At 36.8% G+C, this 122,444-nt stretch overlaps 6 protein-coding genes across 12 annotated transcripts; 3 read left to right on the top strand and 3 right to left on the bottom strand.

Moving 5' to 3' along the window:
* Window positions 1-5,547: 5,547 nt before the first annotated feature.
* LOC306879566 (cytosolic 10-formyltetrahydrofolate dehydrogenase-like) lies at window positions 5,548-19,573 on the bottom strand. The gene is made up of 23 exons (XM_079432601.1): window positions 19,453-19,573; window positions 15,185-15,311; window positions 13,747-13,981; window positions 12,949-13,114; window positions 12,671-12,772; window positions 12,475-12,564; window positions 12,211-12,351; window positions 10,815-10,940; window positions 10,554-10,645; window positions 10,293-10,440; window positions 9,624-9,743; window positions 9,399-9,526; window positions 8,974-9,124; window positions 8,566-8,636; window positions 8,385-8,490; window positions 8,187-8,274; window positions 7,884-7,977; window positions 7,636-7,735; window positions 7,437-7,535; window positions 6,934-7,099; window positions 6,748-6,853; window positions 6,362-6,561; window positions 5,548-6,179 (listed from the first exon to the last, which is right to left on the bottom strand). The coding sequence occupies exons 2-23, from the start codon at window positions 15,309-15,311 to the stop codon at window positions 6,124-6,126; spliced, it is 2,712 nt and encodes a 903-aa protein (XP_079288727.1). The 5' UTR covers window positions 19,453-19,573; the 3' UTR covers window positions 5,548-6,123.
* Window positions 19,574-28,444: 8,871 nt separating this feature from the next.
* LOC306879053 (cilia- and flagella-associated protein 100-like) lies at window positions 28,445-39,208 on the top strand. Of its 2 annotated transcripts, none has more exons than XM_079431740.1 (14): window positions 28,445-28,545; window positions 29,377-29,462; window positions 29,778-29,949; window positions 31,749-31,816; window positions 31,969-32,132; window positions 32,352-32,432; window positions 32,521-32,723; window positions 32,885-32,981; window positions 33,060-33,093; window positions 33,726-33,880; window positions 33,960-34,095; window positions 36,405-36,607; window positions 37,248-37,341; window positions 38,913-39,208. In XM_079431740.1, the coding sequence occupies exons 2-14, from the start codon at window positions 29,430-29,432 to the stop codon at window positions 39,024-39,026; spliced, it is 1,554 nt and encodes a 517-aa protein (XP_079287866.1). In that variant the 5' UTR covers window positions 28,445-28,545; window positions 29,377-29,429; the 3' UTR covers window positions 39,027-39,208. The 2 variants fall into 2 exon arrangements, with proteins under 2 accessions (XP_079287866.1, XP_079287865.1); XM_079431739.1 differs by lacking the exon at window positions 28,445-28,545 and adding an exon at window positions 28,700-29,029.
* Window positions 37,522-46,551, bottom strand: LOC306879052 (zinc finger protein ZXDC-like). Of its 2 annotated transcripts, XM_079431738.1 has the most exons (10): window positions 44,661-46,544; window positions 44,403-44,555; window positions 44,244-44,322; window positions 43,925-44,055; window positions 43,191-43,361; window positions 41,918-42,774; window positions 41,527-41,781; window positions 41,348-41,449; window positions 39,827-39,955; window positions 37,522-37,583 (listed from the first exon to the last, which is right to left on the bottom strand). In XM_079431738.1, the coding sequence occupies exons 1-9, from the start codon at window positions 46,519-46,521 to the stop codon at window positions 39,869-39,871; spliced, it is 3,696 nt and encodes a 1,231-aa protein (XP_079287864.1). In that variant the 5' UTR covers window positions 46,522-46,544; the 3' UTR covers window positions 37,522-37,583; window positions 39,827-39,868. The 2 variants fall into 2 exon arrangements, with proteins under 2 accessions (XP_079287864.1, XP_079287863.1); XM_079431737.1 differs by lacking the exon at window positions 37,522-37,583 and having other exon boundaries at window positions 38,431-39,955; window positions 44,661-46,551.
* Window positions 46,552-48,668: 2,117 nt separating this feature from the next.
* LOC306879051 (tRNA (guanine(6)-N(2))-methyltransferase THUMP3-like) lies at window positions 48,669-57,031 on the bottom strand. 2 transcript variants are annotated; one of them, XM_079431735.1, is made up of 10 exons: window positions 56,985-57,031; window positions 56,553-56,731; window positions 55,279-55,356; window positions 54,684-55,136; window positions 52,389-52,519; window positions 50,094-50,163; window positions 49,891-50,006; window positions 49,421-49,525; window positions 49,205-49,328; window positions 48,669-49,010 (listed from the first exon to the last, which is right to left on the bottom strand). In XM_079431735.1, exons 1-10 carry the CDS (start codon window positions 57,028-57,030, stop codon window positions 48,822-48,824), a joined length of 1,491 nt encoding a protein of 496 aa, XP_079287861.1. In that variant the 5' UTR covers window position 57,031; the 3' UTR covers window positions 48,669-48,821. The 2 variants fall into 2 exon arrangements, with proteins under 2 accessions (XP_079287861.1, XP_079287862.1); XM_079431736.1 differs by lacking the exon at window positions 56,985-57,031 and adding an exon at window positions 56,911-56,977.
* A 2,977-nt stretch (window positions 57,032-60,008) lies between these two features.
* On the top strand, window positions 60,009-112,622 carry LOC306878676 (plexin-B1-like). Its single transcript, XM_079431155.1, has 38 exons — window positions 60,009-60,145; window positions 77,352-77,421; window positions 77,680-78,826; window positions 81,915-82,097; window positions 83,395-83,523; window positions 84,814-84,914; window positions 85,001-85,133; window positions 85,375-85,531; window positions 86,244-86,352; window positions 89,371-89,479; window positions 90,173-91,069; window positions 91,352-91,486; window positions 91,585-91,707; window positions 94,727-94,817; window positions 95,403-95,560; window positions 95,863-96,014; window positions 96,483-96,588; window positions 97,391-97,527; window positions 97,632-97,808; window positions 98,006-98,156; window positions 98,802-99,044; window positions 99,291-99,473; window positions 99,610-99,758; window positions 100,059-100,159; window positions 100,656-100,873; window positions 101,763-101,941; window positions 102,030-102,096; window positions 102,432-102,578; window positions 105,705-105,870; window positions 106,033-106,136; window positions 106,531-106,615; window positions 107,672-107,838; window positions 107,986-108,146; window positions 108,634-108,781; window positions 108,874-108,938; window positions 109,025-109,100; window positions 109,243-109,317; window positions 111,175-112,622. The coding sequence occupies exons 3-38, from the start codon at window positions 77,690-77,692 to the stop codon at window positions 111,277-111,279; spliced, it is 6,624 nt and encodes a 2,207-aa protein (XP_079287281.1). The 5' UTR covers window positions 60,009-60,145; window positions 77,352-77,421; window positions 77,680-77,689; the 3' UTR covers window positions 111,280-112,622.
* A 1,899-nt stretch (window positions 112,623-114,521) lies between these two features.
* Window positions 114,522-120,157, top strand: LOC306879031 (putative peptidyl-tRNA hydrolase 2). Of its 4 annotated transcripts, none has more exons than XM_079431709.1 (8): window positions 114,700-114,937; window positions 115,337-115,419; window positions 115,665-115,736; window positions 116,172-116,246; window positions 117,630-117,727; window positions 117,885-117,975; window positions 118,463-118,587; window positions 119,732-120,157. In XM_079431709.1, exons 2-7 carry the CDS (start codon window positions 115,339-115,341, stop codon window positions 118,547-118,549), a joined length of 504 nt encoding a protein of 167 aa, XP_079287835.1. In that variant the 5' UTR covers window positions 114,700-114,937; window positions 115,337-115,338; the 3' UTR covers window positions 118,550-118,587; window positions 119,732-120,157. The 4 variants fall into 4 exon arrangements, with proteins under 4 accessions (XP_079287832.1, XP_079287834.1, XP_079287835.1 ...); XM_079431707.1 differs by having other exon boundaries at window positions 117,885-117,999; XM_079431706.1 differs by having other exon boundaries at window positions 114,522-114,937; window positions 117,885-117,999; window positions 118,463-120,157.
* Window positions 120,158-122,444: the final 2,287 nt, after the last annotated feature.

Below are 122,444 nucleotides of genomic sequence, written 5' to 3'. Positions count from 1 at the left end.
AAAACATATTTATATGGTAATATCCAAATGCTATGCCAAGGCATGAAATGAGATCGAGTAATGTTGACGTACATGGAGGATTGAATCCAAATGTTTGAGAGACCATTTACAAAAGGTTCAAGATTTGTTGGGTTGTATTAGTAATATTTACATTTGAGAATTTAGGGGTTTACATTCAAATGTCCGTCCCTGTTTGTAAATTACACTTTAATACTGTACATTTTACAGTTTTGTTCTGTAAATGTGTTTACAGTTTTTCTGTATTTTTTACAAAATAATTCTGACAACCACAGCTGTCAGAATTATTTTGTAAAAACTACGGAATTTTGCAAAATCCATATTATTGTAATTATGCCCATTGTCTACTTTAAATGACTTCCATACTTTGGTTTTATTGTTTTATTTAATTTCATTTACAATGTGTTGGTACCTATTTAGTTTTCCTGCACTATAACACCTTGTCAGCAAAATCTTTTTCCTATCTTTGTAAACACAGCAGACTATGAAGTTCACTGGATTTTTGATTCTCTAAATAATATTACTTACAATAACTATTCATATTATATGTATATGTGTGTGTTTGTGTGTGTGTGTGTGTGTGTGTATTACAGTGCTTTTTTGTTTTTACTGTTGATTTACATTGCATTTTATTGCCTTTACAATATTTAAAAATAAAGCTAATTTTGAATATTATGCAATTGTCCTGAATATTTAACTCTATATTGCACTATGCTTGTTTTGGAAATGATGCGTTTGGAACTCTTCGTGTACATTTTTCAAACCCTGTAGCCTAAACCATTCAACACAAATATTTTTAACTCTAGCAAAATTGCAGAATGAGACTTGTGTGGTTTTAAAACGGTTTCGGAAGTGTTTTTTGTTTTTGTTTTTTTTAATTTAGACCTTTTAAATACTGTTCCTATAGTAAATTATTATTTAAAAAAGTTGTATTCCCAGAAATATACAGTTGTCTTAATTTCTTCAGCTCAAACAGTGTATAAGTGTAATGGATTTATAGCAGTTCTGTACATAAAATAAATCAAGGGTCAGGACGTATGAGATTAATAATCAAGAAAAAAGCCTTCTGCATTAGCCAGAATAATATTTATAAAATATAATGTAAAATATAATATTTTACAGTTGTTTTGATGGCTTTATCTCCAACGGTGTCAGAGTTTAATTCATTTAAGTAGGTACAGTATCTAAAACATTAAAAATACAGTTTCAGTACCATATATAACAACAATAAAGCCATAATCTGAAAAACCAAGCCTTGTGCATTGTGGGAGATAATATTCTGAATATTTTACAGCTGGTTTGATATCTATATCTCCAACGGTGTCAGAGTTTAATTCATTTGAGTAGGTACAGTACATAAAACATGACAAATGTGGATTGTGGACTGTATATAAAAACAATAAAGACATAATCATAAAAAACCAAGCCTTGTGCATTATAGGGAATAATATTCTGAATATTTTACAGTTGGTTTGATATCTATATCTCCAACGGTGTCAGAGTTTAATTCATTTGAGTAGGTACAGTACATAAAACATAAAAAATATGGATTCTATACTGTATATAAAAACAATAAAGACATAATCATAAAAAATAAGCCTTGTGCATTGTGGGAGATAATATTCTGAATATTTTACAGTTGGTTTGATATCTTTATCTCCAACGGTGTCAGAGTTTAATTCATTTGAGTAGGTACAGTACATAAAACATGAAAAATATGGATTCTATACTGTATATAAAAACAATAAAGCCATAATCTGAAAAACCAAGCCTTGTGCATTATAGGGAATAATATTCTGAATATTTTACAGTTGGTTTGATATCTATATCTCCAACGGTGTCAGAATTTAATTAATTTGAGTAGGTACAGTACATAAAACATGAAAAATATGGATTCTATACTGTATATAAAAACAATAATGACATAATCATAAAAAATAAGCCTTGTGCATTATAGGGAATAATATTCTGAATACTTTACAGTTGGTTTGATATCTATATCTCCAACGGTGTCAGAGTTTAATTCATTTGAGTAGGTACAGTACATAAAACATGAAAAATATGGATTCTATACTGTATATAAAAACAATAAAGCCATAATCTGAAAAACCAAGCCTTGTGCATTATAGGGAATAATATTCTGAATATTTTACAGTTGGTTTGATATCTATATCTCCAACGGTGTCAGAATTTAATTCATTTGAGTAGGTACAGTACATAAAACATGAAAAATATGGATTCTATACTGTATATAAAAACAATAAAGACATAATCATAAAAAATAAGCCTTGTGCATTATAGGGAATAATATTCTGAATATTTTACAGTTGGTTTGATATCTATATCTCCAACGGTGTCAGAGCTTAATTCATTTGAGTAGGTACAGTACATAAAACATGAAAAATATGGATTCTATACTGTATATAAAAACAATAATGACATAATCATAAAAAATAAGCCTTGTGCATTATAGGGAATAATATTTAGATATTTTTAACAGTTGGTAAGATACCTTCAAATCAGATGTTATTGTTGTTTAATGTATTTGTATTATTGCATACATTAAAAGTTGTAAAATTATTATAAAATGCCAATTCCAAAAACAGAGCCTTGTGCAATAATAGGGATGTTTTTCAGAACAGTATTGGTTTTAGTATTGGTTTTACGGTATAATGTAATGTAGTTAAATTGTTTAATTAATTTATATGGTTAATTTTTAATAATTTTTTTTCTAAAAATTAAGCCTTGTGCAACGTAAAGGACAAATATTTATGTCTGAGTTAGTTACGGCTTGAAACATAACAGGCGTTAAGAGTTTAACTGAAATGAAACCGAATGTCTAATGAATGTCAAACGTAAAACTAACTTTACCGCCGTCTTCCAGACAGACAGACAGCAGTTAGTAAAGCTTGGTAAATTCACATCCAGCATTCGAACCATCAGCACTGGAGCTCCTCAGGGCTGCGTTCTCTCCCCTCTGCTCTTCTCCCTCTACACCAACGACTGCACCTCTAAAGACCCCTCTGTCAAGCTCCTGAAGTTCGCAGACGACACCACACTGATTGGCCTCATCCAGGACGGTGACGAGTCTGCTTACAGACAGGAGGTTAAGGAGCTGGCTGTCTGGTGCAGTCTCAACAACCTGGAGCTTAACACGCTCAAAACTGTGGAGATGATCGTGGACTTCAGGAGAAACCCCCCTGATCTCCCCCCACTCACCATCATGAGCACTGTGGCTGCAGTGGAGTCATTCAGATTCCTGGGCACCACCATCTCTCAGGACCTGAAGTGGGACATTCACATTGACTCCATTGTAAGGAAGGCCCAGCAGAGGTTGTACTTTCTTCGCCAGCTGAGGAAGTTCAACCTGCCACAGGACTTACTGAAACAGTTCTACTCCGCCATCATCGAATCCATCCTCTGCACTTCTACAACTGTCTGGTTCAGCTCAGCTACCAAATCTGACCTCAGAAGACTACGGAGGGTAGTCCGAACTGCTGAGCTAATCATTGGTACAACCCTCCCCACTCTCCAAGAACTGTACTTATCCAGAGTGAGCAAAAAGGCTGGTAAAATCACTCTGGACCCCTCACATCCAGCACACTCCCTCTTTGAACTGTTACCGTCTGGTCGACGCTACAGAGATCTGAGCACCAGAACGACCAGACACAGGAACAGTTTCTTCCCTCAGTCAATCCATCTCATGAACACTCAATAATAAACGTGGAACACACAACTATAATACACTATCCATTCACCACACTCACTTATTTTATTTTTATTTTTCTCATTTCTAATTTGCACATACTTGACCTGTACATAGTTGTCTATTATATATTATATATTGTTTTGTTTTGTTTTTTTTGCTGCTTTGTACATTGGTTATTGGCTATTTCTTGTTATTTTGTTTTTATTTCCTGTGTCATGTCCTGTTACTGTCTTTCTGTTGCACTGTAGAGCTTCTGTCACTACAACAAATTCCTTGTATGTGTAAACATACTTGGCCAATAAAGCTCATTCTGATTCTGATTCTGATTGTTATTGAGAGAAAAGTAACAGTTATCAGAGTCCGTTCACGTGCTACAAAGAGGCACAACATCTACCTAAATCATAGACTGTATTTGATCCAAGACTATTAGATTCATCTAGTTTTAATCAAAGAAATTAAAACACAAATGAAACAACTATGCTGTGTTATTTGGTCCTACAAGAGAAATACAAGAGACAGATAGGAATGGGAACAGCCACTCAGGAAAACATGGCTGAAGAAAATAAAGAAAGGTTGTGTCCAGAGCTTTTTTCTAATAATAATTAAAAATAAATAAATTAAAATACGAGGGACTTTTGCTCATTGCATATTGTACTTTCTTTTCCTTTTTACCTTTATCCCTATTTTTTATCATGAAATGTTATTCATTTTATTTCTCTTTTCTTTAGTTTCTTTTTGTTTTCCTCCACTTGTAGTTTTGCCCTTTTTGTTTTTTAACTATATTTGTTGTACACAGCTAAGACTATAAACGTACAATTATTGTCATATCAGTAGGATTGCCGTAAGGCTATTAATGCACTTTTTTTTTACTTAAAATGCACAGTTTAGCCTATGATAGCATTGTTTTCATATCCTTTTCGTTATTGATATGTAAATTTTACATGTTTATTTCCTTTTCCTAGTCATACAGATAGGAGCTGTACTTGCATTGCTAGAAATAGCTGGGACATTATAAGTATACAGGGAGTCATGGGAGATTCCTGAAGGAACCCAACCTATGGCATAGACCCTCCCTATGAAATTAAATGCAGCAGGATCCTGACAGAGCGGTGCCTCACAAGAAAGTCTCCTCAAGTTGTGGCGGAGCCTGGGGGCCTTTCTGTGTGGAGTTTGCATGTTTTCCCTGTGTCTGTGTAGGTTTTCGCCATTGTGTGCTCCATTTTCCCCTTAATACAAAAGACATGCAGCACTGGTGAATTGGAGACACTAAATTGTCTGGAGGTGTGAATGTGTTTGTGTGTGTGTGTGAGCCCTGTGGCTGGCCATCTGCCCAGGGTGTTCCCTGTCTGCCGTGGCCCTAGATGCTGGGATAGGCTCCAGCATCCCATTGACCCTACTACAGAAGTTGGATGGTTGGATCTTGACAGAAGATATTCTGTTTGTGTGGAATGCCTCAGTATGCTGAATAAAAATCTTTTGTTGAACTTGGAGAAAATCATACACTCTACCTACATTCTAAATTACTACAACATTTGAATGTAAAAAAAAATGGTAGGTAAATTGTCAGTTCTCAAATAACCTCTGAATAATTATTAGAAAATTAACAAAAGCAAAACTATGACAGTGTAATGAATTGCACTTTGAATATTGTTAGGAATCATAATGATTCTAAATAATTCTACAGTTGAAATACTGTTACAGTGTTGCTGCGATGTTGGATATGGATTAAAGTTGTTGTAATGTACAGTATAGATCATTATTTCATGTAATCAGGTGAATTTTTTCACAAATGCCCATGAATAAAACACACTAAACAATATTAGAAGACAATACTGGACTGATTTTATTGTTTTGTGGCACATGCTTGGAATATGTTAATCTGATTCTAAAGAAGACAAAACAATGTTGGAGGTATTGTTTCTAAACCATAAAATATACTTCTGCTATCTCTTTAGTTTAATATAAATTCTTTAAAACAATCAATGCAGTAAATAACGTGTAAAAATATTGTTACCCAAAATTGTTTGATGGCTAGTCATTATTTCACAGTATCTCAAACAATTCTCTCAAAATAATTTATATAGTGAAACAACATTCATTATAATAACTGATAAAAATCTGATGTATGATCCTTGAATTCTCTGAGCTTATATACAGTAAGACATTTACATGTAAGAGTAGGAAAGTAAGCACTAAAGCGGAACTTGTGATTTATTTTTCTTAATTGCCTCAACTGAAATGTAATCCATCCATTATTACACACAAAACAAATAATTACTGAGTCATGACAATTTACTTGAAGGCTAAACTTAAATGGTCCTTAGCTGCCACTTTAGAGCATTAAAATGCAATAATTTTTATGCTGTGCACTGCATGTCCAGTATTTTATTATTTTATTAGTATTCAACAGTGACACATTTAGTCTTTAGATACTCGTTCAGAGCTTCTTGTCCTGTTGGGGAGAAATACACCCAGTTAAAACAACATTCAAAAAGTATTTATTAAAAGATAAATGATTACTGAAATATAGTACAATGACTACTCAAAAAAACCTGTTGGATATGCGTTCATTTAAATTCATTTATCATGCATCAAAATAATTATATCATTCACACAATCGTATTTTTGTCTTACCCAAATCTTTGCCAAAGCCAGACTGTTTGAAGCCACCAAAAGGAGCAGCCACATCGGTCTTGTTATAAGTATTGATGAACACCGTGCCGGCCTGCAGTTTTTCACTCACGTACAGAGCCTTACTGATGTCACGTGTAAACACACCTGATGCTAAACCATATTCTGTAGCATTAGCCCTCTGCAGCACTTTGTCAACATCTCTGAATGAGGGAGATTGGGGAAAAGGCAGTTTTTGGTCATGTTGTTACAACTCTGAAAAATGTGTACAATGTATACAGTTAAATCGATTACAAATCATTTAAAATAGCTGGAAGCTGAATTTATATAGATTGACTGGTGTGAAACAATCAGCAGTTTAGTGGTAAAAGTAGCTTATTTCTACCAACCCATTACTGAATTTGGAGATGATCATGACTGGCCCAAAGGACTCCTCAACAGCAATGTACATGTGATCCTGCACGTCAGTGAAAACAGTTGGTTCAAAGAAGAACCCTATAGAGATACAAGATGTAAACAACATTGTACTTTGTCCCTCACAAAGACTTATGCATATGCTCACACACTCCTCTAACCTGGACGGTTCACTTGTTTCCCTCCACACACTAATTTTGCTCCTCCTTTGACTCCCTTTTCACAGTATTCCACCAGTTTGTCCAGATGAGCTTTGTGGTTCTGGGGGCCGTGGTCTGTGGAACGGTCCAGTGGATCACCAATCTTCATCTTCTTTATTTCACTCACCTACATAGATGCAGTTATATATGCTATGAGCTTTGTATTAAGATACTGGAGTTACAAATTAATTATACAATCATGAATTATATGCTATCACAGTATGCCTTTTACACTTCAGTTAAAATCAAATGGTCTTAGTTAAATCCTTTTAAGAGGTTAGTATGACTACATTTGTAGTAACTACAAATTGCTTACAAAAACTTGAGTTGATATACGGCCATAACTTACAAGAGTGCATCATGTCCATGTATCAGAATAGCTGGGATTCAGCCACAGGTAATCAAAAGAAATACAGTATGTAAAAACAGAGATGAAGCTATTAAACATATGCACTGTTCTTTACCACTCTTTCCATAAAAGTGTCATGGATAGATTCCTCAATGAAAAGTCTCCCTGCTGCAATGCAGTTCTCTCCCTTATTGAAGAACACAGAGCTCATACCCTAGACAAGAAGTGTGTGGAGGGTATAAAATATATCTGAGATTACAACCAAACATTTACAATGCAAATACAATTGTGTGATGGTACTGAGGTAAACAAACCATTCTGACAGCCTTGTCCAGATCACAGTCATTAAAAATGATGAGAGGAGACTTTCCTCCTAGCTCAAGAGAAACCTTCTTCACGTTGCTGACTGCACAGCTACAAGATACACAAGCATTTTGATGATTTCCTACGTTTAATTACATTTCATATGTAATTTACTACAAAAACTGAAATCTGAAAACTTTAAATTAAAGAAATACTCAAACTCCAGCAATGCTTAGATTTGAAATAGATGCTCATTCACCTTTTCATTATCTGTTTGCCAATCTCAGTGGAGCCGGTGAAGCCAAGTTTTCGAACATCAGGGTGATCAGATAGCCGCTGACCAACCACAGACCCTGAAATGTACATATTCAACACTCAATGAAACTACAAGCAGATAGCTTAAACATTTTTATCAGATTTACTAAAAAACTCAATTGTGCAAAGAATTTACAATATTGATATTGAATTGTTTATAGAAAACAGTTAGAGTATATCAGTTTATTTTCATTGACAGGTTTGGTCTATACTAAACTCTATTGTGTACGTTTTGTTTTATATGTACCTGATCCTGGTAGTATGTTCACCACGCCTTTCGGAAACTTTGCCAATGCAGTTAATTCAGCAAACTTGAGAGCAGTCAAAGGTGTGACCTAGAATAAAATGCAGAAACAGAGTCCTTAAATTCTGTGTGTGTATTGTTCGGGTTAAATATGCCATGCCCGTGTGCATTTTTGTTTTAATATAAACTTCAAATCTTTACCTGAGCAGGTTTGAGCACCACAGTGTTTCCAGCTGCTAGGCAGGCTGCAGTCTTCCATGCCAGCATCATTAGTGGATAATTCCACGGAATGACAATGGCACACACACTGAACAGAAACAAGAGCTAATATTTCTCAACTCTCTGTCCAGATTAACTAAGTGCATAGTAATTGAGATTTTACCCAATTGGTTCTTTCTTGGTGAAGGTAAGGTTTCGATTAGGTCGAGCCTGGTTGATAGGAATAGTGCAGCCCTGTGGAGAATAATTTATTATATTTCAGACACACAAGGATATCTTCATTTTTTTATATTACTACAACTGTAGTTTCTAATACAATGCAGTTAAATTAGCTTTAAAGAAATCTTCTGGGTTCAGTTGAAGTTAAGATCAATCAACAGCATTCATATTATCACAAAATTCAATTTGTCCCTTTTTTATTCCCAAAAATTCTTTAATTTTTTTTTTTTTTTTTTTAAATAAGGCGAATAAAGCTTGAAAAAACACAGAATGTATACTTTAATAACAGAATATCCTAAATATGACACTGTGGCATACATCACAAATGATGGCTGATAAATAACAAACAAACCTGAATCTTGTCACACCAGCCAGCGAAATATCTGAATGTTTGAATAGACATGCCGATGTGTGTTTTGAGGGCAAGAGTATACACTGCTCCTGAGTCTATGGTCTCAATAGTGGCCAACTCTTCCTGATACTGTTCCATCAGATCAGCCAGTCTGGAGAATAGACACATACACACAATTACAATTATGAAACTTTACTAATATGTTTATCACTGGAGAGACTGTGTTACAAATAATCTATATAATCTGTATATTTCCTTTCTGTAGTCATCCTTGTCGAATTTATTGATACTTAATGAGAGAATATTTTCATAACCTTTTTGCCAAATTAAGTATTTTATTCAAACAATTACCAGTTCAATGCAGAAACATAAGAAAGAAAGAAACCCATGTGCAACTGCAGTGTTTAAATATAATATGCATGTACTTGTAGAGTAGTTTGCCTCGGTCTCTGGGGTTCATCTTGCCCCACTCTCCCTCCTCAAATGCTTCTTTAGCTGCAGCCACTGCTTTTTCCACATCCGAAATCTGAGCTAAGGACACATCACAGATTGCCTACACAAACAAAAACTGAAATGTGAATGTGAAAAAGAAGAAAATAGATAATGCAGAAAGACTGTGAGTGAAAAAGGAAACTGTGTCCTCCGTGTACCTGTCCATCAGTGGGGTTAATGGTCTTATAGGTCTTTCCCCCTTCAGCATCTACAAACTCCCCATTTATGAAAAGCTGGTGTGGGATTCGGATTGTCATGTTGTTCAGTTTCTTTTCTACCTACAACAGATACACAAGATACACAATTAGAAAATACAAGATTACCAATACATATACAACAATAACAAAAAAAAAAAACAGTATAAAAGCCAATTTACCTAATCAAATTTATTTCAGTCAGTGATTCAAGTTTGATACCTGAAATGTTCCAAAATTTGACGTTTACCAATGTGTTTGAAGTCTAGAGCTACAATATCTCGAACTAAAATCCTGAAAATTTGAATCTTTATAGCAATAATGGGAAACTTTCCACTTAAACATACAACAATTGCTAGAACTCCTCGGTTCCAAGAATGTTGTTAAAAAGAATGATGAACCAGTGGTGCATCATTCTTCGTCCCCAACTTTTTTGGAATGTGCTGAAGGCTTCAAGCTTAAAATGAGTGTATATTTGGACTTCTAGAGTTCCTGGTATAATTTCTAATATTCTGTAAAACACTGAAATGTTTGTATATAAATTATATATGTACTGTATATATATTTTTTTTTCGAAACAATATACGTATATATATAATAAGCTACTACCCATTTAACAGATGCAATACTAACATAGTCTACAGTGAACTCTTCTTCCTCGTCCTCTCCTCTCAGCTTCCTCACACACATTTGAATGAATTCTTCAAAGCTTGTTGCCATGTAAACATCCTCATTCTGCAACTGCAACTGTGCCGCCCTCAACTTTACCTCTTCCACCAGTCTATAGTACAAAAATAAGAAAAAATATTTTGGAGTATATAAAGGCAAAAATGAGCAAAATTAAGTATGTACATGTATATACAGTATGATGAGAATTTTAAATTCACACATTACCTGACTACATCCATCGAAGCTGCACCAGACTTAAAGAAGTCAGTACTGTCTTCAATCTTCTCTACGTTAGTTAAAATACTCTTCCACACCAACTGGACAAAAAAAAAAGCATTACTCTTATAATCTATCACCTTCTGCCTTCAACAAACATTATCTTTCAGAATGTAGAAAAGTCGTATTTAATACTAACAGGTTTGTAGCATACAGACAACACAAAGAATATCAAGGTGACTAGTATTGAAATGAGTCATATATTTTCACCCTCATCTGCTCAGCAAATTGTTTTTCATCCTCAGAGAGCTCCACAGTGGAACTGACAGCAGCTTTAAAATACTGGGATGCAGAAATCATCTTCCCATCCTCAAACTGCAGGTTCTTCACAAGTAACTACACACAAGTACAAACAAACTTCATATACTTAAAAACACAGGCACACACTCATCTACAGTCTTGCACTGCACATTTTATTGGGTAAATAGGTAAATGACAACTCATCCTCATGCCATTCTAAGCCTGTAGGCTTTTTTTTTTTTAATTCTGTGACACACAAAAGATATTTTGAAAGACGTCGAAGTCTCTAAACAAAGAATGTCAAATGTTTGGAACAACATGGTGAGTGAAGGGCTGAATAATGACCTATTCTTTTAAGGTCTTTAACCTTAGCAGGACCCAAGTACAATTATGTTATTGTCCATTACCATATGGGCTAGAATTCTGCTGAATCCTTGAGTTGAGACAAAAGTCCTATACCAGGTCCTCCAACTTGCCTCAACATACCTGCATGGAAGCTTCTCGTATGCCTAGTAAGAGCTTGATTAGCTGCGTTTAATTAGGGTTGGAGCTAAACTCTGCAGGACACCGGCCCTCCAGGACCGAGTTTGGACAGCCCTGTCCTATACAATTTACACTTTTTCTAAATAATACACAGGCTGTTTGTCCGGTTCACAGAAAATATGGTCCTGATCATCTAGAGACCCATTTTGATTCAGTACATCACTTCTAAGATGTGATCTAATTGATTTTTCAGCTGTGGCTCATACTGACACACTGAAACAGTAAGACTTCTGTTTACCATGTTTGCACTGAGAATCCTCTTGTTGCTAGGGGCTATAACATAAGAAAAAACTAATTGTGCCCTCTGTGACTGAAGAAGCTGGCATTCGACTCCGAAGCAATTGCATCCACAGCATCAACAGAATCTATTCTTTTGAATTTGTCTATTTTGGTCATGGTCTCTTCACATGTGCTTGGACCGTGATGATTGCAGCTTGCACTTAAAAGGACAGTTCACCCAAAAATGAAAATTGTGTCGTCATTTACTCACTCTGGTGTCATTTAAAAAGGGTATCACTTTCTTTGTTCTGTAGTTTTTTCTCCTCTTTTTTTGACCATACAAATCACCAAAGTTTTTTTAGTTACCAACATTCTTCTTTTGTTATCAGTAGAAGAAATAAACATATACAGGTTTAAGACAACATGAGTGTGAGTAAATTATGACAGAATTTTCACATTTTTGGGTGAACTATCCCTTTAAATTAATCCTGCCTAAAATAAGCGGTGCTATAATAACTATGTTTTGTTCCTATATCAAGTTCTCTCTTTATCAAGTTTGGCAATTTTAATAGCATAAATTAAAAATATTTCTTCATGTCCTTACCGTCTTGCCATCATTCCCAAAAAGAACAAGGCCATTTTTGGTAACCAGACCTGGTCGACTTGCTCCAGGGACTTCCAGAGGTTGACCATTACTTGAAGAATGATCATTTTCCAACAGTGTTGATCCATAAAATGAAACATTCTACCAAAAGAATTGAAACAATATTGTTGCAACAAGAGAAGTTTTTGCACATAATTTAATGCATTTGACTAAGTGTCTCTGCATGTTTCCTGTACTGTTGTGCGTGTTAGTTAAAACACTCACTTTGCCATCAATCTCTGCCCAGGCTCCAGGTACTCTGTCATTTCCTCTGATCCAGTTATGAATGGCTTCTGCTGGCTGGTTCCAGTCAATCTATTCAACCAAGCATTGATAGTTATTGTTTAAATGTTGTGTGCAACAATGAGGTTGAAGCTATACATCTATATATCTGCTGTTGTGCAGTGCTAGAGAACTCCACCTTTGAATTTTCTTTCTTCTGAATACACTCATATGTGGCTCCTTCCTCTGGTTGCTTGATTCTCGGAGCTGTACCTGCTGCAATTATCCTGACTGCCTCCACCTAAAACAAACACACACACACAAGAATCCAAGGGTGCTCTCGTATACAACTACATCGGACTTCAAATTCTACTGATCCTAAATTAAAACGGTCAATGGAATTCTGTTTTAAATTGAATGCATAGTATATAGTTTGCAATATGATGTAGCTGTAGATGTTTCTGCATTGATCCACACCATGCCTTTGACTCCCTCTGGGAACAGGAAGCGTTTGTAGATGCTGTTTACATTGTCGTTTGGCTCCACATCACATTCTCTTTGTAAAAGAATTGGTCCGGTGTCCAGTCCATCATCTGCCCAGAATATAGTAAACCCACCCTTCTTATCACCATGAATCAGAGTCCTTAGAGGACACAAAATAACAAAACAAATTGTTAAAACAGTGCAATTTTACATAATTTACACACTTGAGAATTGTGTTATCATTTGCTCACCCTCATGCTGTTTCTGTCAGGGAATAAAATATTGTGCCAAGCTCCAAAAAATAAAATATGATACTTTTTAAACACATTTGATCCTTAATAACATTTGCAGATAATGATACAACTACAAAATTTAATTTTCTGTGCTGGGGAAAACATGTCTCAGATGCATTAAAGAGAACATGTATCCATGAAACACTAAATATAAAGCTTTTTCATGTTTACAAGAACACTGTTCATGCACTTTTTTTCCACAGCAGTTCACTCTTCATCCTCCACTGTTTTTCATAGATGCATTTTGGCCATAGAAAATTGTTGTTGATTATTTTCTTTATTGAGTTTATTGATTAATTGTTGCATCCCCAGACCTACTTTTGGTTTATGGCTCAAATCAATACGTCCTACAAACGCTGGTTTTCTGTCTACAGTATCAACATTGACACCAAATACTGGGGTCAAAGCAGTTGAATAATGTTTCTAATATTTCTAATTACCACACATATACACACACTCACTAATAAAACACAAAAAGAACACATACACACAGACATACCAGTTAATGGCAGAGGCACCTCTGTGTCTGGGCAACAAGGAGGGATGATAAATGATGGACCCGTGTGTTGGGTGATCTATCACTTCCATAGGAATGAATTGAGAGCAGAAAGGAAGAACATTCAGTTCAGCACCGACTGCCTTATACTGATCCACCACCTCTGCGATGGCCTTTCCCTTCAGCCTCCAGCGGGGAAACTTGAACACTGGTACGCCATCCTTCTCTGCCTCAGTCGCTGTGGAAAGTTTAAAGATTTATTTAAATTTGTGTAACTTTCGTGTTTTATTTCAGATCCATATGCAAAATAGAGCAGTGGCAAAGCACACCTGCCATGAAAAAGCTTTCTGCAATTAACATGCAATTTTATATTTCAAAGACAGAGGTTGGCCAAAGTTCCATAGTGCAGCTAATTCATAATTCATTACATTTTGGGCAGTCCCACAACAAGACAATTAACAACCTGAATTAATTTGTCTTGCCATTTAACAGCCTGAACTAATCCGGTCTTGTCATATTTTGAATTTCAAGAGACTTAACACATAGTCTTGAGTTTTCTTCTGCATGTTTATAAATGTTGGTTGCATCAGATTACTTATATTTAATGGATAGTACATGTATATTTTAAATTATTTACATTTTATATAAATATTCAAATTTTAATGAATTTAATGAATTATGAACAGTTCAGCAATTAACAGAGCAGTTGTACCACCATGATATTTTAATACAGTATATAAAAACAGATTCACCGTAGAAGAATTGTATTCAAATCATTTTATGCAAGTACTCCATTTATGTATGCATTCCATTTTTTATGTATTTTTGAAAAAGATGAATGTTTGGTGCAAGAGCAGAGCTGCTGCTGTTACTGTCAGAGAGTGAATTTGCATTTCATTCAGACCGCCTGCCGTATTTTGGCACTGGCCTGAACAAATCACATGTAAAAAATTGACAAAATTTTCACTCCAAACAAAAATCTAAATTCTGTTATCATTTACTGACTTTTTTGTTATCCCAGATATATGACTTCCTTTCTTCAGAAGAACAAAAATGAAGATTTTTAGAAAAATAATCCATCTCTGAGTCCATATAATGTGCATCAGTCCCTGAAAGTTGATGCTTCAAAAACCACACAAATGATCGTTTATAAATAATATTACAATATTAGCACTTTTTTTTACACAACTTTTTTTTTTTCACTTCAGAAGACAATTGGGGTCATATGGAATACCGTTATATCTGTTTCTGTGTTTGTTTAAACTTCAAGCGATTCCACACGTTAAATGGACCCACAGAGGTGGCTTATATTTCAAAAACTTTCTGTTTGTGTTCTGCAGAAGAAAGAAAGTCATATAAACCTTGTATAGCGTAGCTAAATTATGAGAGAATTATCTCTTTAAGAGTAACATCAATGATCCTTACAGAAACAGAGACTTACCAAGTGGGTCCATTTTTCCATCTTTGTCAGGGATGGTGAAGACACCAACAATCGTGTGGCCATCGTTCTTCAGTTCTTTGTACACTTCCTGTCCAAAGAGACTCTGGCCAATCACGGCAATCTTCATCTGAAATGAAAGGAACACATACAGGTTAAATAAACTATTATTGACTACACATACAACTACTACCGTTACTATACATGGTAGCATATTAGTTCTAAAATTAAGTATGAAATAGTTTAATGGCATATTTTACAAGCACTGTAAACAAACGCACTTCCTATAACAATTTTTTTTAACTCTCTTTTCTCTCTTTCTGCATTTCACTCTCTGTCTTAAAAAGTAAAATTTGGAATTTTGTACTGCAGATATTGATGGTTCTTATGATAAATTGCTTGTCAAGTTGCTTTAGAATGAATTCACAAGCCTATGCTTGCTATGCAAGAGCATGTTCAAGGGAAATTCAGGTAGTCTGGCCTGCCACCGACTCTGGTCAAAGAAGAACCCTCCAAAACTGTTGCTTAGTGAATCAGTGTTTGTACTGGTAAGCATGTGCAAAGTGTGAATAGGGAATTCACTTAGCAACCTTTATCATGATTGTGCCCTTGAGCAGGACACTGAACTTTACCAGGGCTCAGTAATACAGATGGACTGGAAAACAAGGCCAATGTGAGCGTTTCAAGCCAGAACTGTCAACTGCCCTTTTTGGACATTCTTACAACTCAATGATCTTATATTAATTTATTATGTACATCTGTTTTTATGCCTTGCAAATGTAAACATTTATTTTACTCTGTATGCCATTTTTACAGCATAGATGTAGGAAGTTACTAGCCTTCACAAAATTAAATGTTTAATACAGCTATTACAGGAAGGTCTGTAACTCCCAATAATATATCCTATTTTTTAAATCTGACACACAAGTGTAAAGAGTGATACTGAGAAGACTTAAAATTATTGTAGTATGTGTGGCTCTTAACAGTGTTTGGCCTCAAACACTGTTTCTGTAATAGAAAAGCTGTACATTTATTTAGCTTCTTCAAAAGCAGGCATATTTCCACCTTACTACAGAGAAATGTCATGTAGCCTTTAGGTGGCTGAATTATTTTATTGATAACATTGTTGGGCAGTGCTCACCACAAGCTTCTGTGAGTGTAAGGCTGATGATACATGGGGCAACTTTTTGAGCAATTTTGCCGGGCAACTTTTTTTTTTTGAGTAATTTTGCTTGGGCACTTTCCCATTGAGAATGGGTAACAAATTTCTATCTGGATATTTTAGATTGGTCATGGGCCCTGTGTCTCACCTGGATGCCCATTGATGGCAACATTTCCCAAAGTTGCACGGCAACATTGCTCAAAAGTTGCCCAATGTATCATCAGCCTAAATGTCTCTGTGTGTACACGTATCATGAGTGTTTGGCGTAATTTTATGGACCTGTAATGCACTGAAGACCTGCCTAGAACTGCTTTAGCTGTGCGGTTTTTATACTTTCATTTTGAATAATTATGTTAATTGCTTAATTCGCTATATTGTACGCAATTAAGGAGACCATGCAACATGAAGAAGATTTTTCACCATTTGAATTTTTAAATTCCTCCTGTTTGTGCTCATCAGATCCATACCAATTTTTGATCGAATCGTTTTTCTGGTAAAACGTTATTAAAAGCTTTTCGGAGGAAAAAAACTATATCATGTAATGCATTAAGAAATTTGAGAAAGGGGACACCAAACAATAAATAAAGAAATCATTCTTGTTCACTTCCATGCACTGACTCAAATATTTTGTAGGGAACAAAATGTATTAATACAAAGTAATTTGTGAATAAAGTTGAGATGCTGTTCAGTCAGATAGACATGCAAGTTAATCTCATTCAACAAGAAAATGATGCAGTGCAATGAAATAAGTGCAGCTCTAATGTACAGGCATGCACATACATAGAATAATCCCCAATTTATTCCCCATTTATTTTCCCAAAGACAAAAAAGAAAGAAAGTGTTCTGCCAGTATGTGTTCTGCACATCAACACTGTGAAGCAGAAATACCATTTAAACAAAATTGTTTCTTTTAACTTATTTTAGCTTCTTCTTTACTGAACAAAACAGATTTAAACCAGAAACCATAAAACATTAAATCTGATTTGTTGTCGTCATTTGTGGTGCTTAAACCTTATTTCTTCTAAAAAGATTTGTAGTAGACAATTAAAGGTCGAGAATTTGTTTCCAAAGTCCCACACACTGCAGATAGCACAGGAAGAAAAAATCGTATTGATTCTTTTCCCTGCCTACAAAGACTGATTATAGGGTAAACAAATAGCATTTGTTTGTGAATGACAACCTGCTGACCGAAACCGTAAGAAGAAGGGGTCATTCAGTTCAGTATATGAATCAATCTTGTGCATCAAGGAATGAAAGAGGGGCAGAAGAACTTATTAATGTGTAAAAACACTAACAATGACCATACACCATTTAAATTATATAAGAATGTTATAGAAACCCATAATCAATTTCATTAAGACTATTACTGTTGTCTTTCTCTATAATGCACATTTTCTATAAAGACCAGTTGTCAGAAATAGGGGAATACAGCTTGTGCCATGAACAACCGTTTTTGAATGAATATGTTGGGTTAATGATTAATTCAATGGTGTAAAAGACATTTACTGGTCACCACTTATGTAATTGTGTAATGAAGTAACCTTGAAAAAGGGTCAATGAACATAAGGATAAGAAGCAACGTTTATTATACAGTCCATGTTGTTCATGATTTTATTGCTGATTTGAAATATGTTAATTAAATGTGATTGTGGCAAGTAATTTTTGTAAATCAATTTGAGAATCAGTCTCCATTCAATTAGACAGGGGCTGTAGTTCCATGACTGAAAACACCTGCCCGAGTGCATTCCCAAGATGGCTGCCGATCACTTGCCTTTAGAGAAAACAGTAATATTGGGATTCAAGTGCATAATACCATAAGCCAGGGGTCTCCAACCTTGCTCCTGGAGAGCTACCGTCCTACAGATTTCAGCTCCAACCCCAATCAAACCTGAACCAGCTAATCAAGGTCTTTAAGGCTCCTTGTTAATTTCAGACAGGTGTGTTGGAGCAGGGTTGGAACTGAAATCTGCAGGACGGTAGCTCTCCAGGACAAGGGTTGGAGATCCCTGCCATAAGCTGACTTGTACACATCATTTTTTTTATTGTTATTATTTTATTTTGAGTAGGTTTTTACAAACAGTTCATGACCTACAAGGGCAATTTCATCCCCCTTCACAAACTTCCAAACATGTGATCCCATTGACTGAATGGACTTTTATTGGAAAACCTACAGTGACTGGACAACTATGACATTAACTGCCTTTTTAATTTATGTTAGTAATAATGGTATATAAAGTGGTATATTGGTTCTTTACCTGATCAGCATGCTAGATTAACCTACATTAACATGCTAGCAGTATAGCTGATTAAATCTAATAATTTGTTAAGAACATGCAAATAACAGAATGCAAAAAAAAAACAGACAATAGCCTGTTTGCCTAGTTCAAGGACAATAGCTACTCTCGGATTTCGGCTGATTTTAAGTGGGAATATTGGACACGTCTGATACGTTCTCTGATTCGCTTGTTAACAGTGTGAACAGACACGAACTGTCCTAAACGACTCAATTCGATTATGGCGAACCGGTTCAACTGGTTTACTGAAAAGAACCGGTTCAAAAGAACGATTCGGTTCGTTCACGAGTCAGATATCACTAAGCAGTAACGTTCCAAGCCGGGCAACAGAAAAGTTTTTAAAATGAGTCCGCAAAAATAAATGAAAATCAAAAAGTAGCGAAACCCACCGAAGAAAAGCCTCGTCATTGAAGGATAGTTGCTCAATCAGAGTGCACTGCAGGGTTCGGTCAACCAGATACACCCACAACAACCCAAATATTTAACCTGACATTTATGGCAAATAACAAGGAAAGCTTTCATATATTTATAGCCTACAACATAGCATGTGACAGAGTTCAGGCTACTAAACTGAAAAGAGGCCAACGCATTAGTCAAATCACATATGACATGAACTTTACATGAACTAGGCGATATTTTGTATGCACGTTTGTTTATTTTTAAAACACGGTTTCGTTAACACAAGACTAATTTACCAATACGACACGAAACATGTGTCCTTTTTCATTGCACACAGGCTATGTGACTATTTGCTATTACGCTTGCATTTTAAAGCAATCTACATGTAGCCTATCTAGATATCACACTTTTCATACCTTTGCAAGTCCAGATTGGAGTTGTTGCTCTGCAGGATAGAAGGATTCAGCAGACACTTGCTATTTATTTCAGCACAACTGTATTGCAGGCCAGCAATCAGACTACCAATAGCGATATTACAAACGCAAGGGGGTGGAACCGAAAGTTTCCGTTTCCTCAGTTTTAGAAGCATATGTTGAAATTATGGTGTAAAAACATGACAAATGTGTAGGATATAATGTGATGCGTTGTTGCTACCACTGAGTTTTAATAAGAGTAAGCTAAAAGATTATAATCAATGTAATACTATGAATTGGAGGTCCAAAACAAAATAAAAAAAATGTCAATAAACTTGAAATAATACCATTTTATTTATTTTAAAAAAATTGATTCGTGCCTATACTTGAAATTGTGTTAGGTCTACAGAATAACAAGAACAACATAAAATAAGACATAATATCATAAAAAATTATATAGACAAAACCAAAAGCCAAGCTGACAAATATGAAAAAAGCCCAAACATTTGTGGATAAAAAACTGCCAAATATAAGAAAATTGGGGCGCCGTCTGCGAATTGGGACATTTTCTTTATTCTTTATCTTGAATTCTTATACTTTTAATCACATTATTCTTATTGAAATTTAAAATCAGAGTAACTAGCAGGAAAACAAAGGAGGGAAATAGGGCAGCCCTAATATGCCTCTGTGAATAGGACATTTTGTTGTTGCCTCAGATATAAGTTTAACAAAACGAGTTAAATGTTTTCTCTGCAATGATAATTGATCAAATTAAAGAAACATAATAGCCTACAGTATGGCTAACCGTATTGAACGCTTTTTGGAAGAATGTAGGATCCAAACCCAAATCATAATCAGTCGAACCAAGAGCTAACCTTACAAATGGAATATGTGGCAACCATTCACAAATCCTGACTGGCACTCATCAATCAAATCATCAAGGCCAGATTCATGTCATTTTAGCAGGACATATGCCAAAATTTTATAGTTGTTATATAATGTCATTGGCTTGCAGGTTATCGATCAAAAGAATATCTAGTGTATTGACCTGGTTGTGTTTGTCTGGGCAGCAATTCAGACATGCCAGTCAAACAAGCCTTGGGTAAGGGAATTCTTGATTCCCTTACATAATATGTGATAACATGATTTCCTAGAAGTTAGTTTAATTTTTTTGCATTCAGTATTTCTGTATATAAAATGGAGACGTTAACAGTTGACATGGAAGATGTGTATCTATTGGCCCCATAGTGGGGATGGTCTGAGTGCCCAAACAATCTCCTAGAATCACAGCTGAGTCTGATATTAGTAAGAATCTTGCATCTGAAAGTCTCCAAAACATTTCCTGTTATAAAATGTGTGTACAGAAACAGAAACCACTACAAATATCTAGTAGTGCCCTATTTTAAAGGTATAGGGGGCAATTTCGGAAACATCCCAGGACTAAACATAGGGAATGAAACTGAACTTAAAGAACCAAAACTATACAGACAAGACATGACAATACTGCATATGCAATCCCATTTAAATCGGCGAGCAGATTATATAGTGACATGGTGCATGCTTCCAATTTAGATTATTTGATTGTTCTTGCATAAGAAGTTAGATAAGCTTATAAATAAATGATGTGTCCACTGCCAAAGAAGAAATATTTTTAATAGGCTACCATCACAAACGTAATATATCTTTAGAGGAGTGTCTTCAAAAGCTGTGCAGTTATCTTCATTATGATCTAAGATTGATATCAATACAGGGTCAATAAAGCCATCATGATTAACATTTTAAAAATACAAGAGTATACATACAATTTAATATAGTTTTGTTAGCCACAGCCTAGCTGCAATGCAAGCGTGTAAAATACATTTGAAATACAGTATAGTAAAATAGCAATATGAAATATGTATATTAAATACAGTAATACGATTTAATCCACTTCAAAGTTCTGTGCTCTCAATAGATTTTGAAATGCTTATGAAATGTGTCTCAACCTTCACCTCACCCAGCAATCTCGATCTCACAGACCAATACTTTTGCTTCACTCATTCCAGCACACAGACTTTCTTCACATTCAGATACTTCACATTGTTTATCACACTTAGTTTAAGAATCTATAATGGTGCCATGGTGCATTTTTAATAACAGATAATCATGCCATAGTAATTAATATCAGTATATTAAGTAATACTGTATTTGAATACTGTAAAACCAAATAAAGCATGGTTTAAAAAATACCACATAATGTTACCATGTCCAAAACCCATGATATTACCGTTATACCATTCCAAAAACATAGTAAGTATGATACAAATACTACAAACTCCAACAGAATTATACACAAACTAAAATGTGGACATTACTTTTATTGAAATACTTGCTGTTTTGTGAAATAGCAATGCACAAATAGTGATGGCCAAACAGCAGTGCCAACATAACATGACAAAAATAACAGCCCAGTATTCAGAATACAAAATACCATTAAATTAAATTTTATTGCTATCCATACCGCATATTTTGCACAATAAAATGTAAAAAGTTTTAAGATTATACTGTGAAAATGAATAAAATGTGGATTTTTTTGGTCCTGGTTTAATCTAGTTTTCACTGGACCTCAGTCAGCCTAGAATCATTATCATACTAGAGTTAATGATTTATGTCTGAGATGTCTATTGACCCTTATTCTGGAGAAGTGAATGATTCAGCAAAAACTCAAGTAAATTTTCCTAATCCACATAGAAGATTCAATTCATTACCAAGTGATATAAAAATGAGATTAAAATATATGCACTATTGTATCTACTATTCATCAGTAAACCTGTTAATTAAACAACAATCAGTAGAGTGTAGCAGCAAATGATGAAAAAGTTGACCTTCTTCTTTGATCTGTTATTTGTAATCTACCATTTCATTAACGGTTCTGCATATGGATCACATCACATATGTTAGCCTTTAGAGATATTTCACCCCGAAATGAAAATTTTGTCAAGTTGTTCCAAACTTATATGAGTTTCTTTCTTCTGTTGAACACAAAAGAAGATATTTTTAAGAATTTGTGAAACAAAATATTTGCTGGTAGCCATTGACTTCTATAATATAACAAAATATTATGGAAGTGAGTGGGGATCAGCAACGATTTTGTCTTTCTTCTTTGAGAGATACTATTTGTAAGATGAAATCATCTGCTTGTTGCATAGAGCTCTTTATTTATTATTATTATTTTTTTTATTTATGTTCCCCCTCATTTCCCCCACGTATGTTCTCCAAAAAATACGAAAAAAAAATAAAAGTTTTTGAAATCATTGGACCTAAAATTCTAATAATTATAAATAGCAGTCTTGCCTCAAAAGTTGTACCTCATAATTTTAAACATGCAATAGTGGAACCACTGAAGTTGCTAACTGCAATCTTTCCGAGATCTACATGATTCTCAAGAAGTGTTCCAGCCTGGTTTTAAATCCCTAAAAGTTTTTAAAGTTTTTTATGATCTGCTACTAGCCACTGACTTTAGTTCCAACCCTGCTCCAACACACAAACCATGTAGTTTTCAAATGATCTTGAAGGACTTGATAAGCTGGATCAGGTGTGTTTAATTAGGGTTGGAGCTAAACTCTGCAGGGCTGTGGCCCTCCAGGAATTGAGTTTGACACCCCTGCTGTAGGCCATACCATCTTGATTTCTGATTTATTACATTGTGTTAGCATTAAAGGTACTGTTTTGGATTGGTTTTGTCTGACAAAAAATCTGTCTGACAAAAAAATGTCTGTCTCCCATGAGGATTTTGTCAAGTCAAGTCAAGTCACCTTTATTTATATAGCGCTTTTAACAATGTAAATTGTGTCAAAGCAACTGCACAATATCAAACATATCACAATATCAATATCAAACATATCACAATATCAATATCAAACATTGGCCTCTGGCCAACAAACCAGCAGTTAAATTTAACTGCAGCAAAGTCAGATTGTAAGGTCTCAACTAGTTCCAGTGGTCATTTGGTAATTCTGTATGTTGTCTGAGCGTTGGCATCCTCTGAGGGGTTGGCATTATCTTTTCTCAGGTGTTCGGTCATCTCAGATCATTTAGGGGTTGGATCCAGACTGAAGCTTCTGTAATTCCTAATTACCACGGGATGTTAATCCCGTGGCAGAAACAGAGACAAATAGAAACATAATTAGCGTAGCTGCTGTTCCATCCCAAGCTAAAGAATAATAATAATGTACATTTGATCAGATATACTACAGTACAAGATTATAAAATGCATTATGTGAATGCTTGGCTAAAGAGATGTGTCTTTAATCTAGATTTAAACATAGAGAGTGTGTCTGAACCCCGAACGTTATCAGGAAGGCTATTCCAGAGTTTGGGAGCCAAATGTGAAAAAGCTCTACCTCCTTTAGTGGACTTTGCTATCCTAGGTACTACCAAAAGTCCAGAGTTTTGCGACCTTAAGGAGCGGGTTGGATTGTAGCGTGGTAGAAGACAAGTTAGGTACGCAGGAGCTAAACCATTTAGGGCCTTATAGGCAAGTAATAATATTTTGTAAATGATACGGAACTGAATAGGTAGCCAGTGCAGAGACTGTAAAATTGGGGTAATATGATCATATTTTCTTGACCTTGTAAGAACTCTAGCCGCTGCATTTTGGACTATCTGTAGCTTGTTTATTGAAGATGCAGGACAACCAGCTAGCAGTGCATTACAATAGTCCAGTCTAGAGGTCATGAATGCATGAACTAGCTTTTCTGCATCAGAAACAGGTAGCATGTTTCGAAGCTTGGCAATGTTTCTAAGATGGAAGAATGCTGTTTTTGTAACATGGGAAATATGATTTTTAAAGGACAAGTTGCTGTCTAATATAACACCCAGATTTTTGACTTTAGAGGATGTGACAGTGCATCCGTCAAGTTGTAAATTGTAATCCAAGAGATTCTGTGTATTGTTTTTTGGTCCAATAAGTAATATCTCTGTCTTATCTGAATTTAATAGGAGGAAATTATTGGTCATCCAATCTTTTAAATTTTTTACACAATCTATTATCTTAGATAGTTTAGAAGTTTCACCTGGTTTTGTTGAGATATATAGTTGAGTATCATCAGCATAGCAATGAAAACTAATCCCGTATTTTCTAATAATATTACCAAGAGGCAACATGTATATTGAAAATAGAAGAGGACCTAGGACTGATCCTTGTGGTACTCCATACTTTACTGGTGATAATTGTGATGACTCTCCATTTAAATGAACAAAGTGGTAGCGATCGGACAGGTATGATTTAAACCATCTTAAAGCCTGCCCTTGAATACCAATATGGTTTTGTAGTCGATCTATGAGTATATCATGGTCTATAGTGTCAAACGCAGCACTAAGATCAAGTAATACTAGCAATGAGATGCAGCCTTGATCTGAAGCAAGAAGCAAGTCATTTGTAATTTTAACAAGTGCAGTTTCTGTGCTATGGTGAGGCCTGAAACCTGACTGAAATTCCTCATAGAGATCATTTTTTTGCAAGAAGGAGCACAATTGAGCAGACACAACTTTTTCTAAAATTTTTGACATAAACGGAAGATTTGAAATGGGTCTGTAATTTGCCAGTTCATTAGAATCTAGTTGTGGTTTCTTAATAAGAGGCTTAATAACCGCCAGCTTGAATGGTTTTGGGACGTGACCTAAGGCTAACGATGAGTTAATAATATTGAGAAGCGGTTCTTCTGCTACGGGTAACAACTCTTTCAGTAGTTTAGTGGGTACAGGATCTAATAAACACGTTGTTGGTTTAGATGTACTGATAAGTTTGTTTAGCTCTTCCTGTCCTATAGTTGTAAAGCACTGCAGTTTTTCTTTAGGTGCGATGAATGAAGCTGAAATACTAGACGCAGTAGAATCTACATTTGTTATTGTATTTCTGATGTTATCTATTTTATCAGTAAAGAAATTCATAAAATCATTACTATTAAATTGTGAGGGAATATTTAGATCGGGCGGTGTCTGTTTATTTGTTAGTCTAGCCACTGTGCTAAATAAGAACCTTGGATTGTTTTGGTTATTATCTATGAGTTTGCGGATATGCTCTACCCTGGCAGCTTTTAGAGCCTGTCTATAGCTGGACATACTGTTTTTCCACGCAATTCTAAAAACTTCCAAGTTAGTTTTTCTCCATTTGCGCTCAAGAATACGAGTTTCTTTCTTGAGAGAATGGGTATAACTGTTGTACCATGGTGCAGTACATTTTTCTCTAATCTTTTTCAATTTGAGGGGTGCAACAGCTTCTAATGTATTAGAGAAGATAGTGCCCATGTTGCTAGTTATTTCGTCTAGTTCATGTGTATTTATGGGTACACAGAGCAGTTGAGATAAATCAGGCAGGTTATTTGTGAATCTGTCTTTGGTGGCTGGAACAATAGTTCTGCCCAGACGATAATGCGGAGCCATATAATTAATATCAGTAATACGCAGCATACACGATACAAGGAAATGATCAGTAACATCATCACTTTGAGGTATGATATCTATATCGGTAAGATCAAGTCCATGCGATATAATTAAATCTAGCGTATGATTAAAACGATGAGTGGGCCCGGTGACGTTTTGCTTGACTCCAAAAGAGTTTATTAGGTCAGTAAACGCAAGTCCTAGCACATCATTTGTATTATCAACGTGAATGTTAAAATCTCCGACAATTAGCAGTTTATCAACATTAACCAATAGATCTGAGAGGAAATCTGCAAATTCTTTTAGGAAATCTGTATATGGCCCTGGCGGTCTATACACAGTAGCCAGAGCAAGAGAGATTTATTTTGCATATCTAACAGTGTAACATTAAGCAGAAGTATTTCGAATGACTTAAACCTCCTGTATCCTGTTTTCTGAGTAACATTGAGAATATCACTATATATTGTTGCCACACCGCCGCCACGGCCAGTCTGACGGGGCTCATGTTTATAACAGTAGCTCGGTGGAGTAGACTCATTTAGACCAAAATATTCATTTGGTTTCAGCCAGGTTTCAGTCAGGCAGAGTACATCAAAATTATTATCTGTGATCATTTCATTTACAATAACTGCTTTGGGTGCAAGTGATCTAATATTTAGGAGCCCAAGCTTCAAAAATTGTTTTTGTTCATTTATTTTGTGTTTTTCTGGTTTAATCACGATCAGATTTTTTCTAGATCCTGCATTAAATTTATATTTTGACCTCGCTATTCGGGGGACAGACACAGTCTGTATAGATTGGACAACGCGGGTACTTCTATCATTTAAGTGGGTAGAACAAAAGTCATTTGAGAATTGGCTTACTAGTCAGATGGAGCGTAGCGTCCTGGAGATGTTGTCCGACAGGAGTTCCGCTCCGACTCTGCTGGGGTGCAGGCCATCAGCACGGAAAAGCCTAGGACGCTCCCAGAAAAGATTCCAATTATTTACAAAGAGCAGTTTCTGTCCTTTACACCATGACAATAACCATTCGTTTAAAGCAAACAGTCTACTGAACCTTTCGTGTCCTCGTCGATACGTCGGAAGTGGACCTGACACGATGATCTTCGCCGCGGGCGATGTGCTGCGTACCGTCTCGATCAGGCTCCTGTAGTCCCTCTTCAGTGTCTCCGTCTGCCGCAGCTTGATGTCGTTAGTCCCCACGTGCAGCACGACAGCCCCGATGCTCTCATCGCCCTTCAGGATCGCGGGTATCTGCGCAGAAACATCGAGAACACGAGCACCGGGTAAACAGTGTGTGTGCACTTTACCTTCAGCTAGCGTAGCACGGACGTGCCGGACGATGGAGCTTCCGACGATCACAGCGTCGCGTTCCGTCTCGCGGAGGGGAGCGAAGCGGTTCCGGGTGGAGATCTCGAAGACCGGAGGCGGCGAGGTTGTCCCCCAGGGCCTGGCTCGCGTCTTCCGCTGCTGTTGTTGCACCCAGGGTCCGTGGCGTCCCGGCGCCGGAGTGAAGGACATCTGTGAAGACCGCGTCCTGGGTGCACAGTGTCTGTATAGAGAAACGCACGGAGTAGAGGTGGTGGGAGTGTTAGCAGCGTGCTGTATACTTACCCCGGACTTGTGAGCTTCAGCCCGGGATGTTTCCAGCGCGGTTCTCCTCTCCTTTTGTGTCCTCCTCACCATCTCTCTTGTGTGGAGTCCCTCAAGGATTCATTCTCGGACCTATCCTGTTGTCCTTATATATGCATCCCTTATTTGGAGGAAGTATGGCATCTCGTTTCACTGGTATGCAGATGATACACAACTTTCTCTGTCTTTGAAATGGAAAGATGTCAATTTCATAGCACCATAGAGGGACTGGTTTATGGATATTACAGCCTGGATGGCCTTAATCTAGATGTCCTCTTATCTAGATCTTGGTCCTATAAAAGCATAAATCTGCATTACTGACTTTAAAGTGGATAAACAGATTAAACCAGTTATTAAACTAGCTTTTCCAGTTGAAGCAATTATCCAAAGTCAAGTGTTTTAATGATGTTGAAAGGGTTATACATGTTTATTGTTATCTTGACCTGCCTGAACTTCTTTAATGGCCTTTATGTGGGTATTAACCAGGCCTCCCTCACATGTTTGCAGATGGTACAGAATGCTTCTGCTTGTTTGTTAACAGGAATGCAAAAGCGAGAATACATTACACCAATACTGGCCCTCCTTCACTGTCTTCCTGTTCACTTTTTAATTGATTTAAAATGTTAGTTTTAGCATTCGAATAGCATCAAGATTTCTTTCTTATTTAATACTCATCTGAACGCCTCTGATTGGCCATTGCATTCATAAGATCAGCAGACTCGTGTGTGATTGGTTATAATGCGCAATACTGTAAAAACACAAAAAAATTATTGTGCATTTCAACATTGTTCAGATCTAAATTTAATGCAACGGTCAACGCGTTTCATTTCATTTTCATTTTATTCGAAACAGCCGTAATGCATTTAGTTTAACTTTACAGCAGCATTTGTGTCAGTGTGTTGCCATAGTTTCTACAAACGGAAACTGGGGATAGTGCGGATATTACGTCATTGATTTTCGACAATGACCAGGGCCTAGCCATTATTTAAAATAAAATAAACATTCTCTGGATTTACAAATCCCTGGGAACTTTTGGAATAACGTAAGTACACCACTGCATGAAATATATACACTGTGAAAGTAATTTTTGGATATTTTATTAAGAAAATGTTACATATTATGCCTTTAATTTCCTGAATCGAACCACATGGAGGCGCGCGTACCACGACGAATCTTGTACAATACTGCCACCTACTTTTCGTGGAAAGAATGTAAAGTTGTCAGGGCAACCAAAAACGCAACAAGGGAAAAGTGTCTTCAGACTGACTCATCCGAGCAGCTTTCGTTGTGATCCATCTGCAGGTTTAGGGTTTATAGATCATTCAGTTCTAAAAATCAATACTTTACAAACGCACTGGGCAGAGTAGCTATTTTGCATGAAGAGACAGAGGCTTTAAACTATCCCGGACAAACCAGGAGTCCCTACAGAAGCTTCCGATTTCACTCAAGGGAACGCAGATTTTCTTTGATCTAAATAGTTATTTGCCGCAGGAGCAACATGTCCTCAACTGAATCATCAGCACACAGTAAGATACAGATTTCATACATGACTTTATGAACAGAGAGTAAGAATGAATACGATTAAATTACTGGTGTATTCTGTCAAATATTTTTCTGTATTAACGTGATTAGCATCCGCAGAGACCTCACTGGAACTATATGCATGTCTTGAATCTAGAAATAATTAGCCTGTATAATTAGTAATGATTAGGCTAACAATGATTAATGGATGCGTTATAGCTGTTTCAGAAAATATACACTGAAATTTGATAACATTGAAAAAAGTATATATACATATATATTCGCTCTGTGTAAAAACTGTTATGTCACTGAAATATCCTTGTGATGGAGTATGCATGTGTGTCTGATTTAGAAAGCAGTGATGTAAACCCATTCAAAATCCCTGAACACAACGATGTTTTCCAGATGAGGAACAAAGAAAAATCTCAGAGGAAGCTGGTTTGTATCATTTAATACATTGATACAATACATTAAAGATGTGCGATCTGTCATCTGTAATGAGGGAGGTATTAAACATCTAGAATAGTGAACGAAAATGGGTAATTCAATGATATCTGGTCACCACAGTCTTGAATATTGGGTTACATCTGGGATGCATCTAACTGGAGTCTGGAGATGTGCTAGAAGTTAAAAGCACAAGCTAGAGTACAGTTGCTCAACACTAAAAACATAATTTGTCCAACAGGAATAAAATAAAATAATAATAATAATAAAACAGATGCAAACATGAAATTATGCACTCTGTTATGGCAGGAGCACCAAAGTAAGTTGGCCTTACCTGTCCATGAGAAGTTGACATTTGCAGGCAGAACAAGGGCAGGACAAACCAAACTGAGGAAGGAACTGAAAGAGGAGAGTAACATACCAGTCACACATACTCATGGACAGCTCCAAATTACACCCGCATGGAGGGTATCTATGAAAGGTGAGCCACACCATACCACATCAAACATGGGTCCTTCCGTGTCAAATCAACCAAATTTCAGAAACCTTCCCAGCTCAAATTTTTTTTTTTGTTCATATTTTTTTTTCTTAAGAAAGACAAACATTGTGATGAATATTAAATGTCATGGATGTATATTTACTGAGTAATCCACTGTTTTGGAGAAGGGGTCAAAATGACAATTTTCACGTAAGACTTGATGCCAGGTTACAGGGGGGTAAAAATAACTGTAGAAAGATGGCAGCATCCTTATTTTCGTTTTCATTTTTAGGGCCCTATGTGGTTCTTTTCCAGAGATATTGGGATCTTTATTTAAATTGTTAAATTGTGCTATTTTTCAGTGGTCAAAAAACAAATGCGTGTCACTTTGCATACAGCTCATACTTTTTTATTTTAAAAAGGAATGTCAGAATAACGAATGTTGAAACTAGAATTGTATATTGTTTGTCTCTTTCAAAACAATTACATTGAACATAACCTGTCGGAGTGGTCAAGTTGAGGAACATTAACTTGCTATCAGCAGCCTCTTCATTAGATCCTATATTTGAATCAGTTTCATGGATAATTGGAAGAGGGGATTTTGTTCATTTGAACAGCTTCTGAAGCTACCAGGAGTTCAGATATGCAGTATTATAAGTTAACTACATGTTTGAAATCATTTTCATGCCTCCTAGAGAAGTACGGTTGTTCTCCCCACACATTGTATTCCCATCAATAAACCAAGATTCTCTTCACCTGGATTGTTTAAGAATTAGAATCTCCTTTTCTGATTCAGAATTAGAAAAATAACATTTTGTCACTCAGAGAGGTATGTTCTATGTTCTGTTCTGTTTTGATTGAGGGAAGCAAGATACATTTTTTCTTTCAATATTACTTGTTTTTCAGACATTTTTCTTTAAATACAGTAAGTAACAGCTGTATGCAACGTGACCCACATTTGGTTTTCTACCACTGAAAATGGGTAAAATTCAACAATTTGGGCACCTAGTCACATTGAGATCTCCATATCTCTGGGACCGAAACATATAGGGCTTTAAAAATTAAGATTATGAAAAAAAGTTAATTAAGAATCTAAAAGGATATTAAGATATCTTTAATAATTCTTGATTTGAGTTTGATAGAGCAGGGGTTCCCAAAGTCGTTCCTGGAGCATCCCCCAACACTGCACATTTTGCATGCCTCCTTAATCAATCACAACAAAGGAGACATGCAACATGTGCAGTGTTGGGGAGGCTCCAGGAACGAGTTTGGGAACCCCTGTGATAGAGGGAAACAAGATATATTTTCAATTTGAACACTTTCAGACAAAGAGCAGTATCAGCTGTATGCAAAGTGACCCACATTTGGTTTTTGACCACTAAAAGTGTACAATTTAACAGTTTACTCAGGGAGCCCCATCAAAATCCCTATATCTTTGGAAATGAACCATGTAAGGCCTTAAAAATGAAGATACCTATAGAACAATTCTTTAAAAACTAAAATCTAAAAGGATATTGAGATATGTTTAATACGTCCTGAGTTACAGGCATGTAAACTTAAGGAAAGAAAATGCTTTTTCCCATATTTGAACTGTCACCATTGATAGATAATACAACAAAGATTACTAATTGATGTATAATGACGTATAAAGAATGCTAAAGTCAACAGATTTTACTTATAGACGTAAAAAGGTCTGTGTAAAACCTGTGGTTGAGTTGACACAGAATGACCCACATGTAAGCCCACAGCAAGTAAATTTACATTTTTGCCTAAAAGTACTATTGTTATTCTGATTTTATTAGACCCTAATATTGATAAAGGAGGCATGAATGAATATATCACTAAGAAACGTGAGCTCTTCTTACTTGAGGTAAGATGCAGTTTTGTTTTTCTAGTTCTCAGCTAGTAGCTGGGTGGAAAATTTGCTGAATTTTTGACTGATTGACTGATTTTTATTTACTAATTTTGTCCTCTATTCTTCTGTGTATGATTGTTTTTGTACACAATCTCTCAAATTTGTAGTATTCTCTGGCAGTAAAGAAAGGAGAGATACAGCTACTGGAGCAAACGGCTGCAGAAGAAGAGGCGAAATTGACAAAAGCTGAGAAGTTCTTGGAAGATGACGCCATCTTGTTTGAAGAATTCCTAAAAGAAAATGACAAGAATTCGGTGGAAGCTATCAAAATGTACCAGTTCTACAAACTTCACTTAAAAAACATTATATATATAAAAAAAGTGATGTCATTACAATTGTGTTGCTACCTTAAAAGTACCATGCTTGAATTAATGTTTAGATTTAAAAAAATGAACATAAATAGGAAATGGTGTTTTTACTTGGAAATGCATGAACACAGCAGAATATGTGGCTTACATTTATCTTAATAAAACCATCAAATACTGTTCAGTGCTGAGCAGGAGACCAAGGTGAAGCTGGAGAAAGTAGCTGAGATCAAGAAGATAACTTCCAAAATGGTGGCAATCAAGAGGTATAAACTAATAGTTTGATTAGATGCTTTCCAAAATCGTTTCAACAGGGTTGTTTATCTTTTTTCTCCACTTACCCTTTGATTTTAGTGACATCTCTAAGTATGAGGACATCCTGAAGGAGTATAAAAAGTATAAAGAGTTTCTGCTGATGCTGTCGCCCCCAGAATGGCAGGAGAAACAGAGATCCAAGAGTAGGCACTCTACTGTCTCCACAAATACTGAGAGGGATGAAAAACAGGCAGAAAAAATCAAAAAGAACAAAGAAAGAAAGACAGCAGAAGGCAGCAAGCGTATGTTGGCAACTTTACAAGCTTTTTAAAATGACATGTATGTTTGAGAGCAAAGTACAAAATATAAAATGAATAGAAGACACAGGTGTAAATATTACTTTGTCATTTATTTGCTTTGGGATTTTAACAGATTGTCTTTTGTTTTTTTCTTATACATATAGGTGGAGAAAGACGAGTGGCTCGTGGTTTCTCATCTTCTCAGGAGGCCAGGGCTTCATCTAGACAAAGTGTGAAGTCCAGCCATCAGAGCAGCAAAATGTACATGTAAACCATAATATTAAATGCATAGCTTTGCATGTTTAGTGACTTATTAATAATGCTTTGTTTTCACTTTAGATCTGCACCTGGGACTGACAGCTCGGATTGTGAGGTTAATATCCACTAACATTCTGTTGAATTAAGTAGCCAGTTTATTATTCATAGTTGTAAAGTGTTACACATTTATATTTCATGCCTGAAGCTACTAACCTGAAAAATGTAGGAGTCAGGGTTTGGTTGGATAGCATGGTCCTGTCAGCCTCTGCTGGTAGATGCAATAACTACACCATCTGCCAGCAAACAGCAGCTTTCTCCATTAAGGGCTGATCAGGCAGCATATATAATGCAGTATGTGTTGCTATTTAGTAATATTTAACTGTAATATAAATATAATGTTTTTTCAGTGCCGATTCGCTCTCTTTTTTAAGGGTTGTATTATAAATGTGTAAAATAATCTTACACTATAGATCAATGTAATTATGCTCAGTTTTTATTTTTTCTATTCATTTGTTAATATAATAAATGTAATGCACATTTATAATGAATTTAATATATCCCTTCTGTAAAGAGAACGTTTTTAAAAAGAAAATTCTTAGAAAGATTATCTTATTCTCTAAATTTTAAACACTCTTAGACACCACTGACAGTTAGCCTATATTTTTTTTCTGGGTCTTGCACCATTCAAGCAACTACTACTTTTTAGGACCTACTTTTTTGAAATGATCACTGTGATGTCTCCTTCAGGAGGACCCAGAGATGTTCTTCAAAGAACCTCAGGATCTGTTGAATCTAATGACTGAGCTGGAAGAGCAGAACCTTTCCCTCATCCAAAACACTAGAGAGACAGAAGAGGCTTTTGAGGAGTTCAGACAGAATGCTGAACTGACTCGAAAAAACATGTGTGTACTTGTGTGCACCAACATAGATGTTTTCGTAAATTTATTCCTGTAAAAAAATGCTATTTGTTTGTTTTTACAGGGAGTCTGAGTCAAAGCAGCTGAAAGAGCAGATTGATATCATGACTGATACCATTCAGAGGGAGAAAGAGAGGGCAGCAGAGCTGGAAATGAAAGCCAAACTGTTCAACTTTGAACAGTACAAACCAGAGGACCAGGTAAGATATTTGTCTTTTGTTGTCCTACTTTGTCATTTTCTTTGTAACTTTCATTGACAAACAAAACACCTGTTGATTAAAACAATTCATCATGTTTTCTGTGTTCCTAAATTTTGAATTCTGAAAATTTCATAATATACTGAATATTTTCCCATCCAAATGTAATGCATTCAGTTTCTGAATAATAAACATTTTTGCCACTAGTCTGCAGAAGTCCACTGTTTTTCATTAACAGTGTGATTAAGTCACTGACATTTCACCTTGGTAGAACTTTTATTAATAAATATGCCTGTAAGGTTTAAGAATTTTTTTTTTTTAAAATGCAGTGTTAATCATATTTAATATCTAATTAATCTCACACGTTAACATGGTAACTTTGGCAGCCTGTTTAGATCTGATCTGATACATAATAAGTTGCAATAGTAATAAGGCAAGGCAAGTTTATCTATATAGCACATTTCATACACAGTGGTAATTCAAAGTGCTTTACATAAAAGGAAGTAATATAGTCATTAAAAAAATAATAATCACCAGTGTTGGGGGTAACGCATTACAAGTAACGCGAGTTACGTAATAATATTACTTTTTCAAGTAACTAGTAAAGTAACGCATTACTTTTTAATTTACAAGAAAATATATAACGCCAGTTACTTTTTCCCCATTTATTGACTGACAGTGCGCTGTGTCATGCTGTTACTGTAGTTCTAGACTAAATGTGAATCCCACTCGCAAAAATCAGATTTAGTATTCATCAAAATGAATTAAAACAGTGAAATGCAAACTCAGAATATGATGCAAACTGCAATAATTAAATATGTTAAACAACACAAATGTATCTAATCCCATTTTATTAACCAATGTCTTTGCTGCTGACCTTTGATGATCCAGTTCAATAAACTAACAATTGTGCTTCATTGTTTTTTTTATTGCCAAAGAGTGTTGAACTTTCTTCTCGTGCGTTCTTTACAGACGTGAATTTACTTTGAGGTTTATTCATTACACTTTTTGGTGTGAAAGGGCTTTAACACTTGCTATGATTAGAACTTCTTGTATTAAAAACAATCAAGCCCTGCTCATATTTAAAAAGTAACGTAACGCATTACTTTCCATAAAAAGTAGCTAAGTAATGTAATTAGTTACTTTTTTAGGGAGTAATGCAATATTGTAATGCATTACTTTTAAAAGTAACTTTCCCCAACACTGATAATCACAATTAAAACAAGGAATTTAAAAACAAACATTCTCAAGGTTTGTTCAAACTCTTCCGCACTAAGTGAAAAAGCCTTCCAAAACACCTAACTATTCCACTACTTCACCCCCTACTTACTTTGACCATCATAAACCACACAAATAGAACTCAGAGGTCCTACTTTGATTAACCAACACACTTGTCTGTCTTTGCCCACATTCTCTTTACCATCACAGCCTTCTGTTTAAACTTTTAAAACGATATAAAAATTGATTTAAAATAAAATACAGTGCAATCAGTTCGGATGTAGCACAGTGCTCATTCAACAAATGCACAGCTAAACAGAGGAGTTTTGAGTCTGGATTTAAATGTGGCTAATGTTTTAGCACATCTGATCTCTACTGGAAGCTGGTTCCAACTGCGGGCGACATAATAGCTAAAAGTGGACTCCCCTTGTTTTGTGTGATCTTTCTCCATAAACTCCCAAGTGGACAGCCAATGGAGAATAGTGATTTGAACTGTTCATTTAATCCAGTTCGATTAAAGGTAGTAAGGGCACTTGTTGAGCCAGATCCAACAATGTACGGGTATGGTCTTCAAGGGAACAATCGCACCCTGAAGTAGGAGAATGACACGAACTGCCACAAATAACTTGTTACATAGACAAGTACAGCCCTGGAGTCAAGATTTTACCTAAAAAATGTTCTCCATTCTGGCAACAGTCAGCAAGACTGTTGATTTTATAGGATTTAAAGGTGTGAACTTAAAAACAGCCAAACACTAGCAGTTTGCAAGTCAATTCAAGATGTCCTCTTAAAAGATTTAAAACACTCTGATAAAAATGTATGAAGGTTCTAGATACTTCTAAAACATGGCATACATCCAACTGTGTCGGAAGTAACTGTAAAGCAGTTGTGCTGTTATAGTCTTGTATCAAAAGTTAAATATTTGTCTAAAATGCTTTTTTTCTTCTAAATTCTAATAAAACATGAGTGCTACGCATTGCTTCTAGAAACAAGTTGCTCTGTTACAATCTTTGATAAATCATTGGACAGTAACGTGTCATTTGATAAACATGTCTAGTGACCTTAGAATACAAGTCCTTGTACCTTGTCTCCAGGACAAGACTCTTGACACATTGAGCCTGAAGGTGGAGGAGGTGTACCACTGCTGTGTGGGGGAGACGGAGGCGAACCTGACCACTTTGCAGATGCTCACAGCCATTGAGGAAAAACTGGGGGAGCTTCTGGAAAATGCAGATATGATTCCAAAAGACCAAATGAGTATAGCTGAACGTGCCAAAGAGAAAGAGAGGAGAATGAGGTGACCACATCCAGATCTACACTACTGTGCAAAAGTCTTAGGCCACTAGTATTTTCACAAACAAAAAATGGCCAGTCATTTATTTCTATCTTTTGCTGTAGTGTGTAAAGAAATATTTAATTTAATTAAATAGTTAACTTAATTTAGTTAATAGAAGTTAATTGTTGGTACATACAATCTATTTATGACATTATTTTTGAATGGATCCTCAATTTACAACATTTTTACACAAGTGCCTAAAACGTTTCACAGTACTGTAGCGTTGTAGGTTTCTTGAAGCATCTTGGAGATGTTGCCACAGTTCTTCGGGATTTAGTCCGTCTCATTTTTTTCTGATTCACCCAGACAGACTGGATGATGATGAGATCAGATCTCTGTGTGGAGCACTGGCTGTTGTCAGACTCCTTGTGCAAACAAAAATCTCACTGGATTATTACAATTAATGGCAAAAGATATAAATTGATATTTCCTACTGACACACTACAGCAAAAGATAGAAATAACTGACCATTTTTAAAACCATTTTTGTTGATAAAAATACTAGTGACTTAAGACTTTTGCATAGTAGTGCAGATCTACATTAAACCAGCAACAGAATCACCTGTATCTAACATGTTCTTCAACTTCTTTTTACTGTTTAGGCTGCGTGATGAGAAGATATATTTGCAGATGAAACAACAGGAGGAAAGACAGAAAAAAGCCCTGGAAAGATCTCAGGCTCAGATTAAGAAAACGGTAAGAAAAAGACAAGAAACATAAGTTTTACCACAACAAATGTTGTCTAATTTACCTTTGGCATAAAATCATATTGCAAATGTTTGTCACTATTAAAGGGGTCATATTTGTCGGCAAACATTTTATCTGCTCTCTACTCTCCTATCTCAATAAAGGCATTTAAAAAAAGCCCATACATGTAACTTAAAAAAGGGTTCATGTTTATTTTTCCACAACTTTATGGCTGTTTACCATCCTCTCTCCTGTAAAAAAAACAACAAAACTTTACTCTAGTTGCAAGTTTACAGGTCATGTCCAAATTTGTAACCGCCATTCTTCAGTGCCTCTTTAGTTATATATTTCCATCCACCTCTTTTAATGTTTAATTTTGTGATATTGCATAACAAATGCTGGATGGAAACAACTAAGATGTGCATAAATTCTAAAAACTGTTTGTGCTCAATTGAGACATAAAACGTGTGCATAAACTACAATGTAAACACATTAACCGAATAGATTCCTTGTTGCGTTACATGAAAAGTTACATGAATTTGCATGATGGGATGGCATAACTGGACTAACTAGTGGAGCGATCTCATTGAGCAGCATCTGAAATGTTTTTTGGTCATTCTGAAACGCCTGAGCCAATGTCTGTGAGACACAAGTCATTTATTATATCTGAAATAGCCCCACAGTGGCTTCTCCTACTAGAGCAAATGACATTTTTCTTAGTGATATTTGGCACCAGTTTATCAGGAAGTTACTTTCTTTCTGGATGGAAACAATGCTTTATTCAAAAATGTGTAATATGATAACCTAATTTTGTGCAAAAAGTTAAATTTGCAACTTTGGATGGAAACAACTTTCCTAAAGCATTCATTACATTGCGACAGAATCACAATACAATCTAAAATTTAGTTTGGTGTTTAGGAATAATAGTATCGATCCTGCATTCTCTTTATTAACTCACTGGGACAGTGTGGTCCAATGTCCTGATCAACCAAGGTTTTAAGTTTAATAAAAAAAGCTAATAATTAAATGATAAAATGTAAAGTTAAAATAAATCATTTTAAAATAACAATGACATTTTTTTTTTTTACTTTTATATTTACTTGCATGTCATGTGACCATTAACCAGCTTCAGAGAACTATGAGCATGCAAATGTGTTTCCTAATTACCAACTTGTTACCTTAAAATCTCAGGGGTTCTTCAAGCAAATATTTTAGGTGAAAGAGGTTCAGCTGCCAAAAAAGTTTGGGAATACCTGCATTACATGCAAATAAGAACTAATGTGAATTGGGTAATGTAATATTGAAATGTAGAGAAATTATTTTGTAAATTCAATGCTGTATGGCCTTCAAATTTTCTGTTTAATTATGCTAGTATTTTAAATATAATCTAATTACAAGTACATACATTTTTGAATCCGATTACGTAATTCAGATTACTAGTAATTTCTTCACCGGGGAAGGTTAAAGAATGTTTACATAATACAAATTGTCTCAAATTATTTCTTATCTTATAACATCTTTAAATGACTGATATTATTTTTGAAACAAGGAGTGAAAAAATGCTTTCTGCTTTCTTTTAGTCTGTCAAGAAGCTGATGCCACGCTCTCAGCCTCCAGTCCGCAAACATCAGACAAACAAAAACACTGAAGCTACAGAACGGGAGAATGAAGAGTTCCTGTATTTCTTCAGTTAAAATGAGCATGTTGATACAAATGTATTTCTGTAGATAGTAGGTGAAATCAAGTATATTTTCAATCCTTGTTTTTGCAAGGCTTAAATGTTTTTAAACGATATTAACGTTAATGAATGTATGAATCATGAACTTGTGAAATCTTGTAAAACTCATAAAATAAATATTTGCAGACACAAAAAGTCAGAAGTTTGATTTAAATGTAAAATTTTATTAACCTGTTCTGAAGTAAACCAAACCTAATAAATGCATTTTAACTGCATTATTTTATAAAAAGTAGAACAAACATTTTTTTTTTCTTCCACAAACATGAAACATAACTATATCTGCACTTTACAAAGCCATACAAAAATAGGCATCAAAACAACTTTGTTTTATAGTGGTGAATCAGGCAAATAAGTTAAGGTCAAATCAGAAGAGATATGAACAGTTCATGACAATCATGACAAACAGTTAAGTTTTCATAGATCAATAGTATTTATTCTGGTTATGAGGCAGATCAGTGATGTTGTTCACTGCCATTTATCGTTTATGTGCTCACAAATCATTATACTGAAATATGACCTTTTGAAAAATCAGGCATTTATCAAGCAAGTCACATGATCAAAATTAAACAAAACTAAATGCGTGTTGTTTTTGTTCAAATTAGCTATCTTTATGGAACACGGTACTATTCTGACTTCATGTATTAAACACGAATGCAATGATTTCCTTAAATTAGATAATGATAAAAACCAGCGGAGGCACTGAGAAAAGTTACAAGATCATCTGAGAAAGAATGAGAGAGACTTAGGGGAGACAACCTGACATAGATGGTCTTTTAGAAGCACTTTCTGTTTCCACTATCACTCCAAGTCTTGTAAATTGATGGTGCTCCCAGTGAATTGGGAGTTATCAGATCCATTTTCATCTTCAGCCATGACTGTAGGTTCCTACAAGAGATCATATTTAGGTTAGTTTGTAGGATACTGTGTAACAGAGTATCAATAACCAAATTTCAAAACACAATGGGACAATTTTATGGCACACAATCGCAATTTTTCCCAAAAAAATTATGTACGCAAATTGACTAGTATCCCAGGTACACATTTCTAATAATTGTGCAGTTAATTCTCATATTGTATTTTCAGAAAGTTTTGGAATATTTGTCCTCTCCCCAAATTTGTCATTACCGAAGCACAGTAATAAGTAGTTAATTAGAAGGGTTATATTGAAACATTAACATCTACTTTGTAAATAATTTTTCTTCTATTTTATAAAATCTTTCCGGAGGTAAATCAATAATTACATTTTTACCAATACTTCGTGTAATTTATGAGATTTGTTGTATATTGAATCCAATTTTTCTTTGTAAAAGGCAAAAAGTTGATCATACTGATTTCAAAGTTAAGCATTTGTTAGTTTGAATATACACTGAACCAAAAACTTAATCTTAGTTGATAATTCAGTATACTTTATTATTGACAAAACATCCCATGTTTTGGTAATGACTGCACACTTTCGGTAGTGACAGCAATGTTTTGGTAACGAGCACATCACATTACAGAATTTTAACTTGCATACTAAAATACAAAAATTTAGCACGTAACTGTACTAAAATTTAGCTTATTTTCCCCAAATATGAGGATTGTGTGTTCCCTTTTGTCATTACCGAAACAATGATGTGTCTGACATGTTTGTGACTGTTTCGGTAGTGACAATTATGGATAATATTCCCAATTTTTTTTACATAAAATGTCATCATTTACAAAGAAAATAACTTTTTTTTTAACTTTAAAAAGATTTTTCTTTTAAAAACAACAATGCAAAAATAAAATAAAATAAATTATTTCAATATTATTTGAAATTTAGGGGTTAGGGTTCAGGACAGCCACCTACCAACTGAAAGTACCCAATAAATTATGATTTTATTTATATTAAGCTTACTAATATTTTAATTATTACTAATATTTAAATATTTTATTATTGTGGGTTTCAATAGATAATGCTTAAATACTTTTTAAATGTGTTTTAGGTTGTGGGACAGCATTTTGCACCAATTCTGTAGAATGGTCCATATAAATATAACCTTCAGCTAGGAAACAATGTCAATAACATGTAATGACATCCGTTAAATGGCATTTTTATAAACTATACAAGACAATGAACAGTTAAAATGCCAACCAGCAGGGAATGCAGAGTTGTTCAATCCAACTACTGTCATATCTATTTATTAAATTTCACCAAAAATAAATCTTGAACAAATAAATTAAATAACTCCACTACAAACAAAACAAAGGATAAAAAGCAGTGCAATGATAATGAGGCTTAGTAGTTGTATGAACCTGTAGGATGTTGACAGGCAGATCCACAGTGAGCTGAGAGTGTGAACACGAGGTCTGTGAACTCAAATGGAAAGCCAGGTCTCCATTAGCAGCAGGGTCATCCTACAACAAACACACTCAAATCAATATACAGAACTGAAGTGAGAACGCTATCAAATTTTTTCCTACCATCATCTCACCTGCAGCAGCTGAATCTGTACAAACTGTGTGCCTGCCACCGGATCCCGGATGGGTAGCTCACTATTTCCTGTAGCAGCTCCTTCTCCAAAATGAGCACCTGAATTAGTCGGTGGAGCAGAGCTGGTGCCCTTTGATCCTTTAGTCTTTCTTTGGCCAGTCTCCGATGAACATGTTGAAGAGCCTGGACCTTTCTGTTTTCTCCTCTTGGCAAGCTGAATGGCCCTATAGTCTGTGCGTGCTGATCCACTGCTCTCCTAATGGATGGACAACAGAACGCATTTAGTCTTTTGGGTTACCTTGTTTTAAAATTACCGAAAAACGAACATTTAAACAAATAATTAAATAAAATTCTATTTTCAGAAAGTTCAAGATCAACTCTTTATTACTAACCATAACAGGGCAGGTGACCGAGGGCAACTCTGTTATTTTCTGTTCACTGTAGGATCCACTGTGGCTGGGAAACACAAACTGACACATCCCCTTACTGCCATCTGCCTGAGCCATGACCTCCACCCTGCTTAACAAGGGCCCAACGGCTGCATCACTGCCTGGCAGGTCAGCTTTTGCCTGCGGAGAGAGTAATTCTGGTACAGGGGTTGCCGCCAGAGCCATGGAGGACAACGGGGTGGAGAGAGAAGGAACAAGAGAGGAACTGAGTGCTGGAGGAAGAGCCGACGTCAGTGAGGAAAGAGATTGAGTGAGCGATGAAGAAAGAGTTGGCGTGAGAGTAGATGGTGATTCTACAGTCAAGGGATTGCAGGAATTCAGAGTGTGGTGCTGTTCTGAAGATGCAGTACTTTGAATAGTCAGAGTTCCCAGCTCTTCTGGGTTGACTGTTTGTGCATCATCCAAATGCAACGTGGCATGGGGCAAAACCCCTCCACCTCCTCCAGTGCCCAATCCTGTGTCTAATACATGTACGCCCATATCTTGCCCAGCCGCTAAAATGAGAGGATCCACAGTTTTTGCCCCGTTAAGGGCCGAGCCGACTGATGCTGGATCTATTGTGAGGATTCCAGTGTTAACCAGAGGCATATCCATAGAGAAGGATCCTGCCCCAGTACTGCCTTCACTGCCTACAGCGGTGGTCCCAGGACATGCAGGGATGCTGGAGAAGAGAGAAGACAAGTCCAGACTGCTGAGTTCAGCTCCTGCAGGTCCTGATGGGGCACTGACAGCCTGTGAAGTGCTTGTCAGCTCACTGCTGGGGGTGAGAGTGGTTGTGTCGTCCAACTGACTTAGCACATCTGCAGAAAGAGGAACAGAACATAATCAGAATGACAGGACCCATAGCAAGTGTACTGCTAAAATATACAAAATTAAAGCCCAGCACTAGGTTTATGGTCATTGTCAAGAGAAATTACTTTTCCCAGTAAGCTAAATACTATCTTCCCTCAAAATTAAAGACATACTAGCCGCCTTCTACGAAACAAAAAAAGAGGTTCTGCAATACCCATTCTGCTTATTACTATACAATAAGTGTGCAGTAATTTTTGCTTTGTTCTATGTAGTTGAGCAGCATGGCTAATCTTTTATGTTTCAAAGAAAAATGCGTTTTGAGGGACAAGAGAGTAAAGGGGTCACAATTTTAATTTTTACATGTACTAAAGCCTAATGTCTTGCTACATAATATACATCTCTGAAGTTGTGTTTATGGGTGTACCTGGGCTGAGATTGTGGTGTTTAAGCATGTGTGTCTTGAGACTGCTGCGTGATGAGAAGTGTTTGGTGCAATCGGCAACAGGACAGCGACTCCTCAGACTGACTCCATCCTGCATGTGCTTCTTAGAATGAATGTAGAGACTACTTCGAGCTGAAAACTTTGCATTACAACCTGAATATTTACATACAAAATGATAACAATTACAAACTTCAATCTAAAACAGCACTGCGATAAATACATTTATGGTAGTCACCACAAGAAAAATGTCAGACATTTCATATGGAAAGTGATAGAGAATCTTAAAAATACAACATTCATGACTCATACACACTGTACAATACAAAATAACATTTTTAGCTTAAACACAGCTAAAGGCTCTTTCGCACCAAGCATGAATATTCAGCACAAACCAAGTACAAAAATCATAGGTTTCTTTTTTCTTTTTTTCAGCTGTAAATGAAAACATGACCCTAAGCCCAGATCTTTTTAGTTGCCATAAATAGACCTTAATTAAAAAAATAACACACCAAAAGCAGTTTGGCACATGCCATTGACCACCATCAGATTCAGAAGAGGCATTGAAGATGCAAGTGGAACTCTAAAGCCAGTGTTTTCAAAGGGCTTTGATTCCAAAAAAAATTGCCAGAGTCTTTGTTCTCATCAATATTATTTTTGTCTCTATTCTATTATTAACACGCATATAGTAGTTGTTCTTGTACATCATAAATGCTGACCTTCTACCGGACATTCAAACGGCTTGGTACCCAGGTGTGTGATACTGTGCCCCTTCAAGTGCTCTGCCCGTGTAAAGGATTTCCCACAGCCTTCCTCTGGACACGCAAACCGTCTGTCATCATCATGCTTCCTGTGAAAGAAGAGCAACACCTAATGAATCACTCAGCAGCATGCTGAACAATATGTACTATTTTGAAATTAAGTTACATTTTTAAGCTTTTTTGCCTTTATTTTGAGACAACAGTAGAGAGAGCAGATATTCAGTGAATATCTGCAGATATTCTGTTGGTATAAGAGGGTCAAACTTATGCTCCTTACCGTTTGTGCCGGAGCAATTTGGACATGCTTGTGAAAGTCCAACCACAGGAGTCAGAATCACAAACAAATGGTCTTTCACCTTGGAAGGAAAAGTTAGAGAGGGATGTTAGAAAACTGAAGTAATATTACTTTATTCCAAGTATCTGCTTATTTGTTCACCTGTGTGACTGCGGAGGTGTATTTTGAGCCGACAAGCTTTGTCATATCGCTTATCACAGCCAGGATAAGTACAAGTGAACTGAGCCATTTCTCTGAAGTGGGTCCTGTTGTGGGAGAACAGGGCACTGAAAGTGATGAAGGTCTTCTCACATCCTGAGGAGGCACAGAAACACCAAGATCAAGTTGGTATTACTACCTGTAATATTGCTTATTGTCAATTTTGTCTTAGAAACTGGTCAAGATATCAATTCAACTCACCTGGGAACTCACACTTATGTGGTCTCTCTGGTTCAAAGTGTGTTCTTTGATGATTAGTGAGTCTCGTGGCAGTGCGAAAACTCTCACTGCATACTTCACAGATAAATGCATTTTCCTGATCATGTGCTTTAACATGAGCTTTTAGATTGTAAACTGTGGTGAAGCGGCGACCACAATTTTCCCATTCACATTTATAAGGACGCACTTTGTCATGAGACTGCAGGTGGCGTTTCAGCTTGTATGATGTTGTGAAGGACCAATCACAGCCCTCCACTGTGCACTTGAAGGGACGCTGGTCCTCTGTGTGTAGAACCAAGTGGATTTTGAGATTTTGTCTGGTATCAAAGGTGCTGGAACAGCCTGGCTGGGGACATCTATACTTTACTAATGAACCTTTTTTGGTCAAACCTGATACAGTTAATAGGTTTATTGGCTGTAGTTCTTCACAAGTAATTGGTTTGCTTTTTGAATTTTGGCAAATACTACTATCATCTTCTATAGCACAAACGGTTCCTTCCTCTTGCTTAATTGATGAGCAAGAGTCCAGAGTGACACCCATTTCTGATAGAGAACAGTCATCAGCTAGAGTCAACTCTGAATCACTGCCGGTGAATCTGGCTTTAGGCTCATTTTGTAGACTTGAGTTAACATTGCTAATTTTCCCAATGGATTTACTTCCCCCATCATAATTGAGCAGCACAAGATCTTCATTGTCTTTCATTCCCAAATGTTCTTTTAAGCTTATCATACCATCCTCCTTGTAAGCGTAGCCCTCTGGTGGGGAGGCTAGGGTCAAGATTCCATTTTCAATAGTTACAATAATACTTTGATTGTTAATCATGATGGTCCCAGAGAACGTTTCATGCACAGGTATAGGAGTCCCATCAGGACCACAGTCCCCATTACTGCTGGACTCTTGATTTGCATAATCCATGATACTCATTTCAGGTGCAATCCTGTGCTCTGGAACAAACGCAGGGCTGTTATGTTTTGTGACACACTGCATCAGTTCTTCTGTTGAATGTTCAACTAAATTATTGCTGAGCATTTCTACAGTAGAGACCTTTGGCGTTTGCCTGCCCCCAGCATAGCCTTCTGACAATATTGGATCTCTATTCTCTGCCAAAAGACAGATCTCATGTCTAACATTAAGGTCTGTTGTCTCAGATCGGGAATTTAAATGACTGAGGCTTGACAAATATCCCGATTTGGATGTTCTGTTGAAGTTTTCATCTGAATCTACTGGGGAACTGAGAGCCTTTGACTTGAATGATGATGATCCATTCTCTTCAGCTTTGTGTTGAAAGCTCATTTGTCGTTCCTTAATGTCATCTTCTTTGTGCACTATGTTAAAAACCACGTATAGTTCCTCTGGGCTCTTGTTTGAGGAGGCAGAGGTGTTGCTGAGCATCCTCTCTGTCGTGAATCTTTGTTCACAGCTGTCGGTGTCCAGAAGGGGAAGCGCCATTTGCAGATCGTTGTCATCGTGTTCAACGGCCCTCTCAAACTCAGAAGGCAGCAAGTCTAATTCATTAAACACCTTTTGTTTGGACGCATTCACGTCACCGAGTTCTGCATCTCCTGACTGAACATCATATTCATATTTCTTACCATGGTTGTTTTGAAGAGATAGAGCGCTGCCATTTTCCGCAACTCGAAGCGGAGAGGATCTGGCCCGGTAACTGTTGTTGGCGTCGCTTTCAAATCCCAGCGATCCCGAAAGACCTGAGACCGCATTTTCAGTCAGACGTGTTCTCGCATGAATCGCAGAAGCTGCTGTCTGCTGAGAGAATGTCGTGTGGAGCGGGACGCCATGTTGGTACTGAGTGTTTTTGGTGTCAGTAAGCCCCTGGATTTCCATCTTGGTGTCCCTGTAGCAGCAGCTCATGTAAGCTCCGCCCTTCACATATGAGCCCGATCCTGATAGGCCGGTATAGATATTACGTCATATCAAACACATATTTAAAGATCGTCGATTAAATTCGGAGAGAAACTGATCTCACTCTCCTTGATGATTAACAGTTTTTTGGTTCCATTTATTTTATTACAACCCACATGAAAAAATACTATAGTAAGTACTGTTTATGAACCATACTATAGTGTGTACACTATATATAACGTTAATTTATAACACGTTGTTAATGAATGCTACAGCTTACTGTAGTATTAACTATAGTGAACTGATAAACTGTAATAAATACTGTAGTATACTTTAGTTTTTACTATAGTAAACTGTAGTGTATTGTAGTATAATACCCTATAGTTGTAGAAAATTAGTACAGTATTGGGTAATTTGTTTAATGATTTGTTTAATAATGATCTCATTGGCATTAACTGAAAACAGCAATAAGGGTTAGTTTATGTGTTTTGAGCAAGATGAAAATAGGGGACATGTTAGTGTTTGATGTTTTATTGAGTTTTAGAATTTAGAAAAGTTTCTGTGTTGGATTTAAATAAGGCTTGTGCTTAGATTAAAGAAGAGTAGGAGAAGAACATTGCTGAAAACCCTAGCCTAATCTGGTTTGCTGGCTTAATCTGGTCTTCTGGCCTGACCAGGCTGGAAAACCAACTGAGACAAGTATCTTAGACCAGCTTAGACTGGTTTAAGTATTTTTTCCTCCTTTACTCCAAAAACAGTTGTTGACAATAACAATGAAGTGATCAATACATCATATGTTACACACTGTATAATAAAGTTAGCATAATTAACATGTTAATGTGCATTACTGCTAGCTATTTTGTTGCAAGACATTCATTTAGAAAAAGCATCAAACCCTGCATGCATGTAGAACTGTAGAAAGCTAGATGAAGATTTTTTCTCAGCAAAGAGAAAAAAAGGTGAATGCAATCATAGGTTTAAAACTGATAAATAATATCAGATACATATGAATGTTTTACAAGTGTTATGTGCATTACATATTCTGCAAAACCTTAAACAAGTTTAGGCAGTTAGACTGTTTGCGAATATCATGCACACTTTTTACAAAACACTAAACACATTCTCACTCACTAAAGCACAATTTGCACTGATGAACTTGTGATGCAAAACCCTAAACACAACAAAGCAAAAGTTAAGCACAATTGCCACACAGCTGTCATCATTTACACACGATTCAAAATTATTCACACTTCTTTCTAAATATGTGATCAGAATATACAGAATATAAACCAGTTCAAAGTGCACAGATGGCATGGGTGCATCCATCAACAATGGATAACAATTTGAGAGGTAGAGGAAGAGAGTATATGAGGTGTTGGAAGAAGAGGACGAGAAACAGCAAGACCAAGAGCAGTCATTTCAGATGAAATTAGAGCTACCGTGATAGACCATGTTCTTGTGCATTGGAAAGACAATGAGTGAGGCAGGACAGTGTTCAACATCATTTGAGCAGATTCTCTGGCTACCGGATATTTAGATAATTTTTTTTTATCTTTAGTTTTTTTTCAATGTTTTTGTATGGAATTGTAAGACTACCTCGTTAGGGCGTAAGAACTTGCCTGTGGTGACATAGACGTGCTGTCTTGACCAGGCTTGATCTGCCACACCAGAGGTTATAATTTAGAATATTGTCCCTTTAAACGATTGTTTGATTTTGCCAAGAGTCAGGGGTTCTGTGAATTTAGGTTGAAAATTTGCGTTTAAAGTTTTGAGACAATGAGTCATGGTTTTGAGAAATATGATTGAGCAATTCTGAAAAACTGTAATAAAGTGTCTTTATGGTTCTATTGCTTGGATTTGTCACTGTTAGACTCCGAAAAAAGACTTTTGAAGCATGTGTATGCGTATGATGTATTGGATGTCCATGTACCTCAACTATCTGTGTATGCTTGACTATTTTGGTTCAAGTCACCCTGTGCACACCCCTATTAAAATATGTAATCTAAACCATCACTTTGCATTTAAACCATTAAAGACAAATATGGTAAGTCCAATGCAGAGTGAACATATTATTTGCAGTTGTACTTAATCATTTTCTTTTCACAAAGAAATAAATCACACCTTGAATTGAACGTAAACATATGAACATTTTATTATCTTGGAATCAGGATAGATTGTCTTGAGTGAACTAATCATAAAAAGACAAAAGAACAAACTTTGGCATATTAACTTAACATAAAGGAGGAACACAACGGCCTTTGCTAATTTGTCTGTCAGGCTTCTCACTGACTAGCATCCTTCATATTCTCTCTTAGTGATCCTGTTGCTGTATGAGGCTCCATTACATCTTCAGAAGTGTTGCCAAAAACTACTGCCGTTCTTTTGAGAACAAAAACGCCAGCATGCAGTCCTCCCACATTCACCCAAACAGTGTGCAATTTCCGCCACTGCCCCTCCATCTGCGACAATGCCTGCAAAAGATGGTTAAAATATTATGTAGGCCATTATAGGGAGAAATGGACTTTCTGCATTATACATGACAAGGACCTAGATAAAATTCATATATATTCAATATATAAAACTTCCAGGTCCCATGAAAACCTCACTCCAATATGCTTTTAATGAACCACATCATGAACTATGAAAAGGATCTCAGTAGCCATACCTTCAGGAAGCATTTTTTATCCTGGGTCAGCAGTACAGCTTTTCCTGTACCAGGTTTACAAACTCGAGCCATTTCTCGAAGACATAATGGGTATAATTCCCAGTTCTTCTTCTTGGATCCCATTCTTTAACACACACACACACACACACACCCCACAAACAGTTTAAAATACTGGAATAATTCTATAATTGCATAGCTCCAGATATCGGTCAGTACCTTTTTCCAAAAGGCATGTCAGTAATGATGATATCCACTGAACTGCTTCTCATGGGTAGATTGCACAAGTCCCACTGAACTATGTCTAAGGGCAAGCCTGAAGAGCTACAAATAAATAAAACAGTGAGAATATATGGACTGGGATAAAAAATAATAAAAAAAGGTATATATACACTGTATGTATGTATGTATATATATACACACACAGTATATACACACACACACACATACATACATACACACACACACACATACACGCCTGTTATTAATATCTTGTGATGAAACTAATATTATAATAATAGCTAAAGAAATATATATATATATAAAAAATTACAAAAGCACATAAAATGATCACAAAACATTTAAAAGAAACCTAAAAATAACCTAATTCAAAATATAAATACAACTATAGTATATAAATAGTAATAAGTAATAGTAGTAAAAGGTAGACCGGACACAAGCTTCCTTACCTTCCTCCATCATGTGTTCTCTTTAGGATGTGCTTGATATTATTGACCGATCGGCTGACTGCTGTGCCATTGTTATCTCCAGCTAAAAAGAATGAATTCTGCCACTCCATAACTCCCTGTTTAAAAAGAAGTTGATGATTCACCTCTTATGAAAGAGAAAATATACAGACTGAAAATTTAGCAGTTTAATTAATTTTACAAACCTCTAAAGGTATTGCTCCAGTTCCACACATGGGATCTACAATCACATCTGACACCTGTGGCTTGCAAAGTCTGAAATATAAAAAAACAGAAATCAATAGTCAGAGACACAATTGTTTTCTTTCTTGCATTTCCTTCAAATCTATAAGCATTACAGATACACAGGTTCACATATCAAAAATATACAACTATCACTACAAGAGTCTATATTTTGAGAGGGGTATGCACATTCAGTTCGGCATGTGAATAAATCTTGTTCATCTTGGAGAAGAATCTGTTTTGTCATTATACAGGTACATCTCAAAAAATTAGAATATCATGAAAAAGGTCAATATTTTGTGTCACATTTCAGAAAGTGAAACCCATATATTATATAGATTCATTACACAGAGTGAAATATTTCAAGCCTTTATTTCTTGAAATTAGCATCTATCGCTATTTACACAGTGCAAATAGCCGCTGTCTAAAAACTCTTTAACAAGGATGCGTTAAATTGATTAAAATATATATAAAATATTATAAGAGATTCATATTTTAAAATAAATGCTATACTTTTCAACTGTTTAAAAGGATCATGTAACACAGATTCATTTTTTTAGCAGCTATTACACATTTTGAAATCTCAAGGAGAAATTTAAAATATATTAAAATATAAAACAGTTCTTTTACTATTTATGATCAAATAAATGCAGCCTTGATGAGCATAAGAGACTTTTCAAAATTGTTAACTTTTGACCAATAGTGTACTTTCAGAATAATATTATTTTTGTATTATGTAGCAAATTATAAGCTCAAAAGGGAATTGTATATAAATAATAAATAAATAAATTTACAATTAGTTATATCGGCTGACAGTAATAACTGTAGCAGAATTAAATTGCCATCAATTGATCTGTCCGTCCAGCGAACATTCAGTGCAAGTTCATATCAGCTCTAAGAAAGGATATTTCCTTGGCCACAGAAAATACTTTCCTATTAATGCATTGATTAGAGCATGTAGCGAGGGTCAAAATCGTAAAGAGACATTTAATTTGCAAGGCAGAACCAGAAATTCATGTAATTTTTGCACACAACTTTTATCAACTAAACACTAATGCAAATTAGTCTAACAAACAAACATACAATCACTCATACATGGGGAAAGGGCAAATGAGAGTTGATGGATGAAACCATCAGGAAACCAGAGAATGAAGCTATGAAGAGAGTCAGTTAACCACCTGAATAAAACCATCAGCGCCATTTATAACTGGGTCTATAGCTTATACTAAACCTCCGTTTCGTTTAGTTAAATGTACGATACTTGCAATGCCTTTGGTCGTTGAACGAGTGTCCGGATGCAGTCTCGGATGAAAGTTCTGATGGTTTGGTGGTGTTGGAGTTCAAGTTCTTCCGGAACTCCAAAAGATGTTATTCTGGCTCGGTGGTAATTGGGAGTGTCTTCCCAGGTAGAAAGGGAAAAACAGCTAAGAAAGAGATCTGCTGAGATCCGAGGATTCTTGGTTGAATAGAAAGTCAAGGCCGCAAGGCCTGGCACAAAAACTTAAGGGTCCAGAAGAGTTCTAGCTCACATCCTCTTAGGAGAACCGCAGACTGCAGGGGCGTCACTGATTTGCGAGCTTTATCTACTATAGAGGTCACACCTCTGGGGTGTCAAATAGCCAATGGAGTCCTGAATTTTTGGAGGGAAGGTTTAATGACTCTGTCTCTGAAGATGGTAATTTGCTTAGGTAATTCGGCTGGGTTAATGCACAAACTACTAAAGATTCTTAGGAAACTAATATGTTGCGCATAGGTATCAACATGTAATGTTCACTCTCAATTAGATCATCCGAAGACGTGGCATAATGTCTTTTTCCTAAGGGGAAATGAAGTGAGTTGCTCTGCCAGCATTCCTTTGAGCAATAAAACAAGTGTTATAAGATGGGTTGCCATGGAACCAGAGGCCTGATCTGCCTTATGTGTTAGATGCATTTCGGGGGAAGGGTCCACAGACCCTCATAGTTGGCCCTTTGGTTAGTTGAGGGGGCATAAGAGATTATTTGTTAAATATAGCAAATAGTTGTGTGTCTGATTGGTCCAAATGCTACAATTATATTTTAATAATAAAATTGTATAAACTTTAAAAAAAAAAAAAAAAAAAAAATTACAACAGAGCAGCCCCTGCAATAATGACACTTCCAGACAATGGAGTGGTATTGTGGAACTTTATCTAGTATAGTACCATGAGGTAAAATTATGACATTGTGACAACCTTATTGGAATGATTGCAAACAACACTTTACATGAATGTTGCTTACCTAAGCATGCCATAAGCCAGCGTAGAACGTAGAGTGGTCGGGCCAAAGTGAGTGATGTTTCTCCTATGTAGACTCTCCACTGTGAGAGCAATACCAACAACAACTTCATTATTGTGGATATTCAACAGCACCTAGTAAATAAGAGAGAAACACACTTGTTACAATCACTTTGTTTTACTGAACCTTTATTATTACTTTGCAAACCACACTGGACTGCAATACACTACATATATACAGTGCTGCTTGAAAGTTTGCGAACCCCTTGCAGAATCTGTGAAAATGTGAGTAATTTTAAGAAAATAGAGATCATACACAATGCATGTAATTTTTTTACTGTCCTGAGTAAGAGATTTTACATAAAAGATGTTTACATTTAGTCCACAAGACAAAAAAAAGATGAAATTATTAAAATAACCCCATTCAAAAGTTTGGGAACCCTTGGTTCTTAATACCGTGTTTGGTTACCTGGATGATCCACGACATGAGTCCCTTGTTTGTTCTGAACAGTTAAACTGAGCACTGTTCTTCAGAAAAATCCTCCACGTCCTGCGGAATCTTTGGTTTTCCAGCATGTTTTGCATATTGAACCCTTTCCAGCAGTGATTGTATGATTTTGAGATCCATCTTTTCACACTCAGGACAATTGAGGGACTCAAACAACCATTAAAAAAGGTTCAAACATCCACTGATGCTCCAGAAGGAAACACGATGCATTAAGAGCCGGGGGGTAAAAACTTTTTGAATTTGAAGGTCAAGGTAAATTGTACTTAATGTGTCTTCCAGGAAACATGCAAGTATTTTCTGTTGCTTCCGAAGGGCAGTACTAAATAGAAAAAAATTATATTTCTACAAAATAAGAAAATTTTGGACGTCATCCTGTTCAAAAGTTTTCACCCCCCATCGTGCATCGTATTTCCTTCTAGAGCATCAGTGAATGTCTGTAGCTTTTTTTAACAGTTGTGTTTGAGTCCCTCAATTGTCCTCGGTGTGAAAAGACGGATCTCAAAATCATATGGTCACTGCTGGAAAGGGTTCAATATGCAAAAGATGCTGGAAAACTGAAGATTCCGCAGGACATGGAGGATTTTTCTGAAGAACAGTGCTCAGTTTAACTGTTCAGAACAAACAAGGGACTCATGCCGTGGATCATCCAGGTAACCAAACACAGTATTAAGAACCAAGGGTTCCCAAACTTTTGAATGGGGTTATTTTAATAATTTCAGCAATTTTTTTTGTCTTGTGGACTAAATGTAAACATCTTTTATGTGAAATGTGTTACTCGGGACACTACTAAATAAAAAAATAACGTGCATTTTGTATGATCGCTCTCTTAATTTGTTAAAATTACTCACATTTTCTGCAAGGGGTTCACAAACTTTCAAGCAGCACTGTACATACACATTATATAGACATACATATACACACACAAACATATATAGGCTAAAAAAATCTTAAGGCTAAAAGTAGGTCCTAACTTGATTTAGGAGAAACTCTTAAAAATAATGGGTGTGCTAGTCAATTTTAAGACTCTTAAAATTTGGGTCTAAGAGTATTTCACAAAGCACTTTGGTTCTACAACCAGCTCCTAAATCTGTGAAAAGTTAGGAGTGGTCAAGAGTACTCCTAACTCACTTAGACCAAATCACAAACAATCCTAAAATGTTTTCTGCAGGCAATCTACCTTGGAACGTTAACATTTTAGAAATATTTCACAATTTCCCTTTAATTTAATTATCCTGTCCTTCATGTACAAGCTGGGAAAGAGACAACAGGTGTCCTTGCATCAACTTTAGTTGTTTTTTTTTTGTTGCACAAAACCTTACTATTAGGCATGATTATTCCTGTCGGTTAAATAAAAGCCTGATTGTATGCATATTCACTTGTTTATGAAACAGACATGTAAGTGGCTGACAATTCACTGAACATATACTTGTTTAGTGACACTTTTTAAAAAATGACAATAAAAAATTTATTTGAATATGCCAACATTATTTTAAAATCTTTATTTGAATATGGCAACATGATACCTTGTTCTACAATATTTCTATGATTAAATCACTGATAGAGACCCTCTCCTCTATTAGCCAATCGCTTTAAGCTTGTTGACATTATCCATAGCCACGAGGCCAACCCCACACTCTCTCTTAGCTTAGGTTTCCCACCATTCCTTAGTAAAAGTTGGTCTCAGCAACTTTGTGAATAGGTTTCAAGATGAAACTCTTAAGAACTTATCACTGTGTTCTCCTAAAAAGGAATAAGACAAAATGTTTTGTGAACACTGCCCCTGAACTTTACCTCGACATCAAATTTAGTCATATCTGCTTTCCACTGAAAGAATTCTTGCACAGCTCCTCCAAAGTCTCGTGCAGCATCATTTGAGGTGAAGCAGTGTTTGTCTCCGGCTCTGTTGCATGTTACTCGAAACTTAAGAGGCGTCACCTCTGACTCCTGATCCTGGATTTCAGAGTGTTTTTCTTCCTCTGAATCATTTTCTGGCTGAGAAGAAACATCTCCTTGGTTTCCCTTCACTTCTAGAGCCTCAAGATCTTCCCAGAGCTCTTCTGGATCTGATGGGACAGCATCAGTAGATTTGGTGCCAACATTGCCGCACTGATCTGATTTTGTGGGGTTAGTTCTTTTCCGACGTCCTTTCTTCTTTTTTATAGAATTGTTCAACTTCCAGACTTCTAAGGCATTGGTCCAAGGCAACTTGGCGGCCAGTTCGAGCCAATCCAATTGCACTTCTTCCTGTTAAATAAGCATTAAACAAATGATTTTCAGTGACAAATAATCCAATAAACAAATATTGAAAATGGTGGAGCTTGGTGGGAAGCACATCATTGAGAAATGCGTATAGTTTTTAAAATAACTAATAAAATATTGAACATACCTTTGTGGTTTTGAATTGGTAGTCGTCATATTCTTTTACCACAACAAAGAGATTATCTAGAGACTTCAGCTGATGTACCTTTGGATATAAATGAATGAATATGAAAATCACATGACAATTTGAAGACAAACAGACAGTGCTGCTTTATTCACTCATGTTGTTTCAAACCAATATGACTTTTCAGTGAAACAAAAGTAGAAATTTAAGAACTGGTCATTTATTTCAAAGCAATTATCAAAGAACATTGTCTGAGGCTTTTAAGTTTAAAAGGATGCATAAGCACCATAAAAGTATCATAAATGTCTTTTGACAAGAGTACATTGTCTAATAAAACCACACTAAGTTTCGGAACTCAGAACTTCCTCCCTAGTGCAAAAAAACAAATTACTAAAACCAATCTAGGGCACGAATAGAAACAAAACAAACTCCTCTACTTGTTTATCACTCTCATAAAATGAAAAAAAAAAAGCTAAAAGGTTACACTTTATTTTAAGGTGTCCTTGTTACAATGTAACTATACATTTAAGTACTGAGTCATTAACTACACGTACTTACTAAATATTTAGGGTTAGGCTTTGAGTTACTTGTATGCAATTATGCAAATTTTATTATAATAAGTACATGTAACATGAGTAACAAGGACACCATAAAGTGTTAACCTGCAAAAAATAACTAAATTAAGGTAATGATATGTGGTTAAGGTACAAAGTTGTGTCTTTTAAGGTGACAAGCCACTGTACACCTCAAAGTACAATTTTTGCACATTTGTTTCGAACAATGTAAATGCGAGCAAGATTGACGCCATTTATTGAGACATGGTTCATGTGTCGAACAAAAAATTTTTTTTAAAAAAAGCCAGTCAGGTTCCAGACATAAAAATCCTAATCATTTTCTCCACAGTGGAATTGACAGATCTACCACGACCATGTAATTAGAGCTCTGCTTGTTTTTTGACCACTTAAAAAGAAAAAGAAAAGTGGTAAGCATGTCTTATTACTTTTTTTAAAAATCCCTTTGGGAAAAAATAAATGCACTTATTTTGTACACACCAAATAGCTTTATTGGAAGTTTTTTGTCCGGGCTTGCTGAAAATAAAATATAACGTCTTGTGTCACAATATGCGGCATGACACAGCTTTTAGTGGCACGTGTTAGTTCCTGAAAACCGGATGTGCCGATGGCTTCTGTACTTATATGCCATGCCAGTAATGTTAAACAGTCTCGTTGTCGTTACAAAATGCCAGGTTACGGGAAACAAACGAAAGTATGACTGACCTTAAGAAGCTTATCTGTAGTTATATCAAAATAAATTCTTCCTCTGTTTTTGCTGACTCTAGCAGTGGCCTGAAGCTTCTCCTGGACCTCCTCCGCTGCAGTGTGCTCGAATCCCGTCGGAACAGTCGCTCCGATCGTGACAGTCTGATCAAGCTCCTGCATTATCAGCCCCAGATAAACTGCAATAGAGGAAATAAATAAAAATACACCGGGTAGACTTTTTCCTGATAATATGACTAAAAGCCTAAAGTACTTTAGACATCGACGTTTAATAACAATTAAAAAAAAAAAATCGAGCTTGTTCTCAGTTTGTCTGCTTGTAAGCTATGTTAGCATTAAAGGGCCGAAGCATTAATACCTCAGTCATTTGTACAGTAACAGTACACCAATAATATAGCTAAACCCAGGAAAAAAATAAGCAAGAGAAGTTACCTCTTCTTCTTGTTTCGTTAAACAGCGGATCGCCTACTGAGTGCATTACCGCCACCTACTGCTAACATGGACCAAAGATCACCTTTTCCCCCAGTCCTTTGAATTTTTTTTTTTTAATAAAATTAAAAATCACATTTAATCATAATGTGGTTGCATAAAGTGTAACACAAATAAATATCAGTATGAATACTGACTGAAGTAAAAACTGTCAAAATTACAAATATAGAAGTTGTTACAAATGACCACTTTAAAGCTTAATCAAACACTACATCTCAAATGAATGAGGCATCAGGCAAGTCACTCAATACCTATAAGAGGATCTTATCAGGTACATAGTATTAAAATTTGTTCCTCTTTATTTAAAGGGCGAGAGAAGATTTGGCTGACGGACCTTCAACCCTTTGATTTTTGACCAGAGAACAAACCTAAACTCATTAAACGGCTTTATTCTTATCCCGAGGTCACCGTGGCCACCCAAATCCAGTCTGTAGGCCTATCCAGATCAGCTGGTGGAACAGCACCTAGAGATGACCTCTACAGTCCCAAATATCAGTGGAGACCATGCCACCTAGATGAGCCCCAGATCTCCAGCAAATACCTTGTCATGTCGTCATCATCCAGTTTAATTTCAGGTTGAAACACATCAATGAGTCATGAATGAATTGACTTTAGTAGACTTTAGACAAACTATTTTCTTGTTGACACTGTAAAGCTGCTTTTACACAATCGGTATTGTATAAAGCTAGGTGACTTGACTTAAATGCTTTAGTCAGTTCCATCTCCCAGAATACAGCTGGATTGTGGTAACTCAGTTGCACTTAACCTACACTTCAGTGATGCATAAAACTAAATCAAAAGAAAAAGCAGGTAACAAATAATAAATCAGTTCCAAGAGCAAAGGTGCTCAATCCTGCTCCTGCAGCTGTACTTTCCTTCATAGTTCAATTCCAAACTTGCTCAACACACCTGTCTATAATTATCAAGATCTCCTGAAGAGCTTAATTAGCTGGTTCAGGTGTATTTGACAAGGGTTGGAGCTGAACTTTGCAGGAAGGTAGATCTCCAGGAACGAGAGTGAAGATCCAAGGTCGTTTTTATAAAAAATCATTTCATGGGTTCCACCAGTAGTAGGCACTCATGCAACTTAAGCAATGATTAGTGGTCCAGTGGTTGGGACAATGTTCCTGAAGGCCCCCCAACAGTCGTTCTGAGGCTTCCCAGCTAGACCACTTCTCAACACCGAATTTTAGAAGGAGACAGTCTAGTAAACCTATGAGTATGATTATGTCTCCACAGTGACGATGGTTCAATTACAGTGTAACTGTAATATTTTCCTTATTTCTCCATTACTGCAATCATAACAGTATAATATGTCTAATTATAACTGTAGTATTTTGATATGAAAAAATGAATGAATGTAAGTGTGAATGAATGAAAATCATACTTCAACCGTATTTGGTCTACCAGTGGTTTACACTCCCAGTGGTTGGGCAAATTAGCATGAAGTGATTCATTTGCAACAAAAGAAAAGAAGAAGTTGATGAAGGAAGGGCATAAAAATTAGAAGTGGAAGTGAATTGTCATCAGTCATTGTTACATATTCATAATTCCTCCACCCTTTGACTTGCATGCCGTCCTGAACAAATGATAGGAATGAGATGCATTTGAATGTGCTGACCATTACTGAATTAAAAAGGTCTCTTAATGCTAATTGTTTCTTTCGCTGTGCACTTAGGTGTACAAATTAACTGAAATAAAAATGTGACATTTCAGAAAAAAATTCTAATTAGCTATTACATACAGCTATTACAAGGTAGTTCAGTTGGTGCAGAGATTAGTATATTTTTGTCAAATGCTACAACTGCTTTTATTGCTTAATTAGAAGCACTACAATTACTAAATTTTGTGGTCTGTTATTAATAAAGCTCTACACACTTGTGGTCTTCACACCCATTTGAAAGTCTTGGGACAGGCCCTGAGACTGCAAGTGTGCAGGTCTTCCCGGTTTATTCTGCAAAGTTTAGCTCAATCTCTTATTAAACACGCATGAAAAATCTAACAATTTTTCAGAATTTCTTGACATTTCCAGGCAGATGTGTTTCATTAGGGATGAAGCTAAATTCTGAAGGATATTGGCCCTTCTAGACAACTGATCTGTTTTATGCTGTAAGGAAGATGTGTGCTTTCAATAAGCAGGAAAATTCCTGACTCTAAATAATTAACCTTACATGTGTAAACATTTGCTTTATACATCTGTATAGGCAGACTTCTGATATAGAATGTGATTTAATCTAATTTTAATTAAAAATGTGGTGACCAAATGTGCAGTTGGGCAAAGCTTATAGTTCATGGGTAACAACCAACAACAACAAATTATCTAAAAATATTTTGTTACCCTTTTAAAATTTTGTTGCATAAGTTTTTTTTTAAAAAAGAATTCTTTCCATTTTATGTCCATTTTATGTTCAATTTTTATTAAGCAGGTTAAGAGGTCTGAGTTCTATTTAGGATTGATCTTTTCGAAGGATTTTTTGTTGTTGTAGCATTATCTTTTTTTCTTTTTTAAAAATTATTTGAAAAACAACCACACATTAATAGACATTGGTCAGTGAATAGAGTTGTCAAAATTGGGACCAATAGGGCCAGACCACAAAATAAAAAAAAAAACTAAATTGTACAAAACAATAACAGCATATTCTCTTGGGCGATCTATTTAAATCATTGACTTAAAAAAAAAAATCAGATTTAAATGAAGAAATAAAAAGAATGGCGTCGTATCTGACCAATTAGAAACTACTTCCGGGTCGCCTCTCATGGATCCAACGCTATTCGTTTTCCCTTCTAATGATTCGTTTCTGTATAAGAAACCTTTTCCCTTTGAAAAGCTGTTGCAGCGCGATATGCCGACTTTGAAAAGGTTCCAGTAAATTGCAAAGCACTTATTTTTAAATGGACATCATTTTTAACTACAAGCCAAGCGACCGACCTTTGCAATCAAAAATAATCGGGATGTTCTAATCATCAATATTATGTTTTTATTTGTTATTTTTTTATAATAATTTTTATTCATTGTGGTCAGCGTGCGAATTTGCGTTGTTCAAAAATCGTCCAAGTTGGATAAACTTTTTTCAAACACAGAAGCAGAGTAACGTGGATAGAAGGTAGGTTTTCCTAACATATGATAATTGTTACGCAAATGTTTTACACCATAGAATAGTGTAGAAATCAAGGTAATTTGTTTTCGAGTTACTCGTTCCGGTTGTGAGTGGGCTTTAAACAAAGTACGGTCTAATGGGACCCAAAACCATGAGACATTTCAAGGACTTTAAATCGTAGATGATTTACCTTGTGATTACACGAATCGTGGATTAATAGTATGTTGTCCTTCTTAAAATGGATTTAAGGAAGTCCATGCATTTACCACAGGTTAGAATAAAAACTCTTTTTGGGGGGATTTAAAAAAAAAAAATTACATTGTAATTTATCTTTTAAACTCTGTTGTTCTTGAAGATGCAATTTTGATTTAAAGTGTTATACAAAGACATATAATATTTTATGTAAATGAAGAAGTTATTTGGGTTGTTGAAAATAGGCTATGCATAATCTAAAGTTAGTTTATTTTAAATGCTTTTATTTTATTTTATTTGAAGGACTAGGATTTAAGATGAGGCATATCTACCTATTAAAACATTTATCACAAGCTAAAAACAATGCACTCCTGTGCACCTATTCATACCCATTCATATCATATTTTTAAATTAATAAATTTTTAGCAGGACAATGAGTACTTATTTTTTATAGTGTCTGGACATATTTGCTGCTACACATATTTGGTGGTGCTAAAGCATAATATTTGTATTGACAATTGGTAAAAAAAAATAAAAAGAAATTTGTCTTGCTAGGGAAAGCTTGCATTGATGATAGCACTTCTCTACATCCAGCTGGTGCCATAACTCTTCTTCTAACCACAGGGGTCGGGGTCTTATGCAGGGGTCTTATCCTCTTTACATTTGGCATTAATATTCATCTGTTAAATACAGGTGTAAACAGACTCTTTTGTTTTGTATATTGTGCTCCCAAACAGGTTGTAGTCAGGGAACATTTCTGTGAATAATGATTGAAATTTAAGTCCGTTTGTCACACAAATCTATCAAAAGTCTTGGAATATAGGGCCTGAGTAATATGGACCACTTTTAGGATGTCTTTATTGTGTTTTTATGGAATTTTCACTTTTATTATAAAATATTACCATAATTTGTTCCATAGAAGAGAAACTCTTATAGTTTTGGAACAACATGAGGGTGTATTAATGTACTTGCATGAGCGCACTATTTGCGGTTTTGTGGTGGTGGTGGTGGTGGTGGTGGTGGGGGGGGGGTAGATGTATACCAAAACAGAGAGTGATAAACTTTATATCATGTAATAAAGACAATATAAACTGAATTATGAAAATTCACTTTATTAAATTTCTAAAATCATGTTATTGAACTTGAAATGAACGTGAATGATTCATCCATGTATGTATTTAACCTCATAATTTTAACCAAAATGTTAAACCCAGTCTTTCAGTGAAAATGACAGACTTCTCACGTGAGGTGTACGCCTTAGTGAATTAGTGAAGTGAATTTAGTGAAGTGACATACTGCCAAGTATGGTGACCCATACTCGGAATTCATGTTCTGCATTTAACCCATCCAACGTGTACACACACACAGCAGTGAACACACACACACCGTGAACACACACCCGGAGCAGTGGGCAGCCATTTATGCTGCGGCGCCCGGGGAGCAGTTGGGGGTTCGGTGCCTTGCTCAAGGGCACCTCAGTCGTGGTATTGAGGGTGGAGAGAGCGCTGGACATTCACTCCCCCCACCTACAATCCCTGCCGGCCCGATGATACTTAGAATGTACATATTGTAGAGATTTGTGTAGCTTTAAAAAAATGTAAACTTTTTCATGTATGATACACATATTGCTACCTTGAGTGTCTGCCGATACAGTTTTTTTTTTTTTTTTCCAGTTCAGAATATCTTTACCTTATTAACTTGCTAACTACAGACTGCTTCATTATAAATTAAGAGAAAACATAAAATATATAAAATATTGCATAAATGATATTTAATGTAACAAAATTAATTATATTGTAAAATAGGTTACTTTTTAATACTTTTAATATTACTACTAAAATATACTCTATAAACAACAGAAAACAGACATGATTCGATACATACAATAAAACAATTATATAGGATCAACATTAAAGCTACAGGAGGAACATTGTTTTAGTTATTATGTGAATTGTGCTTTGCCTCTGGTGTTCTGTGTGGGTGGATCTAATGGCGAATTTCATCAAAAGTAATAGCATACTCCCTTGATTGGATTGGATGTACACTTCCATTTAAATAAAGAATTAAAAATAAGTGATATGATGTTTAACACTCAGTACACTGTAAAAAAAAAAAAAAAGTTGAGGCAATTTAAAATAAGGCAACCAGCTTCAGCAGATTTTTGAGTTCTCTCAATTTATTTTTGTTGGAGATTCTCAACTTTTTGTTGTATAAACTTAAAACAACAAGTTGAGAAAACTCAAAAATCTGCTGAAGCTTGTTGCCTTAATTTTAAGTTGGCTCAACTTGTTTTTTTGTTTTTTTACAGTGTATGCAGTTTCCCATGAAATCCGTCCCAACAATTCCTACTTGTGCGTTATTTAAATGATTTAAAACAGAAAAGTTACATAGTGTAGCTTTAATAATCTTTCATTACAAAAACAGTATGAAAGGCTCCAATGCAGAGCGTCTCAAAAGCATTTTATACACATTCTTAATTTCTAGCGATTATCGTCAATTTGATTTAGATACTATTTAAACTAAACTGATCTAGACAATGACGTCTCTGAATTCAATAATGAAATGGCTTAACTGAAAATTGAGTTTATTCTTATTTTTATACATTACTGACACACTATCCTCCAATTTGATACTGTTAAGTGCTTTGACACAATCTGTATTGCTAAAAGCGCTATATAAATTTATAATTTTTCATAATGAAAAATTTACGGGGCCTAATGGATAGAGAGTTGGACTTGTAACCCAAAGGTCGTGGGTTTGAGTCTCAGGTCCGGCAGGGATTGTAGGTGGGGGAGTGAATAACCAACACTCTCTCCACCCTCAATACCACGACTGAGGTGAGACCCTTGAGCAAGGCACCGAACCCCCAACTGCTCCCCGGGCGCCACAGCATCGACTGCCCACTGCTCCGGGTGTATGTTCACTACTGTGTGTACACTTGGATGGGAGCACAAATTCCGAGAATTCCGGTCACCATACTTGGCCACACACCACTTCCCTTTCCCCTTTCCCTAAATAAAGGTGACTTGACTTGACTTGACATTCTGGGTGCTTTACAGATGATGGTGTGCTTTACAGCAGTATCTCTTTCTTGAGTCACAGATGAACCCTCGCACCATAATGAAAAGTTTAGAGCACAAAGAAGAGATATTGTGTGTGCGCAAAACCGAGAGTATTGCATCTATTCAACAGTTTACCAAGCCTTTTCATCAGGGTTTTAAATTCTAGTAACTGTGCTTGTGAATGATGTGTTTGATTCAGTAAGGTTGTTGTGGCCTGTGAGTAGTGAGATTAGCAACATTGTTTCCCATCTATGTAGTTACATGAGCGCAAGAAGTTGATTCAATCTTGTTTTTATCAGTTAAGAAATATATAAGGTGAGACGGTTTTTAAATTTGAATGATACACAAGCTTATTCATGCTTTTATTTCTTCCCGTTTTGACTATTGAAGTTTTAGTAATCAAACAGCACGTCTAATTAATTGAAATTATGAAACATATACAATTTAACAACTGCTTATTTAAAATTGAACACAAATCACATTTTTAGGGCCCTACCAATTCTGTTTTTTGTTTTGTTTAGTTTTTTTCAAATACATTGATTTCTGTTTATAATTCTCTGGATTCCCATTTAATGGTTTAATTGAATTTAATAATCAAAAAGCAGTTCTAATCGATTTAATTCATATTTTTACAATAGTCTTTTACAATAACTTTCTGGATTTATGATTTAATACAAATTTATTGAAAAAACTGGCATATCAATTTTATTATATGAATGATAATTTCATTATTACTATTATTATTATAATTATTATTAAAACATTGAGCAGTACATTCAACTGAAAAAATGGTCCATTTCTTCATGAATCCAAACTTTTGTTTTGATGGGATGTCTTGAAGACCTTTTGTTTCTGTATAATGATTTTTATCAAATGAAATTGTGAAATGTTTGTAAAGTCAACTTTCAGAGCATGCCTGGAGATGAATTTCTCTTCATATATTGAGACTGCATTGGATGAAAATACCATGCATCATTTTTTGCTGAAATATGGCTGAAGTGTTTTGCTATTTGGTTTTTAGGGTGTTATAGTTGGTTGCTAGGCTGTTTTGGCTGGGTGCTGAGCATCACTAGAGGGTTCTGGCCAATAGGTGTTGTTAGGGTTGCTAAGTCTTTATGGAGTGCAATATTATCCTACATCCTTAAAACATAACATGGATATAAATGTCAAGAGCTATAACACTATCTCTGTGGCAGCCCAAAGCTCTGTAAACAGTAAAATAAAAAAGTGGTCACAGTCCACTTCTGTCTTTAACCAGTCAAACAGCCAGTCATTTAGCAAAACAAATAAAAAAAAATTGCTCATAATTTTTTCCAGCCATTGAAAGTCTGTGCAACATTTTTAAGCTTCAAAAAGGACAAAGACATTGTGAAAGTAATCACTAAGAATAGGTTTAATTCAAGTCTTCTGAAGAGACACAATCACTCATATGCTGAACTGATTTAATTTAGAAGATAATTTAGAAGTATTTTTTTATGACAAATGATCATTTTGTAATTTAATATAGACTTAGAGTTGGGCTAAATGTTTTAATAAAGCATGTTGAAGTTTTCATATTTTATAGGGATCTTGCCTAGGGCACCTAAATGATGAGAAACGGACTCTTACTAATAGCAGAGATGATAAAGAAAAATATACAGTGACATAGTGGTGCAGGTCTGTACATGTACTTGGGGCCTGTGTCTGTGGAATGACGGGCTGTAGTCTGTATGTGTGTTTGTTCCCCTTCAGCAGGGGGGAAAGAGAGAAAGCCGTCCAGCTCCCTTTGTCTCTTTTGTTGGAGTGGAGATTTAAAAGGTCAGTGAAAAGAGGGGGAATTGGAGAATGAGGGAGAGTTTCAGATGGAGGGGAGGGGTGAGTGAGTAACTGTTGAATATGTGAATGAGTGCATGGACACGCTGGAGTTTGTGAGGTGTGCATAAGTATTTGAATAAAAACCTAAATATAGATATTAATCGACATTTTATTTAGCGTGTAATGCATTCCTTGTTACTTGACAGTCAGCATATTAATGTAGTATAATTTATCATTCAGTATGTATTGCAGGGAAACGGTAGTTAAAAAAACTATTGTTTTAACAATGTCTTTCTTTTACATTTTAAACTTATGTATTGCATGGATTTACTAATATGTATACATCAGGAAAAAACATCTGTAATGTTGTAAACTTCTAAATTCAAATACTAACTCTTACAAATACTAACAATTTTAATAGCAGTAATTCAGAAAGATGAACCTAACTTTAAACCAATAGGTAATTTGAATCTTTTCTGCGCTCCGTTTCTCTTCCTTTGTCCCACTGATGCAGTCACACAGATCTCCTCAAAACTCTTCCTGGGACACTCATAAACATTCCTACCCTTGAGATTGTCTCTATCCTGGGAAAAGGAGTTGCCATGGTGAAGAGAACATGAATGTTGGACCAGACCTTCTTCTTCTTTAATAAAGATTGTTCTTTTTTATTCCCTGATGCAGCACTACTAGTAAAAGCCTTCTTGATCTGTTAAAAGTGCAACAGTTTTGTTGGCTCCTTGTCATTGCAGATATGAAATTTCTTTTTTTGTAGGGAATAAATGTAGATCCATACAACAATAGTCCCTTAAATGTTATGGATGCAAAAACTATATAAGATGCATTCCATATTTAATGTTTATTTGGAGTAGAAAAGAGTTCATGTACACTGATTGTGCAAGCATACATTTAGGGATATTTATGAATTATTTCTTACAGTTAGCGGAGTCTCTTGGCAATCATTTGCTTCTTGTTGGAAAGCTCTGGTGGGTCTCTGGTTGTCCTGGGAACTACCCCTCTTTTCTTTATTTTCCCCCCTTGCTGAATTAGTGGGAACAAACCCCCACCCACCTCTACACACTATGTCTCTCTCTCTCTCTCTCTGAGAACATAGCTGTTACATAAGGATACATTTGTTGCATATAACGCAAACCTGCAGACTGTGCAGGCCTAAATGTTGACCTATAGAATTGTCTGTGTTTCAAAAGTGGGCTTGCTTTTGGAGGGTTATGAAATGAACATGTCATTTCATGTTGCTTTAGACATTCTTTTGTGGACTTGTTTCAGCGTTTGTACAAGATCCTCTTAGATGGCCTTATATTCTCAAATACTTTGGTACATTGTGGAATGCTTGGTTGAGTCTATAATTTCCTCAGGGCCTGTCTGGCCTATAACCATAATGCTTCCATTCCTGCTACACTGTTTGGATCTCCTTTTAGCCAAAGGCTATTTTTAGTTTTATAAATAAACAGTTCAACTTTTGTCTCATTTGTTCAAAGCACATTATCTATAGTATTCGATTATGCCATCAAACATTCCCTACCACAATACTGGTTAAGGAATGGCATAAAGGAAAGCAAAGAGCTTCTCTGCTGCTGCCGAATTGCATAGAGAAAAACTATACTGAGAAATGGATGAGAGTTACAGAGACCTGTTGGAGTGCATAATTTCTGCTGCTTTTTTGATACACAAACTTGATACAAATGGTTATATCAATGTCAAAAAATAATATTTTAGGATTTACTTAAAGTTGATTTTTTTTTTAGTAATATACACAACAATTGATCCAGTTGTCCTTTACACTTTACTTATATTCGCCGCCCTTTCCTTTGGATTATGATCTCATTAAATTCTTATGAAGTGATAAGAGAAGATATGCTTATAGGAATCCTAAAAGAATAATTTGCTTTAAAATGTGAATTCTTTCATCATTTCCTCACCCTTATTCATTCTGCAAAAACGGTTAACATTTTAAAAAGTTTATATTATTGAAAGCATACAGTAATCACGGATTGTTAAGCTTAAAAAAACAACAACAAAAAAACAAAAACCCATCATAAAACCTGGAGGATAACCAGGGACAAGGCTTAGGGTGTGCCATGGGTAAACAGGGTGTGCAACAATTGAGCACAATAAAGTGAAATACAGCTGCATGCAGCAATAATAAGAGTCCAAGCATGTGTGGACATGGAAAACATAACCAACACAAACAATTTAAAAGAATCCTGTGGATGTTGTACATACAGTTTTGGCGTCACATTTATCCTTTATTGAAAGCAATTGGAAAACATTGAAGAGCCTCACACAGAAAGTTATGCATGTTAAAGGGTTACTCCACCCCAGAATGAAAATTTTGTTATTAATCACTTACCCCCATGCCGTTCCAAACCCGTAAAAGCTTAGTTCGTCTTCGGAACACAATTTAAGATATTTTGGATGAAAACCGGGAGGCTTGTGACTGTCCCGTTGACTGCCAAGTAAATGACACTGTCAGGGCCCAGAAAAGTATTAAAGGCATAGCCAAAATAGTTAATTTGCCATCAGTGGTTCAACTGTAACGTTATGAAGCTACGAGAATACAATTTGTATGCAAAGAAAATTAAAATAACGGCTTTATTCAACAATTCGTCATCTGCATCACCGTAGCGCCATTTTGGAGAATATCCGCTGAACGCAAACTGCGCCACACGGAAACGTCTTCTACATTCTTCAAGTTTTGCGTATCCGTGGTGCAGCTGACACAGAACAGCGTACGCAGTTTGCGTCCAGCAGATACTCTTCAAAATGGCGCTACGCTGACGCAGAGGAGATGAATCGTTATTTTTATTTACATACAAAAATTATTCTCGTAGCTTCATAATGTTACGGTTGAACCACTGATGGCAGATGGACTATTTTGGCTATGCCTTTAATACTTTTCTGGGCCCTGACAGTGGTATTTACTTGGCAGTCAATGGGACAGTCACAAGCCTCCCGGTTTTCATCCAAAATATCTTAAATTGTGTTCTGAAGACGAAGGAAGCTTTTACGGGTTTGGAACGACATGGAGGTAAGTGATTTAATGACACAATTTTCATCTTTGGGTGGAGTAACCCTTTAAGTTATGAGAAGTTTTAACTGTTTAACACATACTAGTAAATTAGGCAATAAGAAAATAAAATCTACAAAGAAAATGGTATCATCTATAAAAATGTAAGTAAAACATTCCAGTATGTTTAAGATTTCTCTGGATAGGCTATAGTCTAGTACTTTAAACATGAACCAGCACCATTTATTCGCACACATTCCATTGAATTTTTTTTCTAATTGAACTGTAGGCCTATTTATGAAATAACAGCATAATACATTATCATAAATGCAACAACACAATGGATTATTCAATTACAAACAATGTAAAGATGAAAACTGAAAATTCAAAGAAGAATGTACAGAAGGTGTAATAAACTAATATGTGTTTTGTTCAGAGGCTTTAATGCAGTTAAAAGTGATGAAAATATTGTGAAGGTGTTGTTTTAAAAAGTTATTTCTCCTTGTTAAAGCTTAGTAAGTACTGAAATGTTAAAACATTATCAATAATTGAGTGCGTATATGGCTATATGGCTCTTATTATATGGGAGCCATTTGGGATTTAATCTTTAAAGATTAGATGGTGAAGAGCTATTTTGTCACCAAAGACATTTATTCATAAATCTCTCTAAATATGTCACATGTCTCAGTCCTGTTTTTATAGTTGTTCTGAGGGCTGTAAGCTACTTCATTCTCGAATCTGACCCATTTACCCAATCCAATTTACGAACTTTTATTGTCCTGTTACATGTTTTTGCATTTGTCCTATGAGTGATACAGCAAAGTGCCCCAGCTCTTTTGTCTTAGTCTCCACTCTCATTTTAATCTTTATTTATCACAGTACTGAGTGCTTTTGGCCTTTGTGTTGTGGGTTGTTGTGCTTGATTCCCTCCTTTTTTCCTCCCACCTTTACACAGCTTTCTTTGCACATTTCTTGAGCCTTAAACCAAATCTGAGGTGGGAAGAACTTGACTCAACTTGTAAACTCTTGACCCTTTGGTAAAAGTTTAGTCTCTCTCTCAGACCACACGATTCTCCTTTCTACCATTTATGATTGCTGGATATCCTAAAATTAAGTGAAGCAATCTACATGGTTATGTACAACAACATGACAAAATAATAGTTGTCTGTTGTGGTTTATGTTGTACAGTATGTTCACGTAGCATTGGTTCACCAAAATGTAGTTGTGAATCCTGAATATTTAAGGTGTTAGTTTGGTTATTAGTAACAGCGAACATTGCTCAATGTGGTCATAACCGCAAACGCAACAAAGTTGAGAAAAGACTTTTAATTAAGAGACCAAAATCAGTGTAGAGTGTGTGATCGCAGAGATTTTATAAGGCTGCTGTAATCAAACCGAGTCCTTTCTAGCTCCAAAGAACGTCAAAACTAGAATTCAATTAACTGCGGCTCCTATTCTGGCTATGAGCCTGAATGGTCTTGTTGACGCGCACAGCCCTGGGTCTGCAGTTTTTCTGCTTATAGATAGCCCCAGTGGCAAAGAACATGCACTTATTCCCATTTCATTTTCAGTGTAGGCATGTGACTGTGTCAAATTTCCATATCACAATTTGTTTACCTTTTTATCTTGGTATACGCTGTTATCACAGTTTGAACTTTGAACGGTGAGGTGAAAGAATGTGTCCCTGGCACTAAATGCTTTCACTGAAGGAACTCTTGTTGTAGAGAAGCATTTGAGCTACAGCAGCAAGATGAGGTAGTTCTTTAGCTTGCTGCAATGGATCTGTTTCTGATTTTCTTGTTGGCACAGAAATGTACACTTTACCTCCGCTTCAGCCATTGCATGAGGAAGCTGCTGCCTTCACGCTCACCTTCCCCCTTGCCTTATGGAGGGGATTTTCTTGAGCGTGGTGGCCAAGCCTTTTTGCTCACAGGTGGGATGGACGTTTGTTCTGTATGGGCAACTACCTCATTCAGTGGTGTCGTCTCTGTCAGTTTTGAAGCTTCCTCGATTCAGCAGTTGACTCTGGCCTCGAGGTCAAAAACATTGATCCAAGCATAGGAAAAAGTATGTTTTTGTTGCCTGTTTTAATATGGTGCGAAAGTTGTTCGTAGTAAGAGATGTTAATCATGGTATTGAGAGAGAATAAGGGCATATTCAGATCTTCTCCTGACTGTTTTTTTTCGTCATCACGTGTGTGTGTGTGTGTGTGTGTGTGTGTACTTAACCATATGGGGACAAATTTGAACCAAGTGAGCTAAAGCTGACACAACCTCTTTTTTAGGGGTGTCCTTGTTTGTAAAATAATAATAATGTATGCTAAAATCAATAATACAGTAATAATAATAATAAAAAAATATTTATTTTAGAATGGCGAAAGTTTTCTGTTATGGTTAGGGTGTGGGTTAGGTTACAGTATTTATAACTAGCTGTAAATAAAATAATAATAAAAACAATAGAAATCTATGGAATAACCCCATTTGGATAGCTAAATAAATAAGTGTGTGTGTGTGTATGTGTTCCACCTTTTCAGATTCCCCATCTGTGAGATGTAAAAAAAAGTACATACACAAACCCCACATAGCTTGGTTTAATATTCCTGATCGAGGCCATAGTTCAGGATTTTAACGGCTGAAATTATTACCGATTTCTTGATGTCAGCCTTATTCAGATGACATTGTTATTTGAGCTATTTAATTTTTTGAGCTTTTATTTAAACTTTAGGAACTCTATTATAACATGTTATATGTAAAGTCTTTGCTCACAGCCTCCGTTAAATTAATATCATAGCCTTGTCATTTTTTTTTGTTGACAAAAATAATGTTGGCTTAATAAACATTAGCATACAAGATGATAATTATTTTAGGATACGTTTGTATTTAATTTACCAGTTTTATTAGTCAAAATAGTGTTAACATTTATTGTCACCAGTACCACAGGCTTTAATGAAGTCTAAATTAGATATATTTAGGATATTGGACATCAATGTTAAATTGAGGATTTGGTCACCCTAGAGGTGTGTCGGGCAAGTGTGTGCATGTTTTTGGCCAGAGGATCAAATAATTGGGTGTTCGAGTTGCTCTTAGTATTAGATGACTGGGCTGTTCTCTTTCCCATGCCTTGTTCTTTTTCTCTTTAGACTGAACACAAAATCAATATGGATTTTGTTTTGCTTTTCTAGTACATTTTAATACCTCTTATACAAGAGTTAGTTTCAGTCCTCAAAAAATATATAAGAACTCTTTGCTATTTTGAGGCTTGGCTGCTCAAATTTAAGTTTGCAGTATATTTATTCTCTTGTTGTATTTCTTGTTTTGGTCTGGAATATGTCACATTAGGAAGTAAAATGTGTTGCGAACACCATTTCATGGTGACCTTTAAGGAATGTTTAGCTGGCAGGAAGAGAGATAACTATTACACTTGTCCTACACTGAGTCTAGCAGATATTTCCTAAAGATTTAAGACTGAATACTCGGGTTTAGACATGTTGTGTTTACAGAACTCCTAGCTTCACTGCAGTACTGTGCTGAAAGTAGCCTCATGGACTGTTCATTCACTGTCAATTCAATAGCACATTGAATTGAATCTTCAAAGACTTTTATTTATACAGCTTTTTATAGAGGCTGCTGTGCCACTATTTGAATGGACTGCTGCATGTCTATATTGGGCTATGTTGTTCACCCTGCAGACATTAGTGCTGAATTCCAATTTATGGATCAGATCTGATTTTTTTTTTTTTTTTTGTATGGCTGTTCAGATTATTTTTAAATGTGGCCAATATCAGATTCCATTGTGAATCAATGAGGATCCAGAACTGACCCGTATGCGTAAAAAGAATGTTTATAAGACGGCGTGAGGCATGCTGTCATACAGAAGTAAACATGGAGGCCACTGAAGTAAGCGTTCGCACATTCATTTATAAGGTGATTTACTGCAGACACCAGTGAACTTGTGAGCAGGCGACAAGGATTACAAAGATGAGAAGAGAAAGAAAAAAGCTTTTAAATATTTATGGTACCCATTTGGCTTGTGTAGAGCTGTCACTGTAAAATTCTGTAAACGCCTCTCTCCACTGCATCAGTAGCTGTCTGTCATATTCACAGAGTGATCAAAGAACTACCGGAGTGTAAATTTGAGTGACTCCCCTTCAGCGCAGAATTATGGCGAATTTCAATCTAGAGTGACATAAAAGACACATGAATATGACCGTTCAGACTGAGGTCGAATTGACTGAGGTCAAAACATCTGATCTGAATTGGATTTAGGACCACATATGGAAGTAGCCCGAATGTGGAGCCTCATTTATAAAATGTTGTGCAGAAACCATCCTAAATTTGATATTACGATCATCTCTCAAATATTTATAAATGAAATGAGGCCCTAGTATCAAAAAGATCACACTGTAGGGGAAAAAAATGTTCTGAGTCGCATATGAACAAAAACTGGGCCACATTTTTTTGCATGTATTTTGAATGTAGGCTTGTTGTTGTAGCATCATAGGTTTTTTTTTTTTTTTTTTTTTTAATCCACCTGCCACTACGTCAAATGATTGTTTGCTAGGTCAGATCAGTTTCTCATTTCCAGTTCTCTTTTTTTTAAAGTTCCTTTTTTGTGTAAATATGCAAAGTATTTAGTTAAATGCTTTTATTGGCTTTGTTATGCCAGACTTAGTTGTATAAATTATGATACTTGCTTATCTAATGCCCCTTTTACACACATTCCAGAAAGTTTCAGTAAAAGTTGTTCTGGTAACTGTTTTGGGATTGTGGGATTTTAGTGCGGAGTTTGTTCTGTGCTAACTTGATACCTGTAAAAATGTTTGCTGCATGAGGTTTGCATCAAATCCAATGATCAACATTTTTTTCTTGGTATCTCTATGAATGTTTTTTTCTATTGACCTCTATTACTTTTCCCCACTGACTGTCATAAATATGGCATATATGCAAAATTGTAACTGAAACAGATTAATAATAATCAATATATTTGTACCGTTATTTTGCTATTTCACTATGCTATTTCTTATACACAAGTGAATCTATAAGTAAATGTTCACTCCTGTAATCATTGGTTTACTTGTGTACAATGTACAGTTTATACAAAAAATGTACAGCTGTATCAAAAAATATAAAATTGAAACTAAAGAATACATTTCTATAATTTGTTGCTTGATCCCACAAACATCGGATTGGGTTTATTTTCAAGTAAACGGGATTAGCTTGTATCATTTTGCGAAGGTGATACTGAATGTCTGTCCCAGCCACTGCTATGTTCTGTAGCAGTGTACCTAAAGTGTATCTTATTAAACCAGGAAAAATCATTTAAAAAGTATGTTTATTTATTTAGTTTAATTGACCATAAATAATCTTTAATAATAGACACAAATTTTACGCTGTGAGAGGTTTATTTGTGAACAAATAATTATCTCATAATTTTATTGTAGTCATACATTATGTACAGTTTGTCTGAGCTGTGCATTAATTTGAACAGGTGGCTTTTACGCAGGTGGCATTGATGCATCACAGCCACTTCTCAAATGCCAAAATGCTTAACAGGTATTTTAAACAACTTGTCTGAAGAGCCAAATTAGCCAGAGATCAGTTGATTAAAAGATCTGGTATCTGTCAAATGATCTGTTTTGTATTGATGTATTAGATGTATAGATGTATTAAGCGAGGTACAAAGAACATCCAGCTGAAATAAAAACTTGTAAAACAACAATTTTTGTTCCTTTTTTTCCCCCAAAATGACCAGATAATCAATTAATATTTGCATATGGTTCTTTGCAATACTATGCTGTGACCTGAAAATACTTTTTCCATAGTGCATGATTTATAAACTAATAAATGTTGATATTTGCAACACATAACCAGCCCTATATGCATGGCTTTCCTGATGTGGTAAACTTGCTCGGTAGCTCACCTGGTGCAGTGTTGCACTTGCTGTGCAGATCCAAGAGCTCAAAGCATTGTAGAAGGATTAACCCTCTGGAGAAAATTGAACGCAACGCAATATCATTTTGCAAAAAATGTACAAAGGGGTGTTTTATTTTTAATACTGGGCTGTTACTAAACCCAGATCTATAATAGAGAAAAAATTATATCTTTTACAGCGACTTTTGTAGACTTGTCTCTTGAAAAGTGCAGTGAAATGTACCCATCCATCCATCCATCCATCTTCCGCTTATCCGGGGCCGGGTCGCGGGGGCAGCAGTCTAAGCAGAGATGCCCAGACTTCCCTCTCCCTAGACACTTCCTCCAGCTCTTCCGGGGGGACACCGAGGCGTTCCCAGGCCAGCCGGGAGACATAGTCTCTCCAGCATGTCCTAGGTCTTCCCCGGGGTCTCCTCCCAGTGGGACGCGCCCGGAACACCTTCCCAGGAAGGCGTCCAGGAGGCATCCGGAACAGATGCCCGAGCCACCTCAGCTGACCCCTCTCAATGTGAAGGAGCAGCGGCTCTACTCTGAGCTCCTCCCGAGTGACCGAGCTTCTCACCCTATCTCTAAGGGATCGCCCAGCCACCCTGCGGAGAAAGCTCATTTCAGCCGCCTGTATCCGGGATCTTGTCCTTTCGGTCATGACCCAAAGCTCATGACCATAGGTGAGAGTAGGAACGTAGATTGACCGGTAAATCGAGAGCTTCGCCTTGCGGCTCAGCTCTTTCTTCACCACGACAGACCGGTACATCGACCGCATTACTGCAGAAGATGCACCGATCCGTCTGTCAATCTCTCGTTCCATCCTTCCCTCACTCGTGAACAAAACCCCAAGATACTTAAACTCCTCCACTTGAGGCAGGAACTCTCCACCAACCTGAAGTGGGCAAACCACCCTTTTCCGACTGAGGACCATGGCCTCGGATTTGGAGGTGCTGATTCTCATCCCAACACAACTTCCGGTCCCCCTTCTTAAAAAGAGGGACCACCACCCCGGTCTGCCACCCCAGAGGCACTGTCCCCGACCGCCACGCGATGCTGCAGAGGCGCGTCAGCCAAGACAGCCCCACAACATCCAGAGACTTGAGGTACTCAGGGCGGATCTCATCCACCCCCGGTGCCCTGCCACCGAGGAGTTTCTTGACTACCTCGGTGACTTCAGCTTGGGTGATGGACGAGTCCACCTCTGAGCCCCCAGCCTCTGCTTCCTCAATGGAAGACGTGACGGCGGGATTGAGGAGATCCTCGAAGTATTCCTTCCACCGTCCAACGATATCCCCAGTCGAGGTCAGCAGCTCCCCACCTCTACTGTAAACAGCGTTGGCTGGGCACTGCTTCCCTCTCCTGAGGCGCCGGACGGTTTGCCAGAATCTCTTCGAGGCCAGCCGATAGTCCTTCTCCATGGCCTCACCGAACTCCTCCCAGGCCCGAGTTTTTGCCTCCACAACCACCCGGGCTGCAGTTCGCTTGGCCTGTCGGTACCCGTCAGCTGCCTCAGGAGTCCCACAAGCCAGGCCCGATAGGACTCCTTCTTCAGCTTGACGGCATCCCTTACTTCCGGTGTCCACCACCTGGTTCGGGGATTGCCGCCTCGACAGGCACCGGAGACCTTACGGCCACAGCTCCGAGCAGCCGCTTCGACAATGGAGGTGGAGAACATGGTCCACTCGGACTCAATATCTCCAGCCTCCCTCGGGATCCGGTCGAAGCTCCGCCGGAGGTGGGAGTTGAAGATCTCTCTGACAGGAGACTCGGCCAAACGTTCCCAGCAGACCCTCACAGTACACTTGGGTCTGCCGAGTCTGTCCAGCTTCCTCCCCCGCCATCGGATCCAACTCACCACCAGGTGGTGATCAGTTGACAGCTCCGCCCCTCTCTTTACCCGAGTGTCCAAGACATACGGCCGCAGATCAGATGAAACGACCACAAAGTCGATCATCGACCTACGGCCTAGGGTGTCCTGGTGCCACGTGCACTGATGGACACCCTTATGCTTGAACATGGTGTTCGTTATGGACAAACTGTAACTAGCACAGAAGTCCAATAACTGAACACCACTCGGGTTCAGATCAGGGGGGCCGTTCCTCCCAATCACGCCCCTCCAGGTGTCACTGTCGCTACCCACATGGGCATTGAAGTCCCCCAGTAGAACGATGGAGTCCCTGGTTGGAGCACTTTCCAGCACCCCTCCCAGAGACCCCAAGAAGGCCGGGTACTCTGCACTGCCGTTTGGCCCGTAGGCACACACGACAGTGAGAGACCTATCCCCTACCCGTAGGCGCAGGGAAACGACCCTCTCGTTCACCGGGGTGAACTCCAACACATGACGGCTGAGTTGGGGGGCTATAAGCAAACCCACACCAGCCCGCCGCCTCTCACCATGGGCAACTCCAGAGTAGTGAAGAGTCCAACCTCTCTCGAGGAGTGTGGTTCCAGAGCCCAAGCCGTGCGTAGAGGTGATCCCGACTATCTCTAGTCGGAACCTCTCAACCTCACGCACAATCTCAGGCTCCTTCCCCGCCAGCGAGGTGACATTCCACGTCCCTAGAGCTAGCTTCTGTGTCCAGGGATCAGGTCGTCGAGGCCCCCGCCTTCGACTGCTGCCCGATCCTCTTTGCACCGGCCCCTTACGGTCCCTCCTGCAGGTGGTGAGCCCACGGGAAGGCGGCCCCACGTCGCTCCTTCGGGCTGAGCCCGGCCGGACCCCATGGGGGGAGGCCCGGCCACCAGGCGCTCGCATACGAGCCCCAACCCCGGGCCTGGCTCCAGGGTGGGGCCCCGGCTGCGCCATACCGGGCGACGTCACGGTCCTCTTTTTGTTTTCCTTCATAAGGGGTTTTGAACCGCTCTTAGTCTGACCCGTCGCCTAGGATCTGTTTGCCTTGGGAGACCCTACCAGGGGCATATAGCCCCGGACAACATAGCTCCTAGGTTCATTCGGGTACTCAAACCCCTCCACCACGTTAAGGTGGCAGTTCAAGGAGTACCCAGAGCAATGTATTTACTGTTTTGCAGAATCTTAATCAGAGTCATGTAATTCAAGTGAGTCTGGGTTGACATTTTGTAAATCTCCTAAAATGTTAAACTTCCTCGAGATGCCCCTGCCAAATGCACATACTTGATTTATTGAAAAAAAAGTGAATGTTGTTTTTTTTTTTTTTTTTTTGTAATTTTTAAACAATTCTCTCTCTTTCTGTTTGTCATAGATTTAGCCGATGGGGATGTGTATTTGACCGTTTTGTGTGTATGCATGTCGCCCATGCAGATCAAACCCTGGTAAGAAAATTTGTCAAGTCTCTGTTTTGCTCTTTCTCTGATTACAGTAAATGAAAAGTTCATTTGTAATTTTTATATTGTGACATGCTGTAACATGACACATGTGGGATCATTTCTTGATTTGTGTTATTGGGATATTATGTTTTAATAACATTTACAATATTTACACTGATGTTTAAATAATTGAGGTTGTTATTATAATGTAAATTTTTACTGTTTTTGTTGATTTATTTTTCTTCTTTCTCTCTTTGCTCTCAGAATAGTTGACATGCCACCTGGGATGGTGTGTGTGTTCTCTTCTCTTTTCTCTATACTGTGTTGCTGCATGGTCACCCAGAGCTCTGCTTCTTCTAACCATCACCCCACCTTCTTGCGCAATGACACCTACTTCGAGCACCTGGCTTTGCATCCTGACCCTAAATTGGGTCGGGTCTATTTAGGCGCCCGTGATCGGCTTTACCAACTTTCTTCTGATCTTCAGCTTGAAGCAGAGGAAGAGACGGGGCCTGTGATAGACAGCCGTGACTGCCTGCCCCCAATTAGTGAGACAAACTGCCCACAGGCAAAATTGACCAATAACCACAACAAGCTACTACTCGTGGATCCTTATAGTCAGGAGCTCATCAGTTGTGGGAGTGTTTATCAAGGAATATGTCAGAAACGAAGTTTGGATGCAGTGGGGAAAGTGCTTTTCTCTGCAGAGAGGCCTGTAGATACGCAGTATGTGGCAGCTAATGACCCTAATGTCTCTACAGTAGGACTTGTGGCGCTCACAAGAGGCCGTGGGAAACAACAGCCAGTGCTGTTTGTGGGGCGGGGTTACACCAACAGCCAACCCCCAATATCTACTCGGAACTTAGTTATGGATCCTGTTTTCTCATATGAAGAAACTTCAAAGTTAGTGGTGGCTGGGAGGCTTTCTGAGTATGACCACCATTTTGTAACATCATTTACCCATCGCTCATATGTCTACTTCATGTTCTATCGGAGAGATTTGCAGTCACCATCGAGAGAATATCGCACATATGTTTCCCGAATGTGTTTGGATGATGCTGCATATTATTCATATGTAGAAGTTCCGTTAAGTTGCCGTTCAGCTGGAGGAAAGAATTATAACCTCCTACAAGCTCTACATGTAGGCCTACCAAAGTTAGCTAAGGCTATGGGAATAGAAAGCCCAGCTGCTACGGAACAAGAGGTCTTGTTGGGGGTGTTTTCGAGCCATTTTGCCTCCTCCAGTCGGCCAAACGAAGAGTCTGCAGTATGTGTGTTTTCACTTGAGGAAGTGGATAAACATATCAATGCTACAAGAGATCTGTGCTACACTGAAATGGGTCGTGCAGATCGAAAGGAGGTTGCATACATAGAGTATGAAGTCAAATCAAACTGTGCCAATCTTCCAGAGGTGAGTTTGAAAACTGGACTACTAAGTGTACTGCTTCAGACAACAGGTGCGAACAGATTTGTAGTCCCACTGTTACAAAATTAAAAGCATTTTAGAGCTATATAGTCATTGACCACCTGGTGTGATAAACACTAAAGTCCTCTTTATCAGGTTAAACAAACACCGTCTCAAAATCAGAGACCTTACACTCCCCAATCACAACTTGTCAGAGGAAACCCATTTTACTGCCAGGTGTAAACAGTAAATATGTCTCACCTGACTCCTGTGATTCATGAAACGGATCTTAATTCCAGGTATAAAGAGTCTACTTTCTCCAGTAGAAAATAACTGAGGTTGCAGTTTCAGATCCTCCAAGGTGTGATCCTGAATGTATCACCATTGTGCCCCTGAACATAGCAGTTCACCTCTTTAGGGGAAGCAAAACTATAATTGAACATGGCTTCATTCTATGATGACATCAAATTCCACCACCCCAGTTGTGTAGTTATATATAAACTGCTAAACTGGTCTGGAGAGGGTAGCTAACATACAGTTATTAAAAAGATCAGAGTTAGAACACAGTGATAAAAGAAAAGTGATTGTAACAAGATAAAAGGAACAAAAGAAAAATGGCAGTGAAGCTTAAAAGGTCAAAGAACCTTTACTTGCACGCTACTGTTCAAAAGTTTGGGATTAGTTTGTGAAACTTTGGGATATATTTAATTCGTATATATTTGATTATATTTAATATGATTGTAGCGAAGTTCGTAGATACGACAAAAAAAGGTGGGAACCGGCAAACATTCAAACAATTTAATAATAAAATAAATAAACAAAAAGTGAAAGTAAAGCAGCAGCCCCTCACGTTCAACTGACGCATAAAACATAATAAAAAGCACAACAAAAGTCCTGGGCCCGTATTCATAAAGATTCTAAGAATCCTCTCAGAAAACTCTTAATTTAGCTTAAAAACTTTTACGTAGGAGTCTTAGCTTAAGAGCGATTCGGGACCGATCTGAGAGCAACTCTGAGTAAGGAAAAGACAAAAACTGTCATCTTAGTGAGGAGGCGGGGTTGACCCCGTTGCTATGTATGACACAATCTTTTGAAGACTGTGATTGGTTGGTTGTCAAGAAGGAAATAAGAGTGCTTTTAAGAGTAGGGTATATTATAAGGCTTCACTTTGAAATTACAGGCGGAATTTTTCCTCTCGCTCTTTCTCTCACACACACACACACACACATTATATATGTATATATATTCTTTATTTACCATGCTGTCATACTTACAGAGCCGGCGCCAGCTAGGGCACCTCCATCGGGGGGCATTTAAATTTCGGGGGGGGGCACAAATCACGTTGTGTGTATGTGTGTGTGTCGGGGGGCTGGGGGGGCTGCAATCTGTGATCTCGTGCAGTTGCTGACGCTCGCTAAAGCGTGCAATCGTATTATGTGCGCTGTTTTATCGGTACTTTCGCTTTCAAAATCGATCGCGTTCATCAAGGAGGGGAGAGGATGGAAAGTGGGGGGGCACAGTAACTCGTTTGGGCGCCTTGGCGCCGGCCCTGCATATTTACTGTGTTTTATAGGAAATGAACAGAGACATATAAGCCTAATAAGTGCTGTAACAGACCCAAATCATCACTGCTGCGTAGTTGCTTTTTTCCAGTTGCCAAATATTTTAATGTAACTGTTAGTGATTTCTGGCGCTATGGCAATTCTGCGCGGTGTCTGAGATGTTAGCATGTCTTTAATAAGATCAGTCACAAACATGATCCCTGCACGAACTAATGTGTAGTGTCTTATTAACTCACTGTCATGCATTGTGTGCAACACATTTCTTCTCCCTCTTCATTTTCGTCCATTTTCTCCGCTGTTAAAGAAACTCTTAAGCCCCTTAAAAGTCCTCGTCCGTACTCCTAACGAGTTTGACCTTAAGACCTCTTTTAAGGGTTAAGATGCTTTCTGAATTACTTTTTTCTTTACTAGGATTTTTTCTTTAATTTTAAGAGTAAACGCCCACATTTCTAAGAATTTTCTTAGAATTTTGTCACTAGGAGCTACTTTTAGCATTAAAATTCTTCATGAATACGGGCCCAGGTCGTCTCTGGTCTTACTGTCGTCGCTCGTCCTTTTATCCTTCCAGAGCTCCTCCCTGGGACCGGAGACCTGTGAGCGGCGCAGGTGTCCCACACGGAAATAACCTATATAAACATATATGTTTTAATATAGGTTTTGATATATGTTTTTAATATATGTGACATATATAAAATTGGCCGTTTTCCTATAATATATGTACATATATGTACACATATATGCGTACATATATGTACACATATACGCATACATATATGTACACATATACGTGCATACATGTACCTATATAGGTACATATATGCATGTGTATATATATGTGTGCATATATGCACCTATATGTTTACCTATATATTAGTAAAATTATTAAAATCCATAGCTGCTAGACAACACAAATAAAAGCCCAAAATGTCGAAATTTACATTTACATGTACATATAGGGCTTATATGTGGATATAAAGAAGCAATACAGGAGACCTATATGGCCTTTATATGCACATATATGCACCTCAATTTTGCCTATATGTGGCATATATACGCATATATGCAGCATATATGTTATCATATATGTGCATATATACTGCATATAGGTTTCATATATGCGCATATATCCTCATATAGGTTCTTTCCATGTGGGGTCGCGCTCATTATCATTAAAAAAATTCCACCAGCCTCGCTCTGCTCCCACGGCTCTCGGCACGTCCCACTCGTCACAGTGATTTAATTCTATTTTACAATGGAAAAAGGCTGTGCTGCTTAATGAAATGCAGAAAGTCTGATGCCATTTTTTTTTAAATTTTTTTTTTATTTAATGCATTGTTGCTGTATAAAAGTACTTATTTCAATAAAAACAACTACAAAAAAAACAATAGTGAAATTCTATGGGTAATTTCTATTCTAGTGCATTATGTTGACTATATCTTAAAAGATGCTTGACATGACAGTTAAATTTGTCCGTTTTAGAACAATATTTCAGTTATGATTTGTTTTAATCTTTGACTTTTTTCTCTCTACAGAACACTTTGGATGCTTACCCATGTGGCTCTGATCACACTCCTAGTCCAATGGCAAGCCGGGTGCTTGTGGAAGCTGAGCCAATATTTGACAGTCCATCTGTCCGTCTCACTGCCGTTGCTGTGAGTGTAAAGCAGGAACACACTATTGCCTTTCTAGGAGACTCCCAAGGAAATTTACACAAGGTATACAAACTTTTTCAAGGAACGAGGTGTTCTCCCACAATTTTTATAGTAATTTAATTGCATGCAATTCTTCCATTATTCTTAGTTCTTTTTTGAGGTAAAAATACTTGAAAATGTTTTTTTGTTGGATTTTGCATTAGGCTGATTATTTTGGAGGTTTCACGGTATTCCAGAATCACAAGAAACTATAGAAATATGAGATTATCAAGTAATGTTTGAGTTTTTTTTTTTTTTTTTTTTTTTGATGAGAAACCCACCATCTGGTGTTAAGTGCATAATTACAAATGGTCTTTCACAGGTGCATTTGATTCCCGTTTCAATAACATACAGAACCTGAGGCTTAAATAGTCATCAGTATTTTATGCGTTCGTAATATACATATACTGTATGTCAGTATACTGAACTGAATGACAGTTTGCTCAGAGCAGTGTTACATTAATGTTGCAGTCTATATTAATGTAGACTAAATGTACTAAAACTTTGAGTGAAAACCTAAACTAGGGCAGCTGTGGCCTATAATGGTTAGAGAGTTAGACTTGTAACCCAAAGATCATGTTTAGTGCAGCTTGTGTAGTGGTGAAATATGATGACTTCACAAAGAAAACCATTTCCTAATATAGTAACATGGACGAGGTATCTCAGTATGGGATGTGTTATCCCCATTTTGTTAAAGCCCATGTTTGGGCTCCTGTTATGCCACCCTTAGTAGTCTATAGCCAAAATGATGCTTGTGTCTAATTTGATTGAAAATGGTACATAAGATTTTCAATAATATAGCACCATCATATTTTAATGCACTTTTCTCTAGGGTAAATGAGCAACATTGTTATAAAAATAGGCAAAGTCTTATGGATATTACAATATATCGTTTTAAAAACTATGTATGGTCATGGGTCTTTTAGATATTCAGGGGCACAAGTGTGGAACAAGTTACCTCTGGATATTAAAGGTATTTTGAATATGGTTAGTTTTAATTTAAAAGCTAAAAGTTGGCTCTTAAGTAGGTAGTTTTGTTGATGAATATGTATTACAAACATGGTTATTTGTGATTTGTACATTTTTGTAAAGTAACTGGTTTTCAGCTCTCCCAAATGCTCTATCATGGTATGTTGTATGTTTGCTTGATGGTTTATCCCTACAAGAAGACTACACTAGTGTAGTCCACATCTCTGGATGTAACCCTATGAAGTATGGAGACTGGAACTTGTGAAGTTTTAACTTAACGCTCTTCATTTATAACATTTTAATTCCTCAGTTTTGGTCAGAAGGTGTGTGTGTGTGTTTGTTTTTTTTCCAGGTGTTTCTTGGCCCAAAAGGTGAGGTGGAAGAATATGCAGTAATCTCTATCCATCCCAGTGCACCAATAAGCAGAGAGCTCAGGCTTGACCATCAAGAGAAGCATTTGTACATCTTAACAAGTAACATGGTAACTATTACTGAATTGGAATTGGTAGGGCCACTGTTGTTACTTTTTGTTAAAGTAATTCATGAAGGTCATGCATAATTACTTTTCATCTTATCGTTAAACCTGAACTAAACAAAAACCTAAATATTAAAGGGATAGTTCACCCAAAAATAAAAATGCCAAATTGTCATCATTTACTCACCCTCATGTCATTCCAAACATGCCTTTCTTCATTCTGTGGATCACAAAAGATATTTTGAAGAATGTCGATAACCAAACAGTTTTGGTTCCTTTTAACTAACATTTTGTTGAATGAGTTTGTACAATTATGTGATATTGTATTATAAGAGTTTAATTTTAATTTATCTCTAAACTTTAGAGATACTTTATCTTTAATGCATCTTTTGCATTGTTGCTGCAGAAATTCTCAAGACTAATTTAAGCATTAGCAGGCTATGACCAGAGCTATTCTCTAAGGCTTTAGTACTTTAATCAAACTTGTAAAGAACACAAACATATTAACAGGATACACAGTTTGGTGCATAGACTATAAGGAAAATAGAGTTGATCTCTCAGAGTAATGAAATGTAATCAAAACCCCATAGACAGAAAAACTGACTGACCAATAAGAGATTGATTTTGGCCATATTTTCCAAGCCATACAGTCCAGCAATCCAAAGGTGATGTTAAAACTATTTTAATGATATTGCTTGAAGACACCAGAAAAGCAACATTTATATATGAAGATGCTTGAATTTGCACACACCTGGAGGGAAAAAAAACTAAATGGAAAAACTCCCACCTGTTTCATTCCATAAACAAGCGATCAGGTTTACATTGCCAATGACAAAAATGTGTTGCGACCAGAAATTACAAATTGACAAATTAGGTAATATTGGTATTATAGTAGTAACAAATATTTGGTAATATAATGGAATTAAATGTCTATGTATGTGTATACATTACTGGCCAAATGTTTGGAATATTTAAGATTTTTTTTATAAGTCTTATCCTCACTAATACAGCATTTACTTGTTTAAAACTATCATAAGACTATTGTAATAATGTGAAGTATCATTACAATTTAAAATAACCGTTTTATATTTTATATATTTCAAAATGTAATTTATTCCTGTGATGGCAAAGATGAATTTTCAGAAGCCATTACTACTTTAAATAATCCTTCAGATATCATTCATCAAATAAATGCAGCCTTGGTGAGCTTATATGTAGTGTATTATTTCATCTTTATTTGTATTTCCTTGCTGTTTTTATTCATTAATTTATTATTTTTATTACTGCTTCTCACAGCTAGAGAAGAGGCCTGTAGCAGTGTGTGAAAAGCATTTGGATTGTCAGTCCTGTCTGTTGGCTCATGATCCATATTGTGGCTGGTGTGTTCTGGAGGGGAAGTAAGTTCATATTTGAAAAGAACCTAAAATGCTTTATTTTGAATAGTTGGTTACTCGAACTTGAACACTGTGTCTTTGTTCATCAGGTGTGGGCTTCGTAGCGAGTGTGTGCGTGGGGATCAGAAAGATCAGTGGCTTTGGAGCTTTGACATAGAGCAACAATGCCTGAGTGTGACGTTTCTCAATCCATCTAACATCAGCCGAGAGGAGAGGAGAAATGTGCGTTTCTCACATTTTTAACACATTTAAAAAAAAAAACAATCCAGTTTAAAAAGTTAATTCAGTAGTATGTTACATCACAATAAAATACCAGATGCATATTTGTATAAGCTTAGTTCACAGTGACCATTATTGAGCACACATACAACCATAACCAAAAAAAGCATAATTTCAAACCTTACAAATCCAAATTGGCTTTGTCTCTTATTCCATCTCTCTAAATTTCTTTTGCTCCTTTTAGATCTCTTTATCCATCCCTGGTCTTCCCAGTCTGGAACGAGGAGAGCATTACTCTTGTGTCTTCCAGGACGGGTCAAGTTTAGCTGTAGTCACAGAGTCTGGTGTCACCTGCTCTTCTCCATACATATATACATTGCCATCTGTGCCACCTGGTCAAGGTGAGAATATTGCTAGCTAAATCGTCACGTTTGTTATGTATGTTTAACACATTTGATTTGACGCAGGATGCCTGGCCAGTAAAACATTAATAGTAGAAAAATCAAAAACCTAGTAGAAATAAACATGATTTAGAGTTTCACGAGCCACTAAAAATGGTCCTCCTATTGAGACAGAAACATTTGATTCAGTACTCAGTTTTATGCATGGTATTGATAATGTAACCAGTCTGACAGAGGAACACTTCTAGACAAAAGAGAGAAGTTTTAGGATTATTATTAAAATTTGTTTAATAATACCTAAAAATGAAAGTGTATTCACCCTCACACTGTTTCATACCTGTTTGCACTTCTTGCTTTGCAAATTATGTTTTGAAAAATTTGCTTCTGTTTTGGACCCCAGTGTTCTTTTAAAATATTTTTTTTGTGTTCCACAGTAGAACAAATGTCATAAGTATGAATAAATGTGAGGGTGACACTTCTCATCCCATCTTAAAAACCACCCCAAATATTTTCATCTGAAATCAGTTAAACCCCCACATCTACTTGATCAAATCCCAACAAGTTCAAACCTAGCTGGTAATATGTGTCATCAAAGATGAACCAGTGAGAGACATGATAAAATGAAAGTGAGAAGCACAGTCACGGCTTTATAACAATCATGACTCTGGAGGAATCTCTTCTTGTTAATCTCTTCTTCTTCTATCTGAATCAGATTTTTTTACAGTCACTCTGTCTCTACGGTTCCATGATGTTGTTGTGACTTCTCAGGAATTCAACTTTTATGATTGCACAGCAGTCAAACAGCTTGCGGGAAGCATCCCGTGAGTTGAAAAAAATTCTACACTTGGTTAAGTTTTAAAATAAAGTTTTATTAACTTGGTTTTAACATTTAAACTAAGTTCCCTGTTGATACTCCACTCGTACTGCGTCTTGTTAAAGACGCTACGGGAAAAAACATTTATTCTCCTGAACTGAAGCCTTCGCTGGTTCTGTGTGTTCTCACTGCGAGAACATCAGTCTCTGCTCTATGCACTCGCATGACCCCACATGCCTTGTTCTCGCCACACAGAGAGGTTTCCCCCGTCCTCTTTACCCAGCCTGACCAGCGTCCCTCTGCCAGCGCAAGCGATCTGGTTTCGTTTGGGGGGAGTGACAAAAAGCTGATCGATGACAGCAGAGGAGCTGTCGGGCTCGGTAGCTGACCCCACCCTCCTGCCTTCGTCTGCTCCCAGCGCCGCCAAGGTCGAGATGGATGCCAAACATCTCCGTGTCCCCTCGAAAGTAGTGGAAGAGCTGGGCTTGGAGTGGTCTCCACCTGAAGAGCCCTCTCGCAGCCGTATGGACGAGTGGTTCCTGCCGGGATGCCGTCAGGCCCCTCGCCAGCGATCCTCACCGTTCTTCCCTGAAGTTCATTACGAGCTCACGAGATCATGGCGCTCCCCCTACTCCGCTCGCCTCCGTATTTCCACTTCATTCGCCCTCACTATGGTCGACGGCACTGAAGAAAAGGGGTACGAGAAGATGCCTCCTCTGGACGAGTCAGTGGCCGCGCATCTCTGCCCGCCCAGTGCTATCGGCTGTAAGGCAAAGGCCGCCCACCCATCTAAGCCTTGCAGCTGGTCAGTCAAGTTTATCCAACCCCTCGCCACGCGGGCCGAGGCCTGGCAGGCCATTCCTGGAGTGTCAGAGTGGGTTATGGGGATAATAAAACGAGGTTATTCACTCCAGTTTGCTCGAAGACCCGGCGTGGTCTCCACCTCAGTGAAAAGCGAGAACGCCCACATTCTGCACTCAGAGGTGATGAATTTTCTGGGAAAAGGAGCTATAGAAAGAGTTCCTCCAGTCAGGCTTCTACAGCCATTACTTCCTCGTCCCCAAAAAGGATGGCGGCCTCCGGCCCATCCTCAATCTCCGCTGCCTGAATTGCGCCCTCATGAAGAGGTTGTTCAGGTTGATCACATTGAAACAGATCCGCTCGCAGATTCGCCCAGGGAACTGGTTCTTTTCTCTAGACCTGAAAGATGCATACTTTCACGTCCTGCTTCACATGCGACCCCTTCAGCGCTGACTGAAACCACTGGTTCCATCCATGCATGGCGTCACGGACGCCTGCGTATCAGGGTGAGCCAGGCCTGTGTAACAGCCCTAGCCCCCTGGAAGGACCCTCACTGGATGGAAAAGGGCGTGGCCATGGGAATAGTTTGCAGGAGAAAGGTTGTCAAGACAGATGCCTGCAACACAGGATGGGGGGCGCTGTGCGAAGGCAAACTGAATTTCGGCCATCGGTTGAAAGCGGAGAAAAGGCTCCACATCAACTGCTTGGAAATGCTAGCAGTATGTCGAGGCTGCCAGTTCTTTCTGCCAGACCTAAGGGGACACCATGTGCTAATCCGCTCGGACAGCATGTCTGTAGCGTCCTACATAAATCACCAAGGAGGCCTCTCCTCGAAGCGCCTCTGCCAACTGGCAGAACGCCTTCTAGAATGGGCTCAACCCAATCTGCGCTCGCTAAGAGCAGCGCATATACCGGGCAAATTGAACCAGGGAGCGGACATGTTATCTCGGAGCAATGTCCCCTTATAGGAGTGGACGCTCCATCCGCAGACAGTTCAGAAGATTTGGGAGATCTTTGGCAAGGCCGAGGTAGACCTCTTCACCTTAGAAGACAACTCTCACTGCCTAACTTATTTGAAGGTCAGGGATGCGTTGGCCCACGAATGGCCCAACCTCCTTTTTTATGCGTTCCCCCCCGATCGCCCTGATCCCGCAGGTTATCAGGTGAATCAAGGAACGGGGACACAAGGTTCTCTTGGTGTCCCCCCTGTGGAGGAACCACCCTTGGTTGTCAGAGCTAACTCAGCTACTCATAGCAGCCCCGTGGCCCATTCCTCTGAGACAGAACCTCCTGTCTCAAGCGAACTGGACAATATGGCACCCTCGGCCCAATCTGTGGGCCATGCACCTTTGGCCGCTCGACGGGAGCCTGTGAGCTTCCCAGAGAGAGTGCTGAACACCATTTCTGCGGGTAGAGCACCGTCTACAAGACGCCTCTATGCCCTTAAATGCCTAGACCGCGGTGAAAACCTGTCTACCTCTGACTTATTGGTGGTTCTGTCCTTCCTGCAAGAGCCGTCCTGGCCAGTTTCAGGGTTTTTTCTTAAGTAAATGTGAACAGCTGAGAAAGAAAATGCATGTGTATAGGCTATGGATCCGTGCATCTCGTGAGAGCAGAGCAGTTCACATGTCGCGTCTTTTGCGTGTTCAGGTTCTTTATTTCAAATGTAGATCTGCCGCAAGCGCGGTCATTATAGATGATTTTTCATATTATGCACATTATAGGTCAGCACAAACGTCTTTTATTGGCGCGTGAGGAGGGGGATCCGACAAAATGAGGTGCCGGATTGGATTGGAGTCCTCGCTGCTTAATGGCACATTTTACACATGGGAACCATTCTGTGACGGAGAATCCTTGACCGCATGGCGCTCAAGCTCTCTATTTGATTGCTTGCATATTTCGGCCTGAGGAGTGCCGAAAATGCAAGAGTCTTCTGGAACGATTACCCAGGCCGGGCGTGAGTTTAGCAGCTCCGCATGCCGAGCCATTGGTTCGTGCAGTGTGTTAAAAACGAACCAATGGCTCGGCATGCGGAGCAGTGATTGAATAAGGCTTCAGTTCAGGAGAAAAAAGGCTTTTTCCCATAGAGTCTTTAACAAGACGCTGTACTCGTTCTGTATCTCAGGGAACCGAGGTTATGACAGTAACTGAGTACTATTTATATCTTTGTCTATTTACACTACCTGTAGGTAATGATTTTGGATGAACTTTCTCTCTTTTTTAGCTGCCATGGTTGTGTGCAGAGTCGCTGGGGATGCAACTGGTGTGTGAACCAGCATATGTGTACCCACAAGGCAGTGTGCGATGAGGGATTGATAATCTACAATGAAAATGTAAATCATTACATCATCTATTTGATTTTGCTTTGTTGTATGGTGACAATGACATCTCAAACTTCTGTGAATAACTGGTAAACAAAACACATTTTACCATTTATTCAAAGAACCAAGAGGCAGATTCACAAAACATTCTTAAAATGTTCTTATCTTTTTTCTTCTCACCCATTTAACATCACAAAGTGCTTGCTTCTTTAAAAATAGGTTCATAGACAGACAAACATTTAAAAGTGTAAAGTTTTGATTTTGTTGTATTAGATAAGGAAAGCTCTTGAGTAGCATAGTATACAATCAGACAACACAGTCTGACATTCGAGAATTTCTGAGAATATTTTATATTCATTTAAAATGTATATCTTAAGAACTGCATAAAATCAGTAGAAAATAAGCTGTTTATACATTTTCTTTATTCACAGTAATTTGTCAAGTTTTGGGACATTAACAATTTAATTGACTAAAATGCTCAATTATCAAAAATAACTGATTAATTGATAGAGTAATTCCTGTAATTTGTTAAAAACAAATAAAACATGTCTGCTTGGTAAGGCTTTTGTAGTGTAAAAATATGGTTATGAAATATTTTTTTACCTGAGTACCAAAGCAATTTGTAATAGTTTATTTTATAACATCTCTCTTTATTTATTTTACTATTGTGTCTCTCTTGGTTTTCCCTGCACTTCTCACTCTTAGTGGAAATCTCTCCCCACCCTACCTCCTGCAACCAAAGCTTCTAGAGCTGCATTCGTGACCTCACCAGTCACAACACACAAAGTTCCTGAAACCATGGCTCATACTAAACCTCCGACTACTGCCACTGCAATAACTGAAACTATAACTTCTGTACTGGAATCATTAACCACTCCTGCACCTGTGAAACCAACACCATCAACTAAGATTTCTTCCACTTTCAAGCTGCCTGCTGCGCCCACAAGTGCCTTTCTCCCCTCTTCCATAGCGGAGACCACAGTACAGCCAGCCTCCACACTCTCTCTGCTAGATGAGATCCTCTCAGAAAAAGAGCTTCTTGTTACAGACCTTGAATCAGTGGTTCTGAGGGAGACAGACACTGATGTGGTTACTCTTGCAAGTTTGGAAGTGGTTGTAAAAACTGAGTTTCCATCAGTGATCAAAGCTGCTGAGGAGCAAAGGATATCACTGCCATCGTCATCGGTTGAAACAGAATTGCCACCACTAATGGAGCCAGTCACACACGATAGTTTGCTTACCAGCACACCTCACAATTTGGCAGAAACATTGAATTTGATAAATGAAACCCAAACTACAGTTTTACCTCCAAATTTAGAACCAAACATGTCTGATTCTGAAACCAATGACTTTTTGTCTATGTCTGAGAGAGTGTCACCTACCGTGCCTTCAGAGAATAGGATAATCACTGAACGTGAAGTGGCTCATTTGGCTCCAGAGGAAACTGAGATGATGGATCAATTAGAAAATGACAACGCAACATTTTCTGCAGCTACAGTCTTATCAGGGGATGGAGAATCCGACAGTGATCCCCCAGTGTTCCTCCATTTGCGAAGTACAGACATAGATGCTGATTACCAGTATGACTCAGCTGATTTACCGGTGAGTCCAAACATGTAGAATTGATACCAAGTAATATTATTAAATTCAATTAATTGATTCAAATAAGACACATTTCATAATTTGGCCTAATGGCAAATCAAAATTATAATCCTGAAAGAAATGTAGAATTTATTTATTTTTTGGTCATGTAAATCCTTTATCCCCTAAATTCCCTTCTCCTGCTCTTTTTCACTGAATGATGTGACACAGTACGATAACACTCCCTCTCATACATGCTTGTGTGTGTTAACATATAATTGACCTGTGTTTTTTTTAAATCAGGCTGATGAAGGCACATTTGTCAATTGGGGGGCATCTGCCTGCCCATGTGTGGAAAATATTCAAGGATCCTCTCTGCTTCCTGTCCTAACTCAGAGAAAAATCTCTCTGCTGGCCCGCAACTTGCATCTCTATCAGGTAAAAATAAATAAACATCCACTTCTGATTTTTTTTAAAAATGTACGTCTGCATTTAAAAAAAACAAAAAAACTGTTCAAACACACACTTGTGCCTAGGATAAAGAGTTGGCGTACGAGTGTGTATTGGTGATCGAGGGGCAAACTGTGGTGGTTGATGCAGATGTGATGCTGAATGAGGCAAACCCTTTGCTGTTTGACATCACCTGTCATGCTCACCAGGTACCACAACATTATAATACAGAACCTGATTTGTGAGCATTATCTGAGTATGTTATGACACCCTCATATTATAATACACAAAATACATACTCTTGTACAAATCTCTTGAGTGTACATTTTGAATGCCTTCCTCAACTATCACACCTAATTCAACTCATCTCATTAGTAGAGACTGCAAGACTTGGGCTATGCCTACACTAATCCAAATTTCGCTACATTTTGGCCTTCCATCCACATTGAGAAGGCATTTTGTCCTGCAAGATTTTTTTTAACAACTCTTTTATTTTGTGGAACAGTAGTACTAAACAAAAATCAGCTGTACAAATTTAAAACCCAACCCATCCCACCCCTTGGTAGACTTAAAAAAAATTAATAAATAAATAAAATAACATAAATAATAATAATAAACGCATATTAATTAATATTAATAGATAAAAAAATAACTAAGATAATTTTTACAAAGATTTTAGAAAAGAAGACACAACATTAAAAGCTGAATGCCATGAATTTAATTCCCAGTTCCCTTCTTCTTTTCCCCTAATTATTTGGGCTGATTTCTTTCTTTAGTTTTTTTTAATGTAAATATTATATTGAATGGTTTAGGGACAAGAGTTTTCCCACTGTAAACATTGTAAATAAACACCGGTTTGTTGCCTTTAGCGCTTTGGTTTTTATTGCTTACGCTGGTATCGGGTCGAGATCGGACCTCAGCAATTAATGTTATTCACTATACCCCTTAAAGTCGCTAGGGATTGTAACATTAAATTGGTGCTGTGAGAGCAGCTAACAGTAAAGATCTTTGTTGGACAGACAAGGTGAAGTCCCAAAAGTCATTCATGAAAAAATGGTGCGGAGTCAAACATATCTCAGCTCTCACAGGACCTATCATATTTGTTGGGTACAGAGTTCAAAAAGGTGAGAGAGAGGCCCCCCCCCCCCCCCCCCCCCCCCCAAAAAAAAAAGAAGCAAAAACGTGCCTAAAACTTCTCGGGAACAGAGATTACACTTAGGAGATGACGACAGATTCATATAAAAACGTTTCATTGGAGTCAGGTAAACCCTATGCAACAATTTCCAATTAATAATTTGGTCATTGGGGTTTGTAGAAGACAATGTAAACATACCCCATACCTGATCGGAAAATAAAACATGCACATCCTCATTAAGATCCTTAGCCCAAACAGTAGTAATAGATAAAGGTTTGTATGAATGCTCAAGAACAAAGAGATAGATGACTGAAGCAGAGGAGGGAGATTCCTCAGAAGGAAGGATTAGTTTGTGCAAAGGGTGAACAGGCAGTTGAGAGTTCCAAGGCACCCCATATGCCTGTAGGGCCGATCTAATACATAAAAATACATAAAAAAGGAGGTGCCTGGCAGATTATATTGAGTTTTAAGATTCTGGAAGGATTTTAAACCACTATCATCATAGATATCTCCCAGAGTGTTTACTTTATTATGAGTCCATTGCGGACAATGAAATGGAGTACTGCCTGACAAAAGGTTATTATTGTGGAAAATAGGCGAATGCCTATGCCATTTTTGTAACTAGTTGCGAACGTTTTTCAACGTCCCTCCATGTGGAGAGGAGATGGGTTACAATGGGACCAAACCGAGAATTACACTGTCTAAGCGGAACTCCCGAAAAAACAAGATGCTTCAATTTATACGGATAAACAATAGATTCCTCAATTGCTCTCCAAGACACAGAAGCGTCAGGATCAAACCAAACTGCTAAAGGGAGGAGGGAAAAAGCTTGAGCATACAGTCTAAAATTAAGGAAAGAAAGACCTCCATGTAATCTACATCGTTGTAAGGTAGTCAGTTTAATACGAGGACGTTTCCCATCCCATATATACTGTGAAACACATGCATCTAGTTTATTCCAGTAGCCAACCGGTGGAGTGAGAGGAGTCATGGAAGAAAAGAAATTGATATGTGGGAGAACATTCATTTTAATCACCGATATACGGGCCTGAAAAGAAGTAAGAAGACGAGACCAATTTTCCAAATCTGAGGATACCATTATAGTTTTTTGAGACTATTTCCTGCAGGGAAGGAGAAACATCTATCCCCAAGTACTTAAAGTTTTGAACCAATGTAATAGATATAGAAAGGGACATGGAATCAATTTTAGAATTGAGGGGAAGTAAACATGACTTAGTCCAATTAATTTTAAACCCAGAGAGAGATCCAAAATGGTCAAATAAATTCAACAAATGAGGAATAGAATGTGACGGCTCCTGCAAGATTTTTGAAGAAGCTCTTCCAAGTGGATAAATTTGTAGTGTTTGCATTGTAGTGTGGACTGTGTAAACAGAGGTATTGATAATGTACGTTGTAAAGCATTATAACTTTTCAGAAATAATTGTAACCAACTTTAAAGGATTATGCATTATAAAGTGAATTACAAGGCATAATTAATGCATTAAAACTAATTTTATAATGCATTATAAATGCTATAAGTGAAGTGTTACCAATGTTTTGCTAATAAAATAATTGTGGCAGACCCATAGTGTGAGAACTTCACTGTTTTTGTCTATCAGCATCATCGCAGTGAGTTTTTATTATATTTTATATCTGAGATGATTTTAGTGTTTTCTGACATTTCAAAACTTTTGGAAAATACTTGAAAATGCTGGTGTGGAAGAAGAGCATTTTGAAATGACAGTTGTAGATGTTGCCTTTAATTGTGTGTGACCAATGAGGAAGACATCCAAAATATTCAGTGGTGTGGGTCCCTAGAACAGGACTGAGAAGCATTGCTCTAGTATATACAAGTTTGGCAGAGGTGTAGCCAGGGAGCTAATGCACATGCTCCAAAATGTGTGTCGTCTCCGTTACTCGCTTTAGTTTCCTGTCACTTCTCTACAATCCTGTCTCAGTGAAGACAAAAGCCCACAACACTAACTAAAGAGGAAAATATCTGTGTAGTAATTTTAAATGCATGTGTGTTCTGTGAGGAAAGACTGCAGTTTGCAGATATCATTGATACTCAACTCGGATGTTCTTTTCTGTAGTATTCCTATGCAGACCCAGTTAGGGAGTATAATGCCATGGTGTATGTGAAGAGAAAAGACACATTTCATATTGACAGCACTGACCTTTATGGTGAGTATAATTCTTTTGATGTTCATGATGAGCTGTGTTTGAGCAAAATACACACAAATATAGAATTTGTTATTGTCGAATGAACCCATTATTGTATATACATAACTGTAAGGCCTTAGCACTTTCCATAAAAAATATAAATGTACATTTGTGCAATACTCATTAATTTAGTATACAAATGTAAATGTTACCCAAGTATAAATTAAGCTGTTAATCGGTTGAGGCTAGCTAGTGTTAGACTAAATTTATGAAATGAAAGGAAGCTATTTGTTTGATAATTTTTTTCTTACAGTGACTTGGGTATAAAACTTAAATGATATAAAGATGAAAGAAAATGGAACATTATTCATACAAAATGCCTTTATTTTCTTGATTAATGTCTCCTGCTGTTGTCTCCTCTCTGTCCAGTTTAACCCTCATCATGGCTTTGGCCTGATAATCTGTTTATGGCTTTAGATTGATAAATAAAACAATTCTTTGAAAATGTAGTTGCTGAATCTCACTCCAATGTGTGAATTTTAAATCTACATTGTCTGTATTGTAACTATGTTCTAACTAATATTTATTGTGTTCTCACTATTTCAGTGACGTTATATAACTGTTCAGTTGGGCACTTGGACTGTAGCCGCTGTCATACTGCAGATCAGAAGTACAACTGTGTGTGGTGTGGAGCCAGTTGTGTCTACAGAGAGTCCTGTTCCAAACACATCGAAAAGACCTGTCCTGCTCCTCTCATTCATTTGGTTTGTTAAACAGTTTCAACTTTTTAATGCACAAGCCTAAAATTAATTTTGCTTTGGCATAGTATAACAATGACCGTTTGTGATCGGGTTAATGGGGCCTCTATTTTTTAATTTCTTCGTTCTGTTATTCCCCTCTCTAAGAGAAACATTCTAAATCTTCAGCTTTAGCAATGGTTTTGATTCCCAGGGAATGCATGAACAGATCAAATGTATAACTTGAAAGCACTTTGTCACCTCGGATAAAATGTAAATCGTGTAAATGTAAATCTTTATCACCATAAAGACTGGTTTTCTTTCCATAGGTGGAGCCTTTGTCAGGGTTGGTGGAAGGAGGCATTACTTTAACTGTTTCTGGGTCTAACTTGGGACAGAAAGCTCAGGATATCCTTCAGTCAGTGACTGTTGCAGGCGTGCCCTGCACTGTTATACCACATCTATATGAAATATCCTCCAGGTAAACACCCACACATTGTGTGCAAACTAGTTTAAATACTGTCATTGACTGGATGACTGCAGGTTTTTATGAGAGTGCCTCAACTTGTCCCTAAAGCACACTTGCTTCAGGAGTATAGTATAGAACAGGGTTCCTCAAATCTTTCCCTGGAGGGCCAATCTGCTGCAGAGTTTAGCTCCAACCCTGATCAAACTCACCTACCTGTGATTTTTCTAATGATCTTGAAGACTCTGATTAGCATGCTCAGGTGTGTTTGATTAGGGTTAGAGCTAAACTCTGCAGGAGTGGGACAGATTTGAGGATGCCTGGTATAGAACCACAGTTCCTGCACCTAAAGAGCATTGTTCTTTACAATATACAGTATTTGCAGTTCACTTATTACACTGATTAAAGCATTTTAAGAAGTACTTGCCCATTTGCTTTGTTTCTGTCTCACACATTTGTTTATGCTTACTCTCTCTCTTTTAGAATTATATGTACAACTACTGCAAGTGGAGAGGAGAAATCTGGTCATGTCTCAGTCAAAGTTTCTGGTGGAGGCTTCGGCCTGTCAAGTCAGAGATTCAGCTACCAGGTTAACTTGTATTTACCATTAACTAGCAATATTATTATCATGTCTTTCCCAAAATATGTATTAGCCCATCTTCCATTGGATACACAAGGGGAATAATCTGGCCACAGAACCCAAATATATCATAAAAGTGTTCCCTATAAATTGTTTGAAGTCATAGAATAGCTTTGTGTGAGCAATCAATAACAATGACCATCATATATATATTTATTTGTATTGTGCTTTTGTGTGTTTTTTGAAGATGAACACTCCATTACCTACAGTACCTGTATATGTGACCCTGGAGCACAATTTTTTTAAATTGAGATTTATACATCATCTGAAAGCTGAATAATAAAGCTTTCCATTGCTGTATTGTTAGGATTGAACAGTATTTGAGATAACTATTTGAAAATCTGGAATGAGTGCAAAAATCGCCTTTTAGAGTTGTTAAAAAAAACTTGCCCCTGTGCATTAAAGACTTTTGAAGACAACACAGTTAAGATTCAATTTCAGTGTGTAATGATACTCTATACAAAACATGACACTGGCATATTGTGCTTTGACGCAACATAAAAGCATGGCTCTAAGTTTGCACCACATTCTAACACATTGTGAATGACTAACGTTGTGTTGTACAACCCCCCAACCCCCATGCCATATCCCTCCATTTGGTTTTGTGCGGTTGCGCATTGTTGTTATTTGAAAATGGTTGTTGTGGAATTCCTTCTGTCTTGATGACTGCAGAAGAAAAAAAAGTGTAATTCTTTAGTTCTTGAATCCCGACTTTCTTCTGATTGTATCTCTCAACCTTGCATCCTTTAAGGACCCGAAGCTGATAGAGGTTTCTCCTCAGAGAGGACCACAGGCAGGAGGAACAACTCTGACAATCACAGGCAGAAAACTTTTGACTGGTTGTGTTACTGATATCAGTGTCCTACTAGGGAATGTGCCTTGTTCATTGTAAGTACTATGCATCACTGTGGAAAACTGTCTGCTGTAGACTGGTGTAATATGAGTATTGTCTGTGATTAGGAAGTTCTTTATGTCGTCCTTTTCCTCTGCAGAATATCAAGTGTTCAGGAGGAGACTATCAAGTGTCTGACTGGCGCTAGTAACAGGACAGGAGAACACAGAGTGACTGTGCGGTATGGAAACACTGAGCGACATCTCCATGGCAAGGGCTACTACTATACCCCTGACCCCAACATTACACATGCCATGCCCTCGAAGAGCTTTATCGGGTGTGTGCTTGAGTTTGAGTGCTTTCTCTAAGACTTGAAGATATTTGCCTGGCTGACTTTAAAATGTGCAAAAAACATTCTTTTAGACCTGCATTAAAACAAGCCTGTATCTAGGAACTTTTCTTTCAAAACTTTTAACTTTTTTTTTTTTTTTTCTTGAAAATCTTTAACATTTCTTCCTTTACGCATTTATATAGTGGAGGGCGTGTAATTAACGTTTTCGGACAGAATTTGGATGTGGTCCAGAATCCTCAGATGCGAGTGACAGTGGTCCTCTCAGACTCAGTTGATCCCTTGAGGAGACACAGAAGATGGAGAAAAAGGAGTGTAACAGATGTGGAAATGCAGGTAATAGACTGAACAGAACACTGTTCTATCATACAGGTATTTTAACCTGACCTAACAAACTCACATACTGAATTTATTGTGTTCCTAGTTTTGTACTCTGTTAAACAAATGTAAAAAATATATATTTACAGATTAGTAAACTTCTCCAACATCTATATCCACAAATTTGAAGCCTATTTTCTAAATTTTGAAACTTTTGCCCAATGCTTCATTCATAAATTCACATAAACAACTGGTTGAGATTAGATTATTCATTGGATTATACATTATGAACGATCTAATTTCATATCTGATATGATTGTGGTAAGTACATTGCTTGCCGATTGTTACTTTTATGGTTCTGATGTTAATTTATAACATCACTATCACACATTTATTCTTTTAGCGACTGTTTTATTCAGAGTGATCTTCAAGTGAGATTCAGAAATACTTATGTTCTAAAGTAAATCTGTTTTGATTCACAACCGTTTTAAGATTGATCAAATAAAGACCTTTTTTCATCATGAAGGTGTTTTATTAAGATATTAGATTATAGTCTTTGATGAACAGTCTGCATAGTTATGCATCATTTTGTGTCAAATATTTTGGTGACTTTGTCCACTTACACAGTGTTATCTCTTTCTCTTGTTTTCATTTTCTCTGTAGTTTGAGGAGGATTGCGAGGTGAAAACCTCTTCTCTGTTGTTGTGTCGGACTCCTGGTGTAGATGCTCAGGTAGTTGGTGGTCATATGCTGGTTGAGTTTCTGTTGGATAACTTGCACTTTGACTTTAACTCTGTTAGCCAATCACCTTTTACCTATGAACCCAACCCAACCCTGCACCCGCTGAACCACCGTGATCCTACAAAACCATATCGCTACAAACCTGGATCAGTTATATCAGTGGAGGTTAGTGGGACCTTTGCCATTGTGTTTTTTTATGTATGCGTTTGTTTGTTAGTTTTTGTATTTTTGTTGCGACTGTCAATATTGATTAGTTCTAAATCACTTTTTTTACTGGAATGGTTGAGTCTAATTGTCCAATCACAGCATGGATTGATATTTCTTAATATCGCCCACCATTACTTGTCATGTTTAGGAACTTAATCTTATGATTCTTATTTTTCTTAGACCCCTTTTAATTTCTTTCTACAGGGTGAGAAGTTAGACTTGGCCATCTTTAAAGAGGAAGTAGTAGCTCTGATTGGTGAAGGAGTTTGTGCTGTTAAAACTTTGACACATAACCACCTTTATTGTGAGCCACCACCCCAGCAGCCCCCACTTTCCCTCAGGCACGGGCGCAAGCGAGAGGGAGCTGAGGCCTTTCCAGAATTTATAGTAAGCATGAAGCCAACGCCCTCTCACTTAGCGCTTCTATTATGAAGGGGCTGTGGTTTGCATTTTTTTTTTTGTAGCAGATATTGTATTGCATGAACAGGGGTGTATAATAGTGTGTGTGTGTGTCTGTTTCCAGGTGCATATGGGAAACCTGAACTTTTCACTGGGACAAGTGCAGTATGATTCTCCTAGTCATTCCATCTTTCCACTGGTGGCACAGATTGGGGTTGGAGCAGTGGCTTCTCTTGTTGCTCTTATTGTTCTTGTCATCGTGTTTATATACAGGTGTGTATGTAATTTGAGAGATTGTGCTAAATACAGTGCTGTGAAAAAGTTAGTATCCTATGAAGAGTATAGCTTATTAATGAATGTAATATTAATGATAAATGGCAATATCATTTAACAAATGACTCTTAGATGTGCATTTTAGAATAAATTGCAGAGTGTAAATCGGAAAACAAAATGCCCATTTCATGTTTAATGTTTACCTGCTACCAATGAGTAATGCAATATACCAGTCTAGAAATGTTTCGATATTGATTTAGGAACGTAACTGATATTTTGTGCCCTGGGTTCTCCACTTAGGAGAAAGAGTAAACAGGCACTGAGAGATTATAAGAAAGTTCAGATCCAGTTGGAGAATCTAGAGACAAGTGTGAGAGACCGCTGCAAAAAAGAGTTTACAGGTAATTTATGGCTACATTTAGGATCAATTTTAATGATTTTATATCGGATGGTTCACCCAGAAATGAAAATTGTCATTTAACTTGCCCTCATGCCATTCCAAACCCTAATACCTTCATTCATCTTTGGAAACACAAATGAAGAAAACTGATATTTCCTCATCATTTTTGTCTATCCGTTGAAATGGACATTTGAAATATTGATTATATTGACTAAAAATGAAATGACATAAGGGTGAGTAAATTACCAAATTTGAATTTTTCGGGCTCACTAACACTAAGTCTAAGAAAAGCTGTAAGCAAGGCCAAAATGCATTCCATCATTCATTCAGAGTGATAAAATGATAACCAATAAAATCAATTTGGAACTAATAGTTAAATATAGTCCACTTGTTCCACAGCTTCTGAAGAGTTGCATTAATTTGAAGTGTTATGTAAACCATTTCTCATGAAAATATGACCTTTAATAATCATAGATTTGACTCTTAAACCTCCACAGATCTGATGACTGAAATGATGGATGTGACGAGTGATCTGGTTGGATCAGGGATTCCTTTCTTGGAGTACCGTATGTATGCTGAACGCATCTTTTTCCCTGGACACCGTGAGTCCCCACTTCGCAGAGACCTGGATGTGCAGGAGTGCCGACGGGCCACAGTGGAGCAAGGACTCATTCAGTTATCTAATCTCCTAAACAGCAAACTCTTCCTCACAAAGGTAGCTAAAATCATTTTTTCCTCGCTTAGACTTTTTTTTTTTTTTTTTTTTACCTTTGACAGTTTTCTCAGAGAATTACCCATTACATTATAACAAACAGGGAATGTTTTGGGAAATGCTTTTGAAGATGACCAAACACTCTTAACACCCTGTGTATACCAGGCATCTCTGTTTTGTGATTGTAATCTGCGATCCCCTACTCATAATTTTTGTTTGTTTATTTGTTTTTGCGTAACTGCTTTTAAAATGTTAGTTTTTTGTCACGTTTAGACAGAAAGAAAATTAAGAACATGTTTTATACATTCATAGCAAGACAATATAAATATAATTTCTATCACTTGAAGAAATGTTAAAAGAGCACATTTAATGAAAATGTCAACTTCTAGTAGTAGTTGCTAGATCTAGTATTAGTTGCTAGATCTGCTAGTTCTAGTAGTTGCTAGAACTTCTAGTTGCTAGATCATTAGCAGAAGAATTTAAAACTATTATTATGTAAAGTATATCTCTACGAGGAGAGATATAACTTTTATAGCTTTTGAGTACTCGGTACTAAATTAAACAAGACCTTTAAACAATTTCAGTTCTCTTTAATGCATCGTTTTGCCTTCTTGAGCATCACTGAATGTTTGCAGTTTTTATAAAAGTTGTATATGAGTCTGTGAATGGATACACTGAATTAGGGGTACCCAGCCCTGTTCCTGGAGATCTACCTTCTTGCAAAGTTCAGTTGTAACCCTGATCAAACACAACTGAAGCAGCTTATTAAGATTTTCTAGAGCACTTCAGGGTTGGATTTCAACTTTGCAGGTAGGTAGATTGGGCACCCCTGCACTAAACGATAACTCTTTCCGTCTTTTTATATTCATTCTGGCATGTTTCTTTCCTACAGTTTATCCACACTCTTGAGAGCCAGAGGACATTTTCACCTAGAGACAGAGGATATGTGGCCTCTTTGCTCACTGTGGCTCTTCACAGTAAACTAGAGTACTTCACTGATATACTCAAAACATTGTTGAACGATCTGGTGGAACAGTATATTGCCAAGAACCCTAAACTCATGCTCCGGAGGTAAGTAACAGACATTTGAAGTACTAATTTAATCTCATCCACTGTTCTAAAAAAAGTGTCTGTATGACTGAGACTTTAATCTTCTCAGAACTGAGACTGTAGTTGAAAAGCTCCTGACAAACTGGATATCCATCTGCCTCTATTCTTTCTTAAGGGTGCGTATGAAAATTGGTAGAATTGTTTGGTTTTTAATGCATAAATTTTAAATTGGATAAAATGAGATGCATTATAGGTGAGACACTTACAAATAATTTTTGCAGTTCTGAAAAATGCGATTATATGGTTAACAATGTAAAACAATTGTCCAAGAATGTAATTAGCCTCCTGAATTCTGAGAATGTGCTAATTAAGATTGCAGGATAGTTTAACATTCAGGCTCTTGAAGATCTGATGACAATTGATAGAATTTTAAAATAATTTCTTGGTGTTTTTGAGTGGATTATCCATGTTGTATTGTGTAAATGATTGTATTTCTGCTCCCTGTGTTCAGCATTCAGCTGGTGAGCCTCTCTACATGCTCTTCAGAGCAATTAAACACCAGGTGGATAAAGGACCTGTGGATGCAGTGACTGGCAAAGCCAAATACACCTTAAATGATAACCGCTTGCTAAGAGAGGATCTGGAATACCACACCCTGGTTAGAATTTTTTAATTTCTTTATCATGAGCTGAATCTTTTTATTGCACAGTGCATTTTAGTGCATTTTCTGCCAAAAAACCTTTTGTAAAAAAAATAGTTTCAGCATGACTGAAATTCTCCATCTTAGCTCACAGATTGTGTCCACACTTAAACCGTCACAATGTTTGGTTACACTTTATTTTAAGGTGTCATTATTAGTGTAATTACACCAGTAAGTACTGAGTAATAGTAATAAACAAAATGTACTATATAGACTTTAGTGAAGGTAGCACCGTATTTAATTTTGAACAGGAATGAAAACGAAGCTGTGAGGGATAGAAGTATAGTGTGTTTAATGGATTCTGCTGTTGTTTAACAACATACTGATTGTTCAGCTGATTTAAAAAAAAGACAACAAACTCCATAAAACTGTTTTGAAAGTTGTCAGTTGGGAAATTATGTGATCTAGAATCTTTTGTACAGTGTGTGTCGTTGTAAAGAGTCAAGCCTGTCCCTTTTTATCTGCATTAAATTTAACATGGCATCTAACCTGACTAAGGTGTATAGGGTTAAGATTAGAGTTTGGTTTGGTGTTATCTGCTTGTAATTATGACCAATTTACTGTTATTACTGTAGTAAGTACATGTAACTTATAACAAAGGAGGATACTGTAAAATAAAGTGCTACTCTGCTTTTACATACGCTGATGAGCCGAAACATTATGACCACTCATAGGTGAAGTGAATATTTTTAAGCATCATCTAACACATGTGAACGTCTAGGTAATTTATATTGTAAATGAACAATCAGTTCATTTAATCAATGTATTAGTGCAGGAGAGATGGGCAAGAATAAAGATCTGAGTGCAATCTGACAAGGGCTGAATTGTTGGAACAGCGATGCTTGTAGGGTGCTCCTGAGCAGCATTTTTGAGAACCTACCAACAATGGTCTGAGAAGGGTCAAACCTCAAACTGGTGACTGCATGTTTGGCGTCCAGGGCTCTTTGATGGTAGAAGGTCCACATGCCTACAATTTTAATGGTTCTGTGTAGATGTAGACTGGTCAGAGTGCCCATGAGGACCCCTGTCCATAGCCAAAAGCCCTTAGAATGGGTACACGAACAAGAGAACTGACCTTGGGGCAGTGGAAGAATTCTGGTTTCTGGTACGGTTTTCTTTTGCATCACGTTTATTTGGGGATTTATTGACACCAGGAGCCTGTTCTTCATACGTCGCTAACTCAGTTAGCTGGATTTGATTGTTGACTATTTCACTTGATCTTGGATCATTTGGTTCTCCGAAGCTTATCTTGGACTTGCTGTCATAGCAACAGGTCCGTAAACTTAAACCTGCTCAGGAGCAGGCTTATTTCATGTAAACAGGATTAGATCGCATCTTTTTAAGTATTGATACTTAAAATCTGTCCCATGCACCGCTACTTTATTACAAGAGTACCCTACTGGTCCAGGGACAATAATTTAAAATAATAAATATTTAAAAATTAATTTGAAAATAATATAATGATGTTGTGTAGTCTATAATACTATAGACACAGCCAGTTGTACTCATTGAAAGATTTATTAGGAATGTAATAATTACTTTATGATTGCATTGGAATCTTACACGCATGCTATACAGTTAATCTGAGCCATGCATTAATTTGAGTGGTGACAGATATTATGGGAGTAGCTTGATGGAGCGCAGGAGATGCAGATAACATGATCTTGACCCTTAAGAAACTTAAGAATTAATGCTGTCACACAACAGATCTGCTTCAAATATAAAGTTAAATGAATTGCTAATTACAACATTGAAATAAAAATTTAAAGCCTGTACAAATACTAGAAATCGTGAATATAAATAATTGGGAATCATGTAAAAAATACAAAAATTAAAAACAGTGCACATTTAATTGATCTATTACAACATTTTATGTAGTTTTGTTCGCTTGGCTGTTTCCTTATCAAGGTCCAGAAATTTGTCAATTCTTTTCGTCAGGTGTTTTTTTTTTTTTAATTTTTTATTATTATATGATGTCATTACATTGCGGTCTTGCCGCCAGCCAATCACTGCATTGCTGATCGTGTTTCGAGTATTGATACATCTGCCCTTTTCGGGGAACACGAGAACACACAGTAATTTTAGACAACTTAATCAAATACGCAAATTCGTTTGAAGAACCAAATTAGCCAGAGATCAGTTATCAGGATTAGAAGATCTGGCATCTTTCAAATCATCTCAGATGTAATAAGCGACGTACGAAGAACGAGCCCCTGGATGCACTGCAAGAAGTTGACAAGCTGCTTGAGGGTCTGTGAAGTTCTGGGCAATGTTCTGCTGGGAAACCTTGTTTCTTGCCATTCATGTTTACACGCCGCATGCCACCAACATAAACCCCATTGCAGTCCAGATAAACCTTTCATGACAATGGCATTCCCTGATGGCAGTGACCTCTTTCAGTAGGATATTGCGCCCTGCTACAGTGGACACATTGTTCAGGAGTGGTTTAAAGAAGGGTAATGAAGAGTTCGAGTGTTGTCCTGCTCTCCAAATTCTTTAGATGTTAATCTGACTGAGCATCTGTGGCATGTGCTGGACCAACCAGTCCAATCCATGGTGGCTCAACCAACCTACTGATAATGTCTTGGTGCCAGATACCACAGGACACCTTCAGGGAGTCCATGACTTGGTGGGTGAGTGCTGTTTCGGCAGCACAATGAGAGCTAACAGCATGTTAGACAGGTGGTCATAATGTTTTTGCTCATCAGTGTATTAATATAGAATTAACATTGTTCTGACATTAAGTTTCTTAACCCTGGGTTTCTGCCTTTATGAGTATAATTGAAGGATGATTGTAGTTGCCTAGTTTAGATCAGTTCTCTGTTCTGATAAACTTTTTGCTAGTTTTATGGTAGAAGTGAAAGATGTGCAATTTAAACAGATCATTATTAGCCAGAACCCATGGTCTTGAAGAGAAAATTGGAAAATCAACTGGGATATTTACAATAAACAAATAAGTTTAAAAATGTATTACAGAATCATAGGTGGATTTTTTTTTTTGTGCTTGTATAAAATGTAGATAATGGAAACATGATTTAATAAAAAAAATACTTAATTTTTTTTCTAATTCTTTTTTCACTTTAGACCGTGAATATCTTGATGCAGGGAATAGGTGTGAATGAAGCTCAACCAGTTGCTGCTAAAGTTTTAGACTGTGACACTATAACCCAGGCGAAGGAGAAGATACTAGACCAGGTGTACAAGGGCACCTCATACTCTCATAGACCACATGCTGACTCAGTGGACCTAGGTGAGAGCGTTTATACATGTCTACACTCTCTCACACATATCAGCTGTGTCCTTTCTATGTCATATTCATTCATTCATTCATTCTTTCATTCTTTGTTTCTTTTCCAACTTTATATGTTTTTGACGTTACATGTGGTTTTCATTGTTCCTTGGGCATTCCCAGAATGGCGGTCTGGTGTAGCAGGTCACCTAATCCTCTCAGATGAGGATCTAACATCTGTGGTTCAGGGCAACTGGAAACGTCTCAACACGCTCCAGCATTATAAGGTACAATGCAATCTTTAAAACACACATTGCTTTATAGCACTCAACTCAAGTGCTTTACAAAAAAAACAAAAAAAAAATAACAATGCCTTACAAATCCTCTTGAATCACATGAACCATTGCTCGGCAAAATTTTCTGGGGGAAATCCACTTATTTCAATTTGGAATTTTGCATGAGGATTAAAATTTCCAATGCATGTTTTTTTTTCAAGGTGGTCATGCGAATTTGATCAACAGAAATATGCCTTGTTTGAAAGTGGAAGACCGAGTTGGGACTATCCTTATTTGAGTGGCACATATTTTAATTAATGTACACGTCAAATATTCCGTAGTAACATGACACAAAGTATAGGTAACATTTTTAAATTCTTTTCCTCATGTATTTTTGGGATTTCAGGTTCCAGATGGAGCAACTGTAGCTTTGGTGCCGCGCCATAGCAAACATATTCACCATGATACCCATGATTACATTGCAGGAGAGAGTGAGTACAGTATATTGCATGTGGCTATGCAAAGTGTTCATGTTCAAAGATACAGTGGGAAAAAAAATATTTGATCCTCTGCTGATTTTGTACGTTTGCCTACTGACAAAGAAATGATCAGTCTATAATTTTAATGGTAGGTTTATTTGAACAGTGAGAGACAGAATAACAACAACAAAAAAATCCAGAAAAACGTATTTCAAAAAAGTTATAAATCGATTTCCATTTTAATGAGTCCAATAAGTGTTTGACCCCTTCGCAAAACATGACTTAGTACTTGGTGGCAAAACCCTTGTTGGCAATCACAGAGGTCAGACGCTTCTTGTAGTTGACCACCAGGTTTGCACACATCTAAGGAGGGATTTTGTCCCACTCCTCTTTGCAGATCGTCTCAAAGTAATTAAGGTTTCAAGGCTGACGTTTGGCAACTCGAACCTTCAGCTCCCTCCATAGATTTTCAATGGGATTAAGGTCTGGAGACTGGTTAGGCCACTCCAGGACCTTAATGTGCTTCTTCTTGAGCCACTCCTTTGTTACCTTGGCCATATATTTTGGGTCATTGTCATGCTGGAATACCTATCCATGACCCATTTTCAATGCCCTGGCCCTGACGGTACATTGCCACGTCCATCGTCCCTTTGATGCGGTGCAGTTGTCCTGTCCCCTTAGCAGAAAAACAAATCTTGCTGATTGATAGGGGATCAATTTCTTATTTGACTCATTTAAAATGCAAATCAATTTATAACTTTTTTTGAAATGAGTTTTTCTGGATTTTTTTGTTGTTGTTGTTCCGTCTCTCACTGTTCAAATAAACCTACCATTAAAATGATAGACTGATGATATTTTTGTCAGTGGGCAAACGTACAAAATCAGCAGGGAAACAAATAATTTTTTCCCCACTGTACACACTGTTTTTCATTATTTATTTTAGACTAATCTTGAAACAATACAGTATTGTTTAAGAAAATTAAAAATGAATGAGGATTTATTGTATGTTCCCTTTTCAACACCTGAATATATTGCTTTATTTTATTGTCTTTTATTCTACTTACACAGAGACGCCCATGCTAGAGGATGCAGATGAGGGAGGAGTGAGAATGTGGCATCTAGTGAAAGCCAGCGAGGAGCCAGAGTTACCCAAACACAGACGAGGCAGTTTAAAAGAACGAGAAAGAGCCAAGACAATACCAGAGATCTATCTCACACGGTTACTGTCAATGAAGGTAGCTTAAACGTGTTTACACACCCTAAAGATACAGATAAAAGCATAAAGGAGAAGCCAAACTCACAGCAGTTATGTACAACTCTTTCCAGTAGGTATGGCTGAATACATGCACCATTTTACATGTTGTGTCTTTGTCATTCTGTAGGGTACACTGCAGAAGTTTGTGGATGATCTGTTCACTGTTATTCTAAGCACTAGTCAACCGGTTCCTCTGGCAATCAAATATTTCTTTGACTTGCTAGATGATCAGGCAGTGCGCCATGGCATTTCAGACTCTGAAACTATTCACATCTGGAAGACTAACAGGTACGAATTAACTTTGTAAATGATAACCATAGAAAATGCTAAAAGACAATCTGGAAATGATGGTGTAACTTGTTGGTTAATGCATGTCCGCAAAATAACTGTCATTCATTTTCTTTTCTTTTTTTCTTTGGTCAACATTTTTATATTGACCTGTGATCCATGATAAAGGGCTGGTTTACCCCAAAAAATCATGTGGTTCCAAACGAAGACTTTTGTTCATTTTCTGCATAAAATAGTTGTTTGGACTTTAATGGATGGAGAAAAATTGTTAAGAGAATTAATATCTTTATTTGTGTCCCGAAGATGAACAAAAGTTTCTGTTTTGTGTGAACTATAGCTTTATCCTATGTATTTAATGGAGGTACTTGTTGATAGAATTAAATATTGAAAGCCCTAACAGGGTTATAACAATCAAGTATCCACCAAGGAATAAAGTAATAGTTTAAAATGTTCTTGATGATCTGATTTGGTTGTCTTTTGGTTCTAGTTTGCCTCTGCGGTTCTGGATAAACATTGTAAAGAACCCTCAGTTCATCTTCGATGTGCAGGTGTCAGATAATGTGGACGCGGTTCTGTCAGTTATTGCTCAAACATTCATGGACTCTTGCACTACCACAGAGCATAAACTTGGCAGGGTAAGAGACAAACAGAGAAAGGAACAGGAAGCCAGTAGAGTGGAATATTGACATGACTGAAATTTTTATTTTTATTCCTTTTAATTATCCAGGATTCACCTATTAATAAGTTGCTGTATGCCAGAGATATCCCTCGCTATAAACAGATGGTTGAACGGTAACATTACCTTGGACTGCTTTACTTCTCTAAAGGCCATATTGGAAAGTCATCTTGTCCTGAATCTCACTATTTTTGTTACACAGATATTATGCAGACATCAAGCAGACCATCTCTGCCAGCGATCAGGAGATGAACTCCGCTCTTGCTGAGCTCTCCAGGGTATGTCTGTCACCAGTTTACCTTCTTTCAGATTTGAAAAAGTCATACTGACTGAAGTGAATTTATGTGTTAGAGATAGGGGGTTATTAATAGTGTTTTGTAGCAGAAGATTTACACTCTCCATATTTGTTTTGACTTTCAGAATTACTCTGGAGAATTAAATTACCTGGTGGCCCTGCATGAGCTCTATAAGTACATCAACAAATACTACGATCAGGTGAGTGAATGTATAAGCTCTTAGGCTAATACTTTACAAAAAGATTCTGTTTGTTAACAGTTAACTACTATAAATTAACATGAACTAACCATGTGATAAAGACAGCACACCACACACTAAAAGATTTTCAAGAGTCCCGACTGTGAACACGGGAAATCTCGCAAAATCTCTGGAGACTTGAGAATAAACACAATTTTTTTTTTACTTGCAATTTTGGAACAAAGAACATACAAGGGCAATAACATATAAATTACATCAAATACAATAATAAACAAAAAACAATAGAAAATAAAATGAAATAAAAAAAGAAAAGCAATAAGAAAATAACTTTTTCTTAAACAAGTATAAATAATTACAAATTATTCAAAGAATAGTTTTAAGGCTTTAAAGCAATGGCAAAGTCCCAGTCTTTGGTAATGGCAGGAAGAAATTGCAATGATAGTGTCCAAATCCTGCGCCATGACTGTGTTTGTTATGCTTCCGTCTTCTGTCAGCTCGCTTTCTGATTGGATATTGTTTCGTTTCACGTGATAATCTCAACATCATACGCGCGTTTGTCCTCGGGGTTCCCCCCAAACATCAGGATTTCTGATCGTAAATATTCAACATGTTTTATGATTCGCGATCGGGACGCCTCCGACGTTCTTCCAAGCAGATTCAGTCACTCTTAACACACCTCACACCGCAGGAAAATCTGCTAAAATAATCTTTAGATCCACCAAGATAATCGGGACATTACCTAGGAATGTCGGAAGGGGAGAAATCGGCCCAAAATCAGACTGATTATCTTGTGGTGTGTACCCAACTTAAGTCTCTGCAGCCATATAGTGGTAATTTAAGTTCCTTTTTATTTTTAAATAAGTGTTTTTAAATAATCCGATTCACTGATCTATGCTAAGCTAAACTACAAGTGCTACCGCCAGACCCGGAGATCAGCTGAGTGGATTCAAAAACGGTAAAACTCAACTGTTTAACTCTTGGGGAGTTGCAAAATGAGCCTATTTCCAAAAAAAGTGGAGTGTTCCTTTAAAGAGATTAATACTTTAATTCAGCAAGGATTCATTAAATAGAGTGATTGTAAAAACTTGTTTTATTAAAACACATTTCAAACCTGTTCTGTTGAACTTTTATCTTCATCAAGGAATACTGTAAAAAGTGTACCATGGTTTCCACAAAAAAAAATATTAAGCAGCACAACTGTTTTCAACATTAGTAATAATTGTACATATTTATTGCACAGAATAATTTATTTAGAATAATGTGGCACTCAAAGCTTTGCCATGACTGGAAAAAATTCTACATTTTAAATAATAAAATTGAAATCTAAATATTAGTATTTTAAATTTACATTAAAATAAAAGTTATTTTAAAATATATTTTACAATATTACTGTTTTTAATACGTTTTTGATTCCATTCTGGATGAGGATAAGAAAATTAATAATATCTTAAGCAAAAAAAAATCTGAAACTTTTAAAAAATGTTATTGCTCATTTGTTCACGTTAGTTAATTCATTACAAATGAGACATTGTAAAGCATTACCGACAACACTTTAGTATGGGGACCAATTCTCCCTATTAACTAGTTGTTTATTAGCATGCCTATTATTATTATTATTATATTGACTGTTTATTAGTACTAAAGCTAAAAAAAGCACATATTCTGCATCCCTAATCCTACCCAACACCTAAATTTAACAACTACCTTACTAACTGTTAATAAGCAACAAATAAGTGTGCCCATGTTAGCACTTTTAGTAGAACAATACATTTTTAAAGACTTATGCTTATATAAATGTTTGTATCTGTGCTCTAATTGAATTCCTCTTTCCTGTATGTTTATGTGTGTTTATGTTAGATTATCACTGCCTTAGAGGAAGACGCCACCGCTCAGAAGATGCAGCTCGGCTACCGGCTTCAACAGATCGCTGCAGCTGTAGAAAATAAAGTGACAGACTTGTGATCATGGACAAAGTAAAGTGAAATTAATAAGTGTGAAGACACTGAGTGGCTATATGAACACATGGTACAGGTACTTTAGGTACAGCATCAATTGTTCCATTTAGCTGTATTAAATTGGAATCTACTAACGAAGATAAATTAAGACCCACGGTGTACTGTGGTGTGTTGGTTTAGAAAGGGTGTAGCCTTCAACTTGAATATGGTCTTGGATTTATTTTTATTATTTTTTTAAATATATGGAATGGGGTTATTCCCATTTCATGGTATGAAAAACACATGTGTTCAAGCTCTTGCTTGGTCATGGCCTTCCAGCAGAACACTATTGTATGTTCTGTGCTTTGTCTACCTCCTCGCTTTGTATCTACCAGTTGTTCACTGTTGGTAACATTTGAATGTGATTCAGCATTTGCAAAGTTGCAAAAACGTACCATGACTGACACACTGTAGTAAAATGTTGTAGAATATTTTCAGTTTATTAGGAACTGTCATAATGTTGAATAAGTGTCACTGGAAAATACTGTATGAAAGAATCTGTTTTTTTTTAATGCATAAATTTTGACTAGTAAGACCAAGTCTAGCAGACCTGTTACATATAGTTTCACTGTTTCAACCAGTCAGGTCAAATAATGTTTAGCCAATGTTTTTCTTTTTGGATTAATTTTAATCTGTTGGCATATTTTAAGATGCTTTTTATTTGCGGTGCCAGCATAGGATTGAATGAATTAATCATCTCTTACCACATCCTCTAACATTTCATCAATAAGGAATTTTAAAGACTGATACTTTTATGTAGGTACGTTTCAATCTTTAGCCTTCATGTGAGAAAATATCTGTGTTGTAAGTAAAGTTGTGCTCTGAAATACTAGTGCTGGTCCACTGTATAGGTAAATAGGCCACTCTTTTGCAATTAATTTCTTTTGATCAAAGACTGCTCTTAAACACTGATCAACAAAAATTTGCGATAAATAGAAATTGTCAGAGAAAAGATGTGACTGTGTCATATTTACTAATATTTTTAGTGTAGTATAATATTATAAATAATGACTGAATTGTTACGTAGCTTCTTAGCAAGTTTGGAAAAAGTAAATTATTATCAAACTTATGAACACTTTCTTTAAAAGAGAGGTTTAACAATAAGCTTACAAGTTGAATGTTAAGCTGTTCTGTAGGTTTTTGGTTCTGAATGTATGCGAATTATGGGAATACAAATGAAAGATAACTAGATCTGGTGTCTTTGCCATAGCATCACATGAAAACTAAAGTACATTGTATTGGGCGTTCAAGGTGAACTTGATGGCATCAGTTTAATAATTAGGTAAAATAAAGTTTACATTTGGAGAGCTCTGCCAGTCTCTGTTCTTCTTGATGCTTAAAACTAATTTGGTATTAGTTAGTTATTAGTACTAGGTATGCTGGAACTCACAGTCTAATGTAATTTCCAGTATTGTCTTTTGATTAAGTGGTTACCTTTTAAGAATGACACTTTGTAAGACTGACACCACTGCCCACTGAATGCTTGTAAAATACAACGCATCCTTCCTTTGTTTGCCTTGACGACAAGCACGAAACAACCCTGCTGAAGATACTTCCGAGTATCTTGGTATTCTCTATGGGTTTCCAACAGTATGCAGGTGACAATTTAGTTTAGCATAGCTTATTTTAGAAAGATGTGTGAAAATTTCAATTTTATGCATGTATACGTGATATTAAAAAGTACAATTGTGCATTTAAATGGATTAAAATACTATTGCCTCACAGCGAAAAGGTCCCCAATTTAGGTCCCAGGTTGAGTGAGGAGCCCTTTCGGTATAAATTTTGTATGTTTTCTCAGTGTTGGCGTAGGTTTTGTTCATTGACTCCAGGTTCCACAGTCCAAAGTCAAGCAGGTTAGGTGAATTGGAGAATATGAATTGCCCTTCTATGTGAATGTGTATCTTTGTATGTTAGCTCTGTGATGGACTGCTTACCTGTCAAGGATGTTTCCCTGCCTTCGGTCTGAGACACTGGAATGTACTCCCGTGACCCTACATAGGGGAAACATTATAATAATGGGGTACCATACCTTAATCCTGCAGATTTCAGCTCCAACCATAATCAAACACACACAATCCAGCTAATCATGGAGTTCAGGGTAACCTGAAAATTCTATCAATATGAAGCCCTTCATAGTAAAACATTTGGGCACCTCTAATTTACATACACTATCAACACTGTAACAATGCAAAGCTGGTTGAAAATGGGTGGAAACTTATCATTTAAATGTATTTTTAACCCTGTATACATTTCTTTCTTCTGCGGAACACAAAAGACGGTATTTAAAAAAAAAAAAATGTGTTTGTTTGTGTTTTCGTCCAGACAATGAAAGTCAATGGGGTCCAGTGTTGTGTGGATCCTAACGTTCTTCAAAATATATTGTGTTCTGCAGAAGAAAGTATTGCTTGGAATGCAGTTGGACAGAGGGTGAGGACATGGTGACAAAACTGTAATTTTTGCACTATTCGTTTGGGGGGGTTAACTCAAGAAACAAAAATCATGCTCTACAAACACATTAAAACATATTTTATGACGAATTGCGGACCAACTTAATAGATGCATACCGCTACCGAAGAGAAAGATTTCTATATTCCTAACATTATACCATCCTTAATATTCTTAATAAATCTCATGATTGCATCCATTTGTTTTCATACATTTAGACCATCATTTAGCCTATTGTGAATTCTTTATTTCCTAAAGACTGCTATTCTTCTTTAAGACTCTTCCATTCTCTTTTTAATGCATTATATCAAAGCATGCTCACATCACATTACTCTATATTATGTTTCCCTATAATGTGTAATGTATGGTAAGGATTTGAAAATGTCTTGTTCCCTTCTGCTTATGTTATGAATGATTTGACTTTGCTGCTCCTTTGTGCTGACCTGTTCCAATATGTCTGCCATTTCATATTGCATGCTTTGAATGATTCTTTGGTCATTGTGTCTACCTTCTCAATCCCCTAATAAAAATAGTTATTCCTATCTGTTTTATACTATATAATGTAATCATGATTTCTGATAAAATATATATCAAATTAAATTATTGTAATGATTGTAAACTCATTAGAATCAACTTTGATTCTAGACCAGTTTAATTGAAAATACACCCTTTAAATTTGTCTGGCTTTTAAGCGGTTAAAATGATGACGTACCATCGGCCTCATGCATGTCCGCCATGTTTGTAGTTTTTCTTAATTTTTTGTTTGTGCAATTCCCTATGTAGGAAAAATGAATGTCTAAACGCTTGGGCTGTCTTAGCTGCGGCGTATAAATGGTTAGCGTTATTAAATCAAATAATTTCGTTCGAACGCTTCAAAACTTATTTTACATTTCGATTTAAACAAGGAGCTTTGCAGCGCAGATGACCCGGAACTGTAACCGACATGACACTTGAACTCTGTGTATACGGTAATGTGTAGTTCGCGTTTGCGCCGAGAGCTATTGTTGCAACAAATTATTTAAACTATAAGCAGCATTTAATGGAAATAAAAGGTTCAAAATAATCGCATATCACAAATGACTGTATGCCGATTTGGGAGTGAAAAGACGAAACAATCGCTCGTTAAGAAGCTCACAGTCTCATTGGGTGATAATCGCTCGTGCAGTAGTGCAGTAAAGCAGGTAAGAGTCAATATCCAGAACACCCTAAACTACAAAATACGATTGTTCTGAGCTGCTTATAGTTAGACTATTAAAATAACTCCACAATTTGTGGCAATATTGGCATTAGCAGCACAAGCGGCTACGAACTTTGGGTAGCATAGAAATATTAACCCATTAACCCACATTCTGTTGATGCTATACGGATTTAGAGGTGTCGCAGTGAAATACAATGCGTTCATTTGCATTCAAACTTCAGTGTGCTCAACCTACAGCCTATTTATATATCAGAGCGTAAGTTAGCCCCCTTATAATTCGAACACTGTAGTACGAATAGGCTGCTAGCTTCGATTAAAACGTTACAGTCTATTAGAATACATTGTTAATAAAGGATGTATAATGTGCATTTCTATATTTCAGAAATGGAGTCCCAGCTGGAAGTGAACCCTGTATTCCTGCAGCAGCTCAGAGAGTTGGACATACCCGAGGAGGCAGCCAAACAGGTACACAGGCACCTCACAAAATACAGCAAACCTGATTACAATTAATTAAGTATTTGCAGTTTTGTTTGACGTAGTAGATATCAAAATACAGTGCACCCATTTTGAGAACCAGAACTGTTTGTATACTGGATATTATGGTTTGACTTACCTTCATGAGTTTGTTAATTTTGTTATGATAGCAGAATCTGACTATTCACGTTATGTCATGATTTTTGGAGTGAGATGCTTTTATTGCTCTTTTACAGGCACTTTTGCACACACAGAATGTGTCTGCAGAGGAGGCTGCAATGTATTACTTCAACAAACTAGAGAATGAGGTATATTTCAAGTAGTTTAATGTTTCATTGAATACAGATTTGTGTTGGGCTCAATGGATATGACAAACCACTGATTTACTTCTATTTAAATAGTGAATAGATTAGGCTATATACAGAATGTGAGCAAAGACCACTCACTGAAGCAATTACTCACTTGTTCTGGGAAAACTCCTGTTAATAATCAATGAAGTGGTCTACCCTACACCATAAATCTCTTATTTACATGGTCTGTACTTTGTTGGTTTTTAACTCTCAGCTCGTGCTGAACAAAATTTAGAAATCCTGAGCAGTTTGCCAGTTTGCTGATTTTAATTGGACCATTGTATTGTAATAGGAAAATGTTTGACTCAACAGAGATAGATCTAAATAGAATGATGTGTAATCGAGGCAGCCATGATCAGCCAATCAATTTCATTTTTTTTTTTGTTTTTGCAGGAAGAGGGTGATGAGGACATGATGTTCAAAATGGTGTTTGTTGTAAATATGGAGCTGTCCATGGGTGTGGGGAAGGTAGATATTATTTATTACAATTCCCAGATTTACAATGTACTTAATATAGAAGCGATTGATACAGAAAGATGAATAAAAGACCATTATGTTATATCTGATGCATCACTGATCATCAGTCAAAAGGTGTTCCCTCTCATGAATAATATGAAACCAATAACAATTCAGTGTTTACTCTCTAACATGTCACATTCTGTTCGTGGAACTGACAGAAGGAAATTGCTAAACAAAGAAAATAATAATAATTCATCTTACTATTCAAAATATCATGTGATATTAATTGTTTTGAACAGTAACTTAAGCATAGGTCTATGCGTTAACAAAGTGTATTTTAGGGTTTATTACCCATTCAATTTCTCTTCAGTGATTAATCAAAACAATCTATAAACATCAACACATTTCCATTTTCCTCAGTGAACGCAGTTTAATTAAGTTATTAAAATTTAAATCAGATATTTTAGTTTTTGTTTGTTTATAATTGATGCTTGTTTTTGCCACAGTTATAAACTGTCATCCTGTAAGTCACAATAATGAGAATTTTTCTCATAAATATGGACTAAAATGTCAGTAATTAGGGAAAAAATCTAATTACGGACTATTTCTCATAATAATGTTTTAAGATCTCCTAATGAGAAACTCAAGTGTGTTGTGCCTAACAAGCAAACATCAATATATGTGCAAAGAAAATAAAAAAAAGATGCTGTGTAAATAGTTTTCCAGATCTTTCCGTATAATTGAGCTCTTATGTGTACAGGTGCTTTTACATAGAAGTGTGAAGTGTTCTCTAGCTCAAGAGTTTGCCATGGTGACAAACAATGGTGCCTGCTTATGCTAATAAATAAATCTAACACAATTACCAATTAAGTAACATGCCTTTATTAAGTTTAGGTGTAATGGCATTTATTTTTCCATGCAATGTGTGCGTTATTGTTTTGAGCATATAAAAGCGAAAAGGTTGTGAATAAAGGCATCTTATACCAAGTGCCTTACTTTGTTCTTGTTGCATTTACATGGCTTTGACCAGCGGATGTCGCCGGCGTGAGGATTTTTCAGCACAGAATCATTTTCTGGAGCAATAGGTTCAAATGATTTGAAGTTGTCTCCTAACTCTACTTTTTAATCTGTTGCATTGTGAATGCATACAATAAGCCATAATCACGGGGAAAATTTTTAAAAGTAATCAGAAACGAAGTAGTAAATTTTTCATTATGACTTGCATAATCACATTGTTTACTCAATTGTTGTAGAAATGGGCTTCCATACTTTATCATACTGTCAATGTAGCACCACTTTTGCATTTCAGCTAATTTTATTTGTTAGAGAATAATGTCTCGTGTATAGTCCCCGGATTTCAATAGATTTGAGACGAGCAGTGTGTCCCTGTAGGTGGCAGCGCAGGTGGGTCATGCTGCAGTGGGTTTATATCAGGCCTTGCAGGAGAAAAACAGTTGGAGGGAGATGGCCTGGAGATGGGACCATGCTGGGTAAGAGATATCATTGGGGCCTCATTCTTCTATTGTTTTTTAAAATAAATATGAAACCAAGACATGTATATAAAACAGAATATATACATCAAAATATATACAGTATATTAATCTAAGACACATTTGTGTGCATGTGTTTGTGTGTGTGCCTGTTTAGAGCGAAGAAGATTGTGTTACAAGGCACTAACATGGCACACCTTTTGGAGTTGCAGGCTCTTGCTATGAGCCTCAGTCTTGCTACAAAGCTGGTACAGGATGCTGGACACACACAGGTTAACGGCACATCTATGCAAAGATGCTTTAGCATGGCATTGCAGTAATTGTTTTAATATGGGAAATGGTGGGAAGATTGTACTATTTAATAGGTTTCATGTTTACAATTTACCTAAAATAGCATATAAAAAATTAGAGACACATAAGTTAATGGTTTATAGTTGTATATGCTAATGTATTATACATATTTGACACAATATTGAAAATTTAAGGAGAGTAAGGCCTAATACATGGGGAAACTTTTTGGGCAAAGTTGCCATCATAGGGCAACCAGGTGAGACACAGGGCCCACGACTGATCTATAGTATCCAGATAGAAAATTGTTACCCATTCTCAATGGGAAAGGAACATTGCTCAAAAAAAGTTGCCTGGCAAAGTTGCACTGTGTATCATCAGCTTAAGATGTTTGAAAGATGTGTGATGAAGCCTGGAAATTAATTTTGGACTGTGTTGTGTGTGCAGGTGGAGCCAGGTTCATGCACTGTGCTTGCCATCATAGGAGAAGAGGAGATGGTGAATAATGTCACAGGCAGTCTGAAACTGCTTTGAAGAAACTACCGTAATGCTGAGGAAAACTCTTCAAAAGTGTAGGTTTGTGATGTACCACAGAAAGAACAGGGGTCAGTATTTCCCCAACAGTAGCATGGTTTTCCTCACTATAATGGTGCACTCAGTAATTTTTTGTTCAAGTTGTGATGACTTATACTGACACCTAACAACGTGGATGCATCTTTAAGCAAAAGCAAACATTTTCTGTTACTGTTACCTAGGGGTGGGTTATATACCATTATGATTTTGTTAATCAGTATAACTATGTGTATTGTCTTTGTTGTGGTTATGCCAATTTTTCCTGCAGTTCTGAAACTCCAGCACCACAACAAAAGAAACCATAGTTTACTCCAATTGTGAAAGGGAATTTGCCTTTTCACATCGCATTCAATTCAAATTGCAGTGTATCACAAAATAAAGGTCTTTCTATTTAGCTATCATTGCGAGTAGCACACAAAAAGCAAAACAAATGCAGAATATTCCGATTTACAAACAATACACATACATTACAGCTTTTACTTAATTCTCATGAAAATGTTCACACTGAGTAAATTATTTCAAAAATTGAGAACTTGGACTATATTAAAAACTAAATTATAAGGGGTAATGGGAATTTTATGTAGTCACTAAAAGGTTTTCAGTATTGTCATGGAAGGTTACCTGACATAAAACGGAGAAAAGGCTTTAGAAAAAAAAAAAAAAGTCATCATACTTAACATACTTACCTTGTAATGTTTATTCTTTGCTTGCAGTAAAAACAAGACACAAAGATGATGTAATCAATAAAACACTATAGTTTAAGTTTCGTTGCAGTATTAATGATAAAAAGCTCAATTTTAGATCTACCATTGCTTGGAAATTGGATTCATAAAGATTCTTAATTTTCCTGAAAACTGTATGTTGTGATGTATGTTGTCTCGATAATATTGTTACATTTTTGCTTGTATCGCACATCCCTATCAATACCATTGTAGAAATGCAGAGTAAGACATGATTTATTTATTACTCAATCAAAATGGGGTAGAAGGTGAATTACTAAGATAAAATGAGTAGAATTTGACTGCTAATGCAACCCGCGTGAGGGGACTTTTATTAAGCCACTGAAATTACTGTCATGTCATATAAGTGTATGTGATTTAGAAACTTTTCTTTTAAATATTACATTTAATTTATTTTGTACAGCTTTTTAATGAAGGAAGAAATTACTGAGTGAACCTGTGGAAAAAAACACACCGACATACAATAGTTTAACACACCAGGTATGTTTAAATAATTGCATTTCAAAGCTCTTAAGTTACACGAGAAGACAACTAATTGATATTATCAACAGGTCCCTAAATTTCTAGAGCTAAAAAAAAGTCTTCAAAGAGGAGATGTCAATTTAAATAGCAGTGTGTAAAAATGTATAATGAATTATAATCACATGCAAGTGTTATACTTAATGTGCCTGTAGAACCCAATGTTTTGATGATTGTGAAATCAAATAACCATTGTCATACTGTATACTGTATAACATGTTTCTTCTTTTTTATTGTGGGAATATTTTTTATTGTTTACAATTAAATGTACCCAATCCCTTTGTGATGATAAAATCAGTTTGTAGCTTCACTTCCTTGTCATTTACGATTCTTGTCCTTTTACCTCATGGAATATTAAGGTTTTCATCTTATACCCCTCTTCAGAATCTCTGTGGACGTAGTAAGTTTGGACATATTACTTGTTTCTCGTACTGCAGGGAGGTAGGCATATTCAGACACAGGAAGTGACTTCCGGTCACATTATATGGTTTAAATATGTAGTGGCACAAAGGCCAAATTCCAATACACATCCGTCACTCCTCATCCTGAACACTCCCTCCATGATGGTATGTGACCTTATTCATATTACAGAAATTATGTCTCTTATATAAGAACAGCAAAATTAACCTGGCTGTCTGCCACCACTTAATGTGCACTGTGTTGATCGCAAACATTGAGATTGGTCAATATTTTAAAAAAGAATGCTACTATTTCCTTTGATTATATTCCTCCATGGACTGCAGCTGCCTACTCTCGTCTACATTCAAGGCGAGGCGTTTGGCATATCAAGCAAGTCTATTTGCACACAGACATTCATAAACACAGGAAACTGTATCAGCACTAATTCACTCAGCTAAGCATAATATGTAATTTATGTAACTGCAGCATAATCTGATAACCAAAATGTTGTTGCAGTTATGTTGTGACATCCATATAAAAAGTGAATATTACCAGTGTAAGTTTGTGACATTTTCAGTTAGTAAACGTGACATTGTAGATAAATGTTAAAATGATTTTAACTTTTTTTTACAGGTATATGTGCTGTAGTCTAACAATTTATTTGCTAGAATTTTGTCTGCGAGTGTGGATGATGAATGCTCAAAATTAACTTAATTTATTAGACAAAAAAAATTACAAAACAGTAATAGAACTAGTGGCAACAAAAACTTGTAACCTATGGCATCTGTGCTCAGTCTTCTTTATATGACTATCAGTTCAAATTTTACATAATTGTGTAAATGTGCATTGCTTAAACTTTTTAAATAGCTCAAAATATAATAAAACAACCACTTTCTGCTTATTCAAAATAATGTGATTTAATTGTTTTCAATAATATGCAACATCTCAAAATTATGTTTTAGGTTATTGAAACTCTTGACACAAGCTTGACATTTAATACCTTAAATATATTTGCTCATTTCATTTTAATAGCTTCAAAGATACAATAATGGTTAATTGCTTTATTAAAATATAAGCTTCACCAAAATGTACTTAGAAACATTTATTAAACAATGGCGTCTCTGTCCCAGACAGACATGGGGGTTAAATTACTAAATATACAGTTTTTTTTTTTAATAAAAGTAAAAATTAAAAGACAAATGTCAGTTGATTGTCCTGAAGTTGTCTTCTATAATTGTACTGATTTGCACCTTATACGTATGAAAAAAATAGATATCAAATAAACATAAAAAGTAAATAAAACCCAGGGTACTAATAAAAAAAAAAATCAAATTATGTTTTGAGCATGTACATAATGAATATATACATATAAATACAATTATACAACATTAACAAATATATTTGCATAAATGTATTTTACATTCCGTATAACAATGGATGCCCGCCCTCTTCAGTTGCGCGCGCAGCCGCATAATTCAGCCGGGGGCACATGCAGTTAAATTACATCCATAATATATTTATAAAGAAAAATTAGCCTATGCGTATATTAAATCTAGTCCAAAGGTCGTATAAAAGTAAATGTACTTTAATGTGTTTCACACAAGACGTTTTCATTTGGCAAATTCTGGTAATCAGAAGACACGCAACTCGGCGAAGACGACGGCCCTGAAATGAGCGAAAACTACGAATCAATGGTTATCTGGTCAGCCGTGGGGGTTGCTATTGAAAAGTTACATTAAATAATGAGTAATGTAAACGCTTTTGTTCAACGCCGCCGAGGGCGTGCAGGTATCACGCTTTCTGTTCATTAAGCTCACAGGAACGGCTTTGTTACTTTATTGGCATTACCGCTTCAAGTGTACATACATTGTCCAATAATCCTTCGGCAATTGTTCTTAAAAACAAACGATTAATCATCTGATTTAGAAATCGCATTTAAAACCTTAACGGTAAGAGTGATTTAATATGGTTTGTTGGTCTTCTAAGCGTGGTTTATAATTTTGGCCCATGTTTGGTCTCCCTTGTCTTCCTCTTTTTAAATTCAAGAACCACAGTTCGCCAACTGGGTTAATATTTTAGGATGGTATGAAATCCTGCACCAAATCAAGCGTTCAGTCCAATCCGGGATCCCTCATATATTCCTCTCAGTATTGTTGAGGAGACCCCGTGCTGTATAACATAACACTGTTACTCCCTTT

Source organism: Barbus barbus (assembly GCF_936440315.1).
Source record: "Barbus barbus genome assembly, chromosome: 13".
In the NCBI taxonomy this organism is placed as follows: domain Eukaryota; kingdom Metazoa; phylum Chordata; class Actinopteri; order Cypriniformes; family Cyprinidae; genus Barbus; species Barbus barbus.
This window is presented reverse-complemented; position numbering and strand designations above follow the sequence as displayed.

Coding starts and splice junctions, on each gene's coding strand:
- LOC306879031 (XM_079431706.1), top strand. CDS start 115,339: ATGGAGTCCCAGCTGGAAGTGAACCCTGTATTCCTGCAGCAGCTCAGA. Junction 115,420..115,664: donor CCGAGGAGGCAGCCAAACAG/GTACACAGGCAC, acceptor GCTCTTTTACAG/GCACTTTTGCACACACAGAA. Junction 118,000..118,462: donor AGGATGCTGGACACACACAG/GTTAACGGCACA, acceptor TTGTGTGTGCAG/GTGGAGCCAGGTTCATGCAC.
- LOC306879052 (XM_079431737.1), bottom strand. CDS start 46,548: ATGAGCTGCTGCTACAGGGACACCAAGATGGAAATCCAGGGGCTTACT. Junction 44,056..44,243: donor AAATTGCTCCGGCACAAACG/GTAAGGAGCATA, acceptor CTTCTTTCACAG/GAAGCATGATGATGACAGAC. Junction 43,362..43,924: donor GTTTGAATGTCCGGTAGAAG/GTCAGCATTTAT, acceptor GTAAATATTCAG/GTTGTAATGCAAAGTTTTCA.
- LOC306879053 (XM_079431739.1), top strand. CDS start 29,002: ATGTCCTCAACTGAATCATCAGCACACA. Junction 29,030..29,376: donor AACTGAATCATCAGCACACA/GTAAGATACAGA, acceptor TGTCTGATTTAG/AAAGCAGTGATGTAAACCCA. Junction 36,608..37,247: donor GAGAAAGAGAGGAGAATGAG/GTGACCACATCC, acceptor TTTACTGTTTAG/GCTGCGTGATGAGAAGATAT.
- LOC306879051 (XM_079431735.1), bottom strand. CDS start 57,030: ATGCACTCAGTAGGCGATCCGCTGTTTAACGAAACAAGAAGAAGAG. Junction 56,732..56,984: donor TAACGAAACAAGAAGAAGAG/GTAACTTCTCTT, acceptor CCTCTATTGCAG/TTTATCTGGGGCTGATAATG. Junction 55,357..56,552: donor CTACAGATAAGCTTCTTAAG/GTCAGTCATACT, acceptor TTATATCCAAAG/GTACATCAGCTGAAGTCTCT.
- LOC306878676 (XM_079431155.1), top strand. CDS start 77,690: ATGCCACCTGGGATGGTGTGTGTGTTCTCTTCTCTTTTCTCTATACTG. Junction 91,487..91,584: donor GCAACTTGCATCTCTATCAG/GTAAAAATAAAT, acceptor ACTTGTGCCTAG/GATAAAGAGTTGGCGTACGA. Junction 99,045..99,290: donor GATCAGTTATATCAGTGGAG/GTTAGTGGGACC, acceptor TTCTTTCTACAG/GGTGAGAAGTTAGACTTGGC.
- LOC306879566 (XM_079432601.1), bottom strand. CDS start 15,311: ATGAAGATTGCCGTGATTGGCCAGAGTCTCTTTGGACAGGAAGTGTAC. Junction 10,941..12,210: donor TTGGGAATGATGGCAAGACG/GTAAGGACATGA, acceptor ACTTGTGTGTAG/TTACTTGTGAAGAACCTGCA. Junction 7,536..7,635: donor TGGACAAGGCTGTCAGAATG/GTTTGTTTACCT, acceptor CTTCTTGTCTAG/GGTATGAGCTCTGTGTTCTT.